The sequence below is a fragment of the Phaethon aethereus genome (genome assembly GCF_964289735.1).
Source record: "Phaethon aethereus genome assembly, chromosome: 23".
Taxonomy (NCBI): Eukaryota; Metazoa; Chordata; class Aves; order Phaethontiformes; family Phaethontidae; genus Phaethon; species Phaethon aethereus.
The window spans coordinates 1,821,308-1,946,993 of NC_138599.1; the positions used below are offsets into that span (position 1 = coordinate 1,821,308).

Here is a 125,686-nt window from a genome sequence, read left to right on the forward strand (position 1 = left end):
TGTGTCCTCTCCTAGCTTGCTGCCATTTGATAAATGAACTGTATTCTCTAACGTCCTTCTTCTAAATCATTCAGGATAATATGGAATAAGCAAGGCTTGAAGAGATCACTATAGGATGCCACCTAGGCTGACGTTTCAGAAAAAATGAGTATTCCTTTCACTGACTTTTTAACTCATTCACGTAGCTCCTACTTCCTGATTGCTCTCATTTTTATATAGTACCATACAGGACAGTACCATACCCTAGCTATCATTTTTCCCTGTTAAGTCAGCTACTCTGATAAAGGATTTTTTTTTTAATTTATTGTTCTCCTGTCGCTTATAAAGCCATTGTTAAGAAATTTACTTCAAACTCTCTACAGGACGTGAGATAGGCTGATTGATCTATGATTCCTTGCCCTCCTGTTTTCTGGCTGTTCAGCCTGATGACTTAAAACACCCACTCTGCTCTTGTTCAATGCTGCTTTCATCATCACATTTTCAAAGACAATACATAAAGATTCTACAATTAGCAAAATTGAATTATGATGAGTTCTAGACAGAATGCCATGAGCCACATCTGTTTCCTACTCAGTTTGGTCTTTTTCTATTATGATCCAATGTCTTACATCTATGCTAAAAGGCAGTTTCATCTTAAGTAAACAGTCACAATTAGCCTTTTCTCTTGGAAGAATTCTCTTTGCTGAATACCTAAGCTGCCTCTGCATTATCTGTTATTTTCCATTTTTAGCTTTTAGGTAACAGAAGAGCAATGAGAGGAACTGAGTATTAGTTTTTCATCACTTACACTTTCCAGACTGTGGAGGTACTCACAGCAAGCTCAGAAATGCAAAAGACTCACTGTCAAAAATCCCCTTGACCTCAAGAGGGCTGGAAATTCATCTAAGGTGTTTCCACATTTCTAAAAAAATCCATTTATATTCTGTTACTGATCTGTCATCTTAGATGTTCCTGTTAATTTACTAAAGCACTGCAGCTTAAACAACAGGAGGAGAAGCTTAAAGAAAACGTAGCTACCAGCTGAGCTTTGCTGATCAGATTTGATGGCTTTAAAGCCAATTAATTTTCTGTTCAAACCTCCTTCAGTAAAACTTGAAAGCGGATAGTGATGGGATGAGTGCCAGCTGGATTTCATGTGTAGCTCATTCTTCAGAGGCAGAATGAATGAGCTTTTAGTTTCACATCAGAAGAGTAAAATACTTGGTTTGTTTCTTCCAATAAATACTAAAATACATGAAAGGCACAATAAGTACAGAAACATCATTAGCAGGGTAGACAAATTGTAAACAAATAGAAAACCAGTAAAATTTTATTTTCTAATTGTTTAGAAAAACAGTGTGTAATGAGTATTCCCATATGTATATATGGATATTGAGTGGAACACTGAAGGGCAGCCAACAGAAAAACGCTCTATGTTTCTAGCCAAAGTAATTATGGCAGGCTCCCTTTTAAACAGGAAGAGATTTATGTACAAAAGCAACCAGTAAGTGGGTATTTCCATTGCTTTAAGTACTTTTTAACTTCAAAAGTGAAGAGACTGGTTTATTTTCAATGGATGTTTTAAACTTTCTGAACTTACCGTTTCAAGATGGAACGTTATAAAACTACGTATTTTATTCATTTTACTTAGTCGGTGTTTATTTTTATATAAATATCTTCACATAGATTCATGCAGCAAAAACAGAAGCTTTGTTGCTTTTAGCAGTTTTTTTAAATGCCTATTTCAAAATCTTACAAAGCTGTGAATGACTTCCCTTTAATAAGGATAACCACACTGTTCATAATCTCAGCTAGGTTACTATAGCCATACTTTGTATGTATCACTCCTTGTGATTATTAGGAAAAAGTAAGAGACTGGTAAAATATGATGTACACTAGTGATGAGATTTTTGAAAGTCTCTAGATGCTAAAGATGCAGACAGGCTCCTTATGGGATTTTCAAAAATTCCTAAGCATTTAAGGCGCTTACATGCTTAGGCACTTTGAAAATCCTACTAAGTACATATCTGCATCTTTAGGTATCTAAATACCTTGAAAAATCCCACCCTAGATATCCAGTTTCATTATTTGTTTTAAATAGTATCAGTTTGACAGTAGCACATTTGCTTGTGACTTTTCTTTAATAAGAGTAGGAAAGGAGGATTGATTAAGTCTGAAAGGATTTAAAGAGAAAATTAGTATACAGTACTGGGGTAAAGATATAACTATATCTTACACTAGCAACAGGACTATCCAGCACTTTTCTTTATTACATTAGCCTCACAATTTGTACAAATGATGCTTTGTACATTTTATGTTTCATCTTTTTTAACAGAGTCAAATGACAAGAAAGACAAAGTGCTCCAAAACTCCATAAGCATCGTTAAATAAACTGGATATACAGCAAACAATACTGATGTACCTAAATAACATAATGAGAGAGCAGTGTAATTCTAGATTATGTTACCATTATCTAATTATTTATGGACATTACTAGCAAAGTTTTGATTATGTGCTTTTATGTTTATATCAAAAAGGCCTTGGTTTAATTTGAAAAGCTGTAGAAGTATTAAAACATATTTTCAAATTAAGACTTTATACCTCTCTATACATGTCCCAAAGTAGTATTCTTAATAGAACTCTCCTATTTCTAAGCTGATCTTTTCAATCTATTTATATTCTGAGACAAAATGGAAATAAGATTGCAAGTACCTTCTACTAAGATTTCAGCACCAAAATGTTTTCTAAAGTAGAAAGAAAAAAAAAGAAAATGGTTAATATGAAATAATATCTGAGCTCCTTTTCCATGTACATTGCAAAATTCGATGTCTCATAGAAATGTTTCTGTACTATGTTCTAGAGCAAAAGATTGGTTGTAACAATAAAGGAGAAAAACATCCTTAGCAGTGACATTAGAAATACCACGGCTGCTTCTGGATTCAGTTGTATTGAACTTCCATAGCCTTAAAGCCAAGCAACACAAAATTCATTCTACTTTCTTTTTCAAATGCTTCCAATATTTTATAGGGGTGGAAGGATGGGGGCAGCCTAGTCAATGGATCAACAAGTAAAAAAAAATGTTTTAATGTGCAGAATCCCTTGAAGTCATAGGATTTAAAATGGATATTTAGTATTGTTTTTTACTAACTACCAATACCCTATGTATGTTATCTACTTATTTAAAAAAAAAAGTTGTTGCTTAAGTTGTTGAAAGTTTCCTGAACTGATAGAAGTATTAACATAAGACATTTATGAAACATTTGTCACAGCACTCATCATGGTTTATATTTTAATACATGAAATATACTACAAGTTTTGATCTGCATTTCTGCAATCTAATAAACTCCATTTAGCTTTGCAGAGTATTTGCAATCATAGTGAATCTCTGTTTCAGACTCTCCCTTTTCTGTTTTAAGTGCTTTTCTATGGTCCTCGCTTCTTTTAAGATTCCATCAAGTTCTTGGACATAAGAAGCATCCATCGCTGCTCTCTCACTTAATTGAAAAAATCTGTAGTTAAAATCAATACTAAGCCATTAACTTTCTCACTTCTTATAATTGCTTTTATGCTTCACCTAAAAATGTGTTGTCTATCAATACTCAATTTCTGACCAAATTAGTTCTCTGTTGTAAAATAAAACAGCATTTTTATTTCAAAATCATGGTCAATAGTTTTCAGCTCTAATTTCTCTAAACTGCAGCCATAGTAATCCATCTTATTTAGATAAGTTAGGAAAGTACTGTACAAATAGGACAAAGTTAACTTGCCTTAAAATGTGGGCATATTTTGATAACAAGTTCTTAATTTCTTTGTTCATGTCTGTTAAAAGAACAAAGTAATTTTATTTAAACAGTTGAATTAATTTTCATGTCAACATCCAATTAGGTAATAACATAGTTACTTTCAGTATATTTAATACATCACCATTTAAAACCTTTTCCAGTGGTTCAGGTTTGTAAGGGGACTGCAAGCCCTCAGAAAAAGCCAAATCTGTTTTGTCAAGGGAGGACAACTCAGGATTTTCTGAAGCTTCATTCTAATAACAGAGCACATAAAAAAAAAAAAAAACAAAAAACCACAAACAAAACCAAAACAGGTTCTAGGACTTAAAACACGCTTAGCACAGAGAGTTTAACTGAAAAAAAGATCTTGAGAGACTGTTTTCAGAGAAAGTGTAAATGCTGTTGGCTTCCATTGTGAACAGGCACAGAATCTCAGTACTAGGAGAGTGGGTGGGAAGACCAGCCTGAGATCTTTGCTTGTATCAGTAAAAGCTGGTGCCCTTCAGAAGCTCTCTCTCGAGAATTCCTACGTAACTGTGTTGCAGTGCATACCCCATTTTGTTGGGACTGCAAACACTAAGAGACATTTTACTGTCCCCTCATACAAGAAAGTCATAAGTATTTTCCTTACCCTACATAAACTGACACGGGGCTCCCTGCCCTCTCTCCTTGACAGGAACCCATAGCAATGCCAGAGGACATGGCAGGGGGTGGGGTGGGTGAGTTGCATTGCTCCCCTGAGGGCCAGAAGAAGGGTCCAGGTCCTCCCTCCCTTCTTCATACAGTATTGCTCACCTCTATCTCTTTTTTACGTTTACTTCTATTTTCATCAGATTTTGGCATGTTGCTTGTCATCGTTGCCTGATAAAAAGTACAATGTTGTATTTGGGAAGCGGTTATCTTGTGTGACTAGAAAATGTATGTATATAAAATGTGTAAATCCTGTAACCACTATGTCTGTAAACTCCTCTGTGAAGGAGCTCTCTTCCTCACTGGAGGGAGGCAGAGCCTCAAAGACATCACCGATCGGGACTGGAGACAGCGGGTCCAAGCCCCGGGCTGTCCAGGCCAGCCTGGGGCTCACAGCCCAGGCGCTCTCAGAGGTGCACGCAAAGGGCACGCAAGCTGGGCCTCGGGCTGCTGCGGCCGAGTCCGCCTCGCCCAAGAGGGTCCTGTCCCTCCCCAGCCCTGCCTATGCTTCCCCAGCACCCGCCACCCTTAAGGGCGTCGGGGCACCCCCTCCGCCCAGGAGGTCTCCCCGCCCCCGCCCGGACCTCTCTCCTCCGGGCAGCGCTGGCCCAGGGCGGTTAACGGTCCTCGAGGCCGTTGGCAGCCGTTAACGGCCGGCGCGCGAGAGGGCGGCCGCAGGGCGGGGGAGCTTGCCGGGGAGAGGGGCGACCCCTGCTCCTCACATGCCCGGCAGGGCTGCCCCGGCCGGCACCTAAGGCAGGCTGGAGCCCGCCCTGGAGCCCTGCCCCGGCCGCTTGCAGCCCTCGCGTTGCCCGGGCCGCGGCGGCTGCAGGAGGGCCGGCTCCCGGGATGGGTGGCCGGAGGGCCGCACAGCCCGCTCCTGCAGAGGCTTTGGCAGCCGGGCCCGCCTCTGGAAGGCTAGCTAAGCAGCACGTCTGCAAGGCTGACCGCCCAAACGTCTCCTGTTCCAGCGGCCCCAGGAAGAAGCGGTTCGTCCCAATTACGTGTTTGAGTTACATCACGACGAGACTGCCTGTAGCTACCTGTTGCACTGTCTCCCCAAACAATTCTGGTCATATTTAATCTTGCGAGCATCAGTGACGGGTCCAGGAACAGTCTGAATCACTGGAACGTTTTGGGACGACAGTGAAATGCCAGACAGGCTAGATGGGTCCGTTTCAAAAGACAAGCCATGAATTAGTAAAATCTGAGAGATTCCTGTCACTAAAATGAATAACACCACTAAAATTAGACAACAGCCGAGACCAAGATTTTTTTCTAAGCAATGGAAAATAAGATTGCCTTTTCCTTATGCTGTGCTTCTCTTCTGTAGGTAAACTGTATTGGGTTGCATCATGCAATGACTGAGTCAGATTACATGATGAGGTGGCTTGCTTACAACAGGAAGAAACTACACACAATGATTCAGGAGAGCTCGTTCAGTATTACGCTTGGTGTTGTTAGCCAAAAATACTAAATTAAATACTATCTCAAGTTACTACTTTCCTAAATCCTGGCTTTGTTAGCTACAGTGAAGAAAACCATTGCAAAGTTTGAAGTTATGTTGGAGTAAAGGGAATTTTTCCTCTGTTTTTTTTTGCATCTTTAATTTCTGGTTTTAAGAGAAGAAAGGATATTAAACTTACATATGTTATTCAACTAGGCTGTGAAAGTCAAAACTCAGGACAAGAAATTAAACCACTGAAAGAACAAGAACCAAACATTTCCCCAAAGTAGAAAAAATATTCAATACAGTGCCACAGCCTACTTAATAAAATTATCAGAAAATATTAGAGGTTTTTATGTTATTAGCAATACTATCTAAACATTAGGAAACAGATATGAAAGAATACACTAGGGAAATATTCCTAAAGTGTTTACCTAATTGAGTTACCATTACTATGTTAAGATATTCTTATTAACAGACCACCTGAATTAAAATAAACATATGAATTGTCTTACCACTTTCAAAACCACACATACCATATGTGTGAATACCACATCCAGAAGGATATGGTAGCCTATAGAGAAAGCTGAGTTTAAATAAATAAATAAATAAATATTATCTAAGCCATTACTCTAAAAGTAGTTACTGTTCCTTTAAGATTGGAGATATTAAAATGCCCAGAGAAATAAAAGCTTAAAACGTACAATAGAAGCTATTGTTATGAGGTAGATACTGGTTCTCATAAATGCAAATATATACAGACTTTTATTCAACGTGCTAAATGATCTAATTGAATTTTTACGGTCTAAAAGGTTGACAAGAAAGACCAAGCCTTCCTTCTTGAAAGTTTTGTGTAGAATGTCAATAGGCCAAAAATACTAGTGCCAGCACTTAATACAAAATAAACAATTTTGTCTGACTGGCGTTGGTTTTGGTGCTTTTGCACAAATTTTGGTACCAAGTAAAACATTATTTAGTGTTTCACTAGTGCTCCGAATGTAAATTTAAAGTTAATTAGGAAAAAAATGGCTAAATGATTAATAATTATTACAGTACTCATGTTTTTAAAGAACATTTTTTTTGCAGTGAAATGAAAACTTAGGTATCTGGGAACAAGAAATGCATGTAGTATCACCCAAATGGGGAACTCTCCTGAATAAAGCTCTGGTGCCCAATTTTTCAAAAAGTGTTAAGAGTCAACTGGAGTGAGGAACAGACATTAATATTATTTTGAAGTTGAAGAAAATTATTCAGCGGTACAAACTTCAAGGGCTGAAGCTTTTTAGTTTAGTTGAAAAAGACCATGAGGCAATTTGATCATACTTCACAGGAAGGAACTATGTGTTACGAAATGCCTATCAGGAAAATGTACAAAAACTGGTGACCAGAACCAGCAGCAGTTAAATTTAGAAAGATTATTTTTTTCTCCTGTAAGAACCAACCATTCAAATAAAGTACAAAGAGGAACAGTGGAATTACAGTTGTTGTGAAATCAGCTAGATCTAATGTTTAAATCAAATTGTCTCTCTCTCCGGTATACAGGTTTAGGTAGATGCAACTCCACACATATACTGAATACCATGTAAGAAAATGGGAACTTGAAAGGTGATGACATAATATTGCTACCTGGTTGGACTTCAGTCAGTGCAAGTGAGTGTCTGTAAATGATATGCTTCTTCTCTGAAAGCACTAGCTGCCAAAACTGTATTTTTCTTTGTTTGTTGGAAGCAGGAGGTTTTACTCTGTTGCTGAATGTTTCTGTTTTTTTTTTTTAAAAGTTCTTCTGAATCAATTTCATTAGTTTCTTTCAACGACTTTAAAGAAAGAAGATAAAATTCTGTAGCACACGTAGTTTTTGTCTTAACATGTCAGTGAAATACACTGCTCCCTGTGAGTAGAAGAGTCAAAATCCATGATTATTAGTAAAACAGACAGTGGTTTTATTTTTAGGGTTATTACTTCAGATGAGGTTGAAAGATGTGCTTTTGACCTCAAAATTATCTCCCTAGTTTTATGATACAGACCTTGAAACATTCCCTACAGACGTGTATTGTGCTTTGGTTTGTCTTCCTCCAAGAGCAGTAACAGGCATGTGGACAGGCAAGAGAACATCCTAGGGTCTCCAATTTGGTTTTGGTTGGGGGCTTTTTGGGGTTTGGGGTTTTGGTGTGGGCTTTCTCCCCCCCCAGCCCAGAGCCTCAATTTACCTACTGAACTACACAGCTAAATGCCTTAAGACGTTGCTAGTCAGCATTATAAACAGAAAATCAAGGTATAGAAATTCCAGTTAACACTGCCAAGTTCTACAAACTATGTAAAATATTGGTTAATTATTCATTCCCAAGGTCGTTTTTCTGTCTTTTTTATGGCATTAGTTGTCCCGTCACTACACAGTGTTTGCCATTGCAGTTACAGCAACATTTGTTCTATTACGCACTCCACAACCACCAAAGGCAGCACTTACCTTCCAAAAATCATCACGCTTTGGGGCTACAGCAGCTAGGTATAAGTAATAGCTACCGCTGTTTTATTTATCTGCGTTTAGTACATACCTGGGAAACAATTTACAGGTGGTAAATTAGGAGCTATCTATTAATTCGGCTTCGACTACTAGCTACCGTTTCTAACTGTCCTTTTCCCTAGAAGGGGCCTAAATTCCTCCTCTAAAGCTATTTATGTACCAAGGGAGGGAAGGTAGAAGGAAGATTTCCCACCAGACACCAGCGATATATTCCTTGGTGATGGTGTAAAGAACTAGATACACGCAACGCGTTTTTCAGTCCTAAACTGGTTTCCCCCAGGCAGAAGCAATGTTTACAGGCAATGTGCAAGTGTGTGGAGAAGGGGAAGTCTACGTGCCGACGGCTAGCATCTGTTTCACAACCGCGACTTGCGACTCTATGGACCAAGCAAACGGCGTGCAGCATGCCGCTGTAGAAACAAGACGTGTTCTCTGACGACAACTGTGCGAGATAAAGAGAGCGGCAAAAAGCTTCCCTTGTAACCTCAGATTTGCATGATTTGCTTTCTCCACCGAGGAGGGGAAGTGCCGCAGAATACATGCAAGCGTAGGCAGATCTCTTGGGAAAGAGTCCCAATTTCCTCTGCAGTTTCTCCAGTCGGCTTATTTTGTCGCGAAGTGATGCAAACCGCTCTAAAATCCCCCTCCCTAGACGGCTGCAGCAGAGATCGCTTTCCTCCCGCGTCACAGGAACGCACGACGGTGACAGTACCAGGCGGGCCTCCGCAGCCACACGGCTTTCGGCTCCGTCGCCCGAGGTACATCTGCATGCGGGGCGGGGGGGAGCGGGCCGGCGTCGCGCCCCGGGGAGTCGAACGGGTAGGCGCCGGCTGCGGGAGCAGGCGTCGACGGTCCCCGCCTCTCCGCCGGCTGCGCTCGCTCTTCCGTCTCGCATCGTTCCTCCGCAGCCCGCCGAAGAGCGAGGTAGGATCGCCGCCGCCTCTTCTGCCCTCGCTGCGGGGCGGTCGCACCCCGAGAGCGGCCCGGCCGGCGGAGCGCGCCGCACCCGGGGTTGACGGCATTAGGCGGAGGGCCTGGCACCGCCGCCTCGCGGCGCGGGGCAGGGGCTGGGGCAGAGCAGCGCGGACGGCGCGGGGGTACGCCGTGCCGCGCGGGGGCGGAGGTGCTCGCTCCTAGCGCGTTTGCGACGCGGGTGGGACATGCCGCGGTGGGACCGGCAGCTATCGCCTTCGTGCGCTTGCAGCAAGAGGCAGAGCCTTGCGCTCTGCCGGCGCTGGAGATGGAGGGCATCCCTGAACCGGACCGCAGGCAGGCTGCGGCAGCGGCCTGTCCGCTGGTAGCTCCGCGCCGCGCCCGCGTGCTGCCCGCGCTGCGCCGGGCTCCGCTCCAGCACGGGCGCCGAGCGGGGTGCGACCCGCCGGGGCGCGGCCCTGCGCTTCTCCTCCCCTGCGCCCCCGTTTCTCCGCCGGCAGGTTCACTACACACTGCCTCGAACGGTGAGCGAAACACTCTTTCTCGCTTCTACCGTTCCTTTCAAACGTGCTCGGTGAAAGACCTAACCATCTTTTACTGCGCATCAGGGCAAGAAGTGTAGTCGGTTTGTATGTTTTACCCATTAAACGAAGGGCTGCATTTTCCTTTAAGCCTTTATCAAGGAGTCCTGCCTGTGCCTTCCCCTCTGCTTTAGAATAACAGAATAGTCCTTGACTTCTTGGTTTACTTCACCCCATATGAGGCATGCACTGTTTGGTGGTGTGGTGTTTCGTTTCAAAGGCTTGGGTGTGCATGTCTGGAAACAGATGCAGTCTTCTGCTATGAACCTGGGTGTCTCTTCCACACAGACCAGCTAGAGCTACAGACCATGTAAAAACAGGATGAGAAAAAATCACCCTCAAATACATTCCTCAGAGTGCCTTACTAGAGGGACAAGGAAATCACTGTGATTCTCCCATCCCAATCCCCAAGGTTGATGTGTGTGCTTATTTACTTAAGTTAGCATTGCTCAGTTGTTTTGTAGAATAAATCTTTTCCAGTGGTGAAAAAGAAAATCCCTGTGCAAGAGCCTGTTCTTCCCACTGTTTACCTAGCTTTAACACATTTATTACATTTATTATTTCTGTGGATAGTGCGACGGGAAAGAATGCCTTGACAGGAGTTGGTAGGTTTGAATGAAGCACTTCACATTCTAGACTACTTATAAAAAGTGACTTCGGTGTTTTGACGATCAGTGTTGTTGGCTTTGTTTATCTGATACTGTCTGATCAACAAGGTTTTGTGCATTCTGCTGTGACAGTCTCCTCCAGTGTATTGTATACAGAGGCTAGGCACATAGCTCCAGGCTGAAGACTTCATACAGGTGCTGAGCTCCTAAAGGCCAGATACAGTGATGGTGAATGTCAGTATGTGTGTTACTTTGTGCATCTGGCCAAAAATTTTACACCAATCACAAAGCCAAGTAAATCAGATCTTGCAGATAGTAGTTAGTTGTTAGTTTTGGAAATTAAAACACCTTTATTTCTAAAAATGTAGATAAAATGGGTAAGAGCATTCATCCACAGAAAGCATTTTAGGAAAATGAACAAAAATTTTACTAAGATACAGACACAAATGAAACAGGAAGGAAAGAGACAACCTGCATTTCACAAATCTGTGGCAGAGAATAGGACATTTTAAAACTGATTACTGCCAAAGAAGAGAAAGAATTAAATTCTTTGCCACGTCTTCCTCTGTTGTATTATAATTCCCTTTATTCTTATTCTCAGTTTTCTCTAAAGGTAGGAGATGCTATTTTAATTTTGAATATGATATCATCAGTTTTAAAGTAAAAATATTTTAGTGCCTATTTCTTATAATTATTCCTTCCAGTATCAACCATCCCATAGCAGTCAAATTATGGAAATACTACACTTTACAGTTCAAGTTCTAGTCAATATAGGTGACTCCACATAACTTTTGTTTCATTTTGTAATTTTTTTCCCCTGGGCATTGCTAGGACTGAGGATATGTAGACATTTGTGCCTGCAAAGCAATACAATCCATTCAGACGTATCTCTTTTCTGCTGGCATAAACAGAAACTTTACAATAGAAGGGATGGGTGCACTTATAGGTAAATGGAATGGGCATAGCAAATTTGTGACTGTCACTGTTCTTTTGTTTTATACGTTAAACATATACATTGATTTGTCTATTAAACTGAGAGTGTAACATACTCTCAGTCACTATCTCAGAAAGCTAAAGAATAAAAAGTTTACCTGTCTGGCTGTTACCTGCATAAGGTTGAGAATATGAACAAAGCTAAAACCAATTATTCTTCTGGAGTTCTTGGAGGGTGTTGTGTATTGACATTAGAGGCAGAGTGCAGCCCTGGGATAGTTCTAAATTAACCCTGAAGTGTATAGAACAGGGTCTGGAACTTCTCAGGTGCAGAAGCTGGCTGGTCTTTAATGATTAGTTCAGGGTTGGGGTTTTTTTGTAACATGACTTTTGTTAGTCCCAAGGGAAATACATCTTTTCTTCACTTTTTTCTCTGTGTCACTCTTGAAAGAGAATAGCTGTGAAATCAAGCTCAGAATTCAACCTGAGTTCAAATAAAGTTAAAACACTGTAAGCAAATCGCTGCTACCGCAAAATAAACTACATCCCAACTTCTCTAGGAACCTACACAATTCCAGCTCAAGATGCAAAAGATACAGACCTTTCCAAGGGGCACTCAAAGGTGAACTAAGTTTTGGGTATTTTAGAAGCTCTGTCTTTTATAGAGGGAACCTGGAAAGATAAGTCTATGTAGACTTAATATAGATTGTATGGCTTGATGGCCAGTAGCAAGGTGCTTAATCTAGTCTTAGTCGCTTCCCTGTTTGAAAATTAGAAATAGAAGATCAAATAACCATGTGATAGTAAAATAATTTTTGCAGGCCCACGAGAACTAATTTGATGAAGTATGTTCATGGAGCTACTTATTAGCATTCTCACAGAAAGAGAAAATGGTAATGAATTATTATTTATTCCCATATAACATCATGTAAGTCAATGAAAAGTTTTGTAAAATAACAGAACTTGAAGGGTGCTTTATGTTATTCTAACTAATTATAAAAAGCAACAGAGGAGGAGACCAATTATTTAAAAAAAGTAATATTTCAACAGGTGGTGAAACATGCCAGCCCTATTACAGTATTGCATGCTAGAAGAGAACTAGCCCAAGAACTCCCTTGCCTTACAGAGTAAGAAGCATTGTTCTTAACTCTGAATCCTCTCCATGTGTTTTTGGCAGAGTGAAGATGAGTGGTGAAGAGATTCTTGTGTGTGCAGTACAACTTGGAGAAAATTACTGCCTCTATTTTGCAGGTAATTACTACCCACTGCTGAAAGAGACACACTGTGTCTTCTTCCTGTATGGAAGATCAAAAGCTGATACACAATTCAATCCTTTCCTTGGGCTGGCACCTCTGGTTTTGTGGAATCCTGGTTTTTTTCCCCCCATGTTACCCAAGTAATTCTCAAAGCAGTTACAATCCCCACCCACTTAGAAGAATGACAGTTCTTAGCCTATGGAGCCAGGCTGTTCACTGCAAAAAGAATCTGAGTTTGAGACAGATGTCCCAGTGTGTTAACAGGTCAGTACCACAGTAGTGTTGAACACCTTAAGCACTTAGTAACTTTCTCTATTTGAATACTGATTAAAAACAATTCCTTTATCAGTCTGATTTCAACCAATTTCGCCATAAGCTTCAGTTTGAAGTATTGTTAGCCAAGTATATGAGTCATTGGACACTCCCATAAAGGACATTCAGAAGTCTTGTAATGCTATGGGGTAGACCTGGCATAAGTGGGTAACTTGAATGTTAGAAGATATAGAAAACAGCCTCCTCTTTAGAAGCAATTTGTAATGACTGTTTCTCATCCTTTTGCTCACTTAGAATAAAGGTGCTGATGTAAACAAAAAATTGCATGCCATTTATTCCTTGGTTATAGGCTTAAACTGACCTGAACTACTCACCCTTAAGTAACCCTAAAACATTTTGCATGCCTCTTGGTTTGGTGGTAACTCCAGTTCTCAGATGACTGGTGGTTTCATCACTCTGTTGAATTTGTTATGCTCACAAAATACACCCTGTAGCTAGAACAGTTCAGCTTGGTGAGTTAGTAATACTGGGGAGTACAACTGGAAATGCGTAGGTGGCTGGCTGGCTTCCAATCTTGCAGAACAAAACTGGGTAGAAAGTGGTTTCTTTTGTGGGAGCAGAGCGTAATGTAATGTTGTTTTTTCCTTCCTTTTTGTTATTGCTCACTTGGAACCAAGATGATGATGGTAAGCTGAAAGCTCATAACTTCATTATCAATTTTACCTGAACTAACCTGCTCTTGCTTACTAACCCACAAATGCTTTGTGTGCCTTAGAGAACAAGTTTTCAAAATGATAGTGGCTACTGGAAAAAAAAAAAAAAAAAAGACCATGCTACAGCTCACCTTCTCCTTCTGAAGTTGATAATGCTTTATTTCCTCCTAAGGTGCAGGGTAGTGGCTTCCCTAACAGAAGGACCTTTTAATGCAATTCTAATTGTTGGGCAAAAGAAAGAACTGTTGCTTCTGAACTCTCATTAATAGATACAGTAGGTTCTCTTGCTTATATATACAGACTGCTGTATTCCAGGAAAATGCTTCTGTCTTGCCTGGAGTGCTACAAGTGGAAAGAATGACAAGGCCTCCATTTTGTTTGAGATTGCCATTCTAAGAACTTATTTCACCTTGTATCCTTAATGACAAGATTAAGCATGTAGCAAACCGTTAAGATTACAGCTAAAATACTTGACCATCTTTGCTTAATATTTCTACAGGGCTGGAATGTGATGCCTTTTGTAAGGAAAAAATTCTCCACAGGGTCCTTCGAAATGTAAATAGCCAGTTGCTTGTGGTTCGACCAGATTTAAATATGGCAGCTTTTGAAGATGTCACAGATCAGGAGATGAAATCTGGTACACCATTTTCCACACACATATACTATAACCATTGCACTGTTTCTTTATTCTAGATGTGCTTTTGTTCTTTGTAGTCACTGACTCTAAATAATGAGAGTAAAGACTTAAACTTCCATTTGTAACGATAAGGCTAAGCTAAGCGAGCTGAAATTGTGTGTCATGTGTATTACTAATAGATTAGATTCCTGGATTAGACAGAGGCCTGCAGGATGTCCCATGCGGAAAAGGGCTACTCACATTATTTGGTTACCTCTGATCACAAACTATAAGATCTTCATTTTTTTTTTTTTAATGTGGTGGATTACAAAAAGCCATTTTTATGTTTAAACAGACAATGTATTTAACACTAAAAACTATTACTTTCTTCTAACAGTAGTAGTTAACAATGTACTTACGGTTTTGGCTTTGGGTTTTTTAGGGGGGCCTCAGCAATTCATTCAGAACTATGTTTGTTGAACATATTTATTTACAATCACATATATATACAGATATATGATTTACAGGTGACTGTTTACAAATCCAATTCTCACTTTATGCATGCACGTAAAAGGATTTGAACATTCTACACATACGAACTGGTAACTTTCCCATGCTTTCTTGCAAATTCAAAATCTTGGTTATTGAATGATTGCAGAAAGTCAAATATGTGCTACCAGCAGTCATAAAAATTCAAGTCCTGGCTGTCCTGTCAGGAAAAGTATCCTGGGAAGACAGCAGTTACCAGTGGAATGGTAAGACATAATATGGTTAAGTTGTTGCAGCTCTCTCCTGAGCAGACTACTACTCATAAACAATTTATATTTAGGCAATGGAATGCACTTCAACATTCACTATTACAAAACCACCACACCTTCAGCAGGGATGCCTGTTGCATTCAGTGTCCAGGTAGAAGATAAAAGTTATTACATGTGTTGCGAGAAAGAATATGGAAAAATGATAGTTCGATTTAGGGTAAGTATCTGCTTTCCATACCTTATATATACATAAGTAGTAGGCAAAATTAAGAATTCAAACATGTGAGAGCCGAAACAAAACTCCTCAGGTCTTGTGCTGGGACTAACCCATCCCCTTTTTCTTCCTTAGGAAGGAGAAGTTCCCAAAGACATTCCTGGTGAAAGTAACATAATCTTTTTCAAAAGGACATTTACATCTTGTAGCTCCAGGGCATTTAAGTTTGAATACTCATTAGAACAAGGAATGTTTTTGGCCTTTGAAGAAGGCGGCTGCTTAAGAAAATTAACTCTAAAGAAACTCTCAAGAGAAGATGAAGTGGATGAAACCATGAAGATAAGCTTCTAACTTAAGTCAGAACAAGAGTCACAACCTGTGACATACTTCAACAGTCTTAAAATATATTTTGGCTTTTTGTAAAAGAAATCTTAGTCTTTCTTCATCTGAGGCAAGCCAGTTTTATGTTTTTAGCTACCATAAGTCAGTACAGAAATGAACACCTTACAAAGGAAAATAAATTAAAATTTTTGGCAAAAAGCAGCAGAAGAATGTTTTCCAGTCAGATATAAGGAAAGAGAATTACACAATGAAGAAACAAGTACGTGCATGCCTAGACTCCTGTATAGTTTGATCCCCAAAATCTTTACCATCTGTTGATCAAATCAAGCTTTTGAATTAGGTATCTCATAGACAAAGTAGACCTATTTTGGGGATGGAAAGAAAACTGCTTAAACTAACATATTTCATAAGCAGACCACACACCTGGCCCATAAACACTCTGAGATTACTTTTTTGCATCAAGATTATTTCCTGGATTTCTTCATCAATCTCAGTTACACAGTGACATCTCACCTTCACCTGCAGTAGAAACAATACGCAATTTTTAACTTTCTGGAAATCATTGCTTCGAAAAATGCTAACTTACCTGAACAATTAAAGTTCTAAGCAAGCTGTTTGTCCTCAAAGGGCCCAAGGAAAAAGAATTATGCTTTTATGTAAAGACACTTAAAAGTTAACAGTAAATTGTAGGTTAGTGATGAAATGAAACAGACATTTATCCTTCTAACAATTTGGAACAAATGTAGATATGGCTGGCTCCCATAAGGACCTTGTATTATTCTGTGTATGTGACAATGCAGCATACATTGGGGTCAAGCTGTGAACTCCATTTCACGTCTGGAGCTGAGCAAGCACTGGATTTCACCAAAACCAAAATTTGTGTAATGCATTTTGAATATTTAATCTTGACGTAATTGATACGGCATATATTATTCTTTTCTTTGACATATAATACAAGTGCTGGTCTTCCTCTCCTGTTGCAATTCCAGGTAGTGATAACCTAAGCATTGACTGCAGTTGGGGTCCTGGGTCTTCAACTTGCCCTGCAGAATAGCTGGTACAATTGTCATACCCCATAGAGGCAAAAGTGATCAGAGAAAGCAGGAAGGCCTCTCTCTGTCATGAAATGGAGGAAAATCCTCAGATTTGCAGAAGAGATAAGACAAGTCTCAAGACTTGTTTTGGTAAAAAACAAACCTGTAATTTCAGGGGCTTTAAAAAAAGCATAGAGAAGACACGAAACTGCTATGATAACTCTGACTGTCTCAACTTTTCATTTTATGCTGCTCCTGCCATTTCACCTACTGAATCTAGCTGCTACAGGAGCACCTGGAGGCAGTAAAAAACCAATTATTTACAATGGCAGTACAGCCACCACTGAGTGCACTATCGCTTAGGGAGAATTTACTTGGAGGGGCCTAAACTCAGGAATGTATTTAACACATCTGGATACCCAGTAGGACTAAGTCCCAGTTTTATATGCCTGACAAATATTCAAAAATGGGATTAGACCAAATGGTCACAGCCATCGCAATTAATTAAGAACAAAAGTTAATGGTAATTACAGCAAACTGATTCAACAGGACTGAGGAATACATGCCATTCATAGAGTAAGCTGTGGTGATTACCTTTTAATTCTTGCCTCAAAACCACAATGAACTGGTCTCAGAGTTGCTAGACCCTAACATTGTAGGTCTGGACTAACACATTCTCAGAGCTCTTACGTAACTCATTTCTCACACAAGGTATCTTAAACAAATACCACATAGAGATGCATCTTGTGTTTGGTCTCAAAATAGGAAATATCAAACACTTTCTACGATACATGATTAGATTGTACAGAGGTACTTAGCAATACGTATGAATCTTCCACACTATGACAAAATAACAAACGTTAGATTGATATCTAAATCAGACCACATCAGACAGAAGCAACCATCTCTGTTCTGATCACAAAAGCAGCAAAAAAAAGCAACCAGCTACACAGTATTTCCCATGGTTACATAAATAAAGAAGTAAATACATAAATAAATATTCCTATCCAGATTTTAAAAATATGACATCAAATCAGAAAATCTTGTAGAATTCAAACAGCAACTTATTCATTCTGTTTATTGCATAATCAGACTGATGGGAACACACAATTCTCTTCCTCTTACTAGTAATAGTACCACAGAAGTACCATTAGAAGGTGGAAACAGTTAACTACTGCTTACTACTATCAAAGTCAGAAAAGATAAAGCAGAGAAGAAAGTTAAAAAACAGAATCTCATTTCCCTCCAAAATGCTCTAAAACCTAAAGACATAGAAAAGCACACTGCCTCAGCCTCATGTCAAGCTATAATAGAAAGGGTATGTTTGTTGTCTTTTCAGTCACACAGGAAAATATGTACCAGTGTTTATTTAAAAACACCCCCCTCCCAAAATGCTGCAGATGAACATAGAGGTTCTAGGGAAACTATAAAAGCCATATGCTATTTATGACTCCTAAAATTAATCTGCAAAAGTCTTTTTCAAAGTCAATTATTGCTGTATTTTCTAATGGACATTATTCTTGTATTAAGTCAAGTCTAAGTCACCTCTGTAAGTATTATGGACAATACATACTCATAAAAATATTTGATGTTTTATAACATCTAAATGAAGCAATGCAGAGTAACAGTATGAACAGTAACATAACAGTATGAATTAGTATTTTGATTTTAGAAAAAACCCAAACACCTATCTGCAGAGAAAACATTTTAAGTAACCCAAAAGTAGTAAAAATAGTTCAGAAGCACACACACACACTTTCTGTAAATTCTTTATTGTATGGATTAAGAAAAAAAGTATTCCCTTTTCTACATCAACGCTCAGGGTCCAAATAGTTACAGGGTGTGCCTTACATACAGTTCAGTTGTCGCAATGTCAGAAATAACACTTCAGTTTTCTGCAAGTCAAGCTTGTTTTACAAAATAGGAAAACAAACAACAGTTATTTTAGAAAAAGACTCTTAAAGCTGCCATTACAAGGAAAATTACTTTCAGCTATGTAAGTCTGTCACTGATGTAATTAATTCCTCCCAATTTACAGTGCAGCTTAAGTCAAGTCACTCTCACCTGGACATTATCCACTTAAAATCTACTTTTTCTTTTGTAACATTTTTACTGCTGTTGGATATTTATTTCTGAAAGACTAGCTCTGAACTTGCTGCAGTATGTACCTACTATGGACCCTTGGTTATTTATTTGTTTTGCATTAAACATGTTGGTAAAAATATGATGAAGCAGAGGCAGCAGTGAACAATCGTGTTTGTCAGAGATTTGGTCGCATCTTAGAGGCTCCACAGCATGGCAACAGCCTTGCAGATACCAACATCATAATAGTTAAAGTAGCAGAGGCCAGCGAAGGTAACGGCTGACAGTAGGTACAGACCTGTATTGGCCAGTTTAATGGGTACATCTCCATGGACGTAGTCAGTTATAACCTGTCCAAGACCCCTACAAAATAAGAGGGAGAAAAAAGCTGAAATCAGGTAAGAGCATTCCTCATTGAAATCCACCCGGTTTATGTGAGTATGCTACAAAGATGGCTCAAACACATCATGTTTTTTCACCTGCTCTCATCAACCTTTCCTAAAGAATGCCCAGTTCCCACTCAAAAAGATGCATCTATTGAAAACAAAAGAACATTCTGCATATTTTATTTCAAAAAATAAACGTATTTGCTCAGAGTTTTCTTAGTGGTACTGAGGAAACGACATGTTAAGCACAGCTCCTTCAAACAACAGAATCTGTAGAATCTGCCTCCGGGAAACAGTGGGCAGCTTATCCGTCTTCCAAGGACTGAAGAAAAGAAACCAAAGGAAATATCCTTCTTGCTTGAACAGCAAGGTGTGGCTCTGGTACCAGACATTGTCAGAAATGCACAGACGACTCCAGATGTGTATTTAGATTAGAAAATAGTGGCAACCAAAAAATTAGCACACTCTGCTTTTATTCTACATCTGTCAAATGGGAAGTGAACTCTTGTCCAGATTTAAACCATCCAGCAACACAAAGACAGAGGATGCTATTAAACTAACATGGTAGTTCTCTTCCAAAAAGTGCAATTATATTTGCTTTCTGCAATGACAGATGTCAACTTGGTTAAAAAAAAAAAAAAATCATATTTAATGCAATAATTTTCTCTCTAGGATTTTGCCTTGGTCTAGCCTGAAACTGAAGGATCTACGTCCCACAAATTAAGACACATGAGTGACCTAGCAAGGTTCAAAGTCCTGTAGCAGATGTCACTTGCAAGTGAACACTGATCTCAGTTTCAGTTAGATGGAGTCCTAATACAATTAAGATGTCAAAAGCAAGAAAAGGGGGTGCAAGGAACCCCTGGATAACACAGAAGAGAAGCAGAAAGTGGAAGCAGTCTGAAAGGCAACTACTCTCAAACTATTACAGCTCTTTTTTACAACTGGACAGTGGAATAAGGTCAGGTGTGCAAGCAGCACTTACCCACACTTCGAGCCTTCCAAAGTGCAGACATGCAAGGCATACTCAACTTGGGACTCACAGGCTGCCCTTCAATTGTAGTGTTGATAAGGGATTTTCATAAGATCTTTTCTTTGCACAGCACAGTAAGACTGAGCCATGCTAAGACTCTTCAGAAAAACTGGTGCGTGACTTCACAACACACTAATTAAGTCACACAAAGTCCTCATGGGAAAAGACCAGTGGCCCTGAGAACAAGGAGGGTATTAGTGAGAAATAGCTGACGTGGTAGACACACAATCTAGCTCACAACACAGCAGCTTCACTGGACAGAGAAATCTTCATCACATACCAGCAAAAACGGTATAAGATAAACACAGCTTCAGGTATCCTGAGTAAATCTATTGATAGGTTAGTGTTTGGACGGATAACCACCTAAATATCTGAAGCACTATTTCCAACATATTTTAAGGCAAGACTTCCTAAAGGAAAACATAGCAAAAGGTGAAAGAAAACACCTCAAAAACACGCAATACCCCTCTGCAGTTTCTGATCAGCTACTAGAGGTATTATCTGATCTGTGGCAATCAAATTAACGCTTATGGCAAGCAAATGATCTTTTTTCTTTTAAAGGTATTCTAGCACTGAATACCTATGAAAGTACAAGAGGGGAATTTTCTTACATGGTAACACCTTTAGGTTTTTCAGACAATGTTTTGCAAGATAAGAGTTTAATAGTGGAGAAACATTCCAGCTTTAAAAAGAGAACAAAAAACCCACACAAGTGGGGAAGGAATTCACGCTGATGAAAGCTACGAGCAAAGCTGCACACAAGCAGCAAGACATCTTTCTCATGGGGGAAGTCCTCACACTGTTTATGAGAAAGGTATTTCTAGTATGAACAATCCTGACACTTTTGTCAACAACAGACATTCACTAAAGTATCAAACGAGTGTGCATTGACACAAAATGTCATCCAGAGAACCCATTTCAACACATCAACCTGCAACAACCTGTTCCATTTCCTGGAATTTCCCCACATGGTCACATCCAGTATGGTACCAACACGCACGTACCAAACAAGTGAAGAAATGCTCCAAAGGCAGGCAAGCTTAGCTTTATGTATTTTATCTTTGAAAGAGCTCTGTCAAATGTGTTCAAGGATAGCCACATTTCAGATGAATTCTGTACTAGATTTGAGGGCCTTGGGAAGAAGCTCTCAGTCACAGTGAGTCACAGTGCAAGAATCCCTGGTACAGCTTCGTAAGGGCAAAACTGAGATTTAAGAAAATCTGGCATCCCAAAGTACCATGAAGTTGCTTATCTGCTTTATCCCTGTGACAAGGAACTACAGACCAATATCACTTCAAGAATGTAAATGCTGCCAGTTAGACCAACCATGCAGCTGGATCCACTCCTAACTAGACTTGTCTAGCCTACTCACATTAAAGATTGCAGCAGAACTACACTTAAGAAGAACAACATGAGCCAGCATCCATTTCCCAGGAATCAAGAAAATAATGATCAAGGTCTCAGCTTCTTTAGTGGAATATTTGCTATGAATTCTTTATTATGTAGAACGTCATCACCATTGAGATGTACAAAGCCAGTCCACAGCACAGAACCTTAGAAGAACAACTTGTTTTATATAGATCTGTCCTGTTTCTGTTCCCTCTGTTCATACAACATTGATTGTTCTACAACATAAAAACATCCAAGATTCTACACAGTCAGTGGCAAGGAAGTCCTCCTAAGGTAAGATATCGTGTAGAAGAACGCTAGAGAATGTTTATGGATTCCTTAATAGTAATATGCATCCTGCCTTCTGACTGAGGGAACAGTGTGACAAAAGAAGACCAAAGTACAACTAGTCTTGTCAAAGATCACGACTGTCACAGAACTTGGAGCTGTGTAAGGACTTTGTATCTTTCTCCAGGTGTTTTATACCAGATCAGGAAATAAGTCGAGTAGACTTGCTGCCATATACAGTTTTAAGACATAAGACTTGGACTATCAGACTTTACTCTTAATTCTGAGGGACCTATTGTACTTACCAGTGGCCATGGAGAGTGAGGGCTGCAGCCAGTGAATAGTCCATGGCTGGTCCGGGATACAGGTAAGCTGCAGGAAGGAGACCCAGCAAGAGGACACTGACAGCTCGCTCACCTGTCCAGTGCAAAGATGCAGCCTTGGAACTGCCTGTAAGGAGAAGTATTTTTCAGTGCAAAGTTCCCGTTTGAAGTGCTGTAACCTTAAAAACAGATACCTCATCCTGACCAGCACCACACAATTATGTGTTTTCTCTGACCTGTTTACTAAGCTTTCATCCAAGTAAAACCTAAATGCCTTTGAATTACTGACATAGAATACATATCTACTTTACAATGTCTAGAAAGTTAATTTTAAATACTCCTCTCTTTGCTGCTGCTAAGAAAGAGAAGCTTCTTTTACTACAGAAGAATATAAGCTCAACAGGTAAAACAAACACCAGTCCTACTTTCACAGCCTGCGGTTCAGGACTAAGGTTCAAGTCAACCATCACAGGAAAGAAGTGTCTCCACAGGCAAAGTCTTTTTGTGTAGTGATTTTCCTGACTGTTACATACTATTGAGTACTCCCACCTTTTAAGAAATGGCTTTGAGATCCAGATGGACACAACTACAAGTTCCAGTGAATGGCACATCATAACAACTCTGTGCACAGTCCTGCCCAGGAGCCAATACTGCTATTTTTAACTGTAAATAGCAGATTAAACTTCTGGGAATATCACAGTGATATATGGCCTAGAAGTAGCCTGAAGGCCAAAGGATTTCAGTCCTCCATTGATACTCATCTGGGTACAATTTGAACTATGTAACAGATGACTCTAGAAACTGAAATACCAGTTAGGGAGCTCTGTAACTAACTCTCACTTTTTAGAAGTGTGCAAATACTGTTAGGGATGAAAAAAAACCCACCCCAACATCTTGAAGGTTCTGGAGTGAACCAAAACCCTAACAGCATAAGCAATACTTTGAACCAGAATGTCAGCATCACACCAGGCTAAAAACATAAAGAATTGACTTTGTATTACCTTTACAATACCATACTCCCAAAGTGCTTACCTAACACATCCATCTAAACCAAAATGCAAATGTTGCTCTTCATTTTTGCAAGTGACAAGATAAGGAAAGCAAAGGACCTGAAATAAAATATGAAAGGGACCTAGGCCGTGGACTAATAAGCTGCCCCTGTAGAAATCCATGGCCAAGAATGCTTCACAGCACATGCATGAATTCTGTTGTTAGTATGAAGTCCAGAAAAGAAGGGAAGGAAGTGGCTTAGCTGTATTTAAGCCAGTTTCTTTTACAAGGGTTTCATCACCTTTTCCACTTCTAAGTTGCATTGTAATGGCTACAAAACATCCTTAACCTCCAGTCACATTTCTCATATTTAATTGTGCAGCTGACAGACCAGAACTTGGTCTTAGCATGGTTATCTTTCATCACCTCTGTGTGGTCTTGACACATGCAGAGAGGCAAAAACCACCCAAAAAATACTCTCTGCCTGCTGATCAGACTTCTCAGATTAACCTCAGTGAATCAGAAACTCTGCTGTTCAAGAAAGAAGTCACAACTGCAGTGTTTTCATATTATTACTGCTACTGAACCATAAGAAATGTTGAATCTTCTGATTTCTTTTTAAATCTTTCAACTTTTTTCTGCACTTGAAAAAACTACCACCTTTGTTAATAAGCAGAGATTTACTTTTTTAACATTTAGTTTATAGACTTGCAGCATTCACAAGCTTGATATCAACACTGTAAATGTCATTTTCAAATTCAAGCACTGTAAAGTCCCATATAGCTTGTTTTAAGTCTGACCCGGGCAGAGTGCAAATCAACAGCTGTGCCACCAACTGAAAATAGTCCTCTTGCAGGTGACAGTAACACATTCTGGTAATACCAGGAACGCTACCTCACCCAAGAAGAACCCATGAAAAACTACTGTGCCATGCATCAATTTTTTCTGCTCTTGGTTACTCACACCTGCCATTTAAAATCTCCTACCTGGCTCAAAAAATCGGCAACCTTGACCAGACGTCAGTGTAATAGGCACATGAAGAACAGGCCGTTTGGTTGGGCTGGACAAATCGTTTCGAGGAAAGGGGAATAACGGCTCCGCGCTGGCTGACAAACCTGGTGCCGGCCACGGGGAAGACAAGACACCCCGCGGACACACTCGCGACCCCGCACACAGCGGGGGGTGCCCCGGGGCGCGGGACTTACCGTGCCCCTGGTGGGGGGGGCTGTGGCTTTGCCGGGCCGGAGCGCTCCGATCGGCGACGGCCGCCAGGACCGCGGGGCGGCGGCGAAGGGTCCTCCCGAGGAGAGCTGCGGAGAGAACGGGGACGAGGTGTTAGAGCAGGGCGCGGGGCCGGCAGGGCGCGGGGCCGGCAGAGCACTCACCCATCTGGGCGCCGCGGGGCCGTGCCAGCCCCGCCCGCAGCAGCACCAGCGCCACCATCGTCCCGAGGCAGCCCAAGGGCACCGCGCGCCGGAGCTGGAAGCCGCTGCTGCCACCGCCCTTCCGCTTCCGGGCTGGGGGGCGGCAGCGGCGGCGCCGCCCGTGAGGCTCCGCGACGGACGGGGCGGGGGTGCGGAGCCGCGGCCCATCTCGGAGCCGGCGCGAGGCCGAGCCGAGCGGCGCCTGCGACCTCGGGGCCGCCCCCAATGCAGCAGTGGCTGCGCAAAAGCTTCTCAGGGCAACGGGAATGCTGTTTCGGAGGAGATGCTTGGTCATACCTGAAGATCCATAACCATGGCCACAGCGGATCCAGGTGCTCCTCGCCTGTACTTTTGCTAATGAAACGAGGGAAGCTATACAAAATAAACACCTTCTTGAACACCTCCTGTGATGTACATAAAGCAGTTGCATTGTTATTGCACGACTGACCAGCAGAGAAGCGGCCGCGATAAAAGAGCAAGCAGCTGAAAGCAGCAGCACTGCTTTCTCCAAGTCTTCAGCGTTAGCCAGCACACAAGGGCATGCAGAGCATGTCCTTTCACTTAAGTGAAAAGAGGGACATTAAGCACGACTTGGAATGAGGACCTAGGGGCACCGACACTGGTTTGTACTTGTTCAGGTGTAGACCAAAACTGGAGCTGTGCTTGGTCACTGACACACAACAATTGCACCAGCACAGTACGTTTCCCCAGTGGCTACTTTTCCACTCCAGCCTCCCCTACTTCATCTCCTTTAAGGCCTCCACAGCCACCTGGTTTGATCAGGCAGAAACACATGCCCCAGGGAGAACACAAGGGCCACCTAGACTTCTCAGGCCTGTGCTCTGTCCCTGGGCTTTACTCCAAAACAATGACAAAAGCATCAAACATGTCTGGATTTATTTATTTTGTTAAAAGGCTTGGCTGTTCAACTGCAGGGAGAACGGCCCAGTACCAATTTCTCCAGCAATACATTGGGCAGACCAGAGACAGAACACAACACCCACCAAAGGCTTCTCTGTCAGCTCAAATGGTTTCAGCATCCCCCTAGACAGAATGAAGGAAAGGTAGACAAAATGGCCAGCCCATGCCAGGATTTGGAGAGAAGTCTAGAACAGGCAAATGCACTGGTGTCTTGTCTTCATCATTACAGAAGGAGTCACTGCACCTTCAGCTGGAATGAGAGTATTCCCTCATGCTCTCTTGTGTCCAGCTGACCATGTGCATGCCACTGCACAGGTCTGCTTCTGTTTGAGGATGGGAAGACAAAGATAGCATGGTGTTAAATCCAGTGACATTTCCTTTGTTATCAGACTTTTTGTCTCTCCCCTCTCCTATTGCAAGTCTTGGTCATTGATTTGGTAACCCAAAGAAGCAATCTGTTAAAACTTAATTAAAAAAAAAAAAAAAAAAAAAAGGAAAGGTGCAAACATGCCTGTTTTCACCCTGCAGACAGCCTATAACAGTTTTGTGCATCAGAGGTCAGCCTGATCACAGAAAAAGAATCTGAAGTTGGCAGGACTAGCCAACCTGTGGGACAGGCAACTGCTCCCCTGGTTTTCTGAACGTCAAGTCCATGAAAAGCAAGGGGGCACCTACTGCAGGCTGCCAAGGCTCAGTTTCTCCCCTGTGGGCTGGCAGGATGTATAGAAACCACAGTGTTGAAACAAGTTGTACCATGGGGCAGTGCTGAGAGGTAAATACCTGCCTCAGTCCTCTACCTTATTGTTTGAGCTGCAGCCTAGACTCATCAGTCCTCATCTGAGCTATCCTCTGATTTTTCATCAGCGGCCACTTTCCAGTTCTTCCTCTTGCTCCTTTTCTCTGGTACTTCACTGTACCTTTCTGACATAGAATTGTGACGTTTCTTTCTCTTTTTTGGGGACCGTTTCTCTTTTTTCTCCTCAGATTCACTGTCCTCAGAGCTGCTGGTGGTTGAGCTGCTTGCATGAGAAAAGTCACTTTCCTGCCCGGAAGAAGAGGTAGGTTCCCTGGCAGGAACTTTCCTGGTCTTTTTCTTGCGCTTGTGTTTCCCTTTCCGGGTGCTTGAAGTCTCCTCTTCTGAGCACTCGCTCTCCCGGGAAGAATCTGATGATGTTCTCCCCTGCTCCTTTTTCTTTTTCTTTCGCTTTTTGTGTGATCGCTTTTTTTGCTTCTTCTTGTGCGATTTCTTTGTTTTTTTCCGTTTATGCGACTCACGAGCATTTTGCTTTCCCAGATGAGATTTCTTCTTCCCATTGATATTATTTTCTTCATCTCCTTCTTGCTGGTCACTGTAAAAAGAACAAAGGATGATGAAAAGGGAGCAGACAGGCAGCACATAGCGGTTGAGCCTTTTCTGTCTCAAAGTTTTAAGCAAGCCCATCAATTCATTTGGCTAGAGCAGGGAAGCAGTTGAGCCTTTTACAGATGTGATAGCTGCATTTTTGTTTCAAGTGCTTATTAACAGCTTAGGTCCACACCTTACTAATAGCCCTGTTTATGATGATATTTAAGCCAGAACCAAAGAGAATGTGTACTGAAAGCCACTGAGTCATGAAAACTCATTTATAGCAGGTTACTTCAAATCTGTAAGCCTCACAATTATTGCATGTGATGATTCTGTCAGGTGTAGTTTAAAAATAATTCTGTCCAAGATCTTATTTTACAGTTAAGTCTCCACTCGCCACAATACCACAAGAATTTATATTCTCCAAATAAGGAGAAACACAAAAAATACAGTACACTATAATAGAAAGGAGAACCTGGAGCTGATATTTGACAAGGTGTATACTGAGCTGATTTGGATTCAGCCTACTACTCTGTCTCTCTGTTGGCCCAGACAGACCTTCCAGATTTACAGCATTTTAGTAAGTCAGGCTAAAGCTGAATGCCTAGTTACTATAAAAGATGCAATCCCCTCCTAAGACTCAGACAAAGGGGAACTACATTAATGGACTAGATTTTTCTTCAGTGGATGTCTGTACCTAAACAGTGCTGCTTTACATTCAAGGCTGATCTATACTCAAAACTTAAAACTCAGTTTGTAAAATCCCCTGCATAACCTGACAGAAGAAAGATTCTGGATACATTAGTAAGGCTGCTTGCCTTACCTATCAGTATCAAATTCTTCAGGGTACAACTCTTTATAGCCACTGTGACCCCATCTGTAAGAAAGCAGAACCATCTATTAGAAACAGACAAGGTGTTTAAGGAAAAAAATGTAATTCTGAAAAGACAGAGCCACAGAATGACCATGAGTTTAGATAGCAAAGAAGAAGGGCCATCAGAACCTTCTCAACAAAGAAGGACAGAAAATACGACTGATTTCGTTGGTACTATTTTGATACACCTTATGTTCTCAGTCTCTTTTCCATCTCTAATCAGGGCAAACCACAACTCAAATTTCTTTAACATAACCCTGGAGAGCACTGACTTGCATTTCTCAAGATTGTTTAAGTTCCTTGGGCAAACTAATAAATACTAAGCTTAGTTGCTAAGCTTAGGGCTGAGCATTTGCTGGTTACTGTGATTTAGGAACTTTATAGATGAACTCAAATTAGGTATTCTGTGACACTGCAAAAGTTCGTGCACGTTACTTATTCTCAAAATGAGATCAAGCATCGTTTTATAGGAGTACGTACTGAAAAGAGAAATGTACTAACTTTTTGGTACAGGACTCCAGAAAGGTGTTCTAATTACAGTTATAATTACGTAACATTAATTCCCCCACAGACCTGTCTGGCATGTTGGCTTCACATTCATACAGCTTTTTATTCCAGGATCGGGCCCTAAGGAGGTCATCTTCGACTGGGTCAAGAAATTGTGAGTTCTTTGTTTTCCAGTCAGCCCTGTGGCCCTCCTCATCAAAGCCATCACTGCGCATCCGACTGCTGCAGAAAGAGAACAGTTGTCCTTCAGCTGTCAGCTCTGATGGAGAAACTTTCTGAGCAAGGGGTTAGTCCAGCGAGAGGAGCAAAAATCCAGCAAGTCTTGAATGTCCATCTATGCAAGAAGACCAGCTATCATTTTAACAGTCACCATTAACAGCTCTCACAAAACCAGTTCAGTAGCTAACACTGGTTTTCAAAACTTACTACGGCCCTCTGTGCAGAGCAAAATTCTTGACACAGATGCTCACAGTGCAAAATTAGAGGAAGGGGTTATCTTGCCTATCACAACAAACGCAGTTCTTTTCCTCTAGAATACTCTGCAGGAGCAGACTAACAATATGCAGTGAGGCACAGGCTAGTAAAAGCAGCAAAGGGGAAACTGAAGAAGTAGAACTGACTTACTAGAATTGCAATTTCATCAGGTACCAGGACTAAGGCCCCAAACCCACAGAAAGCACCAACAGTTCTGAGTGATCTCACATGCCTGTGGCTCTAGTATTGTTTTTCACTTGAAATGCCTCACTTCCTGAGCCAAGCAGCAGCTGTGGACTTAGCATAAGTCTGAAAGGTGTTCTCCCCTGAGATACTGAAACCACTTCCTGCAACATTCATGCTTCTGAAAAGTCTTCACGGTATTAAGCCTGCTCCCCACCACCCCCCTGCAAAACCCCAACCCTCCCCCCAAACCCAGTTTGTTTTCATGTAGCTTGTGAGATCCTCAGGCATGTCAGAATGATTTAACAGATACCACACAAGCAGCTGTCAGTATTTTTATAATAGTGTCAATGTGTTTATAATAGTGTAGGACCCCATACCACAACAGCTTTTTTTACTACTAACCTAAATGGCCATACAGTACTTTCCTCACAACGTTCTGACGTATTAAACACTTCCTACCCCCATTGCTTCACAAAGCCCAGCCTACTTAATGTTGTATTTTGAAGACAAAAATTTAGATGAAGAGATAAAAGGTCAGACAGGTCTGACCTCTTCCCAGGCACTCATTAAGGAGAAAAATATATATAACTGTCATCTGTGTAGTTTTCATATATTTTAAACACATCACAGAATGCTCTTAAAGTATTATAAGACAAAAGGGTTCAGCAACTAAGTCAAGACAATTATCTCTTCCACACAACTAAAGCCTACCTAGAGGTGTCTGACAGCATTCTGCTTTGCCTTTTCCAGTAAGTCTCTTCTGTCTGCTTCTCCCACTCCCTTATTTTCCACATTTCTGTCTCTTCCTGAATCTGAAAGTCAGAGAAAGGAAACAAGTGTAACATTAGGGAAACTTCATAGACATTGAACATCAGCTCCTAGCTCACCCCTGCTAACAAAATTCACAGCAAGCTTTCCTACCATACTGTAAGAGATTATTTTTTCTAGCTATAACTAAGGTTACCAAAATGAGAATCTCTTGATGGTAATACCCTAACAAAGCATATACAGCTAACAGCATTAGAAATAGCAGGTTTGCTATCTCAGCGGTTCTGGCTACCCTGCCTTGTCATTCGTTACCACCCCAAACATACATACTGTTAGAGAATTCAGTATATAATTATAATCTGGAAGGACCAAGGAAAAAAAGAAGTTACATTATAGGCTGAAAAAACACAGCATGCAAATACTGAGTGGTTTAGCACAGATTTATGTTTATGGACACTGACTATAAATGAGTGATTTTTATAAACATGTGAAATAAATTAGTTGGACCTGTTGAGTTATGTCAGGAATTAATTAAATAGTTTGCTAAAGTTAATGGAGTTTCTTAATCTTGCACTAAAATACTGCCTGCTCACATTAACACAAAGTTCAAATTCTTTGATGCAAGTAGCAGTACATACATAGTACAACAAGAAATCAAACCAAACAGTTAAATGTTTGCTACTTTTAAAAAGGCAAACTGTAATTTTCATGATAGTCCTGAGAGAACAGGTTTTTTACAGGGCACATTTTACAGGTAAATATACCATTCCCTCGCTAGGATGAGAACTTGAGAAAAACAGGGTTAAACTAAAAGTGAGACTAATGACGTTTACGTAGCTGATTTCAACGACCTCCTTTTCCCTTCGAAAAACGCACCTGCTCTCCCCACCGCCAGATCACAACCCCAGCATTCCGCCCACCCCACTCCCCGTTCCGCCGGCGGCTCCGCACCACCGGGGAGGTACCAGTGGTCCCGGGCCTCGCACACACCGCACGGCAACGCCCAAGGTGATGCCCAGGGCGTATCCCCTCGAACCCGCGGACAAAAGCCGCCTACAGAAGCGGGCACGGGGCAGAGCCTGGCGGAAGAGTCACCGCAGAGAGGGAGGACAAGGGGCCGCCGAGGCCCGAAGTCTCCACCGGCCCCGGCCATACCTTGTTGTGCGCGCCCGTGTGCCGGATGACGTTCCGCAGCAACACCTTCCCCACCGGCACCCGGGACATCCTCTCGCCATACACAGCCCCACTGACACCGACCCCACTGGCACCCCCGGGGCCGCCACAGGGCCGGGCGGGGGCCGCTCACCAGGGCGCCCCCGCAGCCGCGGCAGGAAGGCACGGGACAGGCCAGACCGGAAGTGGCCGCCGAAAGTGCCTCCTCCCGGCAGCACACGCCGACGGGCTCAGCCGTCGCGGGCCCTGGGCCGCGGCGACCACGGGGCGAAGAGGCCTGGCGACAGCTCCGGGGGCAGGCGGGCAGCGTCTAGCTCCGCCGCAGGGACGGCGGGTGCGGTGCGAGGGTGGTCGCGGGGCCGGAACGGGGGAAACAGGAGGAGGACGGGGAAGGCGGGCGGAGCCGCAGCGTGCGGCCCTTCCGGCTGCCGTCGCTACGCGACGGAGGCGGCTATGGCGGGCACGGCTCTTGCGCGGGTCGCGCAGCTCTGGTCGCTGCTGGACGAGATGGCGGAGAATGACCCCCAGGCTTACCGCCGGCTCCTGCGGCAGCAGCGCGCCGAGGCCGAGCGTCTCTGCGCCCCTCCGGAGCCCCACCTGTGCCTGCGGGCCCGTCCTGCGGTGGGTGCGCGGGGTGTTTGGGGCTCGGCCTCCTGCCCGGGTGCTGGTAGCGGGTACGAGGGCGACTGCGGGGCCGGAGGGCGATCAGCGCGGGCAGAGCGCTCAGCCGCGGCTCGGTATCTTGCAGGGCGTTGTCGGGAAGCCGCTGTTCATCAATGTCTGCAGCTGGAAATGGGTACCGGCGCCCAAGGCCCCTACTGACCCCACACCTGTCAGTGCGGGGCTGCTGGAAGAAATATCTGGCGAAGGAGGTAAGTCCCAGAAGAGTTTGCGCCGCGCCTCGGATGCATTTCTTCCTGCAGTAGTGCACTGCATGGCAATCACACGCATATTCTCCCTGCAACAGAGGGTGGTGCTGCGCAGTGGCCAGCTCTTAGCTTGTGGTGGGGGTGGCAAGGCAAGGATGCAACAGGCGTATCTCAACAGGCACTCTAATATTAGAGACCTTCCTTTTTGAAAAAAAAAAAACACACCTGAAGAAACACAAAAATTGCACGCATTTAGAAAGTACTTGGGCACTAGAATCTCTTTGACCACGTATACTCATGTTCACTTGGATCATGTTCCCATGCTTCTCGTTGAACACAGACTGCAGGGTCAGCACATGGAGAGGTATCCTCTCTAGATGAGGTTGATAAAATTAGCTCTCTGCCCAGAAGCAATAAATTTGTTTCCCTTGCTTTTAAATCAAGTTATTATAAAGAACACTGGCACATGGTACCGTAGCAACAATTCTGACACATAACTTATTTTTATAGACCTTTACAGCGTTATAGATATTGCATATAACCCAGATGTTCTTCAGAGGGGTGAAGAAAACCCCCAAAAAATGGAACACTTGGTCTGCTTGACACTTAAATTTGTTGAGGAACGATGCAACCTTATTCTTTCTTATTTGTACACCATTGAAACATTCAAATTGAAAGGAAGCCTGGAAACGATGCAGCAACGTCTGAAAAGAAGGCAGATGCCAACTCCACATCTCTGTCAGAACACAAATAAGGGTATGTAGAGATCTGTTGTCACTTTCCTGCATTCATCGCTGATGTTTTACAATTGAGAAATTGCAGTGACACTGGAACATATTCACTAGACATGGGAACTCTGCTAGGATTTGACCCGTTGAGGTGCTAAGTTTCATTTTCTTCTAACCTGAGTAAAAGGGGTTGCTGCTATAACTAGGATTCTGAAAACAAGAGATATGCATTTTGACTCACACATAATTCAGCCTCCAGAAATTTGACTGTATAGAAATTTTACTTGCCAATGTAAAAAAAAAAAAAAAGGCATTTAGCAGCAAATGCCATGAATTTGTAGAAAAACTTGGGGATGTTATGTTAAATGCTAATAATTTTTTTTTTTAAACCCATTGCCAATAAAACCAAATCATGGGCAAATGAGAAACTGCTAGTAACAGTCTTCAGCTGACAAAATTGCTAATTAAACTTAATTAGTTAAAACTTTCATGATGTATTTGTCAAGTGGCATTAACATAACAGTTCTTAGTAACTCACTGAGTGATTTGTGTGAAAAACATTATTCTTGAAAGAACTGACACTTGATCAGCTGCTACACAGTATGGAAGCAGAGGACTGCAGCAAGGCTCCTGTGCTGCTGAAGGAAGAAAGACAGACACAGTCTAAAGTACATCTGATAGAGGAAATTACCAGTACTGAAATGCCAGAGAAGCCAAGTACCCCTGTCTATGAAATGATCACTGTGAAGGATGCAAACAAGAGACCACTCAAAATTGAACTCAGAATTGAATTGCCTAAGGTTAGCTCTGTTTCCGAGTGTGATCTGAGAATTTCAAAGGTAAGATAGCAGAAAGAATAAGTTTGTGTTTTCTCTTTAGTATCCACTTCCTAGAAATGCTTACTGCTAATTCATTGTGAAATAGTTACTCAAGTATTTTAATTTTCTTGGTCTAGGATGACATAATCATTGAAGTCCCTGAAAAATACAAGTTACAACTAGATCTGCCAGAATTGGTGGATGAAGAAACAACTATCGCAGTATTTAACAGAGGAAAACGGGTATTATTTATCACAGTGCCAGTTGCCAAGCTGGATCCTTGAAGACTGCATTCTGTCCAGTTCATGTTCACAGATGACAGAACACACAAAAAAAAAGCTCATAATGAGAATCCTAGTGTTTAGGTGGTGAAGAGGTTTTCTTATTGACCTTCTAATCTTCAGGGGTGGACACCTCAAATGCCTTTAGAAGATGCATGTAGAAAAAGAAGTCTGGAGGAATACTAGCATGACTAAGCTTAGGGAAAAAATAAGTGAAGATTGGAAATATTCAAGGAGTACTTGAATATGTTAACAGCTGTAAAGGACCATAAATGCACACATGCTTCACTACATTATTCATTTTGCCTTAAGGTACAGCAGTAACAGTTGTGAAGGTTTTTTTGTTAAATAAATTGATGACTGGATTCACATGGTAAAAGCAGCTCTCATGTACTTAATGCTGGAACAATTGTCAGAGATTTCTACAAGTTGCCCTGCATGCTGTTGCTATTCTCTTTAGGACAAACCCCGCTCACCTTAACTAGAATACGCTTTATAGTCTTTTCAGAAGTCATTGAATATGCCTGAAACTCAATTCTTACCGGTTTGGTAATCTCTGAATGAGACCATGAAACAACAGACCTATTCTGTACTATTCAAAACAACATATAGAGGTTCAAAGCTCAGGAACACTTAGTGTGAAGCTACCAACCAAAACCAGTCTTGGAGCACTTCAACTAGGAAAATGATCTGCATTAGTTTACACCAATACAGAATATACAAAGTAACACAAAGCAACACAAAACAACTTCAAGGATTATTAAGCATTACTACAGTTAATTGAGAAAGGGACAAAAGTTTAACTGATCTTAGTTTCATGATTGGTTTAGTAGTATGTAATTCTCACAGCTTCTACGACACAACTGTACTACAACCATGTTTCTGTATTGATATTCATCAGATCAGAAACAGAAAAATTGATTTTGACCTGCAACGTTAAAATACCGGCTTATAAAAGAGCAGCAGCTCCTAGATTTCCCCATTCTTTGTTTCAAAGCAACTTGGAAAGCTGCACTGAAATACTGTTCAGTGGTTATAGCTGCAAGCTCAAGCTGAAATTCTATCATTGTATGAGCTGTGCTAGCCTGTTGCAAGATGCAAGTAGTGCCAGAAGTCACTATCGGCACTCCAAGAACACGCACTGGATAGGATTTTTTGAGTTACAAGTGTTCCAGAGTCTGGCAGTCATTCAGAGAGCGTTTCCCTAGGATAACCTATTTAGTGTTCCTACTGCAGGAAGACAATGAAAGGTCTCTGTAACCAGAAAATTCTGGTGAACGCTACAGCAAGGAATCCAGGAAGATCAAAGTTCACTGCTGCATGACAGTAATAAAGCATATATTATTTTGGAATATTTGTGATTACAATTTAAGGTTAATAGGGTGAGTTTCACTATCAGAGTGAAAGGCTAAACAGCTCTGATTGTGCTATAGCAGTACAGTAGCCACACACGACTGAATAGAAACGCACTGGAACGTGTTTTAGTAGTTGTCAATTCCAAACATTTAATAGAACACAGGTTCATTAGAGCAAGTCTGGAACCAAGGTATTTTAGATCATTAAAGAAAAACCAAAACCTTGATGCACTTCCTTTGTTTAGGCCAGGCATGAAAACCAGGTATCATAGCAACCAGACATGAAATCATTCCCACAAAAATATTTAATTTCCACAGTATTTTCTTTCAATATCTTTAGTGAATTTTGTAGAACTCTACAGGAGACAGTACTTAATGCAATATACAGAATTACAGATCAGCTTTAATTTTTTTTTTAAACTTCTCCCTCCCTGTTTAATCCTCCTGGTCACTTTGTAATTACTGGACAGTCATCCTTTCCACATTCACTTTTCCATGTGGAAAGCAGAATTTAAGAATGGTCAGCACTGCACCCCTTTCAGGATACAATGACTGGAGTAACTGGACACAAGTCCAAGAAGCATTCTACATACAATATATACATGGATAGCACATTCTGCAGCTTACTGAGGCTGGGACAACAGACATTCAGGGAAGAACTGCAGTACCAGTGACTAACTCAGAGCTTCCTATGTTAGAATGCCTGAAAAAAAAAAAAGATTTCAAACATTCAAGTCATCACGATAAATATCCACTGATGGGATTATTAGCATGTGTGATTTGCCTATTTTGGGTTCCAACACATAGATTCTCTTGAACATTCTGCAAAATAGTTACTTTCATGGCATCATAGTTTGATATTAACGTACCAGGAGGAACAGCAATCAAAAGAGTTTTCATACAAAAAGCACATGTAAGTGAAAGTCCATGAGAAGGCAGCACATGCTCTGTAGTATCTGAGAGCTGTGACCCCATAGATATCGATGCTCTTTCACCTTATTTCAAAGTGCTCAAAAGGGATCACATAGTGGAGAAGGCCCAGATCAGTGCCAAATTCCAAGAGAGACTTGGAATCCTAACACGGCCTTTGAGAAACTATTCCCAGGTGCTTCAGTCCCTTAGTGCATCTGTCATACTTGCCCCCCCCAGTAGCAGAACAAGATAATAAGGGAATTAATCTTCTACTAACTTGTACATTTCAGTTACCATCTCGTCTGAACTCCTGTGAATAGATGTTTATAATTCAAATTTCTGAGAACACTGAGGTCATGAAATTGCTTGGTATGCACCCCCCTGTTCACCCTAGTTTAGAAGCATGCATACTGCCTGGATCATTTTTAAATCTGGGACACTTAACTCTGTTCTGTAAGAGTTTGCAAGTTAACTAACTGTATAAAAATACAGTATAGCTGTAATATTGCTCTGAAAAGCACTTTTGCAAACTTTTTCTGTACAGACTGGTAATAACATTACCAGATAATATAATACATATTTAAAATAAAAAAGAACTCTTTTAATAAGTCTGAACACTAAAGTCTAAATAACTTTTTTAAAACAAAACAGTGTGATCCAGGAAAATTTTGCTTGCATGGTTAAATTATAGCAGCATGGTTACTGGCTTTTCAAGGAAATTCTTGAACTCAGCAAGCCACTGTGCTCCAACTGCTCCATCTACAACACGATGATCGCAGCTAAGTGTAACGGACATCACACTGGCCACATCAAATCTGAAAGAAGAAGAAAAAAAAAGTTTAACACAATCCTCTGCAAGTCAGCACCACTAACAAAGCAAAAGAAACTTTTATCAGAGAACTAGCAATAGCAGTTGGTGCTTGGTAACAGATGTTTCTCCCTGTGGACTTCAAAAAAAGATTACATTGGAGAGCAGATTATATTCATTCATTTTCTAAATTTATGAAACACATTTGTGTGTTCCCTTTAGGACATGAAGCTCATCTTTCTTTGTATCACGAGAATAGCCCCACACAATCAACTAAAAGAGCCACTTTACCCAGTAACCTCCAGTTTCCCCATGTGCCAGTGACAGATACTTAGGACTGTTAACAAGTTTAAATAATCCTAAACATCCTCCTGGGTCTATGCCAGCTCCAAGCAAGGCAATAGTATATACAGGACAGTCAGTTATAATCCATCCCTTAGGTTTTCCTTAAATGCAAATTTAAGCAAGTTGTTAAAAGAGGAACAGGTACCTAAACTGTTGTGGATCCCAGACTTTTTTCCCCCCAGCTTAACCCTCCCCCTCTTAATAAAGAAACAGCCTTTCCTTAACTTGCAAAGAAGTTGCAGGAATAAATGTATGGCAGATCATTCATCACTCACTGTATTTCTCTTTAATGCCTGTAAAACCCTTTTATACAAGATCTCACTGCACTTCTTCAGAAGGTACTGAAAGCAGTATGTCAACAATTAATTTTATTTTTAAAAACATTATAATCTAATGGGAGTGTTAGAAACTAGCCATTTTTTCAAAGTCTGAATTCAGAAGCTCAGTATACACAGAATCAGCTTACCCCTTCTCATTATCAGCTGGCACTAGCCTTTTCTCTGAGGAACCAACTGCAAGGATGCAGGCTTGAGGTGGATTGATTATGGCAGAGAAATTCTTAATCCCATACATTCCTAAATTGGAAATTGTGAAAGTACCACCCTAGAAGAAAAACACATTCACAGTAAAATTCACAAAAGCTGTTTCATGTAGAATATTAATGAACATGGCTGAAACGTTGCAAATAGGCTTTGCTCATTCTGAATGGGACTTCTGAACAAGGCAGCAATGATTAACAGTAATCCAAGTTTCTCACCTGGAATTCATGAGGCTGAAGTTTACCTTCTCGGGCTTTAGTTGCCAAAGAAACCACATCCTTACTAATGGAAGCCAGGCCCTTTATATGTGCATTAAACACAATAGGGGTTATAAGCCCTGCAGGAGTACTAACTGCAACGCTAACATCCACTACGTGATTTCTGCAAGACACAAAGGAGATGCCAGTTATGCTAGCAAGATAACAAAAAAAATTTCCAGAACTGTTCAGAAAACTCCAAATTAATATTAATTTTGCAACAATTATTTCACCTTGCACACTGGCCTCAGACACAAAGTTCTTAGCACTTTTTAACAAAAGCCCTTTTTCAACCTTTGCATTATACCTGTTCCCCTCCCTCCTCAAAATCCCAGCAGAAGGTCTGCTATTTTGTTGTGAACTCTCTACTGAATAAAGAAAGTTTCTGGCTTCGACCGTACCATAAACTTACTGCCTAATAACTGTGTCCATCCATGAAGAATTTGCCTCGGGCACCTTCAAGCATGCCAGAGCAGAAGCTTTAATTATGAAGTCATTGACAGAAAGCTTAATGTTATCCGAGACCTCCTGGAAATAAAGAGATTTGAGGCATCAGTTTGTCTCTCGTATTTTAACTCAGTTAACTTGGATAGTCACTGCCATGCAGCCTTGTTTAGCAAAAATGTTAGAAAAAGAATCACACTACTTGTAAGCATTAATATTTGAAGTGCCACGATAATTTAGGAGGTGAATACGTTTCCTTCATAATTTAAGAAGGTACCTTTTTTAATGTCTATTCTTCCCTAAAATTGGCTTAGAATTATTATTTTGCTTAAATTTTCTATCCTTTTTACTTTTAAAAACCTTTTGTCCTACTTTCCAGGTGGAAGAATTGAACACCAAGCAGAGTACAAAGCAGCCCTCTTAGGGAAGTCAGAAATCAGTGCACAATACCTAGGTTAATAGTCTCATTCTGTCACACAACGTCCAGAACCAATCCACAACAGGTAGAAAAGGCACTGAAAAGACCATTTTGTCCAAGGCAAAATGGCGTATCACCAAAAAGTAAGGTGGGCAAACCTGTGAGAGAATGCAGCTTTCCCCACACACACACTCTCACCTTGCCCAAGTGCTTTACCTGATTGAGTTCTTTCCTTAGCACCAGTACTTCTCCCATGTTTATATCAACAGAAAGGTAGTAGTGAGGTATTGTTTGTTTAGACTGCATCAACCGCTGAGCAATGACCTGCAGGTATACAACAGAAGTGATGAAAATAAATCAATTTGGAAAATTCCTGACTGCAAATAACGATATCAGAAAAGAATAAAATCTTCTTACCCTCCGAATATTGCTGATAGGGATATCTGTGAAGGTCCCCACTGGTGCTGCTCCAACTACAGCAGCTGCAGGAACTGCCTCTAGTGATGGCATCTGCAGAAAAAGACAGCATAATTCACAGTACTATCCAAATACCAATCGTACAAAGTAATTCAGTACATGGGACAAGTGCTAAGGCAGAGCAGTAGATATTTCTACTCTCTAGCCTCACTTCTCCACTACCCACTAGGTTTTTTTGTAAGCCCTATATTCAGTGTAGTACTTTGAAGATGTAGTACTTGAGTGATTTAGAAATGCAACACTGACCTGCACTGCTACAAAGCTCCCAGAATAGTAAGTCCTGCTAGATGTTTGGTTTACATACAGTAGAGAGGTATGCTAGAGGGCACTCTCAGACTGCACTTGGCAACATGCCTTCCAGCAGTTCACAAAGCAACGCTTCCATTATCTCACATAAAATACAAGCAGTGGTGTAAGAACAGATTTGAGGCAACAGTAACAGCAGACTGTTGGTTCGTAAGTCTGGCTTTCATTATAGTTATCACAGAATCATAGAATCATTAAGGTTGGAAAAGACCTTTAAGATCATCAAGTCCAACCACCAACCCAACACCATCATGCCCACTAAACCATATCCTGAAGTACGACGTCTACATGTTTTTTGAACACTTCCATAGATGGTGATTCCACCACCTCCCTGGGCAGCCTGTTCCAGTGTTTGACCACTCTCTCAGTAAAGAAATTTTTCCGGATATCTAGTCTAAACCTCCCCTGGCGCAACTTGAGGCCATTTACTCTTGTTCTATTGCTAGTTACTTGGGAGAAGAGACCAACACCCACGTCGCAACCCCCAGTTGCAGAAGGTGATAAGGTCTCCCTTCAGCCTCCTGTTCTCCAGACTGAACAACTCCAGTTTCCTCAGCTGCTCCTTGTAAGAATTGTTCTCCAGACCCCTCACCAGCTTCGTTGCCCTTCTCTGGACACGCTCCAGCACCTCAACATCCTTCTTGTAGGAAGGGGCCCAACACTGAACACAGGATTCGAGGTGCGGCCTCACCAGTGCCAAGTACAGGGGCACGATCACTTCCCTGCTCCTGCTGGCCACACTATTGCTGATACAGGCCAGGACGTTGTTAGCCTTCTTGGCCACCTGGACACACTGCTGGCTCATGTTCAGCCGGCTGTCAACCAGCATCCCCAGGTCCCTTTCCGCCAGGCAGCTCTCCAGCCACTCCTCCCCAAGCTTGTAGCTCCACTGCATGGGGTTGTTGTGACCCAAGTGCAGGACCCGGCACTTGACCTTGTTAAACCTCATACAGTTGACCTCAGCCCATCGATCCAGCCTGGCCAGATCCCTCTGCAGAGCCCTCCTACCCTCCAGCAGATAAACACTCCCACCCAACTTGGTGTCATCTGCAAACTTACTGAGGGAGCACTCGATCCCCTCATCCAGGTCATCGATAAAGACATTGAACAAGACCGGCCCCAGAACTGATCCCTGGGGAAACACCGCTTGTGACCGGCTGCCAACTGGATTTAACACCATCCACCACGACTCTCTGAGCTCGGCCGTCCAGCCAGTTTTTTAACCAGCAAAAAGTAAACCTGTCCAAGCCACGAGCCACCAGTTTCTCCAGGAGAATGCTGTGGGAGACACTGTCAAAGGCTTTACTAAAGTCCAGGTAGACAACATCCACAGCCTTTCCCTCATCCACTAGGTGGGTCACCTTGTCATAGAAGGAGATCAGGTTGGTCAAGCAGGACTGCCCTTCATGAACCCATGCTGGCTGGGCCTGATCCCTTAGTTGTCCTGCACATGCCCTTTGAGTGCCCTCAAGAGGAACCGCTCCATAATCTTCCCTGGTACCAAGGTCAGGCTCACAGGCCTGTAGTTCCCCAGATCCTCCTTCCAGCCCTTCTTGTAGATGGGCGTCACATTGGCAAGCCTCCAGTCATCTGTGACCTCCCCTATTAACCAGGACTGCTGATAAATGATGGAGAGTGGCTTGGCAAGCTCCTCTGCCAGCTCCCTCAGTACTCTTCGGTGGATCCCATCAGGGCCCATAGACTTGTGTGTATCCAGGTGACATACCAGGTCCTTAACTGTTTCTTGCTGGATTATGGGGAGTTTATTCTGCTCTCCATCCCTGCCTTCCAGCTCAGGGGGCTGAATACCCTGTGGATACCTGGTCTGGCTATTAAAGACTGAGGCAAAGAAGGCATTAAGTACCTCAGCCTTTTCCTCATCCTTGGTGACAATGTTCCAATACGGGATGGAGATTCTCCTTGGGTCTCTTTTTGTTGTTAATATATTTGTAAAAACATTTTTTGTTATCCTTTACAACCGTGGCCAGATTGAGTTCTAGCTGGGCTTTTGCCTTCCTAATTTCGTCTCTTGCTAAAGTTCCCTTTTTTCAGCAATGTTAAATCAGTTGCAGCTGGGCTTACCTCAATTCATAACAATGTGTGAAACCAAATGAAGGGTTGGAAGTGCAAAATTTTTTTTCTCAGTGAAATACCAAAGGGACAAACAGAGGAAGAACACTTTGTCTGCGTTTATGACAGGTTAAGCTTCCAACCTAACAGTCACCATAGTACACACAGCATCATAACCCAACCAATCCAGCAATAACAGTTCCATATAATAACTGCATTTCTATCGAGCATTCCCATCACTACAGTAAAATACTCATTTTTACAGATGTCAAAACTACTCACTGGTGCAACCTTTGGTGGCACAAATGACTCCACATCTTTCTTTGTGATTCTACCATCTGGTCCAGTACCTAAAACGGTCAAATAAAAACATAAGATGACTTCAATTATTTACAACAGGGCATTGCTTCTAAAGGTACCAGTTTTATTCAACAGAGAGAAGTCACCTAGCCTCTGGTGAGGGCAGCTGCATAGTCAGGATGTTCCTGACAGGGAGGAAAGAAAAGAATAGGCAAGTATGTATCTAGATGGACAGATACATGATAGTAAGAGCAAGGAAGAGGAAGGGCAACCTACCTTTCACTTGAGTAAGGTCAATTCCTTTTTCTGCTGCCATTTTCTTTGCCAAGGGACTAACCAGGATCCTTCCTTTCCGGGGAGGTGGTCCAGCTGTGGGGACTGCTGGAGCAGAAGGAACAGCAGGCTGGGGAGGAGGAGTAGCAGCAGGAGTTGCCACCACCTTAACAGAAGAATCAAAGCCATTAGCTTCAGGATTATTCAGCAAAAGCCTTGAAGATACAGTAAGAGACCAGGACCATCTAATTACCAGTCAAGAGAATAGCAAAAATAGTCACTAATCTGAAAGAATTTTCAGTTCAGAGAAGTTTCCCAGTGCCAGAGATTAAATCAGAAACTTCCTGGGAAGGAGGCCAACTAAGCTGCTGAACTATACACCCCAAAAAGGTGAAATAAGTAACTTATGCTCCCAATTTTCAAGGATGAGGCATTAGAACTGGCACAAGCAACCGGCTGGAGAAGAGATCATAATGAATGACTATCTGCTCCATTTTTTGGAGGGCAAACTAGCGATCACTTCTTATGTCACCTATGACCAATACATGTGTTAGCCTTGCATTCACAGAATCATAAAGATTACTGTTGGAGCCAGGGCTTCACACTGTTAAACCAGCAGAACAGTTCAGATCAGACCTCTTAATGGTCCACATAACTTCTCTCACATGCTAAGAATGGTTCTTACTGGTGGTGGAGGAGGAGGAGGAGGAGCTTGTGCCTTCATGTCAGTTACTGCAGTGTCTTGGTAGTCAGCAAAGGCAGGAATATCAGACTCTTTCTCCACAATGATGCAGAGAGCTGTTCCTAATGGCACATCTCTTGTTCCTTCAGGCACCAAGATTTTTGCCAAGTAGCCTTCCTCCTGCACTTCAAAGCCTGTAAGGGAAAGAAACAAAACTGATTTGGTGCCTGATGCAACTGAGAAGTTCCTCTAAATGCTGCTTCTAAAGACTTTGGTAGCTAAAGCCCTGTCCTATATTTAGCAGGCAAGAGAATCCTTTCCAGTGCAACTGGTAGGGAAACATCTCCATGCACTGTATGTTACTAAGAAGGATTGATGCAGGAATAGAAGTGTTTTTAGGAGCTGTGATGTTTAGGTCTCCAATGGAATGAGACGTTAATAAAACTTGTTTTAGTTGCCCCATAGCTTCAAATCCTGAGCAGCTAGGAGAACAGCCAGCACAGAGGCTACTGTGGATCTTCCCCTTAACCTCCTCCATTCTTGGCTTTGGGGTTGACTCACCTATTGTGGCCTTATCTGTCTCAATTTCTGCCAGTAAGTCTCCCTCATTCAGTTTCTCCCCAACCTTCTTCTCCCATCTCTGCACTGTGCCCATTGTCATGGTAGGTGACAGGGCAGGAAGAGTGACCTGTGAAGCCAGAAAATACAAGAGAATCAGATTCTGGTAATCCAAAAGGAACAGGAACACAGTTTTAACTCCTGACTAAATGATGCCAACCTAAAGAAGTAGCCAGCCTTTAATGTGCTCCTAGTTCTGGCTCCATTACAGCAAAGGACAGTGCTGTACTGTATTGCTAGTGTGGCTTCTTTTATCAAGGCCTAAGCAAGAAAGCAAGCAAAAGCAAAAAGCAAGAAATCTATGTATCAAAATAATTATTACCACCATCACATTGGGAATGTCTTGCAGCTGGAAGGAAGACTGGAAGGAAGTAATTTTGTGACAAACAGGTTTGGGCCCTTTAAAAGCTATACATACTTGTCTTCCAATAAGCACTCAAAGATGCTGTAGGTTTGCACATGCATGTTGCTGTCCAACAAACACAGCATCCGTCAGTACAGCTTCACAGCAGAACCAGACAGAAAAAGCAAGCAGGGGGAAGTAAGCAAGTTTAGCAGCTAGAACACAAATCAGATTAAGAAGCCTTTAATTAATTCTTTGTTCAATTACTAACTTTGCATAACATTTCAGACAAATCAGTCCCCACATGTATCATCTGTGGAATGAGGTTTAGTATTTCAAATTTTCTTTTTCAAAGGAATGTCAAAGAAATACCCTGCTACAAAGTGCTCAAGGACAACAACAGTGGATGTACACTTCAAAATCTAAGGAAGGTAAAAAGATTATTCACAAATACCACTCATTGTTAGTCACCCACAAATGCATCTGGTGTGTTCATCAGAGTATCACAGACTTGAGTTCTGCTCCAAGATGTAAGCATGACCTTCAGAGCTTATTCACACTGTAGTACAAGGTGTTTTTATACCAGAACTGTCCAAATAATGCAAACGTAGCAGGTTTTTCCAGACTGCACTAACAGTCCTGGAGAGACAAGTCTCTCCTCTACCAGCAGCTGGGATGCTAAAATAATTTTCTGAAAAAAGCCTTCTGCAACCTCCCCAAACACCTGCTTTAAGCATGCAACAAGTCCAGTGGCACACACTCCTGCAATTATAGCTCATAACTTCCCACTCCAGATAATATTTATAACAAAATGCCCTCGAGCTAGCAATGCCAAAGACAGAAAGAGTGCAACAAACTTTACATCATCAGCAATGCTCTCTTACCTGCATATGAGGAGGATAAGAGCTGCCAGGAGCCTGAGGAGAAGGCTGAGTTGGTGGTGAGGGAGCTGCAGCTTGAGGGGGAGGCACTGAGGCTGCAAAGGGGGCAGACGCTGCAGAATCCAGAGTATAATTTTTAAAGGCATCAACATACTCAGGCCTAGAAGAAACACAGAACCGCAAAACTAGTCAGATGACTGTCTCTAAGCCTTTCACACAAGGGACCCAAGAAGCCCCAAGACAGAAAATTCAACTAAAGGATTAGGGAAATACATACTTCTCTACTGTGATACATATTATGGCCCCAATAGGAACATCTCTTGTTCCTTCTGGCACCAGGATCTTGGCCAAGTAGCATTCCTCCAGGCTCTCAAAGCCAACTGTTGCTTTGTCTGTTTCTACCTTTGAGAGAGAACAGGCTATCATTATGGCAATGGAAAAGACCAGTAAGCTCAGAGCCTTCCAGTCTGATAGTGTAGGGTCACAACACACACAGAGTTCTGGTACCCTGTGGTACCAGCTCTAGGAAAGTATGCTCTCAAACAGGTTAAGTGCTGCTCCTGCTCAGAAAGAGGAAAAGCGTCAACCAGCTTTGAAAGGCTGTTAGCCACTTCTTCCCAACAGCATCTGTTGGGATCTGTGTTCAAGTGAGAGCAACCTGGGACACAACCCAAGATGCACATGCAGCTCATTAGAAACGCAGCACAGCCTCTACTCCCAGGATACCTCTGCTATGAGCTCCCCTTCACCGATCTTGTCACCCTCCTTCTTTTCCCAGCGCGCAATGGTGCCCATCTGCATCGTGGGGGACAGAGCTGGCAAGGTCACCTGTGAGGAACAGGGCAGTGTTACAACCCAGACAACCCTCACAGTAGAAACTCCATACATAGGGCAAAGACAGGTCCTCAGCACAGCCTAGGACAGGGGAGCACAAAGAAGGGCCTGTCTGCAAATTCCCAGCAGGTCAGGACTGCCTCCAACCTGCTGGTAAGACCGCGGGGCAAACCAATACTGGGGTGCTGAGATGGGGCTGACCAAGAAAGGGAGAAGCTACATCAGGGGATCAAGAGAGGCATGGGGAATCATAGAATCATTAAGGTTGGAAAAGACTTCTAACATCATCAAGACCAACCATCACCCCAACACCACCATGTCCCGAAGTGCCACATCTACACATTTTTTGAACGCCTCCAAGGATGGTGACTTCATCACTTCCCTAGGCAGCCTGTTCCAAGGCTTGACCACTCTTTCAATAAAGAAAACTTTCCTAATATCCAATCTAAACCTCCCCTAGCGCAACTTGAGGCCATTTCCTCACATCCCATAAAGGACTAGAAGTGAAGGAGATGGTACCCGATGACAATACAGGGACTTCGGCAGGGTGATGCAAGAGTGTAAGAACTGTGGGAGTGGAGAGAGAACTGCAGTTCCCCGGGGCAAACTGAGCTGCCCAGTGAGGGGAAGCAAGACCCGAAAAGAGAAAGCGAAGGGACTGCCCCCGAAGCAAGGGGTGTGACACGAGTCTATCCTCTGGAGGATCCCAGTGGTTATAGGGGCAAGAACACCAGAGGGTACGGGGAGCACCCAGACTGCTTGGGGCGGGGAGAGCGGGGAGCCTCTCACCTTCTGGTGTGCCGGAAGACTGCAGCAGCGGCACGGGACGAGCCGGGGCCACGCAGGAGGCGGCAGGAGCCCACCAGGCCGGTGCATGAGCCCGCCCCACGGCGGGCCGCGGCCAAGCGGCACAGCGCCCACCCCCACCGCCGTGCCGCGGCCGATCCCAGCAGCACCGAGCGCTCGGCAGCTCTGCACCAGACCAGGAGCTCCCGCCGCTCCCCGGGCGACGCGTCGCGCCAACACCCGCCACATGCTGGAGCCAGAGCCGGAGCCGCGGCCCCGCCGCCGCCGCTCGATGACCTCCCCCGTCCGGGCACAGCGCCGCACAGCCGCGCACGACACTGCCGCGCTGCCGTAAAGCGCGGCGGACGGACGTAAAGCGGGGCGGGATCGGCGTGTAATGGCGTCGCGGGGACTACGAGGCTGCACTGCGCAGCGGCGGGACAGCCTCGGGGTGCGCGGGGCGGGCGGTTACATGAGGTCTGCAGCGGCCGCGGGAGCCCAGCCCAGGGGGCTGTCCCTGGTGGCCCCCGCTGGGATGGCCCAGCGCTTATGCAGCCTCACGGCACCTAACAGAAGGAAGTGAAGAAGCCTGCATGGTGGAGGGTGTAGCCTCGTGATTCACATCAGTGACAGACATTTGTTCAGGAATGAGAAAATCGGGCTGTAGCAAATCCTGTACATTATACCTTCATGCAATACCCATACAAAATTGCAACAGGCCCTTTTGGATTCTTCTGATCGCTATCACATGGCCTAGATTTTAGCAAGATCCCAATTCTGTATGGGGACATGTGAATGCAGAAGCTATTCTGTGCAGCAGCTTCTGCCTGGGATTCAGCAACCCCGGCTCTCCCAACCAAAGACTTCCCCTACGCTTTGAGAACAACGGTATTTTGCAAGAGGTTGGAAAGCACAAGGGCAAAGCACTGAGCTGGTTAGCACTATATGCAATAAAATCCCATCACATGCACTGGTGCTGTTTTAGCCACAGCTATAGGAATTGCCTGGACTGAACTCACCCGGTTGCAGCAGTTTACACAACCTTGGGGGCAGAAGCAGAGCTTGTGTTTCAATTTGGTATTGTTCATGCCAATATTAAAAGTAAATGTAAGTTTTACTAACACTCTTGCCTGCTTTTCAGGTCACATGATTTTAAGTCGGCTAACCTCACAAGTCTTAGAAAATCTATGCTTTCCTAAAACATTGTGGAAGAATGATATAGAAAAGGTTTTCTCCAGGACCAATGTGCGGCTAACCTTAAGCACTCCAAGTGATTTATGCACCGTATCCCTGTCTGTGCCTTCTCATTTCAAAGCCCTCTTCCCCTTCACAAGCACTCAGACTCAGTTTGCAAACCCCATTTTATTACAATAACTGCTTGGTCCACTAATCCAAGGCTTACCCAGTCAGGTATGTCTGGTTTAGATGTACAGAAAAAGCTTCACTTTCCTAGAGAACAGGCTTTAGAATAACCACCCTAAGTGACGAATGCAAACATCAGAGTTTCTATGAAAATATAATTTTAAACATAGCATATATATTACATAAGCAGGTTACAAGTACAGGAATAGAAAAGTAACTTTGAAGAAAGCTGGACAGAAATAAACAGATTCAAAAATGTCCAAAGTCCTGGGTATGATATTAAGAGTGCATCCCTCTAGCATGGATGAAAGGTACATGACTGCCAGTCCCAAAAAGCAAGCCCTTTGTCCAGTCTTGCTCCTTCTCAAATATAGCCCATTGTTGCTCTGGAGAGCATGTGTTACCACATAGGGTTCAGTCCTTGGCGCTCTGGTGGCAGCAAGCATATTAACTGTGACCATGGTTAGTTATCTGAACTGATCTAAGAACAGGCTGTCCCCTTTATCAGGTAACAACTATTTTCTTCATGGGAAAACTGGATAGTTATGGGCAAGGCTGGAACTGAAGCCTTATCCATTAGAAGCTCTGATCATATTAACAACCCCCTGTGTCTTCAGTGCTCCAAATTCAAACTGCTCATCTTTGAGTAACAGAGAGGGATATGGAACTGGCAATTACAGACCTTGAAAATTGTCTTAATTTTCTCCACAAAATTCTAGCCTGGGTGTGTGGCTCTTGCTGAAATAAAATTGATGTGTAAAACCTGAAGAAAGAACAACTCAAAAATTTGCAATTCAAATACAAATGATTTCAGTATAATAACCCCATGCTCTCTTTACCAACCCACTAGAGATCATGCAACAGAGAAACTACTTCCAGGCAGGAAGAAAAATCCTTGTTTCTTTGCCAAGAGAGATGTATTCCTCCTCTGCAGCCCATTGATGAACTTTTTCATTTATGAACTTTCCTACTGCTGTCTTTAAGGAGAAAGTCACCATAACAAATTGTCCAGAACAGGAGGCATGTTGTGTTGTGCCAATGTGGCACAGAGCCACATAAAAGCCTTGAGCTACCTCCTGGACAGTGAAGTAGTGAAAAAATAAATACTATTGTTGCTGCCTATTAAAGCTGGCAAAAATATAAAACCCAGTAAGAACTAGTTGGATTTCCATAGTAAAATAAAGTTATGAGCCCAGTGTTGTGTTAATGGGACACAATACAAAACATCTCAGCATTCACTAGAAAATGAGTAAAACACAGCATGCAGAAATATACAGAAAGCACTTGCGCTAGTATAAAAATATCCACAGTCCTCAGACAAATGTAAACTGATACAAAATAATTCCAAGAACAGGAACGTGTTTACAAAAGGACATGTTAATATAAAACAGTAAAACCAGGTTCACTCTCTTGTAGCTTCATGCACAGCACAGACACACAGGTAGTCCACAGAAGGACCACATCTACTGAGAATCTACTTGCCATTTGACCTGAGTCAACAGTGTCTGCTGCACATCACAGCGAGCACTCTGGAAGTAGAGCTGACTGGCAGTAGAAGGGCATAGACAGGCAATGCATAAACAACAACAAAAAAAACCCCCACCAAACACCAAAAAGAAAAACCCACCCTCAGGGATTTTAGGGTTTGTTCTTTCCCAAGCAGTCAATTATTTCCTAATCCTTCAGGCACCCCAGGAGCAGGCATACTAGGGAACTGGTGATGTTAGTTAGATCAACAAACTGATGGGGTATATCCTACTAGTGTGGCTAAATGTTTGGTGACCCTAGCAATAAGTGGACAGCAGCAGACAGTGATGCCTGTGCACAGGAGGTGACAAACTGTCTTGCCAAAAGAGGAGGGGGCAGGAGTGCAGGGAAAGAGGCTCAGCAAGGAGAGGAGTTATAGGTACCTCAGGGAGGCAGCTGATTCCAGCTCCCCCACAAATGAAATCTTTCAGCAAATAAGCAAGCACCAGGATCCCACAGTCCCCATGGCAACAAAGCAAACCCAGCAGGCCTCAGAAGTGAGTACAGTTTTGGAGAGTAAGTGGGAAAAGCAGGGACAGGAAATGGAAGCCTGAGTTTGGGAGAAAGGGAGTTTTGCCAAGCTAGTGATCTTTGCTTTAGACCATGCATAAAACCTCCAGACCATAAAATCTCCAGGTCCGATTTCTATACTGTCAGTCTGGAATGTCCAGAAAGTTCACTCTGCTCCCGCAGCACGTGCGAGTCCAGAACCAAAGCTGGTCAAACTTTTGGCTCGCATAATCTAGTGGTTTCTTCTGATTCATGAAGGCAAAGCTTCACATTTTTGCTGTCAGTGCAGATTTATGTCATACCACGTACAGGAAACCAGACTTGAAATTCCCAGATCACAGTCTGCAGCACATATTGCAGGAACGGAGAAGCAGGGGAAGGGGGCAATGCATCATTAAGGCCTTCAGGGTTTAGTTGACAGGACAAAACAAGGTGTTTCTTTCCCACAGACCTGCCATTTCAGTCTCAGAACACCGTCTGCATTTGGCCATGGAAAGTCAGATGCTAAGCATCCATGCACACAACAAGCATTACCCATTGTTTGCAGAGAAGCCCTCTTTTTTGGCAGTTTGAATTGGACTCCTTCCAGCACACTTGCTTTTGGTCATTCTTTTAACTCAGCAGCCAGTTACAGGTTTCCATAGTGACAAGACTTAAAAGCTTGATTAACTCTCCTCATGATCTTCTTCCACCCAGGCCACAATTTTCCCCTCCCAACCAGGAATGATGTCATCATCATGAAATACCTATAAAAAAAGGGAGTCCAGTCATGTCTGGAGTCTGTACACTACTATTTTACAGCGTGCATGGCTAGCTTAGATTTCATTATGTAGCACAGAGAACATGTACCTCACCCGTCATTCACATGTGAGAGTAATGTTTTACCTAAGACCTGAAAGCCACAGATTAGGCCCCTTTAACCAGTAGCCATCAAGATTAATATGGGCATGTTTTTGACAGGAAAGGTAAAATAAAGACAGGAAACATGCCTTTTCTGATCCAGACTACAATCTCCAGCTGTTTCTGCAGAACAACTACCTAGTCATCTGACTGTTCCCAGAAAGGGTAACCCTTTGCGCTTAATCAGTTTGTGAAACAGGAACCACCCAAGTAACATTTAATGAGTTCAATCCACACCAACACCAGCCTAAGCATGAACAGGGCTGTAATGCAGTACACAAAGGAAAAGATGCCAACACAGTTATCTCTGAAAAACCTTTAAAAAGAAGTAGGAGAATGTTTTTTGAATAAACCACATTTGCCTAAAGCATCTCTCATTGCAACAGGTTTTATAAAGCCACTTGAAGAGCTAGAAGTGTAGTCTGCACTTTTGCCCCGTGTCCCCTCTGCAATGCTGTGTCACAGGCTGTCTTTGCCAATAGCTAGCTCTTTGCTCAAGGGACTCTGCAACCCCCAGGCAATTGCAATCACGTTCATGTAATTGCTCTGGCTGGGGATGAAAATATCCCATTTTAGCACCTTATAAGAGGAGCTTAATCTACAGTTATGAAAATAGACAGTCTATTCAAGGGCAAGTTCAAAGATTTCATTAGTTTAGAAGTGATGTGACCACGGTCTCCAGGGTTGTGTAACACTGAACACAAAGCAGCTGATAGCTAAATTCCACACTTACCTCCTCCTTGACTGTGCCAAACTCTGGATCCAGGGCTTTGAAGTGGTACCGGTGGGTTCCTTCACGATCAATAGCTACCTTAAAATCCTTCAGAGTCACTTCCCCTAACCTACAAGGGAAGAGTTTAGCACTGTCCCATGGTACACCATTACATGATTTAGCTCAAGTGTTACTACATGGCATGCAGAGCCACAGCACAAGTCTAGCTATGCATGTGGCACCCTGGCCACAGGAATGTGAAGAGTGTGCCCCTCCAGGAACACACCTGTCAAACCCAAGGTCCTCTTCAGAGGAAAAATTGCCTCCTGATTTACAGAGAACCACCTCAAAACAGCCTTTTTCACTTTCCCTTTTGCATTGACAACCATAGTTGTTTTGACAGGAGCGTCCTGCACTACATGCCACAATAGAACTGCCTGGCTGCTTTCTCTTGCCCTTGGAAGTTAAGAGAAACTCTCTTCTCTTGGAAGAGATTAATCTCGTGGGGCTCTCAAACAAATGCATCAGCTAGGGGACTACTTTAGGCAATTTTCCCCAGACAATGGTATGAAATTCAATGCCCAAGTTAATGCACAGGGAACCTGTGCTAGAGGTGACCATAACCAGAAGAGATCAGACTAATGCTTTAAGAGAAAAAAGCACCTCTCCACATCAGTGTCAGCAAGGCAAAGCCAGACCTCACCTTTTTGGTATATTAACCATGAAAGGTGTGAGGGAGTGGTCAGTGAAGTACAACACTTTGGTGCTCATCACAGGTGTGCTGCGAGAATGAGGCAGTTCTGCAAAGAAAAGAGCACAATCATTGAGGAACAGCCTGTCTCCTGCCATAACAGGAGACAAAATGGGTGGTCTCAGCAAATTTGCCATCACAGCAAAGAACCTGCAGCAGTGGAGGGGGATACTGTCTGCTAAAGGGAGAGATACAATTTGCATGCAGAGAATACACGACTGACTGCAAGACGCAATTTTCCTGCTGCAGTGGGGGGGGTGGAGTCTGCAAAAAGGGACAGGTACAGTTTGCATGCAGAGAACACATGACTGGCTGCTCTAAAAACTGCAGTTTATGGGAGAGGAGGAAGAACCCAGAAAACCCTTCCCACAACCTCCTGAGTTCCTCTCCTACCTTACTCTGCATCTTGTACTCCAGGCTACCCTGCTGCTGGACACTACGATACAGTGGAAAGGTGGGGCCCTCTGTCTTCCCCTAGTACCCACAGTCCCCTACAACCTCATAGACTTTCTAGGTGACATTTACAACCAACATTGGAAAAAACAGCCTTCATGATGAAAAACAAATGTGAAGCTGCTGCAGCTGGAGCCAGGCAACATTATGCCAGAAAGGGCTGTGCTGTTACACGTATATGAAAGGAGATAGACACTAAGTGGGAGAACAGGGGAAGAGGCAAATACAGTTATCTGTGTCCACCAGATGGTGCAAACCAGCAGGAAAGCTGAAATAACATCACATTTCCCAGTCATCCCAGAGGTAATTGTTTGTCACAGTTATACTGCAATACTCCAAAGTGGCCCAGACAGACTCCCACTGTGATCGTGCTTTACAAACAAGCAGCCATAGAAGCTGGAGGTGGAAGATTCCCAAGGGATGCTATGCCCTGGACTCTGGCCAGGAAACCTGAGCAATGAATTTGGGAATGGGAGGACAGGAGCTGAAAGGCACTTACTGGATTTGGGAGGCCAGGAGTCTCTACACTCATTTGTTGCTCTGCTTGCTGGTGACTTCCCCCGGATCTAGGGTGCAAAGCCAAAAGAGTGAGAACAGTGTCGCTTCCCAATTGGAGCTCTCATTGCTGCTTAACTGTGGGTTGTGTATGAGGGGCAGAAGTTAAGAGCCAAGTGTTCCTAGGAAGCCTTTACCCTTCTCTCTTGCCTCTTCTGTGTTTCCATGCGGTACAGTCGTTCCATCAGGCTGGAGATGCCCTGCTCCAGGCTGTCAATGGTGTGGTGCTGTGGATCATGGCCACTGAAACTGTTCCTGAGGCTGCGAAGGGCATCACGAACCAGGTGCAAGTCATTTGTCTACCGAAGAGACCATAAATCAGTCAGACTAACTCCAGGCTGCTTTCTTCCCATCTAAAGCCACAGATCTTAGAAGGGAGAAATATCTCTTAACAAGATAATAGCTTGCAGGACATCTGGATCCTTCATCTGCATCTGTCTGGGAGAATATCCTTTAGGTGCACTTACCCCTCGGTGGGCTGTGGGAGCAGCTCCTTTTCCTGCTGTCTGGAGGAAGCCATTGCTCTGAGCACTATGACCACTGTAAGCCATCACCTGTTCAGGAGATGATGTGTGTGCCAGTAGAAAATTAAGTGTTAGGACCTCCCCAAAGATCCCAATTTGCAAACTTCAAAATAAGGCATGAAAACTTTCCACACCAGTGATAAAACTCCCATCTCCTACCAGGTAACTTACATTCACTAAGGAGTGTGCTAGCAGTCCTATAGGTCAGAGCACAAACATGATTCCTCACACACAGGTGGGAAAAAAAGAGGCAGACAGGAAGGGGCTTGCTGCTACATCACAGAGGGCTCTACAAGCTCTAGTGAGTACAACCAGTGTTCAAGTGGCACTGTGCAGGGACAGATATTGGGGCTGGCACTCTTTCCACCCAAGACAGTTCCAAGTGCTCAATACCAGTGTCAGCAGGAAAAGGAGGAAATAAGAAGCTAAGCCCTTGTCTAACCATCAGCCAGTATCAGAGCTGAAGCTATAAGCCAAGAGTCTTTGGCTTCCACTCACTCTTGTGCTCCCCTCACTGTTTCATCCCTTAGGATTTTGACACAAGAGGCTAAACCAGAGTGCTCGCTGCCGAGAGCCTGGGTAAGTTGGATGCTTTGTGGAGTCTGGCTGCCTTGGTTTGGGGCACGGGCAATGAGACTGCAGAGCCAGGCCTCCCTGGGATGAACTAGATGATTTCTGGAGATAGGTAGCTAAAGGGTGCTGGACAGAAACATCATTCCAACAGTCTGATGTGTAGAACAAGGCTTCCCATACCTCTTCAGCTTCCCTCTTCATGCAGTGAGCTAGCAGGGCCTCTTTGTGCTCCAGCTCCCGCTCCAAATCCACCTATGGGGGGAGAAGAAGAGTCAGCACAAACTGAGCCACCAAGGTAAGTGCCAGCTCTCAAGGCATCAGTGCAGCCCACCTGCTCCATACCTGCTGGTAGCTAGCCTCAGAAAGCTGCCTAAGCATTTCATCCAGTTTGGTCTGATGCTGCTGTAAATGCCACTCCTTCTGGCCCAGTTCTTTCTGCAACACAGTAATCAAGAGAATCAACAGATTGAGAGCAAGACTTACAATCATCTTCCCATAGCAGGGAAGGTTATGTTGTCTGCCAGGATCAGGCTCCTCTACAGGCTGACTTACACAATGTAAGTACTTCTAGCTAGATATTAGAATTGATTGTCAAAGCTTTTTTTTTTTTTTTTTTTTGATCAGTCAGGTTGTTGTTGCCTGGAGTCCCCTTGCCCAGAAAAGATCCACTACTGAGGCCAGACAACTGTCCCAGAGAAAACAGATTCCCAAAGGATCAGTGGACAATCAGGTGACTCAACCTAATCTGACAGGCTTCTGCACAAGTGTTAGATACTCAGCAAGCCATCACAGAAAAACCATGACAGTAAAAAGATCTACTATAAAAAGCTGTGGGCAGAACACAAAGAACATAAGACCCCTCCATCTCCTTACAAACATCCATGGCTATTGGAACTTATTCACTATCCACAATGCCTTTCCCAGAGGTGACAGTGCTAGGGAGACAGTAGTCACATTCACAAAACTGAAGAACCACCAGATGCTGCCCCCAAAGCCTCCAGTGAAGACAGGTTCCATTACTTTGTATTCTGCCAGTAGCCGGTTTCTCTCTTCAACCTTCCTCTGAAGATCAACCTGCAGAAGTAACACATAGGTGTGAGGCAGGTATTCCTGGAGAGTTAGTGACACCCTCTTTGCCTCTTGTGCTAAAGGATGACCTGAAATCAAATATGTGCAGAGTTTAAGGGAGCTGGTGTCTAAGGATGGCAACCTTTTGGACAGGACAGTTTCTTCCTTGCCCTTCTCTCTCCAGAGACATTGTACATGGCAGCTCCATCTGTCAAAGTGCCACTTGCTAACCCAGGGAGAACAATGAGGAAAGAATGCAACTGTACTGAAAACATCATGGGAAGCCCCTCCCTGTTTCAGATTAAGGTCTTGGAGGACAGGAAGTGGAAGTGAAGAACAGGATAATAATCTAACCCTCAGCAGCACAGTGACTCACGTTCTGGTTGTGCAACTCCTCCTTGTCCATGTTTGCTCTCAGCAGCTCCTGTTTTAGCTGAAGAACTGAAGCATCCTGTTGAATCAGCCTTTGCTGTAAAGCATCCTAGGAAACAATATTATCTGTAGGAAGGTGCAAGACAGAGGCAGAGATTCTTTCTTGGGAAGTGACTGACCTAAACCAGTGGCCATAACAGAGTGGGGCCACCCACAGGGCTGAAGTGTTGCCAACCACCCAAGAGAGCAGGAGGTATAGAGATCTGCCCAATGGGCTCTCAGCTCTTCTGCCCTTCTCTTACCCAAAAGTGATCTCCCTGCCAACCTAGCCACCTGGGACAGAGGGATTTCTGTGCTTCTACCTGAACTTCCTGCTTTAGAAGTGGCCTGACAATTTGCTCTTATGGAAGAAAACAGCAGTATCTTTGGAGGGTCTTTTCACTAGCCTCCAGCTACTGCCTCCAGCTATGCATCTGCAGCATCCAGAGGGCAGAAAGAGGCCAACATCAGCCAAGGACACAAGGAAACTTAAGCTCTCAGTGCGACCTAGTTGTGCAATGAAATCCTCTCTGAAGCGGCCAAAGAGAGCACTAATTCTGCACCTTTCACTCAGTGTTACCCAGAAGCTGATAGCTCTACCTTGGACAGCTACGTCTCATTGCTTCCTTCACAGGAGCCTGACAGGCAGTTCTAAAAATACCTCGGCTCAGGAGTAGATTATTAATGTGCAGAACTCCAGAGGGAGAAACTGAGAAAACTTAAGCTTAAGTTATGAAAAATGCTGCAGCTGAAGAGGACAAGGATAGCCCCATGCTTTTTCCTCAGTTGTCAAGAATGAGTTCACTGGGGCAATCCTACTGTGCTTACCCCAAGACAAGGGCAGGGGGGAGGGGGAAGAGCCATGAGAACCAAGAAGGCATCCTATGCCTCATTTTATTTAGGGAAAACAAAAAAAAGAGGGCACATTTGACCACAATCTTACAGACAGAAACAGAACCCAGGAGACCTAACTCCTTGTGCCTGCCTTAACTGCAGTCTCTCCCCAGAGCCAGAAACAGACCATAGGATCCCCCATCTCCAAGTCCCCTAATACAACTCCCTCCAAAATCTAAGATTCCTCAGAGGTGTATGGTTGCTACTGGCCCTACTCATGGGCTGCAACAGACTCCAAAGCTTTACTATTTATTTTTGATGAAATGCCCCTTTCCTCACCTTTATTCCCTGTAGGTTTCGAGCTTCTTGTTTGTATTTCAATAGCTCCTTCTGTAAACGCAACACAATTTGATTAAATGGCATCTTGTTACCCCTGCAGAATCAACCAAGTCAGTGTTCTCTGTCCCCAGACACCTGCTTCAGAAGAAAGCACATCCCACCTTTTCCCCCAGATCAAAGAGCATGTCAGGTCCTGAGCCGTTTTAATGAGTTAGATGACAAACAGTTGAGCAGCTCCCTAAATACCTGCTATTAAAGTCATGAGAGAAAAAGATTGCGTAGCCCCACAAATCTGTCATGCAGGGCAATGTCAAATACTTCTCTCCCAGCATCAGAACTGGTCCCAGAGCCAACATCAGCAGAAAGCTGAACGAAGGCAGGTTTGACAAGGCAGAATCTTCTTAGCTGCATTTATTTCCTACTTGAAAGGCTGTTTATATTCAGACATGTCTAGAAACTTAACAGCTGTCCTGGATAAAGTTTTGAGAAGCTAGTACAAGCTAGATAGCTCCAGCTTCAAAAGCATGCAGGAAAAAAATCTATTTCAGGGCTCATTTAAGTTCCAGTAACACTTAAGATAGTTGTTCTATTGGCAAGTGACTTTACCAGCATTGAGGCAGCATGGGGAGGCAGCATATATTTTTCTGGTGCTATCCCACAAACTTTTATTAACTGCTAATACAGATACAATAAACACTTCCCAGCCAAGTACTGTGAGTGCTCTCCAGGTCAATGAATTATGATCTCAGGGAAGCAAGTATCTATACTCCTTGAGGGATGGAGATCCCACACAGCAGAATATGGGAACAGAATTGGAGCCCCAACACAATATAACCCCCATATCATCAATTGTGCTGTCCACTCCCCAATCCGTGCCCCCCCCGCCCCAATCTAGTAGGACAGGGTCTGCAAATACGTCTTGACCCAAACTTCTTTCCCCTTCATCTGTTCCCCTCTAACCTTCAGGTCTTGATTTTCTTCCACACTCTGGTCCAGGCGACTTCTGATTATGATCTGAATGTAAAATACCATGGTTATTACTGTGCAAGACACCTAGCCTGCCTGTGGCAGAACAGTGCAAAGGGCAGCTTGATCACAGAAATATAGGTACAGCAATGTGCTCACCAGCTGCTCTTCGGGGCAAGCTCCACGTTCACAAAGTTCAAAGGACCCTTCCTGTTCATCCTCAGGTAAAGACCCATTAAGTAACAAAGCCTGGGAAGATGAACAAAAGAAAAAAACCCCCTCTTCAGGGGTTTCAAAGGAAAATAGGCTAGCTGCAGCTGCGGTTAAGAGTCATGCATATCAGCAGTCTCTGAACAGTTTCATTTTTCATTTCTGCTGACTTACTCCCTTCAAAAAAGAGAATTTTTCAGGAATGAGCAAGACTACTTATACCCTGAAAAAGCTCTCCCAGAGATATTTGTCAGCCAATACTTTTCCCCACAGAAAGACACCAAACAAGGATAACAACTTCAATTTTCAGGGAGTGAAGTCTGTCTCAGGCTTCAGTCCAAGGGTAGCCTTCGCTACAATAACAGATTTGAAGTCTAATGCAGCGACTGAACTAGGTTTACATTGTAAGGCTTTTCTTCTCGGATGAGACTGAAGTGTTCCCCCTTAAAGAAGCCATTCTAACTACACATCTACAAAAGACTTTAAAAATAGGATGTCCAGGGAAGCCTGTTCTACACTAGACAAGACTGAGACACATTCAGAACTGTTGTCCAAGTGAGGGAAGAGCCATAACCCAGACAGACTGAAAATCTTAAGCTATGCCCTGTGCTTGAAGAAGGCTACTAGAAGCACAATGTTAACTTCTTCAGCAGCTCCAAGGCAGCCCTGACATCTGCAGGAAGATGCCAGGATTCCCACAGTAGACTGTATCCAGCCTGAAGGAGGGTAAAGCATTCACTGTAGGAAGTGTCACGAGCAGGACCAGGCCAGATCTCCATCAGGGCATACCAATACTGGTTTTCTCTAGCTGATGGTTTTTACATTGACCTTTCTGTCTCTAACTTCCAGGACTCAGGGCATTTGGTATGTGCCAGGACACTGCATACAACTGGAAAAATTGTAAAAAGTCATGCGCCTCTCAGTTAGCTTTCTATTTTATTTGTTTGAACGCCATGGCTAAAACCAAAATATCCTATTTGCAGTAATACTCCAATTCAGCCCCAAAAGCCTTCAAGGCTGACAGGTCAGGTTCTGCTTGCTGACATTATCTTCTACCGAAGAGCTGCAACTGCTGCCAAATAGCAAATAGCAACCTGTACTCAGTTAATGCAAAAGCTCTTTGGAAAACTGTCTTCTGAGTGCATCCCAAAGTCTGCCCAGCAGGACACAAGCAAGAATCACACAGGAATGTAAAAAGCTGCCATGGTTTTAGTGCCTTATGGGGTATACATACATCAGGTCCCCAGTTTTTCAATCAGACTCTCACAAACTGGAGTCTCTTAAATATTGAGCAAGAGGGGGCAAATCAATTAATGAGATCAAATTTCTTGGCTAGCAACATCAGCTGCCTCTTCCTAACCCCAGGGAATGAGGGGCAGCAATGCCAGCTGCTTGTCCTCACTCCTGACACATGGGATCAGGGTTGGAGGGACAGGACATGCCAGTTCCTCCAGTGCCACCTCTCCCTGCTCCCAGTGGGCACATAATGCAGCCAGATTTTACCAGTGCACCAAGCAAATCGCTTCCCCCCCTGCCCCGCCCCGCCGCGCCCCCCCCCCCCCCCCCCCCCCCGGCCTTTTGAGTGTTTTGTTCCCTGTGGACAATGGGCAGGAAGAGTGCCTCCCTGCCCAACCCCTACGCTCTTCCCTGGCTGCCTATGCTTCTCACACAATCTCTGCTTTGTTTACTGGCACATAAATATTTACAATTCAAAGCCAGTATGGTTCCCAGCACAAACAGAAAGGAATATTCCTGAGAGAGTTCAGGGTCTTTACCATATGGATCAGGAGCTGTACTCCCCATGCAGAGTCACACACACACATTGGGCTGAGGGTCATTTGGTCAGGGATGGACTGGAACAGGGTAGCAAGAAAAAGGTTCCGCAAATAAATAGTTGCATAGAGAATGTACCAAATATTATAGTTCAGACTACCTCACTGAAAGACAGATGTCAGCCTGTGTGACCTCTGATCAGCTCTGTGAATCTCAATTGATTTCCTGACATTCCTTGTCTCTCTGCATTACTTCCGATCGCAAATCGGAGAAAGACTGCTCTATTCTCTCAGGCTGCTAACGAAATCTGCAAGCTGCTAAGTGCCCTGGTGAAGAAGGGAAGTCCCAGCCCCGGCACGTGGGAAAACACTGCTGCATCTTTACAATTTTGCAGTAACATACACAGTGCCAGCGCATACAGGAGGTAGCATACCATCACAGGACAGGGCACCCAGCCAATGAACCCAGCTAGCATCTGGACTCCAACCAAAAGACAACACAGACATAATCACCTTCTACACACAGGCTTTGTGTTAGATTCTCTACAGTGGTTCCATTCTTACCTGCATTCAGCATGCCCTTTGCCCTCTCACAGTCCACCTAAATTACTATTAGTGAATATCACTGATCTTCAGTCTTCACAGCAATACAATCTTCCCTCCTCTCTCCTCCCCCCCGCCCCGCCCCAACTGAGTAAAAGCCTCAAATCATGTCAACACCAAGTTTTGGAGAAGCCTGAGCTAAGAAAAATAAAAGGTTGTGTCTGAATTGCACAGACTGATGTTAAAATCCTTTCTTTGAAACCCTGGTAAATATACTGGGGCTGGGGAAGTTGCAGCCATCTTTCTTCCTCCCCTGGGCTCTCTTGGTTAAGCATGCTACACAGACATGGGGGACAGGCATACTCTGCCCCAAACAAGACTGTGGTTGGATCCAGCTGTCTTCTAAATTGCATCTGGGACATTGGAAAGGACAGTTTTGGCATCCCCCATTCTGAAAAAGGTAACCAGCACCAAATCACAGTTGCAGGAGCCAAGAGAGCCAGAGCATAAACATTGCCAGAAAGGAAGATGTCAGAGTGCTTAGTCAGTAGCATTCTGTTGCTGGATAAGGTTTTCTCTGCCTCCAGCCAATATACGCCAATACACACTATCAGAAATACTTCCTCATTCCTGAGGAACTCTTCCCTGAAGGGACTCATCTTACAGGGTGAGGCACAGGGAAGAGCCACTGTCCCTGTTTAACCAAGGTGATCCAAGAGACCAGCTGACTTCTTGCACAATCACCCCTAGACCACCTCACTGGACCAGAACTCTTATTCCTCTCTCTCGAGTTCCAGGCCAGTGTCTCAGCTGCAAGATAACCTCTCTTGACCTACAGCTGGTGGGAAAAGAAATGCATGTGAAAGGGAACGCTGTCTGAGAAGAAAAATCTATTACCTGCAAACCTGAAATCATCTTCTTCGCTTCTTCCATTTCCCTTTCCAAATGATCCTGTTGTTCCAAAAGCTTCTCCTCCCATGAATTCTCCAAGTATGACCCAGAGTTCCCTGCTTGCCACTCAGGCTGGAAATGAGATTCTGTCTCTTCTGGAAGAGAGAGCAGATGAATGTGGTCATGACAGAGGAGTCCAGAAAAGACTTGCACCACACAATAACTGCCTGCTGTCCACACTAACTATCACTAACAAACGAGCACGTCTTCTAGCTAGTATCAAGGAAGTTGCTACAGGTGTGACATCTTGACTAATCTCAAGGATTTATGCCTCATTCTTTATGCAAAGGAAGCTTTCCTGAATACATATCTATCAAAGATAAGCATCTTTCCCCTTTGTTAACTTTGCTGCATCTGATTCTTCAGTACTGGCAATTTCAAAGCACATCACGGTGCAACGCACTGTACCAGCACTGCACCGCCTGTGGTAGAAAATACCTAAGGGGAGAAAAGCAACTGTGGGATTTGAAGAGCATGTCTTAGTGTCAGAGGGTGCACCAAGGACCCACTGAAGGCAACATTAAACAGTATTTCTACTTGTCAAATAAGACGCCTTTCTCAAAGTGGACAACACACCTGATTCTGAAAAAGACTTTTAATAGCAAGTTTAATAGCCTTGTGTGCCTTTCCTGATCCTCACAGCATAAGCTGGATCCCTGGTTAACTATCACCCACTGGCTGGCCCAGGAATATAGAGGTTTTTTTCTTCCCTAAGAAGGGGCGAGGTTTGATCATGAATAGTCATAGCATTGCTTGTTAGCTAGTTGACCAAAAGTGAAACCGGCCAATACAAGCTGCGGTGCATCCGTAGACATACAGGTGCAATATCCTACTGTGTGGGCAGCAAACCGACACAGCACTGCTAAGAATTTAAGGAAGAGCCACAGTCTGCCAGCTACTTTAGCCACTAAGATAGTCTGTCAAATACTTCCAAAGGAGCATGGAAGCAGGACTACACTGGCTGAGGCAGCAAAGCATGTTCTAGAAGAGCTTTGTTGTCATTTACTCTTGGGATGGATGCTAACCAGAAAGTTATTATTAGGCTGCATTCATGAGAAGTAAAAGAAACAGACAAAAAAATCACTTCAGGAACTTCTGAAAAATCTTTCCTTCAATCTGCATGAAAATTTTAAGTGTAAACTAACCCTAAACTGACCCTATCACAGGGAATTTGTGGCAATACAGCAGTGACTTATCAATGCAAACACCACAACAATACTACAGCTGTTCAATTCCTTGCAAAGGCCCACTCAACCTATGTAGAGATGTGCTGTAAACACAGACCCTTACACAAAGTCAAATTATGCATCCCAGGCTTCACAAACCCATATGGACTCTTTCTTTAAGGGAATTATAAATGTTTGGGGTTTTTTTCAACATGGCCTAATGAAACTGTGATGAAAGCATTCACCCTACAGTGAAAATTATATATGACCCTTAAACCTTCGCCTTTTCATTTCCCAAGCATTATTTTGCAAGCCTCACAGACATTGCCATATTATGGCATTATTGTAGTGTTAAAAGTTTTGTGATTTAGTTTTATGTGAACAGATATCTGCAAAGTACCTGGTTTAGTTTCTGTTTCTTCAGTGTGGATGACCACATATCTGTCTTTCTCCTCTGATGGGGCTACAGTGGATTCGCTCTTTGCACTATGTATAGGACTGGGTGACGTAAGACTGCAGAGAAAAGGAGAAACAGTTACTTCTAGTGCTGATCAACATCATCCTCATCTAAGATAAAAGTGAATATGCAGACAGACTTGTTGAAACTAGGTATTATCTGCATACTAGAGAAGCTATTAATAAACTAAACTGTGCATGTAGCTTTTCCATCACTCTACATCAATGTCATAGCAGGCTAACTGGTAAGAGTACAATGTGTCTCTTCATTTTCCTTAACAGAATGCCAGTTTGAGACTGCCACCACAGAATTCACATACACTCACACAGCGGTAAGACCACACTCTACTGAAGGTCTGTTCAGAAACAATTTACTACGAGCCTTATGCTCATACTGCAAGCTGAACAAAAAGCCACCCTGTCTTGCTTCATCTCTTGCTCCACCTTTCAAAAGCACCACTTCACTAACTTGAAATTCCAAGGGCAAGATACCACTCACTCATGTTCTTAGGTTAAAACTTCTTGAATGTACCCACATATTTTCAATGGAGCCATCTCAGCTGACTGAGGTTCAAGCAATCTTTTTTCAGAAATTCTTCCTAAATGCATCACCGAGACAACATAAAAAAGGTGGCTGAAGCTCACTGACCCATTCAATGTACCTCTAAAGTCACAGAAACTAATCCCTGCAAGTGTGCAGGAGTTAATTTTTCATTCTCCCCAACACAGAAACAAAGGATAGAGAACAAAAAGAAAACAGTGTGGAAATAATATAATAGGTTTAGGAAAATAAGAGGCTTTGACAGCTTGCCTTCCGCATCTTCCCAGCACTGCTGTTATATATTCCATAGCGCTCTCACAGAGTCAGAAAAGCCTTGCAATAGAGATGGAAATGACTTGCTAGCAGCTCCCGTCTGGTCCACTCCCACAGCCAGTGCTGGCCTACTTCTCATCTATATTACAGACCTTCAAGCAGTCTGGTTTTAACGGTCCAGACTAAATGGACTTTCACCATGTTAAAGAAAATGATGAATGCAACTTACTAAGTTAATGAATAACCATCTTCTAGTGGGGATCTCTAGCAGCTAGGTACCTGTTCTTTCCTGCTCAAATAGGGTGTGCATAACTGTTAAATGGGACCAGGCCATCTGGCTTTGCTCAAGGATTTAGCTTCAGGAAGGCTAACTCCATTACAACAGTCCCTGATTAGGCGCATTTCATATACAACGTCTGTCACCAGCCCCCTGCTCCTGCTTGTCGCTGAACGGGTGCATAACATAAAATAAAAATAATTGTTTGGGAGCCCAGAGACTACTATTGGGTTTGCATTATACAATAAGGGTCAGAGGAAAGGATGAAACTTTCAAACAGCACAGGTACAAATAGGAAGCCCAGCTGATCTAACATGTCCAGTAACTCTGAGAGGGATTTTAATTCCTTTTAGGAACAGATCTTTATATTCCTCCACATATTTTCCGCCGATACTCTGAATGTGCCATCATTCTGATAAGGCCACTGAGAAGTGCATTAGTGGTTCTCATCCATGCAGAAGATGAAAGAATGAGAGGCAGTCCTAGCAAAATAATATTAGCAACTGTTGGGTGAGAAGGTGGTGAAACTGAGAGATGGGTAAGCACAGGGAACTGGAAAGAAGAATAAGCAGGACAAAAGCCAAGGGGATACATAGCCTTGAAATACCATTCCCCTCTTCCAAAGTCTGCTCCTCTCAGGACTGGATCCACAGCCCAAAGAAAATACAAAGGATCCCAGCTGGGACAGGAGGTGGGTTAAGTGGTCGCTACAGGTCTCCACAACATAAACAGTTTTACAGATGATTTTTTTTTTTGCTAGACATTCCTTGTCCACAGACTCCTTCCCAGGCAGTTTCCCTATTTCAAAAGGCCAGTGGGTTCAACATGGCATCAGTGACAACCTCTGAAACCATCCCAAACAGTGAAAGAGCCACTGAGATGCACTCAGATGAAGCAGTAGTGCAGGTCAAGTTGCTTCACACAGTATGCTGTCAAGTTAATGCTGGAAACATTTCTATGGTTTTTGTATCTGTCACCAAACCTGCTAAGAGTATGAAATATCCACTGATGTAATTTGTTCTTTAAAGTACATAACAATTCGCAATTAAATCATGCAGAAATAAGTGCTGGGAAATTAAAGCTATTTAAGACAGATTTATGATGCAAACTGTTCCACTTTATTCCTTTTACTAGTTGGTTTCTTAACCCATATCCTTTCTCCACTTAGTCCCAGAGTTGCCAGTGCCTGCATAGTTAAGGCTTTAGGGCAACAGCCCCAGTGCTAAGTCTGAATTCTCATAATTTTAATAAACACCCCATCCCTGCTGTTTCAAATTACAATGGCAACAATTGCTCACCATTTGACCTGCTTCCCTCCCATGATCCCACTTTAACCTTTCGCCTCACGGAATCCGTTTCCCAGGGAGCCTCTGGATTCTGGCTACAGACATGCCTTGTCCCTTCCCATGCTCAGAATTCAGTGCAGAAGATGCCAGCTCCTGTCAAACTACTGGAGAAATATTTGCAGGCCAAATCTCTTCACATTAGCTGAAAGATTCACAGCAGAAATAAAAAAAACCCTCAGGGTCTTTGCAAGAAACTGTCAGATGGCAGATCAGCAGCCCACACGCATGTAATTTGATTCCAGAGTCAGGGAATTCTGCAGCCTGGGTTTTGCTTTTTCTGGTTTTCCTCTCAGGTTATTTGTCTCTTGCTGCTGCATTTTGGTCAGCTGCACACCCAGTTGTTTTCATCACAAGGACTGCGATCTGGATCGCCAGTGGTGTTTCTCATACCATTCTGCCCTCTTTAGACTCCACGCACCTGCTGCAGATACCAAAGAACAGCCAAGAGAAGATGCTCCTGCAAGCAGTAGGTTCGCTGCTATTCCAGGCTTCAATGCGGTCTCGAAAGATGGCATGCAGCACTTCCCAGCACTATGCACCGCTTCCTTTTCCTCGCTATCTCCAGCTCCCTCTCTCTCCTGCTGTCACACAAGCTGTGCAAGGCAGAGCCTTTTCTCTGAGATGCCTGCCTCAGAGTGGGGGAGGGAAGGCTGGTGGAAGGGGAGGGGAAAGGGAGATGGATGGGTGAGGGGCTCAGTGGCCTGGGAATCCATCTGATTTTGGCAAATTTTCCATGAATCATTTCAATTGCCTTTGCTTATTAGAGCTTTTGTCTCTGGGAATTCTGTTATTCAGGCTGTGAGCTCTCTTACTGAAGAGTTAATACAGAAACAAGCTGACGCTAGGCAGGGGATGCTGCCCTGGGACAGACACAACAGCAGCACAATTACATGGAGGGGGTTGCTGCCGTTAATAACCACATCTCTCTCTAATAAAAAAAGTCACTTGTTTCTCCCAGCCCGTTCTCATAACTAAGCTAGTACATTTCTCTCCGGAAGGAAAGAGAAACAAGCATCTTGTTTTCATCATAAAGCCTGGTGTTAGCAGAAGACATCCCCAGGAACTGGAGGTCAGATTGCTCACCATTTCTTTGGGTAGGTCACTGATCACTTATGTAAAGCTTCTCACCATATTATGCCCTATTAGCAATAATATCACCATTACCATATGGTACGAGAACTCATGACATTATGGAGAAAAACCAAAAAACACAACAAAGTGATTCAGGATGTGCAGAGAAATTTTCACTCACCACCAAAATACAGCCACATATGAGCAAACAGCAGTTGTCTGACAATCAGTTATAAGGTAGGAGAATACACATAAAATACTACAGCTACCTGAAACTGAAGAATGAGTGGAGGGAGCAGCCTGTTTCACTCCCTGTCCTACTGAGATCACGGTTCAAGAGTCGACACCAAAGTCCTGTGATATTAGCCATGAAATCCTGTTGCCAAGACCAGCATTTTTACACCTCCTCTGCAATGACAGCTTCGACAGTACGCTCTCTACTGACATCATGTGGAGGCAGTGGTCCAATACTGGCTCACATAGCATTTCCACAATCTTCCAAATGTGTATATCTGTATTTATAAAGATGACCTCACGATGGTACACAGCAAATTTGGGGGATAAGTGCAAACTACTGTATTTTTTTTCCTCCTCTGTTGGGCCAAGTGACCTTAATTCTCAGATACACAGGGGCCTCTTTGTACTATGGAGAATCAAAAGTGCCCTGAAAATTCCTGTGGAGACATCCTGCCTGCTGAGAAACTGTCGGTGGCAATCTGTCTTAGGAAAATGAACCCCCTCACTCTTGCACAAATCGGGGATGGGGGAGGCTAGCTGAGGCACTCTCATAGAGCAGCCCAGGCAGGACAAGAGACAACAAAGCAGAGTTGAGTCTTACAATGGGGACAGGAAACTGTGAATCAGAGCTGCAGCCATGCCCATGCAGCTCTGTCCTGAAGAGATTAAATGGAGCAAAGCATCATATCCAGAGGGAGAGCTAGTATATTCAGTCCTTTGTCTTCAAGCTAGTTTCTTGTTCTCTGGGGAAAAAGGGAAAGGCTGTCCTTTACTATGAAGCTATCCATGCTGGATCAGCTCCCCCACCATAGTACAGTTTCTCTTCAAAAGCCCCTTCAGCTACACTGTCTCTCCTATATCCATGAAAACAAACACCACAGCCATGTGTCTTCCCTGTTACCTCCACTGCTCAAATAAATTGGGGCGAGAGTTTTAACTTCCACCCCAAAGAAAAGGGTAGTAAGAAGAGCTTGTAAGGCGACAGTGTAGTATGTTGTAACAGGCATACACTGCTCAGGTTCACAGCTGCAAGTTGTGGCACCTCCTATTGGAAATGTATTATATGCTGCCATTCTAACCAATCCTGTCTTCTGTAGGTTCCATTTGCTTAGAAAGACTCTACCTGCACCAGCTGGACCTTGCTTAACTTGTGCAGTCAAGAACCCCAGTCAAGGCTGCAGGTTGTTTATAGCAAAGAGCACATACTTCTCAGGATCCATGTCCTACTTTCAAAGGGGAAGTCACCTCCAGTGGAAACCATACTGAACTCTGACTTTCAGGCCTTACAGCAGTATGCAGGAGATTTTTCAGTAACATATTTAAATGCTGCACTTCATATTGAAGGTGGAAGTCTGGGGGTGGAGGGGTAAATCAGATAACTGTAAATCTAGAGACAGTTAAAGGTGATGGATGAGGGCACAATGGCAATGAAGACACAGCTGCAGATCCCCCTGGGACCATATATCTGGAATAAGGACTGGTGTGTTCCTGTAACTGCTGTTCAAATCCACATGCCCCCATGCCCCCTCATCTCTCTCTCTCTGCAAGGCATGAGGTTTGTTGGTTTAAGTTCCTTTCCTACACACCTTTTCCATCAGCTCATGAAATATTCATCTCTTGCACCCAAGCTATTCTTCCCCTTCCTTTCTGTGAAGCAGGCCACAAACTCCATTTCAGCATCCCTCATGTCAGCACTCCCTCAAAAAGTTCCACCTGTACATTCAGGTTCCCAGTAAAATCTAGCTGTGTCTTTCCTAATCCTGTTCCCGTGGTCTCACTGTGGTACACTCCAGAGCTTTAGACAACTGTAACTCAGAAGTTCCTAGCTCTTATCTATGTGATCACATCATGAATGAGATCGATTTTTATCTGTGGAAGAAATGGCAGTAAGTCACTGCTTCATTCTCTACATCAGGCAGGAGACTATATGCTGGGAATCAACTCTTTTCTATCAGAGCTAACCAGATTACAGTGATAAGAAAGGGCACTTTAGGGAATGCCAGACAAAGGACCACAATGGTACACACGTTAGCAATAAAGTTCCTTACCTGGAAGGATGGGACTCCAATGGCATGTTCTGCTGCCCTTCGTACTGCTGCACCAGTGCCCGGACACTCCAGTAGGGGTTTTCAATCTCCTCATCCATGCTGCTATTTCTGGAAATAATAATCATAGAATGAGGGAAGCCTCACCTGACTGATAGGAGCAGAAATCTTGTCTCCCAGAAGGAGGGTAGTAAAACTAATGCATGGAAGGTAAGAAGGAGGGGACAGCTAGAAAACTGCCAATTAAGAAAATTCTCCTATCAGGGAGCTCCATCCCATCTTCTTGGTGTGAGGGAAACACAGGCAAACAGGCCCTCCCCTTTTAAACTCATCCCTAATTCTGTGACTAGAAAACTACAAAAGCTCTGGGAAGGCAAGGAACAGAACAGAATTTGCAAATAGCACAAACACTGGCTTTTCTGAAGAACTCCTGGCCCAAGGCCTTTGCAAAAGAAAACTTTACAATTTAATTTTTCAACAAAATATACCATTTCAACCTCATTTCCAAATTGCTTCATGGGTACTCCCTTGAGCCAATATAATATGGGCAAATGACCTTCAGCTGTGTAAAATTAAACCCTCAATAGACCACTATCTGGCTTCCATTTAAATGTCATTACTATTATTATTATAATCCACATAGCACCTTTTGCAAGTGTTAAATGTGCTTTTCAGAATTACACATTCCTTCTGCATATGGATCATCTCCCTTCATTATCACCAGAACTCCTCCACTTCATGGTAGACTGCATCAGCTGATTAACAGCACACAACACTCTGCATCTGCCTATATAGCAGTAAGCATAACACTGGGATGAACAGCAATGCAAGACAGAATGGACTTGTACCACAGGCTCAATGCCTCAATCCTAGAAGTAACTGCTCCCAGATCTGTAACCAGTACCTGTAGTTAAGACCTTACTTTTGTTTCACTTGAAATGAGAAAGGCTCCAAGTAGACAGTACCAGGAAAGGGCACTGTGCTCAGCATGAAATGGGGAAAATGAGGCAGCAGAGTTGCCTCTGCCTTGGCCATAAAGAACTGTTCTTTTCCACTGAGATAACACAGACCCAGCAGCTATTTTGCTGTAAAACCTGAAAAGAACCTGGGATACCTGTAGTCTTCATCATGAGGCAGCCAGGCTAGGTCAGTACTCCCCTTTATTAAGCCACTATCTATTTAGGTTTCAGTGAGACCGCAGCAGTTTGTGTCTGCACAATAGGAGAGCTATCTTACACCAGCAATCATCAGGATAAAGAGGCATCTATTTTAAAAGAAATTACGTCCATCTGCTAACATGACCTGACCTCACATAACCAGGGAAAACTCATTACCTCTGTCTGTGCCGGAAAACATCCCGGCCGGATTGCAAGACATCTTGACGAACATCTGCCAGAGCAGCTACCGCCCCTTGGGCCACTGCAGCAGCTGAGCGAGGCCTGTGACTGGCAGACGATGCTGACAAGCTCTTCCCCACCATGCCAGCAGGGCTATGATTCATTGCTCTCCCAGAGCCTGGTTTGAAATGAGCAGCTAAGGCCAGGATCAACCTCATGATAGATTTCAAGTTCCCATCAACAATATCTGCAAAATGCAAATAAAACCAAGGACAATGCCATTAAGATGAAGTCCCACAACAGCTGTATCTGACCAACAAGCATGAATATGATTAAACCCAATGGGACCATGCCAGTAAACAAGGACTATGCAAAAAGGACTGCATTACAGCACTGATGCTTAGCTCTGCTTGTTTTGTACAGAGCAAACTGACTGCCACCTACATACCACAAGTTTAAATGCTTTTAACAGACCTCAGCCTTCCCTCTATGGCCATTTCCAGCTAACAATCCAGTAGGTTATGTGACAGCACATGATAATTACTGAATGCTCACTGAAGACTACCACTGTACTAGTAGTCACTTCAGTTAGCACATGGGGTTTGCTTTTTTTTTTAATACTAAAGACCAGAGAACAGCAATGTATTTCTTTAGCAATAACATCCTGTACCATAAACTGTTTGTAGCACCTTGCAAATGTTAACTAGTCAGTTTTAAAAATATCACACTAGGCATTTCCCCCAGCATACAGACTAGCTCAAACACATTGATCTCAACTTCACTGCAAAGATCAGCCATTCTTTCAGACTAGGATTTCTCAAAACAATTCATTCAACTGAGATACTCTCAAAGTCCATTAAAATAATAGGAATAGGGTTTCCAAATACCAAAGGTAGACTAAAAGAAAATAAAAATTATAAGTGCTGGAGGCATAAAGGCTGGTTATTACTCGTTTTATTATCTGAAAAATTAGAAATAGCCAAAATAAGTCACAGTGACTATTACCTCTATGTCATTTGTGGAGAACATGAAGCCAGAAGTTTGTGTAAGTCAATGTCAGAACTATGACCAGAGCTCTGGAGCATGTGTCCCAGAGTCTGGTGCCTGTATCCTATCCTATGACCACATGACATCATTTCATTGCATATTCAGGTTGATACCTTTGCTTCTGTAAGACACTTACCAATACTGCTGTCATTTCTATAGTCATGACCTCATAAGACAACTTGCAACATTACTGAAAGAAACAGTGCAGCCTCCAATCTGCCAGTAGCAGTACTGTGAGAACAGTACTCATTACCCTATATTTAAATTCTAAGCCTCTCACTAAGGCCTATAAACCAACAGTTTCTACTCTTCTGCTAACAACAAGGGTCATGCACTCCATGTAGTCTGTCTCAGCATTCTTCCTCTCTTTCTCATCTGAAGGGCCACAGCCAGTCGGAATTGTATCCCCTCTCAGTACAGTCATCAAACAGTAAGGGTCAGGGCCTGTCTTCTACCCCATAGATCTACACACATGCCCCAGAAATCCTTGTGATATCTGACTAAACCATGCCATAGACATGTGATTTTGCATATTGGGTCTCCTCCTTTTTTACAGGCCATGCAAAACAGCATCACAGGCTTCCAGTGGACCAGAAATATTTTTCCCATGGCTCATTTCACAGTACCAGGTTTACATGTCCTTTTAGTGAAAGATTCTGAGTCTGCATTCCTCATTACACCATTACTTGATCTTCTGACTGCTCAATAGGAAGAGAAAAGGCACTTTTGCATCTGCGCACTGTGCTGCTACCAAAAGCAGTCAAGAACACAGTATCATTCAACCCAAAACCTGTTACTAAACCACAGGAGGAAAAAACGCAACACTCTGCCACAAACCAATACATTATCTGTTTGATATGAAGCAAACACAGAAACAGGCCTTCAACAGATAGACGTATCTGTGGCGACTGCCAGGGGCACATACCTTTTGCTGAAGTCTGATGCATGCGGATCTTTTTTGATGCCACAAACTGTAAGACTTTGTCCACATTTTCCCTCATCTCCTGCTGGCTGGTGGGGTTGACCTGAATGCCATTCAACTTCTCACCAGCTAAAGGAGTGAAAAAACTTCATTAGCGAAGAACTGAACCACTTGGCGCTGTCACAGGAATTGCTAGAGGTGTAGACCTGATCTTATCTCTTGTCTGGGTACCACAAGAGGCACACATAGCTTCTTGTCCTGCTTATAAGGTATCCGGTACCAAGAATAACTAGGTTGGAGACTGTATCGGCTTTACGTGGCAAGAACAGAGTGGTTACAAGGATGGCTTCAGTGAGAAGATGCTAGAAGCGTCCCCCATGTCTGACAGTGCCAGTTGCAGCTGGCTCCAAGATGGATGCACCGCTGGGCAAGGCTGAGCCAATCAGCAATGTTGGTAGCACCTCTGTGATAACATATTTAAGAAGGGGTAAAAACAGCTTGCACAACAGCAGCCAGGAGACAGGAGTGAGACTATGTGAGAGAAACAACTCTGCAGACACCAAGGTCAGTGAAGGAGAGGGAGGATGGATGTGCTCCAGGCAGGGAAGCAGAGATTCTCCTGCAGCCCATGGTGAAGCCTATGGCGAGGCAGGCTGTGCCTCTGCAACCCATGGAGCTCCACACTGGAGCAGATCTGCGCCTGCAGCCTGTGGAGGACCCCACACCAAAGCAGGTGGACGTGCCTGAAGGAGGCTGTGACCCCATGGGAAGCTGGAGCTGAAGCAGGCTCCTGGCAGGACCTGTGGGACCCATGGAGAGAGGAGCCCACATAGCAGCAAGTTTGCTGGCAGGACTTCACACCCCACAGGGGACCCATGCTGGAGCAGTCTGTTGCTAAAGGACTGCACCCTATGCAAAGGACCCATGCTGGAGCAGTTCATGAAGAACTGCAGCCTGTGGGAAGGGCCCATGTCGGAGAAGTTCGTGGAGGACTGTTTCCCCTGGAAGGGACCCCACACTGGAGCAGGGGAAGAGTGTGAGCGGCAGAGACAACATGTCATGAACTGACTGGAACCCCCATTCCCTGACCCGCTGCGCTGCTCAGGGAGAGAAGGTAGAGAATTCGGGAATGAAGTTGAGCCCAGGGGAAAAGGGATTATCTCAGCAAGCATGTCACTCTTTCAAAAATGACACGCACTAACACCATTCCTCTACAAGGTAAATCCTTTCCTAACTCCATTCCAAACCTGTGGGAGTTAATATGGTCCCTGACAGGTTCTAGCACATCTCTTGCAACTGTCTGCTTATACATAAGGACTTCAATAGAATTGCATTTATGATTTGCTTTATGGTTGTTTTCTTTTAAAGTCACTCCTCCCCCCATCCTGCAAGCTCTGATACCGTCATTAACATCTGCCAGTATGCCTGACAGATGTCAGAGCCAAGGCCAACCTCTTCTACACAAGATCTAAAACTTCAAGATGAAAAATGGTGCCATCTGGCATTACTGACCTACAATCTCAATAAGGAAAGCAAGAATGACTCCATCTCGGAGATCTTGTCTCAGGTCTTGGACTGGCTTTATGGCTGGCTTCTTCTTCAGCTGGGAATTCACCCAGGCCACATATGCCTGTAGTTGTTGCTGAAAATAGAAAGCAAAATGTTTGCACATCATTGCCATTTCAGGGGGAAGCTGCACAGCTTTCACTTTTGTCTTTCATCTTCACAGATACTGTGTTTTGCCGTTGAAAACAAACACCAATGGTCTCATCCCAAAGCCTCCTGAACCCTGACTTCACTGTACACTGTGATGCAGCTCCCTCCACGCCAGGAAGAGCATGCAGGCAGCAGGACAGGACTCATGATCTAAGCACAGCTGAGAACAGAGCTTTACATTACATTTAATCTAAGTTGATGCCAAACCAATGCTGTCACCCCTTCATTTTTCTTGGTGCCAAAATAGGCTCGCTCACAGCATTTAGTGTCCCATCCACACTATTTTCTTCCACATATCAAGAAAGTAGAAAACCCACAATGCAGAAGCAAGAAACCCTGTGTTATTTCCCATTAAACTATGCCATCTACCATAAGAAACAACCAGGACAGATTTCCTGGATGACACAACAGCCTCCCTCCTTAACACTCCCAGCATAGCTCACTTCTTCATGCTTGTTCATGCAACAGGGAAGAAACACTCTGTTGTACAGCCCCCTTCCTCCATTTCCTGGGAGCTGCATCAGCATTTCTAATGGCCCAATGTCTATTTCTGTACATGTAGAAGCTGGCTCGCCACAGCACTTAACACCTGCAAGACCTGACAGCAAGGAACACTGCCTTTCCAGCAGGTCATACTGGATGCTGCTTCATATAGCTGTGTGTGTTGCCACAAGGGGAAGACCCAGGAAACTGAAACTCAGGCTTCTGGTCAGTGTGAGGACCCATTTGGCCTAAGTCACTGAAAGGCAAAAAGCAGATACACATGACCTTTCCCTTTCCATCCACCTCTCGGTAGCACTTCCATGGCTAGTAGGAGCACTGGTAACACTGGAATCCCTTTGGGCAGTTCTGGTGTGGTACATAGAAGGTAAACAAACTGATCCATTTATGAGATTACCTCCCTTTTCACTAAGCTTCCCATTATTCTGCCGATGCAGCAGGTTTTAAGTCTCCATTCCATATTATCTCAGCAATGTCAGTCAGAGTTTATGCTTTTACAGCCCAACGTCACAATCTGATCACAGCTTCACTCTTAATTATCCTGACATAGGAAATCCAACTTTAATCACACCATGGTTTGGTCTGCTGGTTCAGAAAGGTGACTGGACCTGTATTTAAACAGTTCCGCTCACTCAGCGGAGGGCTGGAGAGCAGAACAGAGGAAATGAGCTTGTGGGACTACCTGATGGCTTTTGAAAAAAAGGAAGCAGAAGTGGCAGATCTGATGCATGCTTGCTGGAGCAGACGTAGCCTGTCATGTGCATCACATTTGCATGCTCTTCTTCGGCTGTAATGGCAACGATGCATGTCAGTTTTGCCTGCCTAATTTCAGAGGTCTTCATTTTCTACTTAATGCAACCGGGAATTGTGGACAATCAACAAGCCTTGACTCACTCTCTCACACAAGTTGATGATCCTGTGCTAATTTTCAGAACAGCAGTGGTAGCTCTTGCCAGATGCAAAAAGCACTCTCACCTCTTGCAACTGTATTTTAACTGATGATGTGGGCACTGAGGTTCAGTCTCACAACAGCCCAATGCCAGAGGAGCCAGAGAGACCACAAGCCATCTATCACAGAGATTCAATAAAGCTTTAATTTATTCAAACAAGTACCAGAGAAGAGAGGCAGGTTTGTTTATTGTAATGCAGTGTCATTATAGAACTAAATTCAGAAGTAAAGATGTACCAAATAGGGTTGCAGCATGAAAACTGCATCTGAAGTCTATGTAATTTAGGGAAATAATCTTATCACTGTTGTGTTTACTACCTTGTTGTAATTTTTCAAATCGTTTCCAAAGTCGTAAACTGTTATATTGTACTAATTCCACAAGGGCATAGCTCCTTCCAGCCTACAGAAAATTTTAAATTTTTATAGGAGTCTATATAGTTCTTCCGTTCAGATACTTCTGTTTCCAACCAAAGGAAAAATAGACCCTTTCACTAAGCAGCTTGTTTTCTATTTCTTTTCTCTGAACACTGTTCATGCATTCATAAGAAAGCATTTTTGGCAAACTTTTAGCCTCTATTTCTTAAAAGCACAAGAAGGTTGACGCGTTGTTGTTGTTAGAAAAACAAAAGTCACTACTAAAACCCAGTGCATTTACATTTCAAACAATTATTACTAAAAGGAGGATTTTGAGACAATGGAATATGAATGTCACCATTACAAAGTAATTTCATACCAGTAGCTGCTGTAATACTGCAGGCTTGCATTTCATTACCAGACTTACTTTGTTGTTTGGTTGGTTGTTTTTGCTTTTTCTTCCCCCACTAAAAGCCTAAGATTTTCCTACAGAAGTTCAGACAGTTGGACCAATCAGCATTTCCTGATTTTGTATCAAAAAACTAGAAGATATAATGACTTTAGCAAGAAACTTGGATTGCTGCAAAGCTAAAAACCCAGGGAGTAAGCTGTCACCTGGCAGCTGATGTAACAGGGTGACTGACCTTACCAAGAAAATAACACATATAAAAGTTTATTGACCTAAAAATGGCAAAGTGGTGTTAAATGCATGAAGGAACAAAGCCCCCAAGCTGCTCAGCAAAAATCCTAATAGCAATTTTTAAGCTAGCGAGTCAAAAATGCTTTGCTTCACCACTCCCTATAGCTTCCCCATCAGCTGGCATGAACTGTGCAGTAACAAGGACATTGCAGGCCATACTTTGAAGCCCTACACCTCCAACAGAATCACAAGGCCTTAATCCACAGCCACAGATTCAGTTTAATGAATCAAACCCATAAAGACAGTAAAACACTTGTTTCACTCCCTCAGAATTCCATGTTTCAAAACCCAAGACAGCTATCTCAGTTCACACAGGACAGCCCTAAGTACTACCACAGCAACATGATCTGCTACTTGGATGGACATCATTCATGGCATCTATTCTGGAAAGTACTCTGGGTATCTTCCAGCACAGAGAAAACAAAAATTTGCTAGGATGTATTCTGCCACAAGAACAGCAGCTCTACACAGCCTATTCTATCCCATAAAAATACTCCCTAGCCTGCGCTTTTTGCTTATCCACAGAAATACACCAAAAAACACATGCTCCATCACCATTTGTGGCTGCAGGCATCCCAGCTCAGACGATACGTGTGCCATAGGCAGTCTCACATTGGTCTCCGCTCCTCTTAGTCAACAAGAGTCCAAGGAGGAGAGAAAGGAGGTTGGGAACAAACAAGGAGGTGGACGACACATCTCAAAAATACTCCTCCTTTCCTTTTCCAAGACCCCTGTGCTTTCACACTGCTTCCTGACAGAGTACGACATCACATTTTGTGCCTTCTAAATAATTAGCAAAGAGAGGCACTAATCTCAGAGGCAGAGCAAAGAGGAGAACACAACCCAGACTAAGAGATGCAGAGTGAGCCTTTGTGCCTAGGAGACTGGACCCAGCAGTCCCCCAAACCTGCTCAGGTCCCTTGCCCTGACAGCTGCTCAAATTCTTAGCACTCCTCTTGTTTAACTTTTGTCTTTCTACTTGAGGGGAAAGATCCTGTGGGACCTATTACACCAATTCCTGTGATAATGCAACTATGCTACACAGCTTCCTGCAGAACTGCCAAACTTCACAGGATTGAACAAATCCCTAGAGCCTCCCCTTGTTGGTTTATAACCTGGTATGGCTGATAGCTATATCCAAGAGCAATCAGAGAGGGAACAGCTATTGTTCTATCTAGCTCATCCTCTTCCTTCATAATAATTTAATAATAAGCTAAATAATTCTTCCTTCAACCACTGACCACTCAGGAGTTTTCTGCTTCTCCCTACATTTTGGTTTGAGCTTCTGTTAAGCCAAATTTTACACTTGATGGGGCTCACACCACTCTACCCTGCACCCGTATTGCTTTCAAAACCAGGATTTTTAGAAGAAAAACATATCAGCCTAGTCTAAGATTTACTATGCAGAGCACACATTATTAGGATTATGGTGGAGTTAAGCTTAAGCCTATTTATGCTAACACAGCTTTGTGTTCCAAAAAAAGGCCACGTTTAGCTGTACCTCGCAATGGGAAGAGTAGCTCCCTTACCTGAAGGAAGTTGGAGCCCAGATTGCTTCAGCTCCTACACAGATCATTGTAGGGTGTATATTCAAGTCACTCTGGAAACCTTAGAATACTTTGCAGGGCATGAGAAGATTTTTAAAGCAAGGTACTAGGAGCCATCTGCAGTTGTAAGGAATTTCCCAACTTACGGGCACTTCTACTGGCAAATTACAGGTTAACACTTCAGTAAGCACAACACATCTCAGAGTAGGATTTTACTTTAGAACACTTACTCAGCACATACCCTGAAGAAGTGCCTCAGACCTACTGGTTATAGAAAAACAGCTGTAGAGGTCAGGAGCGTATATCTTTGTGCTTTCAATTGACAGCCAATGACACGCAGGAAGAAAACACCCTTCCAGGGTCAGCACATTTTTCTCAGCAGCTGTGGCTGTGATCCCTTACTGATAATTACAATTAAGTGTCATTATCTAGTATTTTCCACAGGTGGAAGAAAAGCAGCAGCTCTACTGCAAATCTCCTGCCCATTGTAGGTGTCCTTGCTATTCTCATTTAACCAGTGCAATTCACCACCTGCCTCTTAGGGCTCGTGTTTCTCCCTGCTCAACCATCAATCAGTCCAGTCTGCCTGACAGTAAATATAGGTAGATCACAATGCCTTGATATGCTATTCTGTCCTTTATTATCAGTGCCATCTACATTACACTGTATTAGGTTAATTTTCACCTCTTCTGAGATTAGAGTATTGCACATTTTGAAATTGGCCAAATCCTCATTCTTGAACAAAATCATTCTTTAGCAGGCAGATGCCTCCGGAGGGCCTGACCTCCTTGCTATCATGTTACAGTAGACTCCCATGACACAATCTGCTTCTAGGACTTTTCTGTGTTCATTTGACGAATTTGAATCTGTCCTTATTGTTGGATTTAGGGAGTCAGCCTGGAAGAATAATGTTGCTCATAATCTTTACTCTGCTTTTCCTTTATACCCTATGGACACTGCCCAAGCAGCGGGTCTAACAAGGTCAATAGTAATAGCCCTCATGCTATGAGGTTGGACCCAGTATGAAAGGCATTTTGGTGTCCTGTCTGTTCAGAGCACTGAACCAAATGTCTGGAACAGAGCAGACAAAGCAGAGCAAAGCTCAAAGGCTAGCCTAATTGCATCAGGATGTAATGTTTAAAGCCTTATATGATTTCTAAGCTTTATGACATTAGCTTAATTAGATGGGAACTGTAATTTTCCATCCAGTGTTCCTCCATTCAATATTTTTTTTGTTTGTTTGAGCAGACCTTTGTAGAAGCAGAAAATAAAAACTCACAAGCAAAGAAAATGTTTCTCTCTGCTCTCAAAGCCAGCAGAAGATTTTTCTTTCTCAAAATTGTTGCTTAACTGTGATTCAGGCTGTTTAATGTACTGAGATAGCTCCTGATACATCCAACAGCCAACACTACTCAATTGTGACCAGAGTGAGGCCAGAATGACCATATGCACCCACAAGACTCCTCTTTCATAGAACTCTTACTTTAAAGCAGGAGGTGAAATTTCATTCAAAATAACTTTTGGTCTGATGTGTATTTTCCAAGTCTTGTATAAACAGCCTGTCTCAAGCACAGAAGATGCCTCAATACAGCAACACAGTTTGGAAAAGGAGGCACCCGTGCAATCTGGTGCACACCAGGAGACAGAAATAGCGTGTGAGCTGCAAAAGACCAGGAGCTCCTTAACCCTTCACCCATATCTGAGTGAAAACATGGACATTTCCAACACCCTAACATGTCTGGACAAAGATTTTTCACTGATCTGCTGAGACCCAGAAAGTAGGATTATCCTGAAGTCTTGATTAAATTCTAGCCAGTACATATCTTCTATAACTTCTAAGGTCAATTTCAAAGACTCAAGCAGCACAAACCTTTGGGAGAAGCACCCAGCTATGTGCTTAACCCATGCTATGTTCTAGGCACACTCAGTTTGATTTTCCTTGTTTTAATATAAACCGTTTCTTCGGTTCAGTGAATTCACCTTAAGCAATAGCCACCTGTTTCTCTAGCCAGACTCAAGAATATAAAGGCCAGTCTTCTGCCTTCTGACCTCTTAGTCCAGACAACATTTTTGAAACCACTGAGTCTGACTACCATTCATTGACTATTCAGGTTTGTGCAAAGATTTTAGAAAGCAAGTGCCTGCAACTTCAGAAGGCTTTGGCCAGATCCTTAGAAATACTTTAGAGACACTCCTGTCATCCTGGGTGTCCAGAACAAATACAAAGAATTAAATCCTCCTCTCTCTATGTAGCTTCCTAAACATAGATCTCGCACAGGAACTGATACTGCCCTTCATTCAGAATGTCAGGATGGGAAGAACACTGTCTTCATCTCCAGAGGGAGAGGCGCAGCAGTTCTGGCAGTACTGCTGGGTTGAAATGACAGCTGCCTGTGGCATCCTGGCTAAACTACCACTTGTTACTGGGAGAGGAACAAGTATCTGGTCTACTAAGAGAGCAGCTCACTGTCAGACCTTCAGATGCCAACTCAAGTGCTAGAAGGTCTGTGAAGTTTAGAGCTGAAGGTGTATTTCACCTGTTGCCTGAATGCAAACAATAGCAAGAATTTCCAGAGTGCCCAGCTGTCCAGCAGGACATGTAATTTTTGACTGCAAAGTCTTCCATATCTTTCACAGTCCTTTACACATTAACAGGAAGAGCTTAAGTATTAAAGAGCAAGGCCCAGTTCCATTCAAACTGCCTAAATTCTTTACACCACTTTGATTTTACTTCTTCTTGTACAGCCAATAGCTGTCATGCTCCATTCCAGAGACATACAACATTCAGTACAGTAATTCTTAGCTGTGCTTATATGTACTGGTATTTTACTCATTTAGTGTTGCATTTTAGAAGACATTTGGAAGAGCCTAGTAGATGCAAATGTAAGTTCTTTTTAAACAGCTCATGAAGCCAGCAGCACCACTCACATCTGAAAGACAGTTATGCTCAGTAGTTTGTTGCAACCTAATAATAACTAACCTTGAGTCTACTCCCAATAAACTGTGCCTAGGTGGACAAATGGAAAGAAATGCATGTATGACAGCTTTTTATCTCTGTAGAACCAAAGAGTTATTTAATTTGTGCAGAACAAAAGCCTGATGATTCAATTTTCCCTTTTCATATAAGAAAAATTTTCCTTCTATTGATCTTTTGCCAAGACATATTGTTGCTGTCAGACAGTGATCTTACTTGTGCCATCTGCCAGATAGGGGCATTTTTGTGAGTGGCATCTAACTGTGCTTTCTTCAAACAATAATTTTGCCTATCACTGTCATAACACCACATGCAAGCATTCTCCCTGCAATTAATCTGTTTTCTACCTATACCTCCTTTAACTCCAATCTCCTGTTTGTAAAAATCCTGGGATCACTCACTATACCTTCCACACCCACAGTGGCATTTCTGTGCACCCTTTTTATGTTCAGAAATCTGAAGATGGTATCTGTTCCTTAAACACATTCACTATCATTGCAGGCAGCAAATACTCCAGAAGTCTACCAGACAGAAAGTAATGTAAAATGAACCTTGCTAGGATGTATTCCTTTGCATCAACAGTCAAATATCTATGCCCCAAAATGCTACTGCCATTTGAAGCCACGTTGCTGCTTTAGGGACAATTTCTGGCACTTAAGCAGGGTGTTTTAGTGTCTCTGTATTTTCCCCAATCTGGTATTTTGAGGCCCTTTTCTCACACAGGCAGTGTTTCTGTGTAAGCATACACGCAAAAAGCTGAGCCACAAGAGATCTTTTACTGTAAACTGCCAGTAGTTTGGAGCACATGATTCACTCTGAATTATCAAATGATTCCACTACACCCAGAGAAAGTCTAAGGTCTGTCAAAACAAGTTGCACTGAAACATTCCCTGATGTTTCAGGAAAGAAAAGGAACACTGTTCCTTATTTAGCAAAATGCAGTCACTAGCCCTCTACAGACAGGGAGAAGAAGCTTTGTGAAGAGGCTGAGCACACAGCATGACTGAATAGTGCTTTTTGCAGGCAAGAACCTTTCATATGAAGAAAAGGGGAAGGGACACCCAGTGAGGTTGCTTGGTCCAGGATGAAGGGCATTAAAGGCACACTTAGCAGACAGACTCTGTTCCTCATTCTGCCGATGACTTGTGAATTTGGCAGCCCACTTTACCTCTGTGTGCCTCAGTTCCTAGCTCTCAAGCAGCTGTATTAATTTTTCAGTTCCATGTAAAATGCTTTGATAACAATAAATGTTTGACTGTTGCTGTGCAAATGCACTATAACAGACCCTGCCAAAGGACAGCCACTGCTATACAACCAGGTAATAGCCTGGCTTAGACATACAGTGAACCTCAGGCAGGGATTGAATCCTAACTGCTCAACCCCTAATCCTATATAACAGCAAATATATCCTTCCCTTGCTGATAGTCCTATTGCTGGCCAGGCACAGGGGCTTTGGGAAAAATTGATAAGAATTCCTGCTAGAGCAAGCAATCATCTGCTAAAGTACATCTCCATGTAAATGCAGCTGGGGGAAGCCTCCGCTGTGTTTTCTGATGTCTGTACTTGACGCTTAGCAGAATTACAGTGCAGCAGCTGCCCAGTCTCTTGCAGACCAGACAAGCAACCTGGCAAGGTTCAGGTGGCACAGATCCCAGCCTTTCTCACTCTGGTCAGGCTTTAAACAAGAGTACCTGACCATTCCATGGCTTTAACAGTGTAGAGTGGATGTAAAATACTAGCGGACTCATACCAAAGCTGATGTGAAATGAGACTTGGCCCTATTATGTGGAAAACAGCAGCATCTCTAAAGAGCTTCATGTAATTTAGTGAAACCCAGGCTCTGAGGGATTCGATACTACAGAGAGCATTTAGTTAGAGGCTGGTCCCAATGGGCTGAACTGAACAAGGGAGACTGCAGTCAAAACAGCTCTCTTCATAGCGAATCCTATTAGCTATAAATAGCACTCATTGCAAGGCAAGGCTGAGTGCAAGTTTCTTCTGCTAACATTGCAGTAGCAGAGACATTATCACAGATCATGCATGTTACACAAAGGGGAACAGAACAGCTGCCAGAAGACAGTAGCAAGTCTATACTGCCAGAAAATTACTTCAACCAGAAAAGCAAACCGAAATCAAACCCAGGTCATTTCCCACAACAAGGATTTAGATCTCACATATAGGATGCCACCTAATCATCTCAAGTCCACCAACAGATACAGCAAACCTTGAAGAGTGAGGGAGAGAGACTGCATGTGTGGGAAATCCAAGAAATACCTACTGCAGATGCCACTCAGCTAAAAACCCACTATTTGAGGGAAAATATTACATGAAGCACTTGGTGAGGGGGCAGGCAATGAGAAGCCCAGTAGGTAGGGAGAGAACACAGAGCCCTACCTGCACTGCACCACTTCCTGTATGCATACCGCTGAGGAGTAGCAGTTCTCACATAGCAAAATGTGTAGCTATTTCCCCATGTAAACAGAGCCTTATGCAGTAACCTTGCATTTCACTTTGCTGCTGTTGGGAGACCCTGATTTCCAAACAACCTCTGCTTGGGCTCTTAAAAATTTCACTCTCTGGAGAGGAGCCAATCCCAGGCCTCTTGTTCAACGTAATCTCAGAAGGAAAAAATAGCTATTTCAAATGACACAAGCAACTACATAATTAAGATTGCCAGAGAAAATGATCTTCCAACTTGAAAAGCAGAAGTGTATTATTGTTAAAATACAGACACATTAATCTCTTGGAGCTGTCAGGCCTATTTCTGACACGTTTCTGTATGCCACATCTGTTTTAAAGAAATGACAGAAGTGTGAGCGCACATCTCAAATAAACTGCATTTCCTCAAGGAGAGGGCACAAGCTGAGGCCACATGGACAGAGCCACCACAGAGATGACCCTGCCTTCTATGGTTTCCATGCATTATAAACCACTGCTTTTAGCAACCATACATACCCATGCCACCATCCAGCTGTGGAACTGAATTATTTAGCTGCCTCAGAGCAGCGTAAGTCTCAATAAAGAGCAGGGAAACACCTTCAAGGCAGGGTGGTCCATTAATGAGAAAAGGACAGGAGCTGTGTGATGCTGACAGGGGAGGCATTTCAACATTAAACAAAAGTCATCCTCCTTTAGATGTCTGCAGGTGATACTGTCCACAGCGTATTTTTGCCAGGGACTCTGAAAGGAAAAGGAAATACACTGGCCTGAATTTGCAATTTACAGGGCCCCTTTAGCATTCTGTGATTATGTTCATCATGGAGAAAGCATCAAACATGATTTGTGAAGCAGAACAGGCATTAGCTGCAGAAGGGACAATTATGCTGCATTCTCCATCCCCACTCGAGAAATAATGAGGTTGATGGGGTGGCTGTCAGCCAGCAGGATGGACAGATGGGGAAAAGAATGCAACAGAACAAAAGAAACTTGCCTGTAGCATCTTGGCTGCGTTGGGTAACTTTCCAGGCATGGATTATTGACCAAAAGTGCAAGATAGAGACACACAATCAATATCCTTAGAGAAACTGGAACTATACCTGGCCTCTAGGTCCCAAGAATGTGTAGGGTTGCACCTGAGTTCCACACGTAAACCTGGGAGCTTGCTAGCAACTTACTTGTGTATGTTAATGCACAGATTTGGAAAGAACACCCTTGTATTTCAAGGTATCTAGTAACCAAAAGAGCCACCTGGCCAGAAAAGATGCTCTTATCAAAAGAACACACAGTGAATCAGCAAGACAATTCCTGCAATACCCCACTTCACTGCTTGTGTTAAATTAAGTCTGATTTTTTATCCTGAATCTGTTTTTATACCCAAACATTAGGTTTAGTAGCCACTCACTTTCAGCCTTCTAACATCAGAGTGCTGTGTTGGGATCAGACACCTTGGGACACTCTTTCACATTCAGAAACTTCTATAAATAAGCACCTAAGGTACAAAGATACAGGGACACAAGGTGGATCAAAACAGAAGGCATGGAATTACAGGGTTTCTCACTCATTTCCAGCTGTGTCCGTGATGTGCATGTCCTTGGCAAGTCACTTAACCTCTCTATACCATAGGTTCTGCACTTTCAAAACTGATTTTACTTTTGTTATAATGTGAAGTGTGTGATGTGGCAGAGAGATCCCAAACGGGAGACATGAGAGTGAACCTGTTTTTATGGTGGGAGAAGGGACTTTTTTCCCCAGCTGTGCAGTCTGTGGGTAAAACCAGACAGTCAGGGTGGGGCTAGCACTGAATGTAAACCTGTTCTTGGCTCCCGTTATTAATTATAATATTAATATACAGGTTACTATTGGCTTATGCTAGAGAAAGATCTGCTGCCCTTGAGCACAGGAAGTGTAAGTTTGAGCTAAAGCAATGCCTTTGCTAGCTGAAAAAGAGACTGAAATACTCTGTGGAGGAAGGGATGGAGTATTTACACAGTTACGAAAAGCAATCAAAGGATGGCTGGCATGAAGCTGTAAGACTTCATACCCAGTTTGTTTTCCCCATAATCACTGGTGCTCTTAAGCGCAGGAGGGATGTTCTCTTTCTGTGAAGAATGGAGTGTGGGGGCAGAACAGTCAGGTGGGGGCTGAGCTTTGCAAGGATGAGGAACCACTAAACATGAGCAAAAATAGGCTGTGCACTCTAAGAAAGACTCAAACACATCAAGAGACTATCCCTGCCACCAGGTGAGAAAGCAAATAGCAGCCACTGTTTAGTTTCAGTACAAGCCCCCACAATTTTCCTTCCTTTTCAGCTTACAGACAGGAAATCATTCTCCAGCATGGTCTGCACAATGCACAGCCAGGCAGTGGCTGCCCAGGCATTTTGTACTGAGTCCATAGAGAGTACAACGGATCTAATTTTTTGTGCACCCTAACGAGGGAAGCCGACAGCAATCTGCACTCCCCATGCAGTTACAGGATTCTCATCTCTGGAATTTCTTGGCACTTCTCACTCTTTATGATTTATTAGTCTCCCTAACAGGAAAATAAGCAAATAAAGAACACTTTTAAAATTATATTTTCCTGACTAAGATGAATTTCAGTCCCCTAGAGATTCAAGCTACAAAACAAGACAGGGAAAAAAAACAGCCAGCCTGCTCTTTGTCAGCCCATCCCAAGAAATGTGTGTCCACAAAGCGGAATTACAGGCTTTCCAACAGCCCTCAGGCATAGAAACTTCATATACTGAGAAGCGGAGTCAATTCTATAAAATAAACTCTGCTCCATAACCTTGCTGCTGTTTATGTTATTTACTGGTACAACAATGAAGCGCTGCAAAGAGAATAAAAACTCTTGAGCTAAAAACACCAGCTGTAAAACAGCCACAAACTCTTAAAAAAACTGCTGCTGATTTGCAGACCCCTGGCTGAGCTGCCCAGTATGCCCTTCTGTCAGCAAGCAGCTCTCCCACCCTGAAACTTTGCTTGTTTTTCTCCTCTGTTTCTCAAAGCACTCAAAGCCCTAGGAGACAACAATTCCTGAGAGGTGCTGCACAAAAGCATACTGCCTTGCCCCGGAAAGGTCTGTGTGAGTCGTGGGACATGCATTTACCTCCGTGAAGCCCTCGTGAAGAATATCCAGTAAATTCCCCCTGGCCAAACAAGTAAGCATTCTCCACAAGCCCACCGACGGACGAGGGTCTCAGAGAACACGGGGCAGATCCTCCAGCTCCAGGCACGACCTCTTCCTCCTCCTCCCAAAGACAAAGAGTTGGAGCTCATCTGGAATCGCATTCATAGTCCCATATGTGCAGCCCGTTACTGCACAGAGATAGTTGAGCCAAAGTCAAGGCTTGCACTGGGCATGCTCGAGAGGGAGCTGCTGGGGGAGTAGCGGGAAAGATGTCATACGGTTCCTATAGAAACGCGTCAGCTTACAAGATGCAGGCCCAGGATTGAGTTGGGGAAACATCTGAAACCCATTTCCAGCAGTTGTACTCACACAAAACCTGCTGCGTAAAAGAGATTTTCAAACCCACCAAACACAGCAAGCCCCGTATGCTCTGGGGGCAGGGAGAGAGTCAAAGAACAGCAAATAGCAGATGCCTTGCCTAGCTAGAAAAGCAAAAGAGAAGGTTGTAAGAGCTGCCAGCTTTAACTCTCAGCAATTGTTCTGCAGCCCCAAAGAAACAGCAGCATTGTCAGCAACCTGGTAGAGACAGGAAGCTGCAAACCAGGCCACAACACAGCTCATAACATTTGCACAGTATTCAGCCATGCTCTAGCTGCCCTGGCAATGAAGTTGAACCAAGGAAAAAAGACAGAAAACTTTCAAACTAGAATTAAATACAATCCCCAGCAAATTTTCTAAATCAATAATAACTGCATTCATTCCAGAAACAAGTGTGTCATATATATGTATATATCTCCAGGCAATCTCTCAAACTTCATCTCACCTTACAGGAAATGCCCAGTAAAAAAAAAAGAAAAAAAGAAAAACCTCTCAGAACAGAGGGAGACACCTTCTGCCAGGGACTCTGGCTGCCAGTCCGCAGAGCAACCCTGCAAGTACTGCCCAATTACATCAGACTGTGCCTTCAGATTTCAAAATATCTGGCCAAGCATTCTAAATGAGACACACATTTAAAAACAAACATGTTTTTCTGTCTAAGTATTGAGGCATCTGGAGGAAAAAGCAGTTGCATTATTTTACCCGTATGGAGATGCAGCTAAAATACAGAAGGACAAGCAACACCTAACTTCCCTCTGTAACCAACCCAAGTCATTCAAAAAGGAGTCAGCCCACACACCTCCATGACATAAGTTTTAAATTATTTATTCATGTTTGCCTTCCCTACTTTTCTTAATTCAGTGGGGATTGACATATTTATGTGTTCATTGTTTGTAATATCACATCTGTTAAGTGAAACAAGATTACTTTGAGGCTTTGCATAAAGTTTTGTAAGCTGTCAATGCTGATGGTTAGTACCTTGATCCAGCTTACTTTTGAGACTCAAAATGCCATTAAATAGACAGCAATAAATATTTATCCCCATTTTTTGTGATTCAAGCAAGTAGCTTATGCCTTTGCAATTTCAATAAAATTTAATAGAAAAACTGGGTAAGTGGTTTCCCCATCAAACAGAAAGTGACCTAATTAAAAAAAAAAAACAAAAACCAACAACCACAAAACACACTCTGAGCCTTTTCTGTAGCCTTTATAATGCTATTCTTGGCTAATAATCTCAAAGAAAAAGTTATATTTATTATCTGTTTTTCAGTGCTACATAGTAAACATACATTCATAGAAGACTTCGGATATTAACAGGGAAGGATGCTGAGGTCATCCCTTCTCTATACTACTTCAGTTTCTGGAACAAAAAAATATTAGCTCCAGATGTACTTCAGTAAAATCAAATGCACTCTGAATGCACAGAAAGAGAGGTTGCAGATGGCTGTTACGTGTTCTCTAATTGTTTTTATAATTTATTTTATGAATTCAATAAATATTTTTTGCTCATAATCCCTGCAAGCTCTAGATATTTATCCTCATTCTTTGAGGAGCCAAAGGCAGGCAGTCCCTAGCCACAGACTTTACAGTGGAGACATAACCTGAATTTACAAGATTTAAAAAATGAATAAAAGTAAGAATAAAGGATAATCTGTTCAAACAGCATAGAAATGCAAAGCACAAACACTATTTAAATGTAAAATGTACTGTTTAAATCATGATAAAATGATACCCTAGAACACCAGTTGGTTTATCATGGTCTCCCTCAGTGGCATTTAGTAGGTGTCCTGTTGCATTAGTAATAGGCAACAATGAAGCACTTTTAACACTTCTGCCCCACCCTGTAAGAGCTACAACACATTTGGGCAACAGCAGGATACAGAGACTGCCATTAAGTCGCTGCTTGCAGTGCAACCTGCATTTGTCTGTAGAGTTTGTATGTTAAGTCTTGGCAAGCATCTCTAGTTTGTCAGGGGTGCACACTGGCTTTGTTCAGAAGTAGGATCACGGCTGTTTGATCATCTAAACTCAAACCAGTTCCAAGGTCCCTGTACAAGCTCTCTGTGGCAGCACCCCCAATTACAGTTTAACGGTCATAAGAGATACATAACACATCCTTCAATCACAGTATGTTTCCCATGCCGTTGCATAGCAGGACAGATTACACAGTGTGATGGTGAGGAGGCTGTCAGCCACAAGGATTGAGCAGCTGGCTTTGCATATAAACCACACAAAGAGTCCTGGACATCCTTTCAGAAACATAGTGATGGACCTTCATATGTATAACAGATAAAATAGTAAAATGTGATCTAGAGAAGGGCAATTTCTCCTAGGCCAACCAAATACAGTGAACATTAGTACTGAGAAGCATTTCTCTCACCCCTACTCCCTATATCCCTATTTCCTGGCCCAAATCAGAGCACCTAAAGCCAGATGTGTCACCCATAGTACAGTAGTGCCATCCCTGAGAAATGCAGAAATACTATCTCAGCTGAACATATTGGGGGAACTGTGAAGAATTTGTTTTGGATCAGAGAGCCTATTAAGCCAGAAGCCCTAGAATCAACCAAGAAAAGCTGGGACTGAAGTCTGAAATTCAGGTGGGCACTTTCAGTCCTATATCCCTGTTACAGAGCTTCTACCTACTAGAACACCAACACAGCAAAAGGCAAAGTGTTCTCATTATATGTGCCAGGTTCAGGTACAGGCCTGCTCACAGTGTGTTTTCCACGAGAGATCTTGCCATCAAAGATTTGCTTCTACATAGGGTTTCTTATCTTTGAAACAGAATTGCCTTGCTTTGACAATATGAATGAATGTCAGAGAAACGAAACTAGGCCATTTCTCCATTTCTGATGGCTGGAATGAGAGACAAAGCATGCTGACCTATTCTTCTGTTTATTGTGGTAACACATATGCATTTTGGGTGTACATGTGTGCTGAAAATACCTTTTAAAAAGTAAACGTTAGTCCTCCCATCTTTGTGTTTCACTCTTAAATTTCAAGCTTCTTGTAGCAGGAATCATATTTTTCTTTCAGTTTTATAACATCATAACAGATGCCTTTGAATGTTATCTTTGCAAGAAGCAAACAAAACAGCCCGTCACTAAAACTAATGCTTCATAATTCTGCCTGAAGATGATTCCAAAAGGAAGGGCACAGGGCAATGATATCAAAAGGATCTCTGCATCCACTCTGCCTGGTGTGAGTGACCTTCAAAACAAACATTTGGGATGGCAGTTTGGTTGGTGGCATTGCCCTCTCCTGGCCAGCTTCAGCGTAAACCTAACACTTGTACTTGCCCCTGTTGAATTCGAGGCAAGGTGCATGACAAAGCCCTGTTACTCCTCCATTTCCTGTTGTGAGGAGAGTGTTGTCGTGTCACAGCAGCACTACCAGTATTAACACATAAGCCTTCCTTCAAGCCTTCCATCCAAGGATTTTAAGGCATTCTCTGATTGTTTCACTTATCAGCTCTTGAGAAAGAGAGAAAATCAATGGCCACAGTGCAGCTCTTGCTAATAAAATTTTGGTTGGGGAAATAAAAGCAAGTGAGGCTGATTCAGAAACAAAGGCTGTGAGGCTTGTGACTGCAGTAATAGCAAAAAGAGCTGCCTAATGCCTTTGTGTCACTGAGTATCCCCGCCCAACCACCCCAACAAGTATCCAAAACAGAGGTCAGACACAAAAAGGACCCCTGGAAACTCACAGAGGATGCAGCAGACTGTGATGTCTGTCCGGGCACCATGTCCACTAGAGTTTCCATGCTGGATGCCACAGCTCAGCTCAGTGCCAAGGGGAATGTACCAGCACTCCTTCCCCCTTGAAGCCTGAGGGGAAGAAGCAAATGTATTAAATATAAAGAAAAGAATTTTCTTAGGGGAAGAACACTTACCAACAAAATGTCTGAATATAACCAAAACAAAGGAGGAAAGTTGCCACCTTCTTTCATTGTCTGCAGAAAATATATTTAAGGGCTATAGTCTTACAGAAATTGACACATTTTTTTAATTTTCTTCCACATGCAAAGTATGTATGGTGGACAGAAGTCCCTTGAAACACATGTAAAAAAGATTTCTGATTACATTAGCTTACACTGCACATAGGATCTAATTATCTCTTCCCATTTGTGGAGGGGGAATCAAAACTCAACAGCAGTCAAATATGCCAGCCAAAGCTGTACTGGTCCCTAGTGTCAAATATTCAGGGTATTACTTGATTCAGTGCATTTACCCCAGAAGGCAAAGTTTCATAAATAATTTTAGGAAACAATTCCACATACTGACATTTATATTTAGGAGTTTTCTGTTAATCTGTATTTTCTTTGTTTAGTCTTCCTTTAGAAGTCCAGAGTGAAGTCTGGTGAAAGGAAAGGTAGGGAAGTTTGGAGGAGTTAACAGAATGGATAATGGTAAGATTCCTTGAGAAAGACTGAATGACAGTAGGAATCACTGCTTTTAAGAATCATTTAAAGGTGAGCAGGAGTGTAACCCTTAGGCAGATGGTCACTATTATCTTGGTTGTGTGTCCTGGTACATCTCTAGGGACCAAAGGCCAGGGGTAGAACAGGATGGCTAACAGAGGCAGAGCCAAAGCAGGTTGCTGAATCTACTTGGGGTGGAGGTATTTTGAGGCCCATTCTGCAAAGTGGGTCTGAGAGCAAGTGAGCAGGGAGGCCACAAGGTGTGGGGCAAGGATTGGAGGCCTCGGAGGGGCTGCGTGCCTCCAGGTGTCTCCGGAAGTGGATGGGCCCGGGAGGATTGGAGCACGGGGATCCCCAGGAGCAGGGCTGGCCTGGGGGAGACCAGGGTACAGGGAATAGTAGGCCCAGGGTGTGGGACTGGGGTATCGGGAACGGGCCGCGATCCCCAGGAGCACGGCGGCCCCGGGGGCTAAGCCCCTGGGGAGGGGGCGGCACGGGGAAAACCAGGGTCCTCGTGGCGCGGGGTGCGGGCCCGCCTCGCAGGGCCCCGCGCCCTGCGGCCCTACCTGCGCCCGGCGCGGGAGGGAGGGTGCAGGCCCGGGCCGGGCCCGGCAGCGGCGCGTCGCCGCTTGCCATGGGGACGGGGGTGGGACGGGGGCGGGACGGGGCGGCCCCGCGCAGGCCCCGCCCGGCCGGAGCGGGCCCGCCTGCAGCCGGGGCCGGTGGGCCGGGGCTCGAGGCCCGGCAGCACGCGTGGAGAGCAGGCGCCCGGCACTCGCCCGGCACTCGCCGTGCCGCGTTGCTCCAACGCGTTGGTCTGCGGTAGCAGCACGTCCCCCCGCGTCGGGCAGGAGGAGTGTGAGGAACCCTCCGGCTGCCTGGGCCCCAGGCCCCGGCTCTGCAGGCACTCACCCGGGGCCGCGTGTGCGCCCCCAGAGCCCCAGTGCAGCAAGCAGGCAACGTCTTCCCCCAAAAGTGCAAATTTATTTGTTAAAACCAAAATTTACATCTTTAATGTTCAAGGAACATTTGATACTAACACTAATCTAACACCTAAATATAACAACCTCATTCGGAAGCACAGGAGATACGCTGTTGGAAGCTTGCAATACTCGGTGCAAAACCAAGTCCTTTAGAAAAATCTTTATTGCAGAACATGTGGCTTTCACATTTTACCTATTCAAGGCCTGGTAAACAGGCAAAATTACTGTATTACTCCTGTTCCTTTGCAGAGCATTTGATTATCTCTATGATACACTGCTCTTCCAGAAACACCAGCAAGTACTAGCTACATATGGAAGCTGGAGCTCCTTGGGGAATAGGACATAAACTACCATTACAGGCTTTGAGGCACTCATTAAAAAATAGTTTCTACTGTAGCTCCCATTCGTTCAGAATACAAAAGGGCTGATCCACAGATCAACAGAACTAAGTGACGTGACTAAGTGAAAGCAAGTTCCTCTGAGCCCAACCCAGTCCTACTTATGTCCACTGTAAAACAGGTTTAACTTGATGGATGTGCAAATTTACACCACTCTGGGCCCAGGAGCTTGACCTTAGTGTCTGCACAGCTCACTGTCCCCAGCCCCAGCTCTCCTGCTAGGTGAGGAAAAACGTCAGTACCACATACTTGTGCAAGCCACTGCAAAAATGGGCTGTTTCACTTAAATTGTTTTTAAAAATGACCCGTTGGAGTCTGCACCTTCTAGAAAACCTCCCATTTCCTGAACTATAGTCCGTATTTAATACTGTTTCTAAAAAATCCAGTTTCTTCCTATGATGCAGAGGGCTTGACTAGAACTGAAGCCAGTGTCCCTTTCTAGTTCTTGTATCAGCGATTCAGCGCAAGGAGGTGCGTAACTGCTGCCCAGCATGAACCAGATCTGTATCTGTGTCCCTGGCTGCCCCTCTGACAGCTGGGCTAGCACAACTGAGTGCTAGAGTGTCCCATGGCTCCTTTACACACTCCTGTAAGTAAATCCTGTGCCCATTCAATCCTCCTCAGTCCAAAGGACAGGTTTTCATGCTGGGCATGGAGTACAGAAAGGCACGTGGAGGAGCAGCTAGAGGAATCCTTGGCACTCAAAAGAACCAGCCTTTCCAATAACATAATACTGTACCCATTATAAATGAAGGGCCTTCTACTGCAGACTTACAATAGCCCCACTGAGGTCAGCTGGATATCATGGGCAATAAAAACCTTTTCAGGCAGAAAAATATACTGTATCAATTATAAAAAAGGGGCCTTCTGCAAATGTTACAGTGGCCTTACAATAGCTCTGCTGAGGCCTACTGGACAGCATGGGCAAAAAGGTAAAAAAATTGTAGGGGGGTTGACGGGTCCTCAGAACACTTCCATTTTAGCAAATACTGCCCATATCAGCTTTATTTTTTGTAATGAGCAGGAACTCCTTGCTTTTTGCATTTAACTGCCAATAATATGCAAAATTATGTATGTTTATAAAACATACCAGGATGTCCATTTTTAAACACTGGCAATAAACAGGTTGTCCCACGGTCTGCATTTGGCTATGCAGACCATTATTTAGGAACAGAATGTGCCAAGCAGTGATTTAGTGCCTGAAGATACTGCTTGGGAGCCCTGTTCAACTGCCAAATTCAGTCCAGCGGCCTTTTAGACGATTGCTATACTGCATTACTAATGTTATTTTAAATCCACAAATTCTCAAAGATGTATCTGTGAGGGTTAGCAGAAACCACCACATGGTGTGTGCTCTATTACTGGGTTTTACAACTAAGGCTGACAGTACGAAATAAGAAAAAATGGAAGAAAAGTCCAAAGACCTCTCTAAAGTTGACCAGGACTCATTCCCAGTATTTCAGGCATGCAGACAGCTGCTGTACTCTAAGGACTGGATAACTGTCCTAAATATAGGCAGTGGCTTTTAAATGTCTGCATCACAGTTAAATTGTGAATTTTCCTTGTTTCATTTCCAGTCAGAGCCAAGAGCTCACTATTCACTTCTGTGCATGTTGGGGTAAGGATGCATATCTGTACAGCCCTTCTGTCAAAGAAATTGTTCTGTATACCTCAGTTAATTCTGCATTTCTGGCTTTGGTTTTAGTGTGCTGTGTATGGTTATAGAACTATAGAACTTTTTGAGAAAAGGGAATGCACATAGTGCATGACTGCAGTTACAAGTGGCAGGTGTTGGAGGAAGACATTGCAGTAGATACTGTTAAAGGTTTCATGCCATTTCTTCACATGTCATTCTGCACATTGCAAAATTTTCTTAACATTGACATAAAATCCTGTGGCAACACCTTCTTTGTCCCAGTATTGAATCCTGCATATCATGTTCTCAAACTCATCTGCAGAGCAGCACTCAGCTGGTCCCATGCCATAGCAGGAACTTGCTCACTGCAGCTCTGAGCTGTAGTTTTAGCCTTCATCAGCTAAGAAGCAGCAGCTCTATCTTCTCACAGTGCTGAAAGGAGATGGGTTACCAGCTTCAGAGGCAACTCTTCCAAGGGGAAGAGGTATTTTTTGTCATCAGAATCAGGTAGGAAATTACTCATCATGTGAGAATAAATGTGTCTGCGTCCTCCAAAGAGAAATGCAGGTGGAAGACAGCCTCTCCGCACTTTCTCAGGGAGACTTGATGTATCCATGAGGTTAGCTTGCATCTACAGCATCTCTAAGTCTGTGAAATCCTTTTGTTGCTGAAGGAGGAGGGGGCCATCAAGCCTTTTATACTAGGGTCCCATTCTTACTGTCATATTTCAGCCTGGGCCGGGGAAAGTTGAGGGTGGCATACTCTGTGGCATTCTGCACTTGTAAGTTCTTCACCTCTGCTGCAGAGCGCTCCCGGACCTTGGTGAACACTTGGATGTCTGCATAATGAATGCTGTCATCCTGCTTCACATTCTTTGGTTTACTCACGGTGGCGTAGACAGGAAACTCTGTGATATCTTCGTACGTTGGAGCCTTTGGGAGGAAAGAGCTCTGGAAGGTCAGCTCCCTGAGCTGCTGCTATACATGCCTTCCCCAGACCAGGCAGAGACACCCTGCACACTGCCCCCACCACCTCCAGCCCACCCATTCCACTGCATTTTAGGGGGAAAAAAATGGGCCCACAGCACTGTGCAGCAAATGCACATGGTTCCCACAGCCATTAAAGCCTATACAGGATGAGATGATTCATGGCTCTGAATAAGCTGCCCCGTGTCCTCCCACTCTGTCTAGCCTAGGAAGTGGTGGTCAGCTCTGTCTTCTCAATACACAGTTAGGAAAACAACTCTGGGAAGCTGTTTACCTTCCTGCCAGGCTGATGCTCTTGGCTCTCATCTCTCACATTAGTTCCTGAAAAAGAAACACCAGCAGATCAGGTTAACACAACTGTTTGTAGTTCTACCTTTGAATGCAGAAATGCAGCTTCTGGCCCCTGGGCTCTTCCCACTGGACACAAATAAAATTTCCACCTCATTTGACACCCTCAACTCTAATGCTGTCTCTGAGGCCTGCCTCCAGGAAGAAAGCCTGGACTTGTTTCTTTGGAAAAAATAAGGTTTCCCAGGATGACAACATGCTGTGGACCACAATGTTCTTGGCAGAACCTAGGAGCACAGACACAGCACAGAGAGCTTCCTTGTCAGGCCCTTGGAGAAGTCAGATCCAGTTTTAACCTTGATATTTCCTTTGCTGCCTGGCAAACATATTTTGCCCAGCGTGGTCCAAAGGCCACAGGACACAACCGGCCAACTTAGGGAATGCACTTTATTATGGGGGACTGATGTCAGACGAATGCTTGCAGCTCTTACAGGAGTTTGATGCAGCTTCTGTTATGCTGCCACTTGAGAGTACTCACATGTGTTTTGATGTGAGACTCTTGTATTTTAAAGATACTGCTGAAGTCTCTCCTCTCCCCCTTACCAAGTCCCATGGCACGCCACACCCCTTGCTTTAAGTTTTAAAGAAATCCTGCCTTTTGCTTCTACCCAACTTCTCTTGAGGAAGTTTAGGTACAAAAGAGTATGGCAGGGGACCTCAGCCTCAGAGATTCAATTCACAGTCAGCACTGACTAATGTCAGCTAACCAGAAGCTCAGTCACTCCACCTTCTTGTCCTCTAAAGCATTTTCACAAATCCTTACCTTGTTTTTCTTTCTTTCTTTTAAAAGGCGAAGGACAATACCTGAAATCAGAGAGAGATGTCAGCCCTGAGAAGCCCCAGACTCTGCTCTCATAACATGCAAACCCAAATGCACCACCCCAGGGTGCCACATCTGTTGGTAATGAGAAAGGCCCAAGAAGTGTCTCAGAGAAGAGCTATTGAGCCAAGACGGAATCTAAGCGACTCTTGCAGGGAGAAGGTCCAAAGGGGAGATGTGGGGATGTGATTCCTTCTTCTGTGACACACCTACCATACTCCACAGACTACTCCAAGTCTCTTTGCCTTTCAGCCCTGCCTGGCTGTCCAATATGCATATGCATCCAAGTGAATGGGAACAGATTTCACTGTAGTTTTGCAACTACATTTCCACAGCTGTAAGATCAAAGATGCAGGGTGTAGAGCATGATGTCAATTGGCACAAAACCATTCCATTCTCTTAGGAACAGATGCTCTGATAGTCCTGAACTTTGGCCCCCTTGCCCAAGGAGCAGCTCTGCACAGACCTTGTGCTAATTTAAGGTTTCAGACAGTTTTCCTGTTCTCAGTTCTCCACTTAAAACACAACCAAACCAAACAAGCTATGCACTTTATAAAAGCCAAGCCAAACCCTAATCTCAGCTGTACCTGTGTGACCAGAGAGAGACAAGCCAAATACAGCTATGTTCCAGACATGAAATGAACAGGAGCCAAATTTGTTCCAGCTGTAAGAACAGAGCCAGGAGCTCAGCTCCTGGAGGCTGGTGCTGGCAGTGGAGTGCAGGCTGTCTGGTAAAGCAGAGACATGTCACATTCTGGGCCAGATGCATGAAGGAAATGTTAACCTTGCATCACGGTTGGAGGGCCGGAGGAGAGTAGGTGCCAGCCCTGGTATGGCTCCTCCTGCATATGCGTGTCCATCTGGTGCTGGCTGCTGATCAACACAGTGTGCAGCTGAGGGTCACACATGGGTTTCTGTCTCTGCTGCAGCACGGGCAGCAGCTGAACGTGGGCAGCCAGCGCTTTTAATGGGGCTACAGTTACCAGATGGTTCCCAAGAAGCATTGTATGTCCTACAGAGTGTGCATTTGCCAGATAGTCCTGCCACAGGCGGGAACAATGCAGTGCCCGAGGCAGAGCTCTGCCTTTGCTGGCTTTCGGAATCAGTTTCAGTGCGTGGGTGAGCAGGACAGTATGTGCAGTAATGCCTTTGGCACTCTAATGGCAAAAGAAAAAAAGCATAAATGCAAGCAAAGAACTTGGAGACCTTCAAAATGGTCAGTAATGATTAACCAGGCTTGCTAGATCTGGGAAGTCAAAGGCAGCTTTGGGGAAGGCAGTGCGGCCACGTGCCTGTGCAAAAGGATCCAACACTGCTTCTCATGTCTCTACTGTGTGCTGCCCCACAAAGGCACCAATGGCTCTCCGGTCCTTGGCAGACAAAATCTGGGGAGCTGCCTCTAGGAGTTATGAGCCTAGCTCAAGGCAGCATTGCTTTGTCTTGTGGTGGTTCTTATTTGGTTCTTGGAGTTCCCTCCTCCCCTGACTCTATGAGCTTGCAGGGTCTCCATGGCCCTCCTTGCCAAGGCTTGTGTGCTAAAGCACTTGCTTCTTTACAGCATTCAGGCACGTTGTGCAAGGTAATTAAAATAGCACCATTTGAAGCAAAATCAGCAGGGTCGCTATCCTCTTTCCTGCAAGGTAGGTTGCAGTATCAGCTTTCCAAGCTGTTCTTGCTTGTTTTGGTTGCCTGCCTTTGTAGAGAGAGCATTAGCAGCCAGTGTGTAGGCTGAAGCTATTCTGAGGCTGTCTGCACGCTAATCACAGCAGGGCAGGAGACGGCATCTCCCAGCCTAAGATCTGCAGTAATTAGAACAGATGTGGCAAGGGAAACAAGAGCAGGGCAAACTTCTCCCCTCTTCTCAAAACGAGGTCAAACATGTAACTAACAGCCTGCTAGAAGCACATTGTATTCTGCATGACAGCACTCATGTCCCTGCTCCTGTATTGCTTCTTCCCCTTCCCCCATGTCAGTGCCAACATGATTTCTGCCCTACACAAGCCTGCTTCACAGTGGGTCCTGAATTTTGGCATTTTTGCTCTCCATGCACACCAGAGTCCCTGAGTACTAAACCAAGCGATGAGAATATCTGGGGCCTGCTCTCCACAGGGCCATACTTGCAGAGGTACCCAAACCTGAGGGCACACTTTCCTTTATCAGTAATTTTCTTCTGTGAATGTGTTTGCATTTGCTGTAATGGCTTTTCTTTAAATACTTCAGGAATCTCTGCAGTGTCTTGCTCTTTGCTCTGTCTCCCTTAGGGCCCATGCTTCAATAGTGATCATGACAAGGATCTTCCATCCAGGAGAAAGTGGGTGCCTACCTCCCCTGAGCCCTTTTCTAAGTCTCAGCTTTATTTAGAAGCCCAGCTCTTTGCTGACACACCTATGGTGCTAACCAAATATACAGAAATAAAAGCAGTATAGGTGCCTGGAAACATCTGAGCTAAAATTAAATACCTTTTTTTTTTTTCTTCTGACACCAAGGCAAAGCTATGAATCACGCAAACTTCTGCTGTGGGGCTTCAGTGTGCTGGTCTGCTCTTGATTGTAGTCCTCTGTAGATGTCTCCTAAGGCCACATTACCCACAGAACATTCCCATTTTCCTTCCTCTCTCCTTGCCCATTGCCTATTTGAATAGCCTGTGCAGCACAGGGACACCCTGGGAGCCTGAGGCCCTTCTTCACACATGTTTCCCTGTGCAGGACAGAATGATGCTCCTGGGGAGAGAGCCCTGGTTCCTCCTCGCTGCACAGCCCATAAGGCAGATGTTAGCATTTGAGTCCCACAGGGGTGCTAGAGTCAAAAGGGTCTTTGGCCAGAGCTTTGCCCTCTGCTGCAGGAATCTGTCAGAAGATAGTAGTAACAGTACCAGCAGAAATACCATCCCAGCTTCTTACTTTTCCACGCAGTGGGAAAAAAATCAAGTGGGACCCAGGAGTCCTGGTCCAGTAGCCTTGGGGGAGTGGAATTTGACATTGCCCCAGAGAAGCCAGCCTGCCACTATGCTGCTCCCCAAATGCAGCAGAAAGCTGCTCTCCTGCCTGGCCCTGCATAGAAAAGTGACATTCAGATTCTCATTTATACTTCCTTTTGGAGGCAGAAGTGTTTGTGCATGGCCTGGCATTGTCTGGACCTGAAAGTGCCACCACTGCATGCACTGTAATGGTGGTGGTTGTACTCCAGAGTCTCTGACTTTGCCAGTCCATGCTGTGGCATGGCTCTCCCCAACACACAGTATCAGTAGTGTGCCTGGCACCTGCAGCTCTCCTCAAGGGAAAACAGCCTGTGCCACAGGCATTCCCTGATCAGGCTGTCGTCCGCTGCAGTAATGAAGCCAACATCCCGAGTGCCTCATTTACCCTCTGCCACAGGTAGAGGAAGTAGCAAATGTGGGTTTTGGTGGGGAACATGTCAAGAAACAGCTTTCCACCTCCCACCTGCAGCTCCTATTCCTAAATCCCAAACTCCTCTGCCCTCCAGCTTACGGCTCAGGTTGGAAGGACCTCGGTGTCCTGAACCTCCTTCTCTGCTCCAGCCACTAGGCGATGCTGTGCCTCTTGTAATTATTAAAAAGCGCTGATGAATTTCTAGTACTTTTAACAAATGCAGTGTTGCAGAGAATGTCCTCGGAACTTCATCTGATATTCATGGCTCTTCCCTTTGTACCACTCTCAGAGCTGAAAATATTTCCACTTGGCACCAAATGATGCTCCACTGTGTCCTTTTTCTGTAAGCAGGAGGTCCAGGGCACAACATGAGCCAGGAGGGATTAAGCTGTCACCCTCCCACCCAGGGAGAGACAGCAACATTATTTGAAAAACGTGGCCAGGATTTCCCAAGCACAAATAATGCCCAGGCACACACGGGCAATGAGAGGGGCTGGGTGAGCTGAGAGCAGGATGGGGTAGCTGACCCACGAGCCCTTTGTGCCAGCACTGCCCCAGGGTCCCCTCTCTGCAGTATGATGCAAAGACACCTTACGGTGTCTACCTGACAGGAGACCACTGGGGCAAGGACAGGGATTTTAACTAGCTCCTTCCTAGAACTGAGCTATTCTCAGCTGCTGGCATGGCTGCAGGAACCCAAGGTGCCAGTCCCAGGAGGTGCCACAGCCCGTCTGGGCAGAGACATGTAAGCAACAAAGCCCCTCGCCTCCCCCATCCTGCCTTTGGCAGGCAGGGGCTGCCCCAGCCTCCTGTCCCCACCCTGGCACCTGCACAGCAGGGACCCAATGCCCCTGCTCACTTGCTCTCGGTTTCTGTGTGAGCTGGCAAGGTGCAGGGCTGAGAGCCAGGCGGGAGCCCTGGCAAACCCAGCACAAGGAAGCAAAGCTTGCAACGTCCACCCAAACTTCCGCTCAGGCTGCCCGGTGCGTCGTCTGCCATCCCCGTACCTGGCGGATGCTGTACTCACCATGGTCGCCTGCAGCTGCAGAGATTGCCCATGTCGCGCCCTCCTCCATGAAGCAGAAGTGTTTTCTGGACAGGGAGAGCTTGTATTTCCTGGTTCCTGCTCGGCCCCTGACTATTCCAAGGGAGTGTCTGGCAGTATCAGATTTCTCTCCATCGCTGCAGTGACGCTTTGCTGGGCCATGCGTGCCATCTACAGGAGGGCTTTGCCCCTGGGCTCTCCGTGTGCCCACGGCCTGTGCTCACCTCTTGCTACGCAGGGAGGAGAGGGCAAGGTAGCAGTATGCCTCCAGGCCTCAGCCCTGGGGCTAAAATTCTGCTTTATGATTTGTACAGTGGATGTCCCTCTGCTACCCCTCTCTCCCAGCAGCGCCGTCCTGCTGATGCCAGCAATGATGCAAAAGAGGATGGAGGAGGGACTTAAAATGTTCCCGAACAAAAGGAGAAACACCAGGGTGGGAGCTGTCAGTGCTGTTCATGCTGTTTATCATTGCATCTCAAGCAGGATGTCAGAAAAATGTGTGGCACTGGCTGGCATCACCTGGGAAAGAGAGTGTATCTTCCTGGGAGGGAGGTGATGCCCCAGAGGAGGTGAGAGCAGGCTTGCAGGTCTGCTCGCAGATGAGCTTTAGTGCTGCTGCTTCTGCTGCAGGCAGAAAGGCATATGGAGCCTCAGGGACATTACTGGGAATCCATTTTTTTAAAGCTACCTAGGTGAAAGTGTACAGATTTTTTCTTTTGAGAGTGACAGAATCCCATGAGGGACCTCACATCATTAAACCTGCAATACAGCTCTTAGGCTCACTCCTCAGCCTGTCAAAAAGGAACATTAATGTGCATTTTACCTCTCTACCCCTTTTGAGAGCCCTTGAAGGCTGTGGCTGGTCATTCCTGGACTGAACAACAGGTACCTGATCTCTGGCAGCTCTAAGAGAGCTGATACTCAATACTGAAAGATACCATGTTAATGTAGTCCTCGAGCAGAAAGTGTGCTCCACAGCTTTGATTTGGCAGTCAGCCCCAGTTCTGTGCAGGCCTGAATGCCTCATGGGATGTGCTGACAAGTGAGTAAGTTTTAATTCACCCTTCTGGCAGGCCATCTCAGGAACCAGCCCTAGTCCCCAACTCCAGCTGTACCCATGCTCTCAGCCAGGCTCACAGCATTATTTATCATCTGCCCAAGTGCAGAGCAAACCTTGTACCCATACACAAGTGGCAGGAGGAGATGAGTTCTGCTTTGGAAGGACCACAGGACACAGCTGTGCTCTTAGCTGAATCCTGGATGAACCACACTGTGACGTGCAGAGCCTGAGTCTTGCTCTGAAACCGCTCCTCAGGATGTAGTTGGAGAAATTGCACAGCTCAGCCTATACCACAGCACTCCAGGGAGAATTTATGCAGGCAGATGGGATTCAGTTCTGGTCCCAAGACGACCGTGTTCTCAGGGTCCTGCAAAGACTGGGTGGTCTCACGAGTCTGTCCCTGCATGGGAAGTTGTAGACTGTGTGTCTCTGAGTTTGCCACAGACGCTGTTGATTTAGTGAGACAGTGTCTGTTTTGATTTCTGGGATAACTTGGACTTTGTTGCTTTGTGGAGAAGGAAAAAAAAAAAGGCTGGGAGCCTGTTCCCATCAGCCCCTTTCACAAATACCGGAGCTGCTGGTTTGAGCTCCATCAGAGAAACAGAAAGGCATCAAAAACATTGGCAGAGCTGGAGAGCATTTGGCTGCCACTCTGCATTCCCTCCTCAGTCTGTGTCTGCAGGCATGAAAGAGAGCATGGCTTCCAGTGCTCCTGCTCAGCAAACCAATCAGGCTATTTTGTGCAGAGCCTGCCAGGGTGGAGAGGAACAGCCCCGTGGCTGACACCAGGCAGTGCCAGCCCCTCTCACTGCATCACCGCGCAGGGCAGCTGTCTTCATGCAGTCAGGGACATCGTCTGGGTGACAAGCTGTGCAACTGGCACAGGATGAGCGTGCAGGCGCCCAGCATAGAGAATGAACTCATTGGAGAGCAAAGACAGGGCTAATAAGAGCCGGAGGGGGAACAGAACTGTGTAATGACTACTAATGCTGTGCATTTCTATTCAGTAATGTCAAGGTACCTCAGACACCTATCACACCACATTGTGATAGGTGTGGTACAGGCACACAACAAGCTGGCATTGTCTATAAAAAATGACAAAGAGAGAGCTCTGAAATTTTTTTGGCACTTTTGTCCTAGAATCTGCTCCCTGTGCAGCCCCAGCCCTGGCCACATGCTGTTTTAAGCCCCCAGTGGTTCAGCAATCCACAGCCCTTGTGTTGCAGAGTCAGAGCAGGGCCAGATGGTATTTCACACACTAGAGTGCCATGTCTGCACTGTTTGTGTATGCACACTCCTTCAGCCAGGCACCCTTTGCCCAGCTTGCAGGTCATATGTTGGCCATCCTCCCTATCCCAAATCCAGTGAAGATGTTTATCCTAGTGACAGGAGGCCTGCAGTGAGTGAGAGGATCATACATCCTTCTTACCAACACAGAAGATGCCAGATCAGAGACAAAGAAAACCCTTTTATAGCTGCTGCTCTGAAGTGGCTGTGAATTTGAGGGATCCTTTTATGGTAGGAGACTAAGGAAATTATGGCCATGCCTGAGGCCACACACAGACACAGGTCTCTGCCTTCACCACAGGGGTATGGGCTTGGGAACTCAGCCTTCCTGGGACTCAGGTGAGTGCTGCCACAAATGGGGTGCGGTATGTACCTGGTGCGGTGCATGAGGTTAGTGGGGCATGCACTGAGGAGCAGAGAGGCTCGTACACAGGGGAGCAGTAAAGGACTGGGCTGTTCTTGCCCTTACAAGCAGCTGCTTCAGGTGATTGAAAGTAACTAGCCCAGGATTATCTCTGGAATTATTATTAATGACTTAGACAAAGCCTGTTGTAAAGGTGATTTTTATTTTGACAGTGTCTGAAATACTTACTGGCAGCGGCTTATCTGGTCCTACTTCATGAGTAAGGGCATCCCTCAGCAGTACAGACTGTTAGTGCGGGTATCTGATCTGCATGGAGTTGAGGGAATGGAGGCTTAGCCATCCTTGCACTTGCTCTCATGAGGCTGGCAGGCAGGGCTGCTCTTAATTTGACTCTGATCAACATTGCTGGCAGGGGCCCTGAGAAGTAGAAAATAGCTGCACAGTGGTTCACTCTGGTCTGGATCCCACTTTGCCTGGCAAGGATGAAAGAGCAGCCTTATACTAGTGTTTCAGCAACTGAGGAGGTATGCTCCATGGGATAGACTCCTGAGCAGGGCATTTCTGGCCCTAGGTATTCATGGAGGAAGAGTGCAGAAGCCTGAAGGTCACATCCCAGCAGGGAAAGGGAGAAGCTTTGTCCACAGGGACCTTGGAACCTCCTCTCTCCTCTGTGGGAGGGCTGCACTGATGCATGCCAGGGATCCCCATATTTGGTCAGTGACACAGCATTTTGGCTGCCTTAATTGGCTCTGACATGACAATTGCAACTGGCACCTGCTGAGCCCTCAGGGCCATCTGAGGCAGCAGCTGCCACTGACAGGAGCACACACGATCCCTGGCCCAACATCACAAAATTACAGAGACATTTCTCATGTAGCTGGTAGCATCATGGTGTCTGCAAAAGGGGCCAAATTCATCCCCTCTGTGACTCTACAGAGAGTGCTGAGATGCCAGCAAGGCACTTGAGAACTGAGCAGAGCCTTTTCCTTCAGCATTTTGGGGTTCACTCTCCTCACAAGGGCTGGAAAGGTTCTATGGTGAACAAGCCTTATGTCCCATAAACTAGAGGGCTGAAGCAAGCAGAGACTGTGGTTTGTCATTTGTTTACTTGGGCTAACTCCAGCTCCAGGTCTGGAAACTCACAGTGATCCTCCAAGAGCCCATCAGTCTACATCTTTTCTCCTAAAGGCTACTGCCTACTGTGGGATCCCTACAACAGCAAGTAACTCCAGCTGCACCTGAGCTAGGAGGGCCAATCACAGAGGTCCCCCTGGCTGCCCCATGCACAGAGTCCCTCCAAGTCCCCGCTGATTCCATTTCCACAGACGAGCTCAGTGTGAACTCTCCACTGCTCTGCTCCCCGCATCTGGAGCAGCTAAGGCACTGTCCATCCTTCCTGCTGCAGAGTAGCTTGGCCAGAAGCAACATGAATCCAAGGCAAACAAGAGAAGATCAGAGGCACATTTATTCCTCTTTCCTCCTGAGAGCTGCAGGCACTTTTACAGACCAACAAGCACCTTCCATCTCCACAAAGGTCAGCCACTAGCTCAGAAGCGAGGCACTGGGATCATCTCTCCCCTCTTCTCAGTACCCTTCTGGGCTAGAGCACAGCATCTGTTTAACAGCCCACTGTGACACAGCCTCACAGTTTAGGATAAGAGTGACCCTTGCCATTTGGGGTGAGAGAGGAGCACCCTGCATGGTGCTCAACAAGCACTTGACCTAGGAGAAAGCTTGCATTACAGTCCCTCACAGTAACACTTTAGTCACCCTCTTTTTTCAGTTCCAAATCCCTTTTTCCAGCCATCAGGCTTAAGAAGCATAAGTCTGGCATATATATGGCTGCCTCACAGCCCTTCTAAACACTGATAGTGAGAAATAGGGGTCTGGCACCATGGATTCCTCATCCCTGTCCCCCCATCCCTCCCTGCTCAAGCCCAAATCTGAGGCCTTTAGGACTCTTCTTTCCCTTTTCCTTCCTCAGACTGTTCTTCTTTCCCCACTGGTTGCTCCTGTTGTGTTATCTTCACCTCGTTGACTCTGGCCTTCACCTCCTTCCCCATCCGTGGAGCCACAATGCTTAAGATGCCATCGTGGGACAACGTGGCTCTCACCAGCAAGGGGTCAACATCCAGAGGGAGGATGTAGGTCCTAGTGAACTCTCGGGAGATGAAGCCATGGCGGTCAGCCTTCTGTGGGTGCTGTCCCATCACCTCCAGCAGGTTGTCTACGGTGCGGACAGTGAGCTCATCTGGCAGGAAGTGACAGACATCCAGGAACACCTGGAATTTGTGCTCATTGAGGCTGATCTCAGAGGTGCCTCGATCCAGCTGCTTATTGATCCGAGGCCTGATGTAGTAGCCGTGGTACAGAGCAGGGGCTAAAATCTCACATGGGGACACACCTGAAAATGAGACTCAGTCAGGAGTGTGAGGTTTCCAGGGGAAGGAGTTGGTTGGCAGCAGATAGGGGAGGGTGACAGGAGGAGGCTGGGACCTGGCAAACACCTTGGTTTTGCCACCACATCAGCACTATATGGATGGAGCCTCCTGCGGTTCCTACCTCTGTGTCTCCAAAACACAGAGAGACCCAGATGCCTGCCAGCCACTGCCTCCCACCACACAGCTGGCAGCTGCCAGCAAACCCAAGGACATCCATCTTTCGCATGTCTGCTGGGTGCATAGGGAGGCACTGGGTGCTCTGCAGTGCAAAGCCCACAGCCAGGGATGGGCATGGAAAATGCTGATGGTGAAAAACTAAATGCCTTTTGTGTGCCATTGTCCAGGGGGCTTTCCTTGGAGCTTTTTGCCTTTTCACACTGTTGTGCTGGTGCTGAATGGTTCTGCTGCTGCCCACATTCCTTCCCCTTTGCCAGCTACTGCCCGGCTTTGTGCTGAACACCCCAGCTCAGCTTTTCTCCACTGCCCCCGGCTGCAAAAACTCCCCTCTCCCCCCTCCCTGGCACATTTTGCATTTGTATATGTTTGCACAGCATATGCATGAATGCCAGACCATTGTGGGCATGAGGGAGGGACAGGAGAAGCAGCAGTAGGCATGGATGGAGGAACTGGACCTGAAGAGAGAGACCCTGGCTATTCCCTGGTCATTCCCCCCTGATTTGACCTGGATTCTTATTCTCAAAATTCCTTGGCTCCAGCTTCCCTGGCCTGCTCTGGAGCTCTGTCTCCCCAGGGGGACTCCACCAGCCCTCCTGCACCAGAGGAGAGAAAAAGGTGCTGGGGGCACCCCATCTATTTTCTTACCTTCACCAAAGTTCTGGTCGTAGATCTTGCTAGGGTTGGCAAACTCGTACTCCGAACTCATGGGGTAGGCATGGGGGACAGTCCGTGCAGACATGGTGTGTTCGGGAAGAGGACCTTCCAGCACTCACTGCCTCTGAGAGTGAAAGCTGCAGATTGAAAGGTTTTAATTGGGTGAATTCCACAGGGAGGAGTGTGTGATAAAAAGATGGACGAAAATAGCCACGCGCACAGGCCCCAGGATGCCTCGCCAGGGTGACGAGGGAAGCTTCTCACTGCATTCCAGAAGGGAGTGCAGGCACTGCCAGCAGTCAGGGACGCCTCAGGAAAATTCTGCACCTCTTCCCAGCTTTCAAGATCCCTTCCTTGTGCAGGGCGTGCAGAAGGCAAATGGGCATCCACGTACAGCAGGGAGGCACAAAGGTGTGCTGAGGGAGGCTAAAGTAGGAGAAAGCAGGGCAGACTCCAGGCTCTGCTGCCTGTGGTGCTCCCACAGGCAAGGGCCAGCAAGAAGGCTTATTGCAAGAAGGCTCAAGGAGTCCCTGACACTGGTCCAGCTGGCCCTGAAACACCACGTGTGGACAGGGCAGTAGCTAATGCTGGGTGGTGCTTGATCAGGTCGTGCAAAGTCATGTGAAGTCACTATCACACCCATCGCCCTGCTGTGAACTTAGGGCCCAAATCAGCCTCTCCTGTGCCCTACACAAAGGAGCTTGATTTTCCCAGAAGCTGAGCAGACAGCTCAAGTCTTTTGTTTCCATGAGTGGTGAAATGCTGCAGATAGTTAAGCAGGTCTAGACAGGATCTAGATCCCACTACTGACACCTCCACATCCCAAACTGTGCTGCTGCGAGCTGGCTGTCCAGACTGTGCCCTGGCCAGGGCTTTGACACAATGTAATGAGACTCGGAGAAATGCCTGTGCCAGAGATCACTAGTTAATCAGGGATCTGAAGGTGGCATAGAACTAGTTTTGTTGAAATGGGGGGTGGGGGGTGAGGGAGGGAAGTAGTGCCCGATTAAGCTCCTTGTCCCCTGAAACCAGAGATTTTCTTGAGTCCATGTCCCTGCAGTATGAGAGAGCAGGTGCACTACTGTTGATATAATGGAGAATTAGAGAAGGTATTTATGGCCTGCATTTGCACAGACCAAATTCTGCTCCCTATTCTTGCAGGCAAGCTGAGAGGAAGAGGGTCAGACTGTAAAGCCAGTAATTGTATTTAAGTTGCGAGCTCTCAGAGGCAGAGAATAGCTATTGCCCTTTAAGGACAGTTGCTAGGCTGAAGCCATTCTTCCCATGATTTAGGTTCACAGGTGAGGCAGGAATTAAAATAAGTGTGTGACTTGAGATGTATTAGGAGCATAATTATAGGAAATCATCTTAGTGGAGGGGCACAGGCAGACAGTGGTAGGTAGGTAGCTTGCATCCCTGCAAAGGTGTGCAGCACCATGGAGGCCATTGGCATGCCCAGTTTATCTCTGCTCACAGCCCTCTGGAGTACTCTGAGGTCACAGTGTCAGGCTCTTCTGCTCTTTCCAGCAAAGTGGTTTCTGTAATGGGCAAAGGACGAGAGGTTTTGGGCTATAGCACTGTGGAGAAAGCCATCCTTCATTCACACACGCCAATGGGCATGCACTAAGGCAGCAGGGCTTAGTGGGCTGCAGGGAGCTGCACCCACCTCCTGGGATCTTTCCTGCCCCCTGACTAAAGCAGGCTTGTGGCTTCCTTTGCCTTAAGAAGAGGCAAAGGAACTCTCTAGTCTCTTCCTAGACTGGTGGGTGACGTGGGGAGCTGAAGTCTCAGTGCTGGCAGTGGCAACAATGGCCCCTTGTCATTTTCCCTGTGAGCCAAAGATAGGAGCTGCATTGATCCTGCTGGCACCCAAAGCAGCTGTGAACATCCGCCAAGCCTGCCTGTGACTCTGCAGATAAACAGCACGTGGGGAGCGGGGCGGGCGGCTGGGCAGTTTGGCTTCTTGCTGCCCCATTAGGCTCCTTTTCTTCTTCTCCCCTTCGCCCTCCTCCTCAGCAGTGTGTTCAAATCCCGCAGACAGCTACTGGGCACCGCTGAAGGGACCAGCCCAGGACTGGGACAATAAAATCCCTGACACCACTGTTCAAGAGGCCTCAGCAGGGGAGGGGGGCAGGGGGAGGCCAGGCCAGCTGCATGGGTATAAAGCTGTCCCTAGCTCCCGACACAGCACTGCAGCACAGTTGTTTGCCAGGCTCCTCCAGCGCACTCCAATGGATATCACCATTCATAACCCCCTGATCCGCAGACCCCTGCTATCTTGGTTGGCACCGAATCGTATCTTTGACCAGATTTTTGGAGAGCATCTGCAGGAGTCAGAGCTGCTCCCTGCTTCCCCCAGCTTCAGTCCCTTCCTGATGAGATCCCCCATTCTTCGGATGCCCAGTTGGCTAGAGACGGGACTCTCTGAGGTAATCTTCTCTTCTTAATGCTCTTTGTTATCACTGTGTGCACATCCTGATGGGTCTGGAGCTGGAGACCCATGAGAGCGGAGAACTTGAAAGCTGCTTGTAGGTGGTTATTAGGAAAAGGCTGGGGAAGAGGGTGTTGTGTTTGTGCCTCCGCTCCTCTGCATTAGGCAAGAACCTCTGCAAGCTCTGTTAATCATTTGTGACTGAGAGTAAGTATTGCCGTAGTGATAGGAATAGAGGCAAACTGAGTTGAGCGTGTGTGGGAAATGACTGCAAGAGCGGATGAAAGAAAGGAGTAAGCCTAATTCCCCTGTCTGCTCTGCAAAACTTTCAATCCCACTACCTCCTGAGAAGCAAACAACACAGGGAGTGGTATCCTCATGTCAGGCAGTATGGGAGCTCAGAGTTGCTGAGGGAAAACAGGCATAAAGAGTCACTACTGAGGAGAGCAGCTTTTTAAGAAAGACACAGGACCAAAAGGATCATGAAGCAGCCGTCTGCTTGCTTCAGGGTCTGAGCACACAGTTCAACCAACCTTGACTGTTCTGTGAGTCAACTGTCTTATTTACAAGTAACTTGTAGAGCTATTCTAAGCCAAAGTAGTGAGAGGAAAGTATTTTTTTAATCTTCCCTTGAGTGACCTGGGTCTGGCTGTCCACTGAAGCAGACATAATAAGCACCACAGATAATAACATCTGACTATCTCAGTGGAGAAATCTTCACAAATAATGTAGAAGGAGGAGGAGGAAGCATTCAGATTCCCAGGTCAAACTGCAGAAACCAGTAAGCCTAGAGCTGGCACAGAGGTTGCTTCCACGTCCCAGAACAGAGCTCCAGGAGGCTCGCGTGCTTGCTGACTATGAATACAGCAGGAAGGCAGAGACAGCCAGCTCATATAGCAAAGTCCCACAAATATGTCCAAGACAGGCAGAAAATGCAAACTCAACCTCAGGAAACAGTAAAAAGCAATATTTGTTAGAGGTGATAAAGTGCAAAATGGAAGGGAAGGAGGTGAGATTAGCAGCAGGTGTCTCAGAGTTTTGGCAGAAGTCCTGCTGCTCAGATAACAGAGGTGAGCAGTGAGGCAGTACCGCTCACCAGTGACACATTATTTTGATTACTAAAGAGTGATAATGCAAAGGAAGGCCTGCAAGCCTGCAGATGAGCTGTAGTCAGCTGCACAGTCAGTCAGGGTTTCTTTTGCTTGAAAGACTTTGCAAAATCCAGTCACAGAAACTGGAAACCTCCAGACATTCTGTAAAAAGCATTGGATGCAAAACGTGTATGCCAACTAAAGAGTCAGTTTTAACAAATTCAGGTTAAGAGAATCTCTTCCTCCCTCCCAAGGAAAACATTTATCCCCTGTGATCAAGAGAAAGCATTCACATTTTAGATACTGTAGTGATGGGCATTAATGTAACAGGCCAGCAAGGGACAAAGCCACCCAGATCAGAATCCCAGGATCAAATGAAGGTCAGACAGTGCATAAGGGGATACCAGTTTGAGTCTTGAACTGCTATATTCTGAGACCCTATTAAAGATTAAACCCTCACCTGCTCTTTTCTGAAGTTACCTCCTTGTTTTGCAGATGAGACTGGAGAAGGACAAATTTTCTGTAAATCTTGATGTGAAGCATTTCTCCCCTGAGGAGCTAAAAGTGAAGGTGCTTGGGGACATGATAGAAATTCACGGGAAACATGAGGAGCGCCAGGTACTTCTACTTTAACTGTGCGACTGATAGTCAGTGTGAACTTCCTCATCTATGGTTAAAAAAGGAGACTGCAAAACAATCCTTTCCTGTGCTAATCTCAAATACTTGTAAATGTTTTTTATCAACCAGTCCTAATGGAAGATGCTCTGTGCAACCCCCCAGCTCATCCCAGACTGGGCAGCAACAGGGTAGAGATTTCTTGCTGATGTTACATGAACTGTGAACTGAACTGGAAAATCATCTTAGAACCGGGCATTTCTGGGCCTCCCTCTTTCTGGGAAGAGGCCAGGAATGCAGGGAGGCATTCAATAAGCTAACAACGAAGTGTAGTAATTAAACCACATAATGAATCAGTGCATTACCCTGTTCCGTTACTATGAAGCTACCTCTTCCTGAAAAAGGCCCATCCATCAGTTTGTAATCCTTAAATGCTGTGTTCTGCTGTCAGTCATCCCACTGCTTCCTGGCTCTGGACACCTGTGTGGCAACTAGGCACAGGAGTCAAAAGGCATGTCCCAAGCTCTGTGTAAGAGCATTTACCAGTCCCCATCTCCCTCCCACCCCCCACCTCCTTGCCAGAAGGAAAGTAATCCACATGATAAAATAGCTATGTCACTGGAATTGTCAGCTGTAAGACCTTCTGGGAGCACAGATCTGTCAGTCAGGAAATACAGCATTACTTGTAGCTGGTGGAAGCATGTAATCCTGACATAGCTTCTGCAAATTTTTTTGGCTAAGAAAATAATCAAGTACTATAGCAGAAACCAGCTCACTAGAAAGTTGTGTATTACCAGAGCTCTGGAGACCCTCAGGAACAGATGTAGTTGGGCACTGCATGTAGGTCTAGCTGCTGCATCTTAGGAATGACAGCATACCACTGTGCTATGAAGCCAGTCTCTGGCTGGCACAAGAGCTGGAACATAAAGCTTACTCCTGTAAACAGTGTACCTACAGGCACCTGCAGCCTAAGCAGGGCATTGTCTCACTTTGGCCAGTCTTGGCTCTTTTAAAAGGGCATCTCATAATAAAAACTCTTTTAACTTTCTGAAATGTTTTCCTTTGAGAGCTGGATCTTCCTGAGCTCAGACTTTATGCAAAGGACCCATGGTTTAGGTGGAACTGAGTGATTCTAATCAGGGCTGTTCCTTCTCTTCTCCTTTTGAAGGATGAGCATGGCTTTATTGCCAGGGAGTTCAACAGGAAATACAGGATTCCAGATGATGTGGACCCTCTGACCATAACTTCATCACTCTCTCTGGATGGTGTCCTGACAGTGAGCGCACCGAGGAAACAAAGCGATGTCCCTGAGCGCACTATCCCTATCACCCGTGAAGAGAAGCCTGCCATTGCAGGAGCCCAAAGGAAGTAGGCTGCTATTTAAAGTCACCCCGGGGGGCCATTCAAGAGCACTTTTCCTCAGATGCCAGCTATACTGAATGGCTACTCTTATTATTTATGCTGAGTAAGTTTACTAACAAATAAAACATGAATAAGCAGTTTGTATTTTTTTGTTTTGAGCACTGAGGACAAGGGAAGTGTTGGGTCAAGAAAGCCAAGGTTGCTGTGCAAGGAAACATACCTGGCATCATTCTTGCTTACACCTTGAGTGGCAGGTGTGTCCAGGAGAGCTTGTCTTGGTGTTCAGAAACACTTTGCTAGTTTCACTTCATGTACTCTAATGTTTTGCAAACATCTAATTGCATAAGCCTTTTCCTTCAACATTGCCAGAGGATTTCAGAGTGTTTCACAAACAACAGAAAAGTTTCACCAGCGGAGATTAGACTGGTAAAACAACTTTGTGACGATTGAAAGCCATTCAAAGTGTGGGTATTAGACAACAACTGAATGGAAGACAACTGTATCTTAAATCTCTAGAATGACTCATGTTACAGAGAAGCATCCAAGTGCTGCAACGATTTCAGAGCATTTGCAGGTGAAAACTGCATAGCTGCAGTAAACATAGATATATACAGAGAGGAGAGAAACAACCTGCTCTCATGGTGCAAATCACATCGCTTTGAAACTATGTTGTCAGTGTCCTTGAAACAATGAGCAGGACCTGACGTCTACAGTATTTATATATATATATTTACAGCTCTGATTTATGCTAACATTGTTGAGTGGTACAAAACACTATAAAGTCCTTCTCAGGTGTCATCATCTGCTTAGCACCTCTCTTCAAAGGGATATGAGCATAAAGGAAAGTCTGTATTGCTGGAATTGAATTTCTAAAATTCATCTCCAAAAAGAACAGAATGCCATAGATCTGTCACACAGATCATCAGACTCAGTTATAACCTATTTTCTAACCTGCTAAGACAAAAGTTGTATTAGAAGGGATCAGTTTAAATCTCAAATGAACTGAGAGGGCATCCTTCTTCCATGGTATTAAGTGAGAAAAATAAAATGAGCACTCAGTGATGTGGGGTCATTGTCAAATACCCTAATTCCCACCTAATTGCCAAGGTCTAGTGTTTCCTATTAGCTGGTTCTAATAAGCTCTTCCAGTTAAGGTGTTAGTGGGTTTGACTGATAAGGTGTAGGGTGACTGGTGACTTGCACACAAAACAAATGACAGAAACATGCATAGGTTGCAAACAATGCAGCTTAGAAAGCAGGAAGAACATTTTTCACATGATGCTACATTTGGCTTTAATGTGTGACAGGTCTTTTTGCTTGAAGGATATCCTTGTAGCACTGCTAGCAGACAGGCCTCCTGTTTTTCTGCAGGCATAGTCTGCAGATTGTCTCCATCTCAGTTGCTTTTCCTGCACACTTCTTGTTCCTTCTCTGAGTGTTGGACACAAGCAAAGAAAACGCTGCCATATGGAGGCCTGTAGTCTATTGTATGGAAGGACTGAGCAGTTGGGTTGAATGAAGGAGGTTCCAGCTCAGGGTGGTGGCCTGGAAACCAATGAGATTCTCATTGAAATCCTAAACACAAATAAACTTGAGGAAGTAAGTGCAAAGTAGTAAGAATATATCCAGAAAGTGCAACTGAGGGAAATTTTTTCTATAGAGCAGGGTTTTGTTAGGCTCAAACTCAGAAGCAAGAAATGGGAATTTTGAGTGAAAGCTCCTTGGGGATAAACCTGATGAGGTTAGCTAGTCAAGAATACTTGAAATGCAAATAGTACTCCCTGAATGACTCGAAATACCTGTTCTGTGGCAGCACTGGAGCACAACTCAACAGTAAGAAAATGACAGAAAACAATTCTGTCATCTCTAAGCACAAATGTCATTAAGAAGCTCCTCTTTAGCTACACTACAGATCCAAGAGACTATGTTTCAGTTCTGTGCACGTACTTTTTATTCTCTGATGCTTTCCGTTGTTGTAATCTGAAGCGTATGTTGTTTCAAAGCAATGAGTATACTGAAAAGAAAAACTCACATTTAGCATGGCTAAATATAAGTAAAAAACTTTAACATTTTATATCTTACAGGAAGACCAAAGTATCTGCAATTGCACTACTACTTTCAAATCAGACTAACCTAAGATCACAAAGCTTCGGTGATGACTTTTGATTCACCATCTGAACAGCAGAGGCAAGAGAGCTGGACTGGGGCCACTGTTACAAGGAGTAAGACTGAGTTTAAACAAAAAAACATTCCCCACATCTTTACTCCTGTAGTGGGACTGTTGTAGGGCACTCAACAGAGAAAAAGGTGCTGACTGTTGCCTTTCTGCATTTTTAAAAAACAGTAGAAAAGACTAGGAGCAGGGCTGCAGAAAGGGAAGCTACTCATTAGAGGCTTACCTCTGATGTGTTTGTAGCTGGGGATGAAAAAGATAATGTTCTGTGTGCATGACAAATGTAGTGACCAGTAATCATCTCAACTGAGACTTGCTATATCTACAATAAGGAAAAGCGCAAGGACATACTTGGGAAGGAAGTGGCTTGGGCTGCACAATTCTCTAGATATTGTACCATTCTTCATTCCAGTTACCCGTAAGGGTTTTTGTTGAGTAATCATTTTCATTGGTGGTGTACCTTCAGCCATACTGGAAAAAGTGAGAATTGCTGTCCCAGGCCATCTACAGTTCCCCATGTCCAGTAGCATGCATTAAGGAGCCACAGAGGGAGTTGTACAAACAAATCTTGGACATGATCTGGCAATAGAAATCAACAGTTCCCTAGGATCAGCTTGGATCTCAACAGCAGGTAACATGACATGGAATGTTGTCCCTTCGACCCCCCTGGTGGCTGAAGAGGGACCTCCTGTACCTTCACGTGTGACAGAGGGCATCAAAGAAGAATTGTGTTCCTTCTTGATGCCAAAAACCATTTTTTTTCTTTTTTTTGGGGGGAGGGGGAGAAGGTGGTATGGTAAGTATCTATTTTGCTGAACTGTATACTGCATTTCTCAATTTCACATCACTGAATACCTCTTGGAGTACCTTACCTACCCTTTGAAATAGACAAAGGGACCCAATGCAGGAACCAAGACCAGACCTCATAAACTGCAGGTGGTAGGTCTCTCCTGCAGCTTGCCTTCGCCAATTTTAAGCCTTCCACTGTCATTACCCATGTGACTCCTGAACACTGTCCTTGCCCTGTGCAGCAGCTGACGACACACAAGTAGAACAGGTGACAGAAAAGCATCGCTATTCTCTCTCGAGCCGTAACTTGCAGTGCTGGGACAGCTGCGGCACGCAATTACAGCTCCTGGCCTCGCCAGGGACGCCAGCAGCTATCTGCGCCCTGCGCAAAGGGCCCGCGAGGGGGAGCGGCTGCCGACAGAGCACCGGGGAGGCCCGCAGAGGCCCAGGCCGCGGCCAAGCGAAGAAGCCGCTTCCCCAGCGGGCCCACGGCAGGCGCCGAGGCCCGGGGCGCGGCGAGGCGCTGCACGCCGACCCACAGCCGGCCGCCCGAGACCTCACGGGCGAGCGGGGCAGCGCGGGCTGACGCCACCGACAGGCGATGGGGCAGCGCGGGCTGACGCCACCGACAGGCGATGGGGCAGCGCGGGCTGACGCCACCGACAGGCGATGGGGCAGCGCGGGCTGACGCCACCGACAGGCGATGGGGCAGCGCGGGCTGACGCCACCGACAGGCGATGAGCGCAGCGGCGGCCCGCTGGCCGGAAGAAACGTCATGAGGGAGCGCCGGCAGCTGCGGACATGGAGGCGGCGCGGCGCGTCTTGCTGCTCGGGGAGGGCAACTTCTCGTTCGCGGCCTCGCTGTGCGGGGCCGCGGGGACCCACGTCGTGGCCACTTGCTACGAGAGCGAAGAGGAGGTGTCCAGGTGGGAGCGAGCCGCGGAGAGCATCCGGCGGCTGCGGGAAAGAGGTGGGTTGGCGCAGGCGGGGCACGGCCGGCCGGTGGGGAGGGAGGGTGGTAGTGGGGGCCCTCGGTCAAAGCGACGTGTGAGGCTGGGACGGGGAGAGAAAGGGTGTCACTAGTGCTCGGCCGTTAGCTGTAACCGCTCCTCTCGTAACTGTCGATGCAAGGCTCCAGAGCGGCATGCCCTCGTTAAACCGGGGACCTGGCGCTGCCGTGCCTCAGTAGGAGCTGTGCACTCGCTTTATAGCCCTTCACCACTCCAGGCATCTCAGAAGCCTGCTTCTGCCACGAGGAATTGGAATTGTCCAAGAGGCTACATCAAAATACCCTAAAATCTAATCATACCGAAATAGTACTGAGACAAGTAGCCAGTTAGAAGTCTCTGCGAGAAAGCAAAGGGAACCTAGGCTTTCTGGATTTCCTAATGCACATGAATGGGAAGATGCCTGGCAGCTGTTACTCTGATATGCTTAAAAATGGACTAGAGGACTTTAATTGATACTTTTCTTTCAAAATGTCCATAGTGAGGAACATCAGTGTCTTGTTTTTCGTTTACTTTTGAAGGAGCTGAAGTTATGTTTTCTGTGGACTGCACCAAGCTGAAGGACTATTTTTTACCAGAAAAAAGAGAATTTGATTGTATTTATTTCAACTTCCCTCACTGTGGGAGAAAGGCTGGGGTAGTGAAGAATAGAGAGCTTCTTGCCCACTTTTTCCATAGGTGAGTAAACCAGAAGTAGTTCTATGCTAAATGACTGCTTTTATACAGACTTCTAGCTGTGTTACAGGGTAGGTTTTTTTCCTGGCACTATAAAATCCCTGGGTGTGCTAGCAGGATTTTTCTTGTTGCATGGCTTTCCTTCCAGCTCTGCAGAAGTGCTGACAGAGGAGGGAGAGGTCCATGTGGCTCTCTGCAATGGACAGGGCGGGACACCTGCTGATCAACCAAGGAGAGAATGGCACAACAGCTGGCAAATAGTGGCTATGGCAGCAGGAGCTGGATTTATCTTGAGTAACATTCATCCTTTTAAAGCAGAGACTATCCATGGATATAAGTGTACAGGCTACAGGTAACCACCATGTGGCAAAACGGAAAAGTTGGTATTTGTGCTCTTGTAATGCCTAGCACTAGTACCTTCATTTAGTATCTTGTTTGTTAGAGACAACTCCCTTAAATTTTCCTTAAAATAGGTACAGTTCTTTTTTGCCTCTAAGCAGAACAGCCAAGATAAAAATGCGAGCCTCTTGCCAAAGTACCCTCTAAAAAATAAGATTATCTTAGGATTTTAAAGGTCAAATGGTCCGTTTCAGAACAAATGGCAATCTTGGCTTAAAGACAGCAGGAGGACTGTGGTATGTGTTTCTGCTTAGCAGACAATCACAACATGGTTGATGTTGGCAGGGACCTCCTGCAATCATCTAGTCGTACCCTACAGCTCAAAGCAGAGCCAGCTAGAGCAAGTCACTCAGAGCCACATTCAGTCTCCAGGAGTGGAGACTGCACAACCTTTCTGTGCAACTTGTTCCAATGTTGGACCACTTGACCAGTAAAAATATGGTCATGTTGCATTTTTGTCACCTTGTAACAAGACCTGAGATTCAACAAGAGGTGTTATTGTTACAGTTATCTGTGTAATTTAATGCTTACTTGTGACACATTAAATATAGGAAACGATCAGTGACTTTTCTCTGCTTTTGTGTATTGTCAGAAGTCAAGATAAATCTTTCTGTGTAGAAGGTGCCTTAAACCACATTTTCACACGAAGCACACCACTTCTGTATTTCAAACCTATAATCTGCGAGATAGAACTGGAAAGCAGAAAAGTTTCTTTTCGAGTACCACAAGTACTTGTGGATAAAATTAATAGGTAAGTTTTAGAATTAGTTTCTGTTTGGCAATAATACACACTCGTGTCCTCAATGGAAATGACCAGCATAGGTGTCAGATAAAATGGAATTGCTTCACTTCCCCTTTACAGAATTTCCTGTTCCATTTCATCTTCAAGTCTGCTTCATGTTGGCTTGTGGTTATGGCCTACTTAAAAATAAGTCTACAGAACAAAAAGAAACTTTATGCTTGAGACCAAGTTGCTGTATACTTGAATGAACAAATAAAGATGAAAACTTTAATCTGTTTTACTGTGCCATGGAAGAAATTCAGGAGCTAACTTGGTGTCTGCTAATACCACTATATTAAGGCTAGCTAGGATGAAAAATGCTAACCTCTTAGACTAACTACTGCATACTTTGGAAACTATCCAGGACTTGCATAATTTGATTTATTTCTGTAGTTTGGTAATGTCTGTGCTGAGTGTAAATGGTGATGCTGACTGTTAAGTCCCAATCCTTTTTTACCAGCAAAATTGCGGTTAATTCTTGATTGCAACCTGGAGACAAACACCACTGTCCTGAAAACGTGTTAGCCATTGCAGTAACTTTGGTGAAAGACTTGGCTTACTCGGGTAGTTACTAGAAACAGGCTTAATATCTGAGATTGTTTTTGAGTAAATTGCTGCACCCAAATTATGATCACAGGAAGGCATTTTAAGGAAATCTGTTTAGTGGTGTCTGTAATTTGCATTTTTATTTTTCACAGGGGTTTCCTAGAACTAAATTCAAATCATCCAGTACAGACAGTAAAGAAGAAGCTCACTGCAGAGCTCAGCCAAACCTTTCCATTACAAAATATTGACTACTGCCTTTCTCTGCTCCACCAAGGTCACCTTAATGGTGTTTGTCCCTCAAATATCTTTTGGATCATTCTGAGCTCAGAGGAGACTCCAAGCACTGAAGAAATGTCTAACGGACTGGAAAACACAGTTTTATTTTCCCATGTTGATTTTTGCAGGGACCCAGATAAGAATGACTGGGTGAATGTACAAGAGGGATACCACATTTCAAAACAGTATTATCTCAGACCTTCCCTTCTCCCTTATGCTCAGGCAATAATACAAAGAGGACCCTTTCTCCCGGGGACACTTCATGTTCTTTCTGGCCCAGTTTTCAGGAAGTGTCTGATCACTCCTTACTCCACGCCTGTTTTTCATGAGATGGTTTTTGTATGTGCAGTTAACAGGGGTACGGAAAACAACTGTATCCAGATGTTGGTGAATAACATTAAAACCAGCATACATTCACTTCACCAGACCATTTCTAGCTTTAAACTGAATATCACTCTGCAGGAAGCAACGAGCTTTGCAGCAACGGAGCTAAATGACTGCTGCTTTTGAATCTCAGCTTAGTAAAATTCAGTACTTCATCTGTATGGAGATAGGTACTTCAGGCTCCTGTGAGAAGGGCGCCTGTGTGGGAATTATAGGGACAGCTCATTATGAACTAGCAAGCAGTGAGTTGGTTGTTGTCTTTGCTGCATTGAATCTTGACCTCCTAGCCATGCTGATCTGTGGAATATCTGACTGGCGAATGCTCTGGACATCAGACATGCGGTTCCTCCGTCAATTCCCTAGAGGAGAGTTAAGGCTTTTCAAGAGTTTTTCTCTCTATCCACCTTCCTATGTGCATGATGTCAGTTTTTGGGTTCCTGATGGGGAAGAATTTGATGAAGTTGCTTTTCACACCATTGCTAGGTGGGTGTCAAGTGAAACGGTCATATCCATCCAGTTAATCGACAGTTTCCAGCAGCCAGAGACTGGACGGAAGAGCCTCTGCTACCGGCTGACCTTTCAGTCCTGTGACAAGGCACTGAGCCGCCAGGAGGTGGCAGAGATGCAGCTGCTCTTTCGGAAGGAAATAAGCCAACGCTTGCATGTAACTCTTCGGTAGCTATATGTTGTTTTCAGGTGCTGGAACAGCATCTGCCCTTGTTGCCTATCTGGGAAATGTGGCCTACATCTTCTTGGACCTAACGCCGTGTGTTATTGCAGTGCCTCTTACAACGGCGGTGTGGACTTCAAGTACCTGCACACATTCTAAATGCAGAAATTCCTGTTAATGAAGATCAAGTGTCTTCCTGTTCTGCGTGTGTGTAATGAAACCTCATTTCAAAAAGTGGAGCCTTTCTTTGCTAGAGTCCTGTGAGACTGGACTTGATCTCGTACTGATGCCAATTCACTTTTCCTATTCTTGCTTGTGTTCGCCCCCTCATAGTGGTGGTGACCATATCGAGTACGCTGACAGAGGGAGGATGTTACTACTTCTCAAGGGTTGTGTATGGTTTGAGCACTGAAAATGCCCTGCGCAGGTGCTCAGTCCCGAGGGCAGGACGGTGCTGGGCTGCCAGTGCCAGGGGTGCACCCGGTGGGGCCCCAGCCACGTGCACCAGTAGGCTGTTCTCTGAGCAGCTGGTACAGACGCTAACCACAAACGGTAATTCCATTACTAGATTCCAAAGGATGCTAACTGATCCTAAAAGGCAGCTGTAGCACCGGTAGTGCGTTACTAGCTTCAGCAGATGTAACCGCTGGCAGAGAACTCTGGAATCTGTAGGATTACACTGGGGAAAGGTAGCGACAGCACCGCGGATCCTAATGGGTCATCTTTGAGCAGATGTTAAAGACTCTAAGGCCCGAGGTCATTGCTGACAGTATAGCGACTCCCAGATGGCACTATGCAATTTGTGGCTGCCGCAGACACGGAGAGGCACTACCAGGTAGTTCTGTTGGACACTTCCACCAGTAAGTAATTCTGCAGCTGGAAAATCTACTTCTGCCTTCCAGCAATGCAGCCCCCCGAGTCTTGGCGGCAGAATAAAGGTCTCCCAGTCGTAAGTGCAAGAGCCTGGTGGGGCCGCGGTCGGCTCTGTCACACACTGACCCATCCCGTCAGTGCCGACCGGCTCTGCCGCATCTGCCAGCGGAGCAGGGTCGGCTCCGCCGCAGCCGCCGCAGCGCGGGGAGCGGGTCCGAGGCCGGCGGGAGCCGCCGGAGCTCCGCCGCAGGCCGGCGCCGTGCAGACGGTCCCCGCCGCGGGGCGGGCAACGAGGCGCGGGCACTGCGGCGGGCGCGGGGCGCGTGCCCCTTCCCCCGGGCGGCGCGCGGGCGTCTCGCGGGGGCCGGGGCGCGAGCGGGCGGGAACAGCCGGCGCTCGCGAGGGTCACCAACGGCCGCGCGCGTGTGTGAGGGGGAGACCGGCCGCCTGAGGGGAAGGGGAGCGGGACCCGTCTGGGGAAGGGGCGGGCGAGGGCCGGCGCCGCCCGGGGGGGGTCCGCGATCGCCTCGGGGCGGGCGGGCGAGGGTCGGCCGTCACCTTCGTGGGGAGGGGGCCGCGATCGCCTCGGGGCGGGCGGGCGAGGGTCGGCCGTCGCCTTCGTGGGGAGGGGGCCGCGATCGCCTCGGGGCGGGCGGGCGCCGGCGCCGCCGGGGAAGGGGCCGCGATCGCCTCGGGGCGGGCGGGAGGGGGTCGGCCATCGCCTTCGGGGGGTCTGCGAGCGCCGTGGGTAGGGCTGGGGCTCAGGCGCCGTCCCGGGGAGGCGCGGTCAGCCATCGCCGTAGGGGGTGCGGAGGGTCCAGCCCCGCCGGGAGCAGCCAGGAGCCATGAGCAGCAGAGGACTCTTCGGACTCGTCCCTGAAGGGACCACCGGACCACCTACTCGACGAGAAAAGCCGGTCTGCGAGTTTTTTGGGTTTTTTTTTCTGGGGGGAGCAGGGGACAGCGGTGAGGGCGGGAAGACGGCCGGGGGTTCTGTGGAGAGCTCCCTCTGGGGCCGGCGTCCCTCTCGGTCCTGACCGCATCCTCCTGCTTTTGCAGCAGCTGGTGGAGCAGAGGAGGCAACCATCGTGTGGCACCGCGAGGCAAGAGCGAGGGAGAAGAGGAGCGGAGGAAGCCCGGGAGCCTGAAGTGGAGGAAAGAGAAAGGCACTCTGGGCAAAGGGACCTCCTTGTCACTGGGACTGTAGTCACGCAAGGGCATCCCCAGCACCTTTGGTGCCCCGACTGGCTTTGTGCTGGGCAACCTCCCTGTAATCAGGGCTCGGTCTTTGCTTTGGTTGGCCATTTGCCATGTTGCCCCATGGTGAGGCTGCCCAGACAGAGTGGCACCCCTGTAAGGAGGGTGAGAGCCACCATTTCTGCCCTTGGGGGGGAAGTGGAGCTCCTGAAGATATGGTGGTGTGCTGCAGCCAGGACGGCCAGCCTGTAACTCAGGCGTGGGTCGGAGCCTTGGGCTCCATGGGGCTTGTTGAGTGTGCAGAGCCAAGGGGGAGCACCCTGTAAGTATGGCTGTGTGCATCTCCTGTGCTTGATGGGAGGCGCTTGGAGGGACCCCCTGTAAGCAGGTGGGTGTCCCTGGCTCCAGTCTTTCAGAGGTGTGGAGCCAGGATGTGTGGGGCTGGGCGTGCCCTGTCCTAGCCCTCCTTCTCTCTGCTCTCAGCCCCAGGAGCAGCTTGGGAGAAGGAGAATCACCAGGGAAGGTGGGAGGCTGGGGGGAAGGGGCCCTCTCCGGGCACTGGGTCGTGCCTGCAAGCGGGGCCCGGGTCCTGCCCAGGCAGCCCTGGCACCGGGAAGCCCTTTTATTGCCTTGAGCTGGGCCACCGCCCTGGAAGCAGGGCTGGGGCCTCTGCTTTTTTGCCTCCCTTCAGGCTGCTGGGCACCACACGGTGAGAAAGGTGGGTCTAAGGTGGCTGAGCCTGGGGGGACAGGGGGTAGAGAGGGGGGAAGGATGGCCAGGGGTCAGGGAGCGCTGTGGGGACCTCCCTCCAGGGGCCGGTGTCCCTTCCTCCTCCAGGCGGAGGAGCTGGTGCTTGACTGTACCATTCTTCCTTGGCAGCAGCTCTGGGAGAAGAAACACAAGGCACTGTGTGGAACTGTGAGGCAAGAGCAAGCGAAAGGAGGAGCGGTGGGCTGAAGAGGGGGAAAGAGAAACATGCTTTGAGCACAGGGACCTCCCTGTCACTGGGGCTGAAGTCACACAAGAGCATTGCCAGCACCTTTGGTGCCCTGGCTGCCTTTGCGCTGGGTGACCTCCCTGTAACCAGGGCTTGGGTCTTTGGCCTTTTGCCATGTTGCCCCATGGTTAGGCTGCCCGGAGAGAGTGGTGACCCTGTAAGGAGGGTGAGAGCCACCCTCTCCGCACCCGAGGGGGAATGGAGCTCTCTGGACCCCCAGGCCACCCTGTAAGCAGGGGAGGGCCATTTCCCCAACCCCCTCGTCCTGCCCCGGCGGCTTTCTGCCCGCTGGCGGCCTGGCCAGCATGACCCCCCGGAGTCGGGGCATGTCACGGCATTTGTCCCTTGGCCACCCTTGAAGCCCCTTGGCATGTTGAGGCTCCGCCGGCCTCCATGCAGCCTGGGGGGCAGGTCTGATGCTCTCCTCTCCTGCTCTGCGGTAGGGACGGCTCCCCAGACATTGGCTGCACAGAGCTCCCTCGCTCTTCTGGGAAGTTCTGATTTTCCCTGTCCGTGTCTGCATCCATGTCTGTGTATGTGTCTGCATCCGTGTGAGTGAGTGAGCAAATGATCTTCTTGTTTAGGCCCCTGTTAAAAGTGCTGCAGCGTACTTAGCTTAAACTTCCCAGGAGGGCCAGACGGGCTCTGTGCAGCAACAGGGGGGTCCCCTGTGAGCCCGCGAGCGGAGAGGGAGTCCGGGCTTGCCCCTCCTTTCCAAGGACGGAGTGAAGCCGCTTAGTCGTAGTGCGGGCAACGTGACCGGCCTGTAGTCAGGGCCTGGGTCTCTGCCTGCGCGGCTGCCTGTCCCGCTGGCGACGTGCCAGCGTGACAGCCCTGTCCTCGGGGCATGTGTCACGAGCCGTGGAGCCCTCTGTCCCCAAGAGCAGCCTGACCTCCCTGTAAGCAGGGCTGGGGAGGCTGCTTTAGCCAGCCAACAGGACCGAGCCCTCCCTCACCCGTTAGAGGGTGCAGGTTGAGGAAGTGCTGTGCCAGAGGGCGCAGTCCCGCCTTTGGCGTGGCTTTTGGCTGGGGCGACCTCCCCGCAGTTGGGGTCGAGGTCGCTCCCTGGGCTCCTGAAGACGTGGTGGTGTGCTGCAGCCAGGCTGGCCAGCCCGTAACTCAGGTGCAGGCCGGAACCTTGGGCTCCTTTGGGGCTTGTTGGGAGGGCCGAGCCGAGGGGCACCGCCCTGTAAGTAGGGTTCTGCGAGTCCCCTGCGCTTGGCGGGAGGTGCTTGGAGGGGACCCCCTGTAATCAGGCGGGTGTCCCTGGCCCTGGGCTTTCAGGGGCAAAAATTTGGAAGTTGTGTCTTCTTAACACAGAATTGGGATGGCTTCTAACTACCTAGTGAATGGCACTGAGCCAAGTACCCCTCCCAGAGTCATAAAAACCATCCCAAAAGCGCCAAGGATGCTCTTGTGTGACTGCAGCCCCGGTGACAGGGAGGTCCCTTTGCCCAGAGCGCCTTTCTCTTTCCTCCTCTTCAGCCTGCCGCTCTTCCCCTCGCTCGCTCTTGCCTCGCAGTTCCACACACGACAGATGCCTCTTCTTTCTTTCTTCTCCCGGAGCTGCTGCTGTGGAAGGAGCGTGCAGTCAAGTGCCAGCTCCTCCGCCTGGAGGACAGAGGGCCACCAGCCCCCGGAGGAACCTCCCCACAGCGCTCCCTGACCCCTGGCCGTCCTTCCCCCCTCCGCCCCCTGCCCCCCTGGGCTCAGCCTCTTCAGACCCGCTTTTCTCACCGTGTGGTGCCCAGCAGCCTGGAGGTTTAAAGAGCAGAGGCCCCAGCCCTGCTTCCAGGGCGGTGGCCCAGCTCAAGGCAATAAAAGGGCTTCCCGGTGCCAGGGCTGCCTGGGCAGGACCCGGGCCCCGCTTGCAGGCACGACCCAGTGCCCGGAATGGGCCCCTTCCCCCCAGCCTTCTGCTTTCCCCATGGTTCTCCTTCTCCCAAGCTGCTCCTGGGGCTGAGAGCAGAGGGGAAGAGGACCAGGGCATGGCAGGGCAGGGCAGGAGATTTAGGGTGGCAAGCACCACTTGCAGGCCCCAAACCAGCCAGTTTCCAAACAGCTTCTCTGCATTGAAGTGGCAGCTTCTCCCAAGTGATGAGGAACCCACCTCAGGTAGTTCTTCTGCCCAAGCCCCCAAAACCTCCCAGGAAAAGGCCCTGCCAAAGTCACCAGCCACCACTGCCAATTCACCTGCCTCCAGGGAGGAAAGAGCCCAGCACTCTTGATAGTGGTCAGCTGGCAGCTTGTGTGGGGTGACCGCCCCATTAGCGGGGTGCAGGTCAGGGTGCCCTGAATTGGAGAGAAGGAGCCTCCATGGGCCTTTGGGACCAGGGCTGCCCTGTAAGTTGGGGCCCGGCCAGTGCCCTGGAGTCCTGGGTGCTTTGCAGTCCAGGCAGCGGCTTGAGCCCCCTGTAAGCAGGGGTGTGCAGCCTGTGTGGCTGCTGGTTTGCATGCCCAGCTTCACTTGCCCAGGGTGCCCGCCTCCATGCCTGGCTCTAGCACCAGCTGGAACTCTGGAAGCAGCAGTGGTGGTGCCTGGGGAAGCACCGGAGCACGAATTTGGTGAGAAAAGCCCATCTGTGTGGTTTTTTTTGGGGGGGGCAGGGGTAGGGGGTAGGTGTGGGAGGACAGCGAGGGGTCGGGTGGTGCCTTGGGGAGCTCCCTCCAGGCCTGGCCCGGCATCCCTCTGTCCTCCTGGCAGTGGAGCGGGGGCTTCTCAATCCTGACTGTGTCCTCCTGCCTTTCCAGCAGCTGCTGGTGGAGAAGCAAGAAGAGGCACTCATCCCGTGTGGAAGGAACTGCGAGGCAAGACCAAGCGAGAGGAGGAGCAGCAGCGAGCTGAGGAAGGGGCAA

The 125,686-nt window shown here is 45.4% G+C and overlaps 12 protein-coding genes across 12 annotated transcripts; 4 read left to right on the forward strand and 8 right to left on the reverse strand.

Annotated features, from left to right (window-relative positions):
- Window positions 1-3,328: 3,328 nt before the first annotated feature.
- TEX12 (testis expressed 12) lies at window positions 3,329-4,616 on the reverse strand (the record flags this gene model as incomplete). Its single annotated transcript, XM_082010000.1, has 4 exons — window positions 3,329-3,469; window positions 3,743-3,798; window positions 3,904-4,015; window positions 4,557-4,616. The coding sequence occupies 4 exons, from the start codon at window positions 4,614-4,616 to the stop codon at window positions 3,329-3,331; spliced, it is 369 nt and encodes a 122-aa protein (XP_081866126.1).
- An 8,042-nt stretch (window positions 4,617-12,658) lies between these two features.
- On the forward strand, window positions 12,659-15,709 carry LOC309412842 (interleukin-18-like; the record flags this gene model as incomplete). The annotated part of the gene is made up of 4 exons (XM_082009860.1): window positions 12,659-12,725; window positions 14,216-14,353; window positions 15,162-15,307; window positions 15,440-15,709. The coding sequence occupies 4 exons, from the start codon at window positions 12,659-12,661 to the stop codon at window positions 15,653-15,655; spliced, it is 567 nt and encodes a 188-aa protein (XP_081865986.1). The 3' UTR covers window positions 15,656-15,709.
- Window positions 15,710-18,959: 3,250 nt separating this feature from the next.
- Window positions 18,960-24,614, reverse strand: SDHD (succinate dehydrogenase complex subunit D; the record flags this gene model as incomplete). The annotated part of the gene is made up of 4 exons (XM_082009984.1): window positions 18,960-19,125; window positions 22,164-22,308; window positions 24,377-24,481; window positions 24,557-24,614. The coding sequence occupies 4 exons, from the start codon at window positions 24,612-24,614 to the stop codon at window positions 18,960-18,962; spliced, it is 474 nt and encodes a 157-aa protein (XP_081866110.1).
- A 1,038-nt stretch (window positions 24,615-25,652) lies between these two features.
- Window positions 25,653-30,894, reverse strand: NKAPD1 (NKAP domain containing 1; the record flags this gene model as incomplete). Its single annotated transcript, XM_082009852.1, has 5 exons — window positions 25,653-26,865; window positions 27,685-27,738; window positions 28,309-28,464; window positions 29,614-29,714; window positions 30,826-30,894. The coding sequence occupies 5 exons, from the start codon at window positions 30,892-30,894 to the stop codon at window positions 26,343-26,345; spliced, it is 903 nt and encodes a 300-aa protein (XP_081865978.1). The 3' UTR covers window positions 25,653-26,342.
- A 370-nt stretch (window positions 30,895-31,264) lies between these two features.
- Window positions 31,265-33,542, forward strand: PIH1D2 (PIH1 domain containing 2; the record flags this gene model as incomplete). The annotated part of the gene is made up of 5 exons (XM_082010001.1): window positions 31,265-31,464; window positions 31,592-31,715; window positions 32,223-32,468; window positions 33,014-33,279; window positions 33,396-33,542. The coding sequence occupies exons 1-5, from the start codon at window positions 31,297-31,299 to the stop codon at window positions 33,540-33,542; spliced, it is 951 nt and encodes a 316-aa protein (XP_081866127.1). The 5' UTR covers window positions 31,265-31,296.
- A 2,949-nt stretch (window positions 33,543-36,491) lies between these two features.
- DLAT (dihydrolipoamide S-acetyltransferase) lies at window positions 36,492-46,436 on the reverse strand (the record flags this gene model as incomplete). The annotated part of the gene is made up of 14 exons (XM_082010049.1): window positions 36,492-36,621; window positions 37,426-37,562; window positions 37,717-37,879; window positions 38,168-38,283; window positions 38,834-38,941; window positions 39,035-39,127; window positions 41,753-41,820; window positions 42,047-42,209; window positions 42,729-42,919; window positions 43,287-43,413; window positions 44,571-44,727; window positions 44,845-44,969; window positions 45,294-45,395; window positions 46,191-46,436. The coding sequence occupies 14 exons, from the start codon at window positions 46,434-46,436 to the stop codon at window positions 36,492-36,494; spliced, it is 1,926 nt and encodes a 641-aa protein (XP_081866175.1).
- Window positions 46,437-50,251: 3,815 nt separating this feature from the next.
- Window positions 50,252-65,182, reverse strand: DIXDC1 (DIX domain containing 1; the record flags this gene model as incomplete). The annotated part of the gene is made up of 16 exons (XM_082009938.1): window positions 50,252-50,332; window positions 51,220-51,328; window positions 51,902-51,998; window positions 52,902-52,968; window positions 53,095-53,256; window positions 53,425-53,511; window positions 54,235-54,306; window positions 54,397-54,489; window positions 55,075-55,128; window positions 55,499-55,603; window positions 56,707-56,757; window positions 57,667-57,720; window positions 57,832-57,921; window positions 61,095-61,294; window positions 62,715-62,827; window positions 65,160-65,182. 16 exons carry the CDS (start codon window positions 65,180-65,182, stop codon window positions 50,252-50,254), a joined length of 1,458 nt encoding a protein of 485 aa, XP_081866064.1.
- A 3,377-nt stretch (window positions 65,183-68,559) lies between these two features.
- LOC309412949 (dixin-like) lies at window positions 68,560-86,214 on the reverse strand (the record flags this gene model as incomplete). The annotated part of the gene is made up of 5 exons (XM_082010002.1): window positions 68,560-68,671; window positions 69,895-70,144; window positions 71,870-71,995; window positions 73,379-73,508; window positions 86,155-86,214. The coding sequence occupies 5 exons, from the start codon at window positions 86,212-86,214 to the stop codon at window positions 68,560-68,562; spliced, it is 678 nt and encodes a 225-aa protein (XP_081866128.1).
- Window positions 86,215-94,688: 8,474 nt separating this feature from the next.
- On the reverse strand, window positions 94,689-100,595 carry LOC309412996 (uncharacterized protein C11orf52 homolog; the record flags this gene model as incomplete). The annotated part of the gene is made up of 4 exons (XM_082010062.1): window positions 94,689-94,925; window positions 95,254-95,300; window positions 96,091-96,131; window positions 100,564-100,595. 4 exons carry the CDS (start codon window positions 100,593-100,595, stop codon window positions 94,689-94,691), a joined length of 357 nt encoding a protein of 118 aa, XP_081866188.1.
- A 4,649-nt stretch (window positions 100,596-105,244) lies between these two features.
- HSPB2 (heat shock protein family B (small) member 2) lies at window positions 105,245-106,649 on the reverse strand (the record flags this gene model as incomplete). Its single annotated transcript, XM_082009877.1, has 2 exons — window positions 105,245-105,696; window positions 106,556-106,649. 2 exons carry the CDS (start codon window positions 106,647-106,649, stop codon window positions 105,245-105,247), a joined length of 546 nt encoding a protein of 181 aa, XP_081866003.1.
- A 2,146-nt stretch (window positions 106,650-108,795) lies between these two features.
- On the forward strand, window positions 108,796-112,073 carry CRYAB (crystallin alpha B; the record flags this gene model as incomplete). The annotated part of the gene is made up of 3 exons (XM_082009972.1): window positions 108,796-108,993; window positions 110,582-110,704; window positions 111,870-112,073. The coding sequence occupies 3 exons, from the start codon at window positions 108,796-108,798 to the stop codon at window positions 112,071-112,073; spliced, it is 525 nt and encodes a 174-aa protein (XP_081866098.1).
- A 4,480-nt stretch (window positions 112,074-116,553) lies between these two features.
- On the forward strand, window positions 116,554-119,772 carry FDXACB1 (ferredoxin-fold anticodon binding domain containing 1; the record flags this gene model as incomplete). The annotated part of the gene is given in 5 exon segments (XM_082009985.1): window positions 116,554-116,710; window positions 116,856-117,059; window positions 117,699-117,857; window positions 118,586-119,206; window positions 119,208-119,772. Coding segments are annotated over 5 exon segments (1,695 nt in total). The 5' UTR covers window positions 116,554-116,564.
- Between the last annotated feature and the right edge of the window lie 5,914 nt (window positions 119,773-125,686).